At 47.1% G+C, this 144,179-nt stretch overlaps 1 protein-coding gene and 1 pseudogene across 2 annotated transcripts; one reads left to right on the forward strand and one right to left on the reverse strand.

Annotated features, from left to right (window-relative positions):
• Positions 1-25,472: 25,472 nt before the first annotated feature.
• LAMP2 (lysosomal associated membrane protein 2) lies at positions 25,473-83,707 on the forward strand. 2 transcript variants are annotated; one of them, XM_055120377.1, is made up of 9 exons: positions 25,473-25,739; positions 42,044-42,159; positions 43,486-43,711; positions 53,849-54,010; positions 55,351-55,544; positions 56,881-57,003; positions 59,009-59,072; positions 59,492-59,656; positions 81,177-83,707. In XM_055120377.1, the coding sequence occupies exons 1-9, from the start codon at positions 25,676-25,678 to the stop codon at positions 81,317-81,319; spliced, it is 1,257 nt and encodes a 418-aa protein (XP_054976352.1). In that variant the 5' UTR covers positions 25,473-25,675; the 3' UTR covers positions 81,320-83,707. The 2 variants fall into 2 exon arrangements, with proteins under 2 accessions (XP_054976352.1, XP_054976353.1); XM_055120378.1 differs by lacking the exon at positions 81,177-83,707 and adding an exon at positions 76,843-78,234.
• Positions 83,708-133,088: 49,381 nt separating this feature from the next.
• On the reverse strand, positions 133,089-133,616 carry LOC101547144 (ATP synthase subunit d, mitochondrial-like; annotated as a pseudogene).
• Between the last annotated feature and the right edge of the window lie 10,563 nt (positions 133,617-144,179).

Here is a 144,179-nt window from a genome sequence, read left to right on the forward strand (position 1 = left end):
TGCCTTCTAAATTTTCTTCTCTTCACTCTACTAAATTTTGCATTTTTGTTCATTTAGGGACCACGCATGGTGGCACTCAGGGCTTACTTCTTTTTTTTTCTTTATGGGTCACACCTGGCAATGCACAGGTGTTACTCCTGGCTCTGCACTCAGGAATCACACCTGGCAGTGCTTAGAGGGCCATATGGGATGCTGGGAATCGAACCCTGGTGGGCCGCGAGCAAGGCAAACGCCCTACCCTCTGTACTACTGCTCCAGCCCTAAGGGCTTACTTCTTGAGCACCCCCGGATGTGCCCCCCCACGCTCCCACGCCCCTGCTCAAAAATAAGAAAATTAGTATGATTAGTATGGAAGGTCCTCAAGATGCAATTGACAGACATACCCTATTATCCAGCAATTCCATTAGACAAGGGTCTAGGTAAAATCAGCAAGTGAATAGGTCAAAATGTTTCAAAATAAGCAAGTGAATGGGTCAAAACCTACCTCTCAGATTGTGTAATGAATACTTGAGGGCCTGGGGCTTCAAGGAAACAGGAAGGGGGCATCACATGATGGGGAGAGGGTGATTTAGGACAAAGACCAAGAGCTTGGGGCTAGGGATGTAATTCCAAAGGCTCGGATTTCCTCTGATGTCTCTGTTTTTCATCTACTCTCCCCCCCAGCTCCCATTGCATATTTCCTGGAGCTTCACTGGGTGTGACCCCAAAACAAAAAGAAAAAATGGACCAGATGCTCTATCATTAGATGGTGGTCCTACCTATATAGCCAGTTTCCTCTGTTATTTTTAGAACTGAAGGATGTAGTCAAGGGCCTGAGGTCCTAGGTTTGATCCCAGGCACTGCCAGCAAATGAAGGTTTTTCTGGAAATGCTCTAATTCTAGGCAATACTCTCAGTTTTCATTCAGTCAAGTTCAGGAAGTGGTAAATTTCTTGAATCTGCAGAACCTAGACTGATCTCAACTGGAAATAATCCACATTGCCAAAGTGACAAGTCCCAGGAAAGTCTGCTCTGGACAAGTTGGGAATTTCTTTTGTGGGGGAAAGTAGGGGTGTTGGGCCACACACCTCTCGGTGCTCGGAGGTTATTCCTGTTCTGGGCTTAGGAATTATTTCTGGCAATGCTCGGGGATCAAACCGGGGTCTGCCACATGCACGGCAAGAGCGCTATCTGCTGCACTATCACTCTGGCCCCAGTTGGACATTTCTTAAGGATTCCTATCCTTCAAGGACAAAGAATGAGATTACCTTTCCCTTCTGGATCATGCAATGCTGAGCTGGGGCTGCCCCCCCACTCCCGTGGTGCTTTGAGGACCAAGAAATGCTGGAGCTGGAACCCAGGGTTACTGGATGCCAAGCATGTGCTCCAACTCTTTAATCCTTCTCTCTGGCGCCTGGATATGACGTTTTATTCACTAGCCACGTAGGTGGACAAACATATTTCTTTATTTCATCAGTTAATCTTCCTTGATTTCCACATATTACTTAATCCTCTGAATGCTTTCTTTCACACAACTCCGTTGAGGCGTAATTGGCATTAAAGAAGCTACACCTTTTTAAAGGGAACAGTCTGAAAACTTGTATTTGCCAGAAACAACTGTGATGTCTCTTTATGTCCAAGTCAGCTACAGTCACTGCAGGACCGACCTGCCAACCCGGGAGAAGCGCTAGGCTTTGGTCCAGGGTTTTTCCGTCATAAAAGATAACCAGTTGAGTAAGTAGAGTCACTCTGGGGAAAGACTTGAAAGTAACTGCTACCAGTGAAGTCAGAAGCACCGACTTTAGTCATAAAGGACAGCACTTTATTGTTCTTTTCTCCAAGAAGCTATAATTAACCGATACGGATTGCAAGCTCCTCTTGGCGCCAAAGCCCAGAAGAAAGAAGCATCCTAAGGCAAAAAACAAACTGCACTGACAGTCTCAGCCTCCAGGGGGAGAAAACTCCTGGAGGAACGCCTAGAAGGCGGCAAAATCTCCAGAGTCGCTAGCTCTAAGTACAGTTGTCGCTTTGTCCAGCAAGGTCGTCTTGACCGCTGGCAGCGAGTTCTCACCGCCGCAGCCCCGCCTCCAAAGCGATCAAATGGGGCAAGCAGAAAAAGCCCAAGTTTTGCCCGGACCCAAGCGCCCCTAGTCCTCGAAACCCTGAGTTTCAAGTCCAAAGGCGCGCCACCCCGATCCAGACCCCTCCCCACCCCCTTTCTATCACCCCGTTTCGCTCTGATCGGCTTCTGGTCCACAGTGTGGAGAAAACACAGGCTTGGCTAGAATGACGCTGCCAGCGACTTTAGCAATCCCCAGAGGGGAGGGGAAAGCTAACCGCTTCTGGTTAAGTTTCGTTTTTATTAAAAAAAACTTCACGTGATTGCCGGACTCTTGACTCAGCGCTTTCTCCAAACAGCCTCCTTTAATTTATTGGTTTGCCATCACCGCCTTCACTTTTTCTTGTACAGTCCTGCCTGTTGGACCGGTTTGGAACATTAAACAATAATTCTAGCTTTGGCACCAAAGAACAAATACATCCTCTGATAAATTCATTTGGCTAATTCATTTTAAGCCTACAAAATGATCAGACGAGAAGTTTTGGGTTTGTTTGGGGTCCACACTTGGCGATGCTCAGGCGTTACTCCTGGCTCTGCACTCAGAGATCATGCCTGGTGGTGCCGGGTGTGTGTGGGGGGACCTTACAGGATGCCGGTGATCTAACCCAGGCTGGCCACGTGCAGGGCAAACACCTTTACCCGCTCTACTATATACTATTGTCCCTCGGAGGGACAATTCTGAAATTGCGGACATGTAAACCGCCAAGACTGGAGGTCTTGAAGAGCTGAATCTTTATAATATGAAGAAAATGTGGATGGTCCAGCAATTCAAAAGACAAAAGGAAATTATTTGGAATTCCCACATTTGTAACCAATGGCTTCACAACTATATATTCTTCCTTCCAGAATATTTAAAACCCATTATAATGATACAATTTCACTTCCAACTTCTTTTTTTTTTTTTTTTGCTTTTTCGGGTCACACCCAGCGATGCTCAGGGGTTACTCCTGGCTTTGCACTCAGGAATTACTCCTGGCGGTGCTTGGGGGACCATGTGGGATGCCGGGGATCGAACCTGGGTCGGCCGCTTGCAAGGCGAACGCCCTACCTGCTGTGCTATCGCTCCGGCCCCCACTTCCAACTTCTTTTCTCTCCTTATAATATAGCATTCCCCCATTGTCTGACGAGCACTGTTTTATAATGAATTGTGTAGCTATTAATCAATGAAAATTTTATGGACTTTCCATTAACTTACGATACTATATAAATATTGGAAGCGGAACTCAATCCATGAGTGTATATACATTGATAGAGAAGAGAAGCTTTTGTTTGTTTTGGCCATATTTTGCATTTTGGAGGCTCCTCTCCCCACGGTGGGAAACCTTGGAGGGGTGCCAGATCTAACCTACCCTAGATCAAAGCCCATGCCAAACCAATAAAAGCCCATGCTCCAATTCTTTGATCTATAGTCCAAGGAAGTCAGGAGAAGGTAAATTTTAACAAAAGCATGTGCTGGAGCCCTTTGAACTGTCTTAGGGCCTGAAGAAGGTAACTTGTGTGACCAGTTGCACACAATCTTGTCTTTCATATGCTACTTGGATGGAAGGATCATTTTGAGGCCGAAAGCTATGAAAACTCAGCAGATGCAGGAATTTTTTTTTTATTCCCCTTAAATGGCTGCATTGACATTGGATGTGGGGGGGCTCCAGAGGAGAAATCTCCTACCAGAGACCCCTATCAGGAAGGGGAACTAGGTGCGAAAGGGCAAAGAAGGGAAAGTTCTGCTGAGCCCATGGATTGGTATTCCTTGCCAAGTGCCCTTGTCTGCAGGGGAGGACAAACATATTTCATTGCACATCGGGCTTCCTCTGAATTGCCTTCCTTTCCTTGGGAGTCACAAGCCCGCACCTCTCTCTTTTATCAACCTGTCCGATATGCTCAGGGGTTACTGTTGGCTCTGCACTTAGGAATTACTCCTGTTGGTGCTCTGGGAACCATATGAGATGCCAGGAATCGAACCCGAATTGGTTCCATACAAGGCAAGCACCCTACTGTCTCTCCAGCTCTGATAGATTTAATGTTGCCATAATATCTTTGGTATTCTCACATCACTGGAGGGCCCCATGTTTATGCAATCAATCTTCGCTCCTCCTCATCTGTCTTATTTTTTTCAATTTAAAGTTTAATTTGGAGGGGAGGTTTGGACCACACATCCGACCATACTCAGGGCTTACTCCTGGCTCGGTGCTAAGGGAACACCCCTTGGTAGGGAGACATATGTGGTGCCAGGGATCAAACCAGAGCTCACCTCGTACAAGGTAAGCACCCTACCCACTGTACTATTGTGATGGCCCCTCATCATCTGTCTTAATATAAATCTTTCCTCCAACAGCTACGAGCCACACAGAGTTGTGACAGTTGTGGCATACTTGATAGAGTGTGTACATGTCATTTGACTAACTCTGCCATGTTGAGCGCTCATTCAATGTATTCTGGATGAATGCTCCGTTAACTTCACTCTCTTTTTAAGAATTTTTTGGGTCACACTCAGCATTGCTTAGGTGTTACTCCTTGCTGTGCACTCAGGAACTGCTCCTCCTGGCAGTGCTCAGGGACCATATGAAATGACAGGGATCAAACCCGGGTTGGACATGTACAAGGCAAGTGCCTTACCCACTGTATTATGTCTCTAGCCCCAAAAGTTAGCTCCCCTTATTTTTATTTTTTGGGTCACACCTGGCGATGCACAGGGCTTACTCCTGGCATTGCATTCTATTATTTTTCTTTTTGGGTCACACCTGGTGATGCACAGGGGTTACTCCTGGCTTTGCACTCGGGAATTACTCCTTGCAGTGCTCAGGGGACCATATGGGATGCTGGGAATCGAAGCAGGGTCGGCCACATGCAAGGCAAACACCCTAACCGATGTGCTATTGCTCCAGGCCCCAAAAGTTAGCTTCTCTTGAAAACACTTTCTTTTTTTTTCTTTTAGGGTCACACCAGGCAATGCACAGGGGTTACTCCTAGCTCTGTACTCAGGAATTACTCCTGGCGGTGCTCAGGGGACCATATGAGATGCTGGGAATGGAACCCGGGTCAGCCGCGTGCAAGGCAAACACCCTACCCTCTGTGCTATCGCTCCAGCCCCTTGAAAACACTTTCAATGACTTGGAAGAAGTCACTCTGAGTTACTCATTTTATTTGTTGGGTTTTTGCCACACCCAGTGGTGTTTTGAGCGACTTCTGACTAGGTCCTTGGGGATCTTTCCTGGTGGTGCTGAGGCGACCATGTGGTTTCAGGGATTGAGCCAAGGCTTTCGGAAGTCACAGTATTAGTTCAACCTGTCGAACTAACTCTTCGATTTTATGACTACCTGTAAGTGCGTGTTAGAAGCTTCCTTCTTACAGAACTAAGCCTCGGCATTTTGAAGGTTCAAAACAATCTTCCTGTTTTCTTTACTGAACTGCAGAGAACTTGTCATTAGAGCCCTCGCTCGCCCCCGCCCCCGGGTTCAAAACCCTCCAGGTATTTAAGATCTGAACTCCAGGGATTGGAGAGATAGTGCAGCAGAGAAGGTTCTTGCCTTGCTCGTAGCTGACCCAGGGTTTGAACCAGGGAACCGCAGAGTGATTCCTGAGCCCACAAAGTTAGGAGTAAGCTCTGAACACTTCTGGGTGTGGTCCCCAGACAAAACAACAAGACCTAGGAGCTGGAGCAATAGCACAGCACTTAGAGCTTTTGCCTTGCACACGGCTGGCCTGGGTTCGATTGCCAGCATCCCATATGGTCCCCTGAGCACCGCCAGGAGTAATTCCTGAGTGCAGAGCCAGGAGTAACCCCTGTGCATCTCCGGGTGTGACCCAAAAAGAAAAACAAAAACAAAAACAAAAAAAAACCCAGCAAGACCTAAACTTCAGACTGAGAAGAGTTGTTGGGAGGATTTTTATCTCCCTTGCAATGAGATTTTCTGGTTTTATGTACCAAAGCAGGGGTATCAAACTAGATATATGATTTTGTGACAGGATCTACTGGGATAGCATCTCTTTTGACTCAAGCTTTCTATTTAACTTGCTCCTTGTTCTTGTTGGAAAAATATTACACTTGTGAGGCCCAAGATAACACAACGGTAGGGAGTTTGTCCTGCATGTAGATGAGCTGAGTTCAATCACCAGCATCCCATTTGGTCTCCAGTATACCACCAGGAGTAATTCCTATGCCCACTGTACTATTGCTCTGGCCCCTCCTGAGTTTAGAGCCAGAAGTAACCCCTGTGCATTGCCAAATGTGGTCCAACCCCCCAAAAAATTTAAAGAGAAAAAGATCACCCTTTCTAACAAAGGGCAGGAGAACTGGTAATTTATAGGAAGAGGGTTAGGACAGGGAAGGAACCTTTAGGACAATGATAGAAGAAGTGGTCAATTTGGATGAGAATTGAGTGAGGAAAGGAGGTAAAGTAATATGCATGATATACTTTCAGTAACAGTATGACAAACCACGGTGTTTTAAAAGAAAAAAGAAAAGGGGAAAGTGTCTGTCTGCAACAGAGGTGGGCCAGTGGACAGTTGGGGGGAAACTGGGGACATTGGTGGAAGAGATTGGTGTTGGAACATTATACTCCTGAAACTCAATGATGAATAACTTTTTAACTTGGTAATTCACCGTGATTCAATAAATTGTGCTTTTTTTGTTTGTTTTTAGTTTTGGGGGTCACTCCTAGCAATGCCCAGGGTTCTCTCAGAGCTCTGCACCCAAGAATTACTCCTGAGAGTGCTTGGGGGATCATATGGGAAGCTGGGGATTGAATCAAGGTCAGGAGAGTTCAAAGCAAGCGCCTTATTAACTGTACTATCTCTGCAATCACATAAATGATTAAAAATAATTGAGAAAGAAAGAAAGAAAATTACACCGTTGATTGCTATTGAGTTGGTCAATAATAATGCTTTTTTCTTAACATTATTTTTGCTTTTTTGGGGGGTCACACCTGGCAATGCACAGGGGTTACTCCTGGCTTTTTCACTCAAGAAATTACTCCTGGCAGTGCTCGGGGGACTATTAGGATGCTGGGAGTCGAACCCGGGTCAGCTGTGTGCAAGGCAAACACCCTACCCGCTATACTATTGCTTCAGCCCCCTTAAAATTTTTTATAAGTAACTGATTTTATTTATTAATTAGTTTTTTGTGTCACACACAGTGGTGCTCAGGACTTTCTCCTGGCTCTGTGCTTAGGGATCAAACTCTTAGTGGTGCTTGGGGGACCCTAGGGATTGAACCCAGGTCTGCTTCAGGCAAACAAGCACCTTTTTTGACTTTCTGGGCCACAACGGATGCACAGGTGTTACTCCTGGCTTTGCACTCAGGAATTACTCCTGGTGGTGCTCAGGGGACCATATGGGATGCTGGGAATCAAACCCAGGTCGACCACGTGCAAAGCAAACGCTCTACCAGCTGTACTATGGCTCCAGCCCCAAACAAGCACCTTAACCCTTGTACTATTCTCTCCAAACCAACAGCATCTTTTTAAGATGAGTTTTTACCAAATATGGTCCTTTCCACTCTTCACTTGTAAAAAAGGCTGCTTTTAAAAGTGAGAAGCAGACTTTATGCTTATCTCTGTTTGGCTTCATCTCACTGGTTTGTATTCACTGTTTCAGTTTGTTCTACATAATTAGAAGCCTTGATGCATGTGAATGTGAATCATCAGCATTCTAGCCTTCGCAGAGTGGATCATTTACAAAGTTTATGCTCATTTAATTTCCAGAAAGTGTTTCTATCAGTTAAAACATGTTCATTCCTTTTCCTTCCTTACACTCACTGCTCTTCTATTAGATGACCCTTCATAGTGACTCGTTCATTTACCGCTGCACAAATTTTTAAGGTGTTTCTTTAGAGCAGAAAACTATAATGGTTTTGCCCTATTGCATTTATAACAGTCTCACATTGTTTTTGTTTTCTTTAAAGTGTGTTTTAAGCAAGTAGAAATGTGGGCCAGAGTAATAGTACAGCCAAAATGAAGTTATATCAAACATCCTCTGAGGAAGAACTGACATTTTAGGACTTGTTAAATTTTAGTTCAGAAGCTCAGCAAGTCTTTGGAAAGATCCAGCAAGGATAAGGCACTTGCCTTATCCTCTTCCCACCCAGTTTAGTCCCCAGCATTGCATATGGTTTCTTAAGCACGGTCAGGGGTCACTCCACTGCAGAGCCATGAATAGCTCCTGAGCACTGATGGGTGCAGAACTCCCCACCCCCTCCCCACCACAAATAAAACCCCAGAAGCTCTGAAGAGGAGGTTGGTGAGGTATGCAGGTAGGGTTTGAGCTGCATCATGAAAACAAGAGTTCAGGATTCGAATTCATAGTGATACCAATGAGTGAAATACATTAGTTGGTTGAAAGAAATTAGTTCAGAGGACTTCAGGTGCATGCAGCCAAGTGATCCAACTGACAGTGACTTTTGTGGAAGAAGTTAAGTGGGACATTGTCCCACTTGACTATAAGTTGGAAGGTGGGGCTGGATCGATAGTCTAGCGGGTAGGGAGTTTGCCTTGCACACAGCCGACCCAGGTTCAATTCCCAACATCCCATACGGTCCTCTGAGCACCGCCAGGAGTAATTCCTGAGTGCAAAGCCAGGAGTAACCCCTGTGTATTGCCAGTGTGACCCAAAAACCAAAAAAAAAAGTTGGAAGGTGAGGAGTTTCAGGGGTTGTGCAGAAACACAACAACATTTGTTTCTCTTTGCTATGACTTCAATGCAACAAAGATGTCTCCTCTCATCGTTTCAGGAAGGCTGCTGTAGCATCAACCATCAACATCCTAACTTTAGTATCTCAAGCAATAGGTTGATGGGCCCTTTCCACGTTCATCTTCCGCTTTGGGGTCATAGCTGGCAGTGCTTGAGCGTTACTCCCAGCACAGTGATCTGGGGACCATGTGATGCCAAGGAGGGAACCCAGGGATCCATTGTGAAGTAGACACTCTAGTTCTTTGAACATTCTCCATGGTCCCTCACCTCGTTTTAGAGAGAAAAAAATCTTTCCCAAAAGTTCTCTCAGAGTAGTTGCCATTTATCATTAGCCAGAACTAGGTCATTCCTATATCCATCAGTAACAAGGGCTTGCAAATCTGACTTAAAACAATCATGAGTCATCTGTTGGTGCTGAGTCCATTGTCACCTGTACTATAATCAAGGCTCTGTAACTAAGGAAGTTGGGGGGGAATGACTCTATGCTAGGCAATAAATTATGTCGACTGCAAAGGAAAGCTTTCGCAACTGCAAAGAGACAAGGCAAGTTTTAAAGGAAAGAATGCAAGGACTCATGGGAGTGATAGTACAGGGGATAGGACGCATGCCAAGCATGCAGCTGTCCTGGCATGTGGATTAAAGATAATGTCAAAGGAACCATGGAGATAATACCATGAGGAAGGTGCATGCCTTGAACACAGACAAGCCAAGGTTAATCCCCAGCATCCTATACTGGCCCCTGAGCCCTACATGGAGTGATCCCTGAGCTAGGAGTTAACCATGGGCGCTTCCAGGTGTGCCCTCCCCCTCCCCTAAATCTATAAGAACACTTAATACTCATTAACATATATGCACCAAACTAAGGACCTTAAAACTATGCAAATTAACTGTTAACATAACTAAAAGGGAGCTGTGACCAAAACCAAAACAAACAAAAGAATGCAAGGGTTGAGGATGTAGCTTAGTGAGAGAGAGAGAGCACTTGCCTTTCGTCTATGAAACTCTGAGTTTGAAATCTGACATGGCAAAAAAATCTTCTACAGGGGCTGGAGCCATAGCACAGCGGGTAGGGCATTTGCCTTGTACGTGGTCAACCCGGGTTCGAATCCCAGCATCCCATATGGTCCCCCGGGCACCGCCATGAGTAATTCCTGAGTGCATGGGCCCGGAGTAACCCCTGTGCATTGACGGGTGTGACCCGAAAAGCAAAAAACAAAAATCTTCTACAGTCAAGAATGCGTCTTGTGAAGGGGCTGGAGCGATAGCACAGCAGGTAGGGCGTTTGCCTTGCACACGACCGACCCGGGTTCAATTCCCAGCATCCCAATAGTTCCCTGAGCACCGCTAAGGGTACTTCCTGAGTGCAGAGCCAGGAGTAACCCATGAGCATCGCTGGGTGTGACCCAAAAAGAAAAAAAAAAAGAGAATGTGTCTTGTGAAAATACAAGTGTCCTAGTAGAAAGAAATTAGAGTATGAAGACCTTAAAAGATAAGCAAGCATGGGGCTGGAGCGATAGCACAGCAGGTAGGGCGTTTGCCTTGCACACGACCGACCCAGGTTCGATTCCCAGCATCCCATATGGTCCCCTGAGCACCGCCAGGAGTAATTCCTGAGTGCAGAGCCAGGAATAACCCCTGTGCATCGCCAGGTGTGACCCAAAAAGCAAAAAAAAAAAAAAAAAAGATAAGCAAGCAGAGGCCAGAGAGATAGTACAGCAGGGAGGGTGTTTGCCTTGCACTCAGCTGACCCAGGTTCGATCTCCGGTATCTCATCTGGTCCCCGAGCACCACCAGGAATAATTACTGAGTGCAGAGCCAGGAGTAACCTCTTGCACTCTTTGAGACAAAATGGATGAGTCTTGCAGTGATCATGTTAAATCATAAAGTGAAAGTGAAAGGCAATACCCAAGTGATTTAATTCATAAGTGAAATAAGAATAACAAAAGCAAATGGATCAGCAAAGAATTATAAAATGAACTCAGACTCAGTGAGAATTCTGGTGGGTCCCAGAGGTAAGGGAAGGGTCTGGAAGAGACAGTAGAGGGTCCTTTTGTGAAGGGAAGACACGGGAGAATTGATAGTGGAGCTGTGAGTGTTTTAAGACTTCAAAAAAATAATTTTAAGGGCTGGAGTGATAGTGCAGGGGGTTTGCCTTGCATGAGGCCAACCCGGGTTTGATTCCCAGCATCCCATATGGTCCCCAGAGTACCGCCAGGAGTAATTCCTGAGTGCAAAGCCAGGAGTAACCCCTGATCATCGCCGGGTGTGACCGCCTAAAAATAATTTTATTGCCTTTATAGATTGAAGTACAGTGATTTATTATATATATATATATATATATATATATATATATGTGTGTGTGTGTATAGCACTGCACTGCACTGTAGCACTGTCATCCCGTTGTTCATCAATTTGCCTGAGTGGGCACCAGTAACGTCTCCATTGTGAGACTTGTTTCTGTTTTTTGCATATCGAATACATCATGGGTAGCTTGCCAGGCTCTGCCGCGCGGGCGGGATACTCTCGGGAACTTGCCAGGCTCTCTGAGAAGGATGGAGGAATCGAAACTGCGTCTGCTACGTGCAAGGCAAATGTCCTCCCTGATGTGCTATCGCTCCAGTTTATATATATATATATATATATATATATATGTATATATATACATATATATATAATTTTGCTTGTTTTCTGGGCCACACCAGACAGTGCTCAGGGCTCACTCCTGGCTTTGCACTCAGGGATCGCTCCTGGCAGTCTCAGCTACTGTTTGGGATGCTGGAGATCAAACTTGGGTTGGCTGTATGCAAGGCAAAAGTCCTACCTGCTGTACTATCTCTCCAGCCCCAATTATGTTAACAATGATTTCCCATGTACATAATTCTAACACTTAGGATGATGATGAGTCTTACACACATGTGGAGGTGTGACACCACATCAATGAAAAATTAAAGTGAAAAATATTTTAATTTTAAAATATTTTAAAAATTGGACTGGTTGGGGCCAGAGAGATTGGACAGCAAGAAATATGCTGGTCTTGTGTGTGGCCAGAACTAGTATCATCACCTGTGCCACATATGGTCCCCTGAAACCTGCCAGGCATAATCTCTGAGAGCTATCGGCTGTGGGCCAAAAGCAAACAAACTAAACATGCCAGAAACAACAAATTCCTTTACAAAAAATTCAAACTATATCTACCATATGATCTAGCAATTTCATCTTAGATTTCTTTCTGAAAAACAAAACACCCCCACTAATCTAAAAAGATATTTGCAGTTATGGGGCTGGAGTGATAGCACTGCGGGTAGGGCGTTTGCCTTGCATTCGGCCAACCCAGGTTCGAATCCCAGTATCCCATATGGTCCCCTGAGCACCGCCAGGGGTAATTCCTGAGTGCATGAGCCAGGAATGACCCCTGTGCATTGCTGGGTGTGACCCAAAAAGAAAAAAATAAGATAAAAAGATATTTGCAGTTATGTACATTGCAGCCTATTTACTAGCCAGGTCTGGAAAGAACCTAAATGTCCAAGGACAGGTGATTGGAAAGAGAAGGTGCAGGAAATATACACAATGGAATATAACTTAGCTATGAGAAATGGTAGGGCTGGAGCGATTGCACAGTGAGTAGGGCATTTGCCTTGCACGCGGTGGACCTGGGTTCCATTCCTCCACCCCTCTTGGAGAGCCCGGCAAGCTACTGAGAGAGTATCCCACCTGCATGGCACAGCCTGGCAAGCTACCCGTGGTGTATTCGATGTGCCAAAAACAGTAAGAACAAGTCTCACAACGGAGACGTAACTGGTGCCCAAAACAGTAACAAGTGTCACAATAGAGATGTTACTGGTGCCCGCTCAAACAAATCGATGAGCAACAGGAAGACAGTGACAGGGATGAGAAAAGGCAGAGTCAGGGCTGGAGGGATGATCCAGTGGAGAGGGCATTTGTCTTGTATGTGGCTGACCCAGGTTTGATTCCTCGAGAAATCAACATGAGGAATGACTTGGTACCAGAACTGCACAGGAGGAAGAGAGCAGTGTGGAACGCCTTCAAGAGCGTCTAAGAAGTGGTTAATAGAACGAAGAACCTCCGAATCCGGCACATCTTTTCGATTCCACTGTTCTTCCTGCACTAACATATGCCTCAGAGAGCTGGGCCCTACACAAACAGGATGAGAACGCTATTCAGGTATCCCAAAGAGGAATCAAAAGAGCTATGCTAGGAGTATCACATCTCACTCAAGTGAGAGAAGGAATCCGGAGTTCTGACCTCCATTGATGGTCAAGAATCAGGGACCCTGTCTCGTTTGCCAAGGCATCAAAAATCAGATGGGCCGGTCATGTAATGTGATTCAGAGACAACCGCTGGACTAGAGCTGTTACTGACTGGATTCCACGGGACGTCAGAAGACCTCGTGGCCGCCCACCAACTAGATGGTCAGATTTCTTCATCAAATCCCTGAATGAACGATTTGAGGCTTTTCGTGTGCCTGAAGCAAGCAGATATCATTGGGCTGCACTAGCACGTGACAGGGACAAATAGAGACGTTACTGGCGCCTGCTCAAGCAAATTGAAGATCAACGAACAGGATGACAAGTGACAAGTGGCTGACCCAGGTTTGATTCCTCCTATCCCATAGGGTTCTCCCCAACTCCTGACAGAAGTGATCCTTGATTGCAGAACCAGCAGTAAGCCCTGAGCATAACCGAGTGTGACCCAAAAACAAAAAATGAAAAGACAAAATGTTGCCTTTCACAACCACATGGCTAGAACTGCAGGAGGTCATGCTAAGAGAAACAAATCAGGAGAAATACAAATACTGGGTGGTTTTGCTGATAAACACAGAGAATCAAAACAAGACAATAGACAAAAGAACAAAGCCTTGGATTCTTTTGTTGCTGTTGGACTAAACTTTATGCTATTTATGAGGCATATTTAATTTTGTTGGGGTGGGGGGCCACACCCTGTGGTGGGCCCTGACTATGGCTGGCTTTCTTCCCATGCTGGTGGGGGAAGACCCTATGTCCTATCAGTATCAGTGTTCAAGCAGGAGTCACACACATACAAGACAAGCCCTTAACACTGTACTGTCTTTCTGGCCCAAGACATATTTTGTACTGTTTTGGGTTAATTTTTATTTTATTTTATTTCTTTTGCTATTTTTTTTTTTATTTTTGGGTCACTCCCGGTGATACACAGGGGTTAGTCCTGGCTTTGCACTCAGCAATTATTCCTGGCAGTGCTCAAGGGACCATATGGGATGCTGGGAATTGAACCCAGTTCGGCCGAATGCAAGGCAAATGCCCTACCTGCTGTACTATCACTCCAGCCCCTTGGGTTAATTTTTATTTCTTTCTCTTTGTCATTGTTGTAATGACTGGGGCTTATGTACATATGTGGCTGTAGTGTTTGCATGTGGTGCTCCCATAGACAGAAGGTTACACTCCTTTACTTATGGTGTTTATGCACTGTGTGGTTGCATGCTCAGGAATTGCTCCTGGCAGAGCTCTGGGGACCACGTGGTGTGAGGGATTGAATCCAGGACTCTTGCACACAAAACAGGCACTCCACATCTTTGAGCAATCTCCCCAACTCACACATCTTTTGAGTTTCAGGAACACCCTTTTATTATAATTTAATTAATCAATCAATTAACTAATTAATTAATTAATTAATTTTTGCCACACCCTGCATTGGTCAGGGCTTACTCTGCCTCTGCACTCAGGGATCACTATGGGTGCAGCTCGGGGTACCATATGTGGTGGTGGGGATCTAACCTTGATGTCTGCAAGGCAAGTATAGCCTACCCACTATACTATCTTCCCAGCCCTTCTTTAGGGACACCCCTTTATTTATTTATTTTGATTTTGGGGTGATATCTGGCTATGCACAGGGTTACTCCTGCCTCGGTACTCAGGAATTACTCCTGGCAGTGCTCAGGGGACCATATAGATGCTGGGAATCAAACCCGGGTCGGCCATGTGCAAGGCAAAGGCCCTACACGCTATCCTATCGCACCAGCCCCAGGGACTCCCCTTTGGATATACTGACATGCAGTAATAGTGGACCTGGGAGTAGTTTATGACCCAGCAAAGCTGCCAGCTCAAATAGCAGAGCTGCTAGGATTGTACACATGTGATGGCACGGGGAATCAAACTCAAGATCTTGTGCAAGACAGGTGTCACTGAACTATTCCCTGGTCTAAAATTCTTGGATGCTAACTGTTGAGCTGAGGTTACCAGAGGGCAGTGGGAGGAAGTTAAAGGAGGAAAGCCAGCATTGGACCGTGGTAGAGGAATATTGGTACTTTGGTGGTAAGCATGGCATGGTGACACATTTGGCAAAGTATGAAACTTTATTCCCCAAGCATATGCATTCTAGGGACTGAACAGATAGTGCAGGGGTAAGGCATTTGGCTTGCACACAGTTGACTCTGGTTTGATCCTTAGCAACACATATGCTGCTTGTGCACTACTAAGAGTGACCCTTGAGCACAGAGTCAGGAGTAAGTCCTTAGCATCACTGGGTCTGGTGAAAAAACACTGCACTGTCACTGCACTGTCATCCTGTTGTTCATCGATTTTGCTCAAGCAGGCACCAGTAACGTCTCCATTGTGAGACTCGTTCTTATTGTTTTTGGCATATGGAGTACTTCATGGGTAGCTTGCCAGGCTCTGCCGTGAAGGCAGGATACTGTCGGTAGCTTGCCGGGCTCTCTGAGTGGGAGGTAAACAAACAAACAAAAACATTGAGCCTGGGGTATAACTCAATAGCCTGAACAGCACATACTATGCACACGGGAGGGAGGCCAAAGTTTGATCTCTAGCATCGTAGTTCCTCCAGTAACATGGTTCTTGAGCACTTCTGAGAGTGACTCCTGAAGACAGAGCCTGGACTAAATCCTGATCAAAAATGGGAGTGACCCCCAACCAAAACCTAAACAACAGGGCTGGAGCAATACTCGGGCGTTTGCCTTGCATGAGGGTGACTGGATTTTGATCCCCATCTTGACCCATCTTGTCCCTGGAGCTCTGATTCCTGAACACAAAGCCAGGATTAAGCCCTGAACACTGCTGAATGTGGCCCTCAAACTAAAAATAAAACAAAAGAAAATCAACTTATAAGGCTCTCCCCATTCAGTTATACAACCCCCAGAAGGGTCATGAGCCACTGTTTAAGAAGCCAGGCTACAAGGAGAAGGCCTTGAAAATAGAGATGGAAAGAATGAGATGTGACCAAGTGACATGTACTTATTTTTTATAGTTTTTTTTCTTTTTTTTGGGTCACACCCAGCGATGCACAGGGGTTACACCTGGCTCTGCACTCAGGAATTACCCCTGGCGGTGCTCGGGGGACCATGTGGAATGCTGGGAATCGAACCCGGGTCGGCTGTGTGCAAGGCAAACGCCCTACCCGCTGTGCTATTGCTCCAGCCCCTGTACTTATTTTTCTTGATGTCTATTAGATTCCTGATAAACATGTTGACTGGATGAACTGTCTTCCTTAAAGCCCCGTTGTAAAGTCAGTAAGCACTTAGGTGAACAGGCAGCTGATAAAGGGAATAAATAACATCTGGAAGAGTGAAGTTGCTAGGAAACTTCCACATCTCAATTCATAAAAGTGCTAAGGGCTCCATCTAATAAATTCTGTAGCAGCATGGAACAAAGCTCTCAGTGGATGCCTGGCCTTTCTCAAGGACATGAAACTTTAATGAGGGGGACTTTTAGAGGCCAACGTTTGAGCCAACGCAGTGCAAAACAAGAACTCCAGAGGTGGGAGACAAGAACTCAGACAAGAACTCCAGAGGTGGAAGAGTGCTTCCCAGCCTACTTGAGTAAATATCTTGACCTCCCTGGGCCGACTAAACGGGTGGAAGCAGCATAAGCTCTCAAATTTGAAAATGTCCATCCCTGGGGCTGGACAGATTTTACAGCAGGCAGGGCGCTTGTCTTGCAAGCAGCCAGCTCATGTTTGACCCCTATCATCCCATGTGGTCCCCGGAGCACTGCCAGGAGTAATTCCTGAGTGCAGTGCAAGGACTAACCCCTTAGCATCCACTGCTGTGAACTAAAAATCAAAACACAAAACCAAAATCTCAATCATTTCAGAGCAATAGCTTGCAACAAGCAGCTGCCATCTTCTGCCAAATGACTGGCTGCAGCCTTCTCAGCCTCTTCTTGCTGACTTACTAACGTCATCAACATGTCAGTGTGTTCAGAGAGAGAGTACAGCAGGTTAGTTAGGTGCTTGTCTTGTAGGCAGACGATCTAGGTTTGATCCTTGGTGCCACATGGGGTCCCTGCGACCCACCAGGAGTGATCCCTGAGCACAGAGCCAGGAGTAAGCCCTGAAGAGAGTCAGGTATAGCTCAACAGCTCCCCAAATAAAATAAAATCCATAGAATAATCAAAACAGACTTTGCCACTGATATACTATTAAATTATTGCTGAGAGATCAACATAGTTACTCTGTAGGGGCCAGAGCAATAGGACAACAAGTAGGGCTCTTGTCCTGCACACAGCAGATTGGGCTTCATTTCTTGTTTGTTTGTTTTTGTTTTTAGGCCACACCCGGCAGTGCTCAGGGCTTACTCTTGGCTCTGCACTCAAAGATCACTACTGACCAGGAACCATATGAAGTACCTTGAATCAAACCCAGGTCAGCCACATGCAAGGCAAGCATTCCACCTGCTGTACTATCTTTTTTTTTGTTTGCTTTTTTGGGTCACACCCAGCGATGCTCAGGGGTTACTCCTGGCTCTGCACTCAGGAATCACTCCTGTTGGTACTTGGGGGACCATATGGGATGCTGGGAATGGAACCCAGGTCAGCCACGTGCAAGGCAAACACTGTACCCACTGTGCTATTGCTCCAGCCCCTGCTGTACTATCTTCCATACCCCAGGATTCATTTCATGGAACTGCATTAAGAAGCCAGTCCCTTAAGTACTACCAAGAGTAATACCTGAGCACAGAGCTAGGACTAAACCCTGAATGCTACCAGGTGTGGCCCAAATTAATTTTTTTTAATGTAGAGATTACAGTAGAAAGATAATAAGGCAGGTGTGCAAGTGCAGGTGTGTATGTGCATGCGTATGTGAGGCGGACAGACAGACAGAGACACAGTTAAGGAGAAAGTGGGAGAAGTGAGACATGGCAGGGAAGAAGTTTCTCACTGCTCAGCTGGCTGGGCTTGTGGAAAGAAAGCATATATATGTGATATAAATATTCTGCCACTTTCCCTGATGGGGACACAGATGGGAAAAAGTGGGGTGATTATTCTGCCAGCTCAGCCCATAGGTCATATGCTTCTAAAAACCAAAACTTATTCATAGCTCTCCCTTTCATTGATCTATTCAAGAAATGTTTACTTAGCTTTTACAATATACTGTAAGCACTTAAGGTATATTGGTGAAAAAAAGAATGGGTCATGTCCTTTGCTGAGAGATGCTTACGGGCCTCAACAGGGTCTCAGTGAACAATTGTTTAAGGTGGCATGAGTGCCCTGACGAGAGAAGTCTGATGTACTAGGGGAGAAACCCCCTAATTCAATCTTGACAGGTTATAAAGAAATTTTCTCTGCATTAAATTGTATCACGATTGGAAAAGGGGGAGGGGTAATACTGGGGACATTGGTGGTGGAGAATGTGCACTGGTGGAGGAATGGGTGTTCGATCACTGTATGACTGAAACTCAAACATGAAAGTTTTGTAACTGTATCTCACAGTGATTCAATAAAAATTTTTTTAAAAAAAGTCGCATCACTTGGGGCCAGAGCAATGGTATAGCAGGTAAGGCACTTGCTTTGCAGGTGGCTGACCCAGGTTCAATCCCCGTTATCCTGTTTGGTCTCCCGGGTATCACCAAGAGAATTTTCGAGTGCAGAGCCACGAGTAACCTCTGAGATTGCCAGGTGTAGCCCAAAATCAAACAACAACAAAAAAGAAAGCTGTGTTCACCTTAAAAAAGAGCAGAGGGGCTGGAGCAATAGCACAGCGGGTAGGGCTTCTGCCTTGCACGTGGCCGACCCAGGTTCGATCCCCAGCATCCCATATGGTCCCCTGAGCACCACCAAGAGTAATTCCTGAGTGCAAAGCCAGGAGTAACCCCTGTGCATCGCCAGGTGTGACCCAAAAAGCAAAAAAAAAAAAAAAAGAAAAGAAAAAGAAGCAGAACCCAGCCTGGTGTTGGATGAGGAGGAAGAAGAAATATTCTAGAAGTAGGACCACAATCCGTTTGCATTTCCTTTTTGTGTTGCACGTATTTTGCAAGATGGTTTTCCCTGGGCATCTATTATATTTAAAATAGAAAAGATAGCAAATAATAACTCTCCCTAAGTCTCTGAGCGAGTGAGAAGGGCATTAAGTCTCTGACACACCACCATGAATGAAGTAACATTAATGGAGATGATTGGGAGCAACACTTAAGCACTAATGAGTGTGGCCCCCAAACCAGCAACTAAGTGAAACGAGAAGAAAATATCCATGGCTCAGGGATCTTTCCGGTAGTACTTGGGGGACATTATGTGGTGCTGGGGATTTAGCCAGAGTTGTTTGCATGTAAATTAAGCACTTACCTCCTGTAGTATCTCTCTGGCCCCAATTCCTATTTGAACCACACAGTGGTGCTTCAGATAGATCCAGGAATTTTGAGGGGTGGCGGAGTTTAGCATATTTTTATTTTTTCAGGCTACGGAGAGAGCTTGGGCTGGAGCGATTGCACAGTGGGTAGGGCATTTGCCTTGCACCTGGCTGACCTGGGTTCGATTCTTCCGCCCCTCTCAGAGAGCCCGACAAGCTACCGAGAGTATCTTGCCCACACGGCAGAACCTGGCAAGCTACCCTTGGTGTATCTGATATGCCAAAAACAGTAACAACAAGTCTCACATGGAGACGTTATTGGTGCCTGCTCCAGCAAAATCGATGAGCAACGGGATGACAGTGACAGTGACAGTGATGGAGAGAGCTTGAAGGGCTGAGGCACATGGTTTGCATATAGGAGGCCTGGGTTCCATTCCCGGCAGAACAAGTTAGGCTGAACACCTCTGGGAGTGACCCCTGAGCATCAACAGGTGTGCCCCTCAAACCATAGAAAAGAATACTTGAAATGCACACTTTTTGTACCTGAAAATATTAAAAATAAGACTGTTAAGCAGTCTTTCCTATCATCAATGCACTGGGATTCAGGGAAGGGGAAAGAAACTGTTTTGGTTTTTATACTTATAAAACAGTCTGATAACAATGATAATAATGATAATAATTAATATTATTATTTTGGTTTGCGGTCCACAACCAGCAGTGCTCAGGACTTACTCCTGGCTCTGTGCTCAGGGTTCAGTCCTGGGAGGGGGTCTTGGGAGATCATATGGGGTGCTGGAGATTGAAGCCTGGCTGGACCATATGCAAAGCAAGTGCCTTACCCATTGTACTGTCTCTCTGACTTTCTAAAACAATATGATTCTTACAAAATATTGCATTTACTAATTTCAAAAAACACCCTTCTCAAGACAATCCAATGCCTTTGAACATTGCAACATAGCAGAAGTTAATGAAAGACCCATCTCCCCAGAGGCGGGGTCACTGAAGATCAGTGTTTAAGACCTCGTGGTCAGAGCAAAGATTCCAGAACAGAAGCATCCAGACCTGCAGGGAGGTCGCTAGAAACACAGAATTGCATACTTCACCGAAGGCCTGCAGTAACTTAAGAGTGAGCCCCAGCAATCCGTAGTGTTTTTTTTTTTCTTTTTTGGGTCACACCTGGCGATGCACAGGGGTTACTCCTGGCTCTGCACTCAGGAATTACTCCTGGCGGTGCTCAGGGGACCATATGGGATGCTGGGAATCGAACCCGGGTCGGCCGTGTGCAAGGCAAATGCCCTACCTGCTGTGCTATTGCTCCAGACCCAATCAGTAGTATTTTTTGAGTGGGGGGCTACAACTGGCAGTGCTCAGGACTTACTCTAGGTTCTGTGCTCCAAATCACTCCCAGTGGGCTCCAGGGACCATATAGGGTTGCAGGGGACTGAAGCCAGGTCGGGCGCTTGCAAGGCAAGTGCTCTTCCTGCTGTACTATCTCTCCAGTCCTGCAGATATTTTGGTGCGTGGAGGGCCATACCTGACAGTGCTTAGGGCTTACTTCTGGCAGTGCTCAGGGCAGTGCTCAGGTTGCTCTAGCACAGAGTCTGGCAGTGCTCGGAGACCCTCTGGCTTGTAGGGGAGGGAACAAAGTTCAGCTACTTGCGAGACAAGTGCTTTCCCTGCTGTGCTATTTCTTAGACCAAGCAATTTGTATTTTACTATTTCCCCTCACTATTTGTGATGCAGGCTCAAGTTGACAGCCTGTTTCTTTTAGCAATTTAGATCAGGGCTTTTATTTTGTGCCCGGTAGGGTGGGGGCAGGAAGGAAAGAGTTGAAAAGCAACCAGCTGGGGAAAAGTAGTAACTGGAAATGGCACATCTCCATTCAGCTTGAGTTCTAGTAGGAGTTGGCCTTAAACCCATGGTAACCTCTCCGTGGGCTTAAGCTGTGACCATAGGCCCCATATAACAACTTGGCGGCATTATCCAGGAAAGGATAGGACACAGTGTTCCATATTTATTTAGCCCACTGCCTCCTTTCCAGAAAAAAGAAATCACTCAGGGCTGGAGTGATAGTACAGCGCTTGTTTGCCTTGCACGTGGCTGGTTGGGGTTCGTTCCCTGGCACCCTATCCGGTCCTCCAGCTCACCAGGAGTAATTCCTGAGCACAGAGCCAAGAGAAACCAGAGTATCACCAGGTGTGGTTTCCCAAAAACGAAAAAAATCAGCACCCTGTTGGGAATCTAAGATTTCATATTTAGATGGGGAGATTGCTAAAAGAGTGGAGGCACGCCTTGCATGGAGCCCCAAGTTTGATCCATAGCCCACCCCCACCCCCCACTTCAGCGCTGCTGGGACTGACGTCAGAGCCAGGAACAATCCCCTTCCTCTCCAGCAGCATTGTTGTTTGAGTCGACTCCCCCGCCCCGGGGCCAAAACCAGCAGCAGCAGCAGCAGCAACAACAACAACAACGACAAAACAACCAGGAAAAAGAATATCCCCTCTGACCCAATCATGCTGCTTTGGGAAATTTTGAAAAAATTACAATGCTCAGGTCCCTCTCTGTACCAATGACATCCGAAAGTTAAGTCATAGGGAGGCAGGAGCAACGGTATAGCATATAGGGCACTTGCTTAGCATGGGTCTGACCCAGGTTCCACCCCAGAACTGTAAATGGTCCCCAAAGCCCTACCAGGAATGATACCTGAGCCTACATACAGGCATGAGCAAGCTCTGAGCACCACCAGGTGCGGCCCAACCCCCCCCCAAAAAACAACCCCTAAACAAAAAACCAAGCACAAAAAAGGAAGAAAAAACCAACCCCCAAAACAATACAAAACAAAAACATCTCTTTCCCCCACAAATGTTGCCCATTGTTCAGGGAAATTCACAGACAGTTAGAAATCCCGCCCCCTCCACTTGAAAGTTCCTCTGTTGACTTCAGACTAAAATTTCCTGGACTGTATGATTTTGAAGCACTGCTTCATTGTTTCTTGATGTGTGGTTCCTGCACCAACCAGAGGCAACAGAATCATTTGGGTTTTTCTGCTATTTTTCTTCCCTCCACCAGATTTATTGAGCATAAGGCCTCTATACAGAGTATCTTGGACCCACTGCTTCCAGACAGGACCCTTTCTTTTTTTTATTAGAGAATCACTGTGCTGTACAGTTACAAACTTATGAACAAACTTATGAAATGTGTTTGCATTTCAGTCATACAGTGATCGTTTACCCATCCCTCCACCAGTGCCCATTCACCTCCAATGATCCCAGTATCCCTCTCACCACCCCCACCCCATCCCCCACCACCCCACCCTGCCTCTGTGGCAGGGCATTCCCTTTTGTTCTCTCTCCTTTTGGGTGTTGTAGTTTGTAATAGAGGTATTGAGTGGCCTTCATGTTCAGAAGACAGGACCCTTTCTTACTAATCATCATCATCATCATCATCATCATCACCATCATCATCCCGTTGATCGCTGAATTTCTCGAGCGGTCTCAGTAACGTCTCCATTCGTCCTAGTCCTGAGATTTTATTTGTTTTTTTTTTCCTTTTTGGGTCACACCTGGAGATGCACAAGGGTTACTCCTGGCTCTGCAGTCAGGAATCACTCCTGGAGGCGCTCAGGGGACCGTATGGGATACTGAGAATCAAACCTGGGTCGGCTCTGTGCAAGGCAAACCCCCTATCCGCTGTGCTATTGCTCCAGCCCCTAGCCTTGAGATTTTAGAAGCTTCTTTTTACTTCTCCTTTCCAATGGTGCCTCATTGGAGACTCTTTCAGGGTCAGGGGAATGAGACCCATCATTGTTACTGGTATTGGCATGTGAATACACCATGGGGAGTTTGTGTGGCTCTCCAATGCAGGCAGGAAACTCTCGGTAGCTTGCCGGGTTCTCCAAGAGGGAGAACTAGGCTATAAAATGTCTTCCGGGAGCTTGGTCTTATAGTCTCTGGATGTTGGCCATTGGTGGGATTACACGGTGCTGGGGGCAGTCCCTGGGTGTGACTGCCTAGCTACTGGAAAATGGGGAATCTGGGCGGAAGAGGCCCAGTCCCAATCCGAGCAAGCTTGGAGGTCTCAGCCCCTGGTCCCACACACCTGGGTTCCTCTGCTGGTTCTTTCATGCGTGAAGCTCATCCGAACTTTGTGGAGAGGGGCCTTGAGCATGGCTGTGGCTAGGCTCCGGAGGCCCTTGGCTGAGGGGGCTCTGCTCCGGGCAGGGAGAGAAACTCAACCCACCCCCTCCGAGGGGCCCCAGTGAAGACAGCCAGTCGCGGGGGCAAGAGACTCTCAATATTTCTTACTAATATGTTGAGAATTTCATTGACAGAATGTCATGGAAAGTAAACAGTCCAAGAGATGGCTATATGGGCAAAAGCCATGCGTTGAATGTGGGAGGCCCAGGTTCCATCCCTGGCATTGCATGGCCCCCTGATTATCAGTGCGAGTGACTCCCAGCACAGTGCCAGGCAGGAGGAGACCCTGAGCTCGCCAGGGTATACTTCAAAAAGAAACTAAAGCAGACAAAAAGAAAAAAGAAAAAGAAAAGTCGAAGTGTCCCAAGACCAGTATACAAATGACCTAATTTGTCTAACCTGAGTGCGTGGCTCTTATAGGTCGGATGGAACTCTAAGACAGGCTGCTGGAGAGATGATGAAAGGGCTGCGGATTGCGGTGTACCCTGCCAATTTCATAGCATCAGGCATTGGGATCATAATGTTCTCATTATCTGATTCTGGACCGTCACAGGAATACCAGTGGGGTCCGAGGGCAGTTTAGCTGCTTGCTGAACTGGAACAGATATCAGCCCCCTCCAAGGACAGTCATCTGACAGGGTCTGGGGCAGCTCAAACAAAAACCTTCCCACTGGGCGGAACTGCAGCAGTGGATGGGTTCTCTGTTTTCCTGCTACTCTTCTCACGGTTACTCCATTTTCCCCCCTGGAGACCTCCCAGAGCGCCTGGAGGTCCCTTTCAACTAAGGACTGAGAACCACCGCCAGGTTCAGAATCCCAGGGGAATGAGCAGACAGAAAACTGTAAGTTTTGGAAAGTCTTTTGCGGACCATCGTTTATGAGAACTGATGTTTGTACATCGAGGTTTTATGAAGTCGCACTTTTTCCTTTTTGGATGTAGAGTTTGGGAAAGGACAAAAAACGTTTGGGAAAGTACTTGAAGAAGATACTTTGATCATGCTTGCATGCTTTCATGTGTTGTTACCAAATAGAATGTTTAATATAAACTTATGAAAGAATAGTTATGCATGGATGCATGGGACAAACTGGAGGATAGACGTTTATGGGGTCCCTGAGTAGGAGAGATAGAGAAGATCTTTGGATTTTTTTTTTGGTGTGTGTGGAGGGGTAACCTGCTGTGTTCAGGGCTTACTCCTAGCTCTGTGCTCAGGGATCACTCCTGGAATGCTCAGAGAACCGCATGTGGTGCCAGAGATTGAATCTGGGTAGGTTTCCTGCAATCCAAGCTCCCTACCGGCTGTACCACCCTTCCGGTCCCGATTTTTGGTTCCCCCCCCCCTTCTATTTATCCTGTTCTTTTATTTCTCATTTTTTGTTTGTCTTTAAACAATATAACTTCCCTTTTCGGAGTTCAGTTTCCCCAGCTGAAAAACAGGGTGTTGTAACGAGGCAAACTTCAAGCCCACATCCTGGTGTCGCGGTCAGCGACTCCATGCCACCCGTTCTGTCTACTTGAATGCCGTGAACGGCATAGGTGGCAACAGGGCTTGCAGACTAATTACGGCTTTTCTAGCGTCTATTACGCAGAGGTGCCTAGCAACCGTTTCCACGCCACACGTATTATTCTCTTCTCCAACAATTCGGAAAGAATCAGGTTTCCCCCTACGACCGATTCCCCGACGGCCGCACCAACAGCCCCCCGCCCCGGCCTCTCCCCCCCGCAAACTTCTTGGGTTCCCCGGCTCCCCAAAACGGACCGCCCGCGCGCGGCTCCGTGGAGAGGAAGACAGCGTGAACCGAAAAACCAGGGCGTGGTAGGCCCCGCCCACAGCCCCTACCTCACCATCCCCTCGCTCAGCTTTCCGCTGCGCCCATTGGCTGCAGGCGGCAGGGAGCCCCGCCCCCAGTCTCATGACCCGCGCTGAAAAGGCGACTCCTGGCTTTTCCAGCTCTGTGGTCGCCCGTCGGGAGTGCTCTCCGCCGGCGTGAGCGAGCTTCCCCCCGGCTCCGGGCTCTTCTCGTCGTCGCCGCCGCCGCCTCAGCCTCCGCCGCCGCCTCCTGCTCCTCCGCCGCCGCCGCCTCCTCCTCCTCCGCCGCCGCCGCCGCCTCCGGCCGCTCTGCGGGATCATGGAGTGCTTCCGCCTCTCCGGGGCTCCGGGCTTGGTGCTCGCCCTGTGCTGCCTGGTTCTGGGTGAGTAGCCCGGCCCTCCTGCCTCGTCTCTCCAGCCCGGGGCCCCGCGGCGCCCGGCTGCGAGGCTCCGAGCTGCAGGACGGGTCCCGAGTGGAGCGGGCGCGGGCGGGCCGGGCCGGGGGAGGCGAGCCGTGACCGGGAGAAGGCCCGATCCCGGGGCCGGCGGGGCGGGAGGGCCCGGGACGGCTCGCGGGGCGGGCGGGCGGGGGCCGCCGGGGGAGGGGGGGGGCAGGACGCCGCGGGAGGCGGCCCGGCGCGGCGAGAAGTGGAGCAGAGGCGGCGGGAGGGGAAGAACTTGGGCCGGGCTTCGGCGTGGGAGGGCGCTGCGCTCGCATTCGGGGGTGGCGGGGACGCCTGGCAGAGTCCCTCCCGAGACGAGGGGACAGTGGCCTGGAAGATGGTGGCGGAGGGGGCCGAGAGCGACGTGGGGCGGATCGGGGAGGGTAGGTGCCGGGTCCGGGATGGGGATGGGGCCCCGTGGGGGCGCCCGGGCGGGAGGGGCTGGGAGGCGGGGGAGGGGGGGGAAGATCGGAGCGGAGGAAGGGGGCCGCGTGGGAAGTTTCCAGGGCCGAGGGACCTGAAGGGGGTCTGGCCGATCGCCGCCGAGGAGGCTCGGCTGCAACCTCCGGCCACCTCCGGAGAGTCAAGGGTCGCGTGGGAACTTTGGCCGTGGCGGGAGGGCCGATCTGTGGGGAGGCAGGGGCTGAGGTTCCGTTTTCCATCCGTTCTTTATTGCCTCTCCAGCTCTTAACGGGGAAAAAATGGCACAGAAAACCAAAACCAAGGCCCAAACAGTTGGGAGTGTTCCCGGTGTGAGGTTTTCGGGGAGAGGGGGTGAAGTATCTAAGCCCAATAGACCTCAGAAGCTTCTACTTCTCTATCAAGCAACTGGCCGATTATTTTTTTTTTTGAGAGGGGTGTCGTTGATTTCGAGGGATTCGCTTGTTACCTGCCCCTAAAAATGATGGGAGGGGCCTGAGAGATGGGCCGAAACTCAGGAGCCCCAGTTTCACCTCTCCACAGGGAACAAGCCTTCCCACCCCGCCAAAAAATAAATAAATAATTAAAATCTCAAATGAAAATGACTGGATGGATGTTGCCAGATTGCGCTGTTCCACCTAGTACCTCCCTATAAGCAGTGAGTCCCTGATGGTTTTAAGATTAGGATTTTTTTTCTTTTGCTTGCTGAGGGTCTGACCTAACCGCTGAGCTAAGCCACAGAGGCCCTCCTGACAGCTTGAAGACCAGGAAGGTGAACTTTGCCCAACAGGCCTCTTGCTGACTTGATTCTTCCTGTGTTTGTTGCTCCCCACTGACTCTTGCTGCTTAGCTTAATAAGAGGATTAATGGAAGGAGACAGGCACCAACACAGCAGGCAGGCGGGAAACTGGACCTGTTAGGGGCCCTGGGTAGGCTGTGAGAGGTACACCCAGTTGACAGTTTTCGTGTCAGGTGAAAATTAACGGATGAAGGGTGGGTGCTCAACTTTGGGACGCTTGATGCTCTTGGGAAGGCGTTGTTTTGGTTGTCAAAATTGGGGGTTCCTTAGTTGTCTAGTGGGGAGAGGTCCATGGGGGAGGTTTTTAAATATTCGACCCTTCTACTAGCTAGCCCTCTCACAGGAGTTCTCCACCTCAGCACGGCCAGCTAATTCCCACATGGGGAAACCTTCCAGACAGGGAAAGGTTCTTGATCTAACCTAGCGATGCTGTAGCATCTAGTATTTTAGCTGTGGCGCTGGAATTTGTCCCATCCAAATGGTTTGGTTTTTGAGGGGACCACACCTGGCAGTGCTCAGGGCTTGCTCCTACCTCTGTTTTTAGGGATCACTCCCGGAGGTGCTCAGGGTGCCACATGGAGTGTTGGGGATTGAAACCCACGCAAGGCAAATGCCCTACCCAGTGTACTGTCTCCAGCCCCCAGCTCCACATAGTTCTCAGGATGATACAGACACGTTGGTTTTTTTCCCTCTCTGCCGCCACTGCTTTGCCTTGGAGTTTGCCAGGGGCTACATAATCTGTTGACACATCCCCCCCCAGGCCTCACACTGAGTTTTACTCATTTCTGAGCTTTCATTTCTAGCACAGCAGCTAGAGAGCTCTAATTGACATACGCCAAAGGGGTAACCCCCTCCAAATATCTGAAAGCTCCTGCTCCTCGTTGTCCGAGGTTTAAGGTGGTGTTTTTTTGGTGTTGTCTGAAGCCTCCCCGGATGCAGACTTCGCTTTGAGCCCAGCTGGAACTGGGAACTGCTGAAGTGCACTTGGTGAGAGCCCAGCAACCCTGACAGGATTGTTGACAAGGAAAAGGGCCTTATCAGTGGCTTGAAGCCATCTGCCCAGGGCAGCTGATAATCAGGTGTTCACTGCCCATGGCATCCACACACCACGTCCCAGGACTCAAAAACAAATTCAAGGGTGGCCTGTTTGTTAGTTTGCGGGTTATGAATTTTTTTTTAAGTGACAATTTTTTTGGTGTGTGTACGTGTGGTTTTCTTTTTCTTTTTTATAACCAAAGCCAGTGCTTGCTCATTTCAGAAAATAATCAGGCGACAGAAGCACATGCAAGGAACCTGCAGCTCCTCGGCTGCTTTGCTGTGTTATCGATTGGCACTAACTAGATTTCATCGTCTTGGGCGAGTTCCAGGATTGATTCCCTCCACTTCCAAGTTCTGCGCAGGACTTGGAGAAGTACGAGTTTGTAATGGGCCTCAGGTCAGAGTTCTCAAAGGTAACAGGATGAGATCGGGAGCCATCTCAGCACCAGAGCTGACAGCTCTTGGTTCAGTGAGAAGCAGGGAGCTTCAAAAGCCACTGGGCGGCTGTTTGTGTGTATGGGGGCGGTGGTTTTGTGCCACACCTGACACCCAGCTGTGGTCAGGACTTACCCCTGGCATTCAGGGATCAATTGGTGGCAGGCTCTGGGGACCATACAGGATGCCGGGGATTGAACCTGCGTCGGCTGTGTGCAAGGCAAATGCCCTATTGGTTGTACTGTTGTTGCTCCCGCCCGTTTTTGTTGTTTTAACTGTTAGGAATGTAGTGGGTGTTTAATTGCTTTACTGGGTTTTACATGGACTTCTCTAGATCACAATCCTACCACGACTAGGATTTTAAAAGACCTGCTGGAAATATTTTTTTTGGGTCACACCCAGTGATGCTTAGGAGTTACTCTTGGCTCTGCACTCAGGAATTATTCCTGGTGGTGCTGGGGGGGACCATATGGGATCTGGGGATTGACACTGGGTCGGCTGCCTACAAGGCAAATACCCTACCCGCTCTGCTATCTCTCCAGCCCATGGAAATTGTTTTTTCTTTTTGGGTCACACCCGGCAATGCACAGGGGATACTCCTGGCTTTGTGGGATGCTGGGAATCGAACCCGGGTCAGCCATGCGCAAGGCAAGCGCCCTACCCACTGTGCTATCACTCCAGCCTCTCGTGGAAATATTTTTTTTTTTTGCTTTTTGGGTCACACCCAGCGATGCTCAGGGGTTACTCCTGGCTTTGCACTCAGGAATTACTCCTGGCGGTGCTTGGGGGACCATATGGGATGCCGGGGATCAAACCCGGGTCGGCCGTGTGCAAGGCAAACGCCCTACCCTCTGTGCTATCGCTCCAGCCCCTCGTGGAAATATTTTTAAAAAAATAATTTTCTGGGGTTTTTGGTGGAGGGTGACCACACCCTGTGGTGCTCAGACTCTATTCTCAGGAATCAGTCCTGGAGGTGCTCGGGACCATATGGGATGCCAGAGATAGAACCCAGCTTGGCCGCATGCAAAGCAAGTGCCATACCTGCTGTACTATTTCTCCTGAATTTATATCATGCTAGCTGTGCTATTTTCACTCAGTAAATTCATAACTCTGACCCTGTACCATTAGTTATTATTTTTACCAGCTGCTTTAGGGGGCAGGAGAGATATACTTCAGTGTGCTGTATGCTTACCTTGCATGTGGCCGACCTCATTTTGGTCCCCAGCTCCCCAAATGGTTCCCTAAGCCATACCAGGGGGTAATCCTTGAGCACAGAGCCAGGAGGAAGCCCTGAGTACTGCTGGGTATGAATCCAAAACAAAACATTAGTGATTTAGTGTAGCAGAAGAGAATTCTGGGGGCCGTTTGTTTGGGACGTTTGCACAGAAAGTGAATTATGCCTATATTTATTTGAATGAGTAACAACTCAGGACTTTCTGAAACAATGCTGTCAAGAGAGGCATTATTGTCAGTCATAGTTGAAAATCAGTTCTTTGCATCATTGTTTTCTTTGTGCTCTCACAGATTTCAGAATTCTGAGCACATTGTTGACTGTTAACATTTGTTTGACATTTTGGAGCAATACGTTTTTTTGGATTTGGGTCATAGAGTGCTGGGAGACCCTGTGGTGCCAGGGGCTGAATAACTCGGGGGCTCCTGCCTGCAGAGCGTGTGTTCCAGCCCTTTGAGCATCTCCTCAGCCCCCAACCTTGGCATTCTTCCTGGGGGCTCAGGCTTTTATAAGGTCAGAGTCTATGTAAAGCCATTTCCAAGTTCGGAACAGGATTTGGTGCAGTATTAAGTGAATAACCTCTAATTTTTCAAAGGTACTAGAAGAAGTAACAGTCATCTCTGCTCTGATGGTGCTTTCTCCTCGACAGCTGCTGGTTCGGCAGGGAACCAGAGTAGTAAGTGTGGTCATAATGAGGAACCCCACTTCCTCCCGTAATTCAGTACCGCTTCTGTGCTATCCCTCAAACTTCTGTGAGGGTAAGATACAGCTCTGGATCCGGTGGATAGACCGGGACAGGGAGGACTCTCCTCTCCCGGATCTTACATTTTATTTGTTTTTATTGTTCGATAATTTTTTATATAGTCATTTATTTATTTTGGTTTGGGGGCTACAGTAGGCAATGTGCAGGGCTTACTCCTGGCTCTGCTCAGGGATCACTGCTGGCAGTGATCATATGGGGATATGGGGATATATATGATATATATGCCTATATATCATATGATCATATGGGGACCATATGGGATGCTAGGGATTGAACTCTGGTCAGCCACATTCAAGGCAAGTGCCCTACCTGCTGTATTATTACCTTGGCTCTGGAGCTAATGTGTATGTATATATACATTTTGCTTTTTGTGTCACATCTGACGATGCACAGGGGTTACTCCTGGCTCTGCACTCAGGAATTACTCCTGGTGATAACTGGGGATCGAACCTGGGTTGGCCGCATGCAAGGCAAATGCCCTACCCACTGTACTATCGCTCCAGCCCCTGGAGTTATATTTTAGTGGGAGATGTCAGGCTGTCTACACTCTGGTTTCAGTTTGTGTTGAGGGCTGTGAAGAAACTGAAGCCTGAAGTGAAGAATGAGCAAATAATAGGGGTGAGTGAGAGACCTAGACCCATCAGTGGTGGTCTGGGCTATGGCGAGAACAGGATTAAATGCTGTCTTCTCCTAAAACTCTTAGATTATTGGGCCAGCCTGTTTTCTGTGGGACTAATACAAATCTTGATACAACAGAAAATATCCCCTCTGGTACTCTGGGCTTAATCCTGACTTAGTATTCAGGAATCACTCCGGACAATTCTGGGTTTTTGAACCCCCTGGGATTCAAGCTTCCAAGCACCCTTGGTCCCTTGCACGTGCCTTAACCCCTGTACTCTCTCTCTAGCTCTAGAAAGTATCTGACACTCTGTGATTTTCCCCCCACTGCCCACCTAGCATAGGACCTAGGTTAACCCTCAGTAAAATTTTGTGTGTTTTTCCTTTTGCCATGCCAGGTATCAAACACAAGTCTCCTGTGTACCAGGCTTAGGAGATTTGCTGCCGCCCTCAGTACATTTTTGTTGAGTGTTCTTTGGTTGCGGGGGTGCGCTGGGTGGGGGGGGCGGCACTGGGAACATGATGGCAAGCTCTACCAGTTTGCTTTGCTTTTCTTCTGTGAACCTCAAAATTGGTTTTAGCATGAAGTGTTGCATGTATATTTTTGGGTCATAGTGCAGATGATTCATCAATCAATGGAATATAGCTTAATCCCATGTAACATTAGCATCTTACTAGATACATAGCAGTGAAGCTTAATGTGGAAAATGAGGACATTCTTAGTGAGAAGGAAGTTTCTACAACCAGTCTCTCTTCTTTTGTTGAGTTTTGTGTAAATTTGGTGTATGTGGGGGATATTTCCAGTAGTGCTCGGGATTCACTCCTGGCTCCGTGGTCAGAGATCACTCCTGGTCGTACTATCTCTCTGGCCCCCACTAAGGTTTTTCTGTAGCCTTAACACATTATGTGAAACAGCTTTCCCCCCAGTTTTTGGGTTATATTGGCAGTGCTCAAGGTTTACACATGGCTCTGTGCTCAGGGATCAGTCCTGGTGGCATTGATGTGGTGCCAGGGATTGAACTCAGGTTGGCAGTGTGCAAGGCACGTGCCCTACCCACTGTACCATATATAGCCCCAAGTACTTTTTATCATAGCCTTTTGCTAAAATTGCTCCAGCTACAATAGAGATGCTTGAATGAATGGACAGGCTTACTTAGTTTAGTCATTGTTTTTCTTTTTGTGTGTGTGTGTTTTCGGTTTTTGGGTCACAGCCGGCAATGCACAGGGGTTACTCCTGGCTCGTGCACTCAGGAATTACTCCTGGTGGTGCTCAGGGGACCATATGGGATGCTGGGAATCGAATCCGGGTCGGCCGTGTGCAAGGCAAAGGCCCTAGCCGCTGTGCTATCACTCCAGCCCCAGTCATTGTTTTTCACCTGTGTTAAACTGGTAGCTTTTCCATTATTTCCTCTGTATGTGCCCTTCCTCTATAACCTTGGGTGAAAATTGTATAATCATGTATAACTTCACAGCATTGGGGCGACTATAAGTGATCCTTGGCACGGAAGCATGCTTTCCCCCCCTCCAGTTGCCCAGACGTTTACATCCTCATTTCTTATTCAAGTGATCAGAGATGGCCTCCAATCCCAAAGTGTACTTTGTATGTACTTGCCAGTCTCCTGCTGTTGGTGGCAAGGGGAATTCTGGAGGTCACCCAAGTCCCCATTCTGCAAATGGGCTCTTGCATTTGCTGGAGAGTGTGGAATCTTAATTACCTTGCCATTTTCTGACCTTAAGAAAAGTTCTTCATTTCAAGGCCTAGCATTTTCCTTTGGAAGAGATTGACTTGAAATCAGGAGTGTCAGCAGCTGCATGCAGTGATTATCCTGACTTAGAAATGGTAAATCAGGAACTGTTAGTGCCAATCTGATTTTATTAATTTACTGGAAAGCAAGAGCCTATATGTGTCAGTGGGGTAGTGGGATTTGAGGTAGGGGATTGGGCCATATGTGGCAGCGCTTCAGTAGTTATTCTTTTTTTTTCTTTTTGGTCACACCCGGCGATGCACAGAGGTTACTCCTGGCTCATGCACTCAGGAATTACTCCTGGCAGTGCTTGGGGGACCGACCATACGGGATGCTGGGAATCTAACCTGGGTCAGCCGTGTGCAAGGCAAATGCCCTACCCGCTGTGCTATAATCCAGCCCCGGTTATTCCTTTTTTTTCTATCTGTGTATAGGGCAGCAGGGGTCACCGCTGCAGGTGCTTGGAAAATGCCATTTGCTGGGAAAAGACCATATGCCAAACCGGGGATGGAACTGAGGTTTGGGGTCTGCCTCCTGAAAGGCCAAGTGCCTTAGCCTACTGTACTACCTCCAGCCTTTGTGCATGTATGTGTGTGTGTTGGGGACATCCAGTTGTGCTCAGGACTTATTCTGGCTCTGTGGTCAGGGGTCACTGCTCCTGGTTCTCAGGTGACACTGTGTAGCCGCCAGGCTAGTTGCATGCAAAAGCAGTTGCTTAACCCTTGTGCCATCTCTCCTTCGTGCGTGCATGTGAGCATGCGTGCGTGCATAACCCGTTCCTCAGATGTCATTCTGAATTGGTAAGTCCATAAATCATTAGAATGCAAAACAGCACTGTAGCACTGTCGTCCTGTTGTTCATCGATTTGCTCGAGTGGGTACCAGGTAACGTCTCTTGTGAGATTTGTTCTTACTGTTTTGGGCACATCGAATACCCCATGGGGAGCTTGCCAGGCTCTCATGTGCAGGCAGGATACTCGCTAGCTTGCTGGGCTCTCCAAGAGGGACAGAGGAATCAAACCTGGGTCGGCCGTGTGCAAGGCAAATGCTCTCCCTGCTGTGCTATTGCTCCAGTCCTATATTTATCTTTATTTTCATACTTATCTATGAAAAATAGATACGATGAATATGTGGAAAAGTTGGAAAGGATCCCTCTAGATGCTGTTCCTTTAGATAGCTAAACAATTACGAGAAAGGAAGATTGTAAGCTGAAATTGGATGTGCTGGCAAAATTCTTTTAGCTCAGAAAGATAAACTTCCCAAGAACAATTTTTTTTTTTTTTGCTTTTTGGGTCACACCCGGCGATGCACAGGGGTCACTCCTGGCTCTGCACTCAGGAATCACCCCTGGCGGTGCTCAGGGGACCATATGGGATGCTGGGATTCGAACCCGGGTCGGCCGCGTGCAAGGCAAACGCCCTACCCTCTGTGCTATCGCTCCAGCCCCTTCCAAGAACAATTTAAAGTAGTTCACACTACAGTTCTTAGCAAGGTGAACTTGCCCAAAGGCTCCTAGCTAGGAAGTTTGACTGCTAGAAGTTTGCATAATTTGAATTCTAGCTCTTCAATGCCAAGGCTGGGACCTACATCACCTTATTATATTGACTTTTAGTGTTTTTTTTTTTAATTTTTGGGTCAGACCCAGCGATGCTCAGGGCTTACTCCTGGCTTTACACTCAGGAATTACTCCTGGTGGCAGGGCTTGGGGGACCATAAGGGATGCTGGGGATCGAACCCGGGTCAGCCACATGCGAGGCAAACGCCCTATCCACTATACTATCGCTCTGTCCCCTGATTTTTAGCTTTTAAAAAATTAGTTTTACCACAAATACTATACCGCCTTCCTTCATATTATTGATACTTAACTATTTTTTCAGCTATGTGTTGGTTCAATTGGATGTTTCAAAAGCTAGCCACTTTTTGCAGTATTTAACTCGGGATAAATTCTGAGGGTTTTTTTTTCTGCTTTTTGGGTCACACCTGGCGATGCACAGGGGTTACTCCTGGCTCTGCACTCAGGAACCAATCCTGGCGGTGCTCAGGGGACCAGATGGGATGCTGGGAATCGAACCCGGGTTGGCCAGCTGTGTAAGGCAAACACCCTACCCGCTGTGCTATTGCTTCAGCCCCAAATTCTGAGTTCTTAAGGGAACTATAAATGACTTTTTGTTCTTGTTTGGGGCCACACCCGCAGTGCTTAGGGGCTAGTCCTAGCACTGTGCTTGGGGGAACATTGCAGTGCCTGGGATCCTACCCAAACCTCCAACATGCATAGCAAGTTTTAGGAGCCCTTTGCACTTTATCTCCCAGGCCCCTAAATGACTTTTGGAAATAAGATTGAGAGGGTTGAATTTGGTAAAGTTTTTTTTTTTTGGTGGTGGTGGTGGCGAAGGGTTGTTTTAGTTTTTTTGGGCCAGACCCAGCAGTGCTGAGGGCTTACTTCTTGATCTTCACTTGCGTCACACCTTGTCGTGCTCTAAGGATCATACTGGTAGTATCTGGGATTGAACCCAGGTCGCCCATAATCAAGGTAAGTGCCTTCTCCACTATACTATTTCTCTGGCCCCCGGGAAAGTTGATTTTTGAAGCCTGACCTTTTCTTTTTCTTGGGAGCATAAATTCAGCTCTGTAATGACATCACCTAGAATATATTTTATTTCTATAGCTGTGTTTTGTTTTATATTGTTTGGGGGCTACAACTCAGCGTTCAGGGGTTCCTGGTGGGAGTCTTGGCAGTCCTGGGGTGGCGTGAGGGGGTGGGGTAGGCAGGTGTATGGAACCAAAGCAGGAGCTCAGCCCTTTGATCTATCTTTTCAAAATACAGTGGTATTTTGTCCACAGAGACTTTGAAGCAGAACTTGTTGGGCTACTCTAAAATTTACATAGCAGTAAGATGGAATTAGCTCCCTGGAGACTTGAGATTCAAGTGGAAATGTTTCAGCCTTAAATTTACAGGGAAAAAAAGACATTCCTAGCTTGAAATCCACATTTATGGAGGAGAACACAGACAAAAATAAGGGAGTGCCCCAGGAAAGCTGGTCTGTTCATTAGCTTCTTGAGCAAGAGACTAAAGGATGGAACAGTGAGGAGTTGGTGCCATGTCCTCCATCTTTATTGCAGGCTCCCTTTTTTTTCCCTTTGATCTTGGTGTTTATTGAGACTCTAATATGTATTCAGCACTACCAGGAATATGAGGTTTCCCTGTGGCACCCATGATGGATGGCATCCATATAGAAGACCCAGCCAGAGCAGAAGCACAGATAAGCTGCGTGGGTGTCAGGAGTAGATTGACATTCAAATGAGTGGTAGACACGTTGTCAAAAGGGAATCTTGAATTTCTCCATATTGATCACTTATCCACAGGCTTCTGGGCATCTTTTCCCTATTATTAACAAATTACTGGCTGTGTACTATTAATTTATTATGGCAGACCAGTTTGTTGCCAAGTGACCCTTGGCAGCTGTTATTTTGGGGAGTTGAGGATGAGAGGGAATACAGTATTTATTTGTTTGTTTTTATATATTTTTGGAGGGGCACTCCCGGTGGTGCTCAGAGTTTATTTCTGGCTCTGCTCTCGGGAATCACTCCCTAGTGGTGCTTGAGGGACTATATGGGATGCCAGGAATCCAACCCAGGTCAGCCACATGCAAGGCAAACACCCTACCCTCTGTACTATCACTTTGGTCCCAGAAAACAGGATTTATAGGCATGGAATACTGGAGTAATTCAGGATGGTAGACAGTATGCGGAAATGTGGGGATAGGACCTGCCTAGTCCAGAACTTGAATTTGATCATTTACACTACTGTTAAGAATGGCTTCTTATGCACATAAGTTCGGTACCACACCCGTCACCAGTGTACCTGTCTCCCTCACCCAAGAACCCCAATATCCCTCCCTCGCATACCCTTCCCCTCCAAGTCTGTTGTGTGCATCAGTTCTCCGATTATGCTGCCTTTGCACCTTTGTTGTTTAAGAACACAGCCATTTTTAAGGTGCATGGAAGGTCGTTCCGGCTTCTCTGTGATTCCCTAGTCCAAGAACATTCTCTGCAGAAAATTGCCACTGAAAACTGTAGAGTATGTCAGTCCAGGTTCTGTTAATGGAAAGCAGCAGGCATAAAATGGGACCCCTCCTTTTTGGTTGGCCTGTTTTGGGACCACAGGAATTCAGGAGCTAGTCCTGGCCCTGCTTTGGAATCACGCTCCTAGTTGGGCAGGGGTGGGGGAGTTGCAGGAGAGCGCATAGGCAGTGCTGAGGATTGAACCCTGGCTTCAGGGCAAGCTCCTGAACCCAACCTTGTATTCTCTCTCCAGCCCCCAAATGGGCGTATTTTTTTTCCCTCCTGGGATCAATTTTAAGTAGAAGAGAATTTATTAGAGTGCTGGAGAGACAGTACAGGGGTTAAGGTGCTTTCCTTGAGTGCAGCGGACCTTGGTTTAATTCCCGGCATTGCATAGGGTCCCCTAAGAACCACTAGAAGTGATCCCCTAAGCACAGAGCTAGGAGTAAGCCCTGAGCACCTCCAGGTGTGGCCCATCTCCCCCAAATAACCTTGGAAAAATTTATTGTCACAGTCTTGGGCATATACTTCAGCCATTTGACCTCTCCATTTTATTTTCAGATATGTACCCCACAAATACACATACATGTAGATGACTCTGACCCTTTGTACTGAAGCCAAACTAGAAACTTTTCAAATGCTCATCCAGTGCCCGTTAACCAGTGCATAGGTGATAGTCGTGTATTGGGACTGGAGATAATGCACAGGGCCAAAGCACATGCTTTGCATGCAGGAGTTGGTCTGGATTCCACTTCCAGCCCTGTGTGGTCCCCCACCCCATACACACCCACCCCCTGTGGATCCAGGAGTACTTGGTGCGGCTTAAAAATAGTCCACTTAAGCCACACACACAAAAGAAGATGTCACACAGAATCATAACAAGAAATTTCATTGGGCCCAGGTTGGAAACAGACCAAACTGACTGGAGAGTCCAGGATAGTGGTCACTCCCTGCGGGAGGGGAATCGGAACTGGGAAGGGGGTGGGGAGAGCTAGGTGGAACTTTAAGAGTACTTGGATGTTTCGGTGTCCTTTTACTTTGGGATGGGGGCACACCGGGTGATGCTCAGGACTTAATTCCTGGCTCTGCACTGGTGGGGCCTGGGGTGGAATTCCATTGAACTCCAAATGGGGTGCCTAGGATGGAATTCCCCTCAGCCATGTGTGAGGCAAATGCCTTACCTGCTGTCTTATCACTCTGACTCCTATTTTGTTTGGGAACCACACCCTGTGGTGCTCAGGGTTTGCCTCGGGGGTCTGTGCTCAGGAATCACTCCTGGTAGGCTCTGGGGACCATGTGGGGTGCTAGGGATTGAATCAGTGTTGCCCAGTGCCCAGTGTAAGGCTGTGCTATCACTCCGGCCAGTAGGATTCATGGCTACAGGAGGGCTGTTCCGGAGGTCAACTTTTTGCTTAGTTGGAAAAAGTGGCTTGAGAATGTTCGTGAACAATAGAAGAGCCTGGGGTAGACTTTGAAGGGAGGATGGTATTTGGGTCCGTAAAACTAGTTGAACCAGATGAAAGGGCGTGTCCTGGGAAAATGGTGCAAGGGAGGTTGAAGGACTAGGGTGGAACAAGATTAAGGATGCCTTTGAAAGTCAAAGGCTGAGGAATGTAAATTTAATATGGGAATTTGGAGCCAATGAAAGTTTTTGTAGCTGAAGGTATCCTGGGAGGAAGAGGTATTTAAGGACCATTAACCTGGCAGCATTTCCAGAGGCAGCTGGGTGGCTGCTGTAGTAATTTAGGATGGCTGGCTGGGGGTGAGTTGGGACTAGAAAGAAAACATAAGTGGATTTAGAGAGAATTTGAAGAGTACAGCAGGTAGGGTGTTTGCCTTGCACGTGGCTGGCCCGGGTTCGATTCCCAGCATCCATATGGTCCCCTGAGCACCGCCAGGAGTAATTCCTGAGTGCAGAGCTAGGAGTAGAGTAACCCCTGTGCATCACTGGGAGTGACCCAAAAAGCAAAAAAAAAAAAAAAAAAAAAAAAAAAAGAGAGAATTTGAAGGGGGGCGGAACATTAGGACTGCAACCCAACTGGTGAGTTTGCCTATGACAGCATTTTGTTCTGGAGCAAGAGAGGCTGAGAAGGAGACAGTTTGGAGAAAGAGAAAGAAGGGAGTTGAGTTTAGGAACTGTTTAAAGGTACTGAGGAAAAGGCTCCGAGCTGCTAGGGATGGAGATGCCTTCATGGAGAGACATGGTCCTCCAGGACCCAGGAGCAGTGGAAGGGACTGCAGAGAAGGTGCTAGAGCCTTTGGGCTGGTCTCAGTTGTCCTTTTGAGGTTAGCCTGACTGGTGGGATTTGGTGAATTTAACCAAGTGGTTAACGAGCTACTTCCTGTCCTGCACCTTCATAAGTAAATGTGCTAGTGTTTTTATTTCTTGGACTTGGGGCCACACCTGGCAGTGTCCAAGGCTTACTCCTGCCTTTGGGCAGAGAGATCAGTCCTGGAGGAGCCTAGAGGACCTTATGGAGTACTTGGGTTAAACCTGAGTGGACTGCATGCAAGGCAAGCCTAAACCCTCTGTACTATTGCTCCGGCCCCCATAGTGCCTTTTTTTAAAAACCTGGGATTGACCCGGATTTCTCAAATTCAAAGCCCATCACTCATCTACTGAGCCACATTCTCTACAATGCCCTGCAAACCCCCTCACCCCCATCTCCATTTTAGACTCTTTCTGTTTTCCTGGGATGTGTGGAATGGGACTGACTCATGCAGGAGAGGCTTTTCTTGGTTCTGTCTACAGGTTTTGAATGCTTTGCATACAAGCAGAATTAAGTTCAAGCATCTAGGGAGTTGGAACAGGCTGGAGAGAGCAAAAGAGCAGATCAGGGCCTGGAGCCATAGCACAGTGGGTAGGGCGGTAGCGCCTTTGCCTTGCAAGCGGCCGACCAACTTTGATCCAGGTTCAATTCCCAGCATCCCATGTGGTCTCCTGAGCACCGCCAGGATTAATTCCTGAGAGCAGAGCCAGAGTAAACCCTGTGCATCCCCGGGTGTGACCAGAAAGGGAAAAAAAAAGCAGATTAGATGCCAGACAACCTTCCAGTGATTTCAGAAAAGTCCAAGCTTGCCTTCTCAGCACCCCTCCAGGGAAGCGTGGCCAGTGGCCGCACCAACCTGTTTCATCTTGCACAGAGGAAAAGAATAGCCCCCAAACATAGGCAGGGCAAGGCCTTTTTTTCATTTTCATTTTATTTAAAACACCGTGATTTACTAAGTTGTTCATTATACAGTTGTTTCAGGCATTCACTGTTCCTACACCGCCAGTGTGACCTTCCCTCCACCTTTGTCCCCGGTTATCTTCCCATCCCCAAACTGCCCCCTCTTGGAGGCACATTACAAATTTGCTTTATATTACCTGATCCAAAAAAAAAAACCTTTAAGAAAGAGCAAATAGAATGATCAGGAAATAAATCAGTAAGAGCCAGTTTGTGATGGGCATTGTCAGGTCTTTTCAAAGCCTCTTGGCCGTGTCTCTGAGCACCTCAGGCTTGGCTGTAATACGCCAGCGTGTCGAGGCTGGAGCTGGATGCCGGGGTTTGTGTATAATTTGCAAGCTGTTGCCGAGACACGAGGTGTGCATCCTGGGGATTCCTCTCGGGACTCAGTTCTCTGTTGTCCCTAGCGTGTCCCTACTTGTAAGATGATGCTCCAGGGCTCCAGTAGCATGAAACACCCTGTTGGTATCTTAACAGGAAACCGTTCATGTTTATGGGGAAGGGCGTGGGACAGTGAGGACAGCTCTTAGAGGGTTGCCCATTATTTATACTGCTGGTGTGCATACTGAAATAATCGAGTAGGGTGTTTTTGTTGGTGTCAGGGAGGGCCTTTGGACTGCTCCTGCTCTGTGCTCAGGGGGCCCTCCTGGCTGTATTGCACTGCCCTTTGTGGTATGATAGAATAATGGAGTCTTTCTGAAGCCTCTGCTGGGTAAATTGATGATGTCTCATGTCCCTATATTAAACCTGAGAAGATCTGAGTCAAGGTATAGCCAAAAAGGCCTATGCCTTTAATTTTTCCCTCTGTTTAAGGCTTCTTTGCTGAAATGAAAGGTAGCCACGTTGCGAGCACCTAGAAAGTGATTTTGCCCCAGGACCAGTTCATTATCCAGAGTTTGAACTCAGGACCTGCTTTGCACAATGTGCTCCAACCCTTTGGACTCTCTTTGGCCAGCTGGTTTGAGAGAAAGAATTTAACACTTTAACACCCGTTCTAAATCACTCCTTACTCATTTTCCTGAAACACACGCAACACACATGTATACGTTCACGTGCCTTGCAGTACACTTGCATTGCACATTGCACTCGGTCTATCTGGGTTTGATCTCTTGGCACCACATCCTATCTTGATCCCAAGAGCCTTGCAGGGGTGGAGAGCCAGGAGTAATCCCTGAGTGTAGCTGGGTGTGGCCCCCAAACAAAAACAAAAAGCACACATACACACACATTCTGGAACCAGAGAGATAGTACAGAGATTAAGACATTCGCCTTGCCTGTGCATGACCCAGGTTTGATCCCTAGCACCAGACAGGAGGAGCTCTTTGCATGCTGAAGGACTAGGTTCCTTTTCCAAGCACCACGGGGTGTATCCCAAAGCCAAATAAACCAACATCTTCCCCAAACCAAAAGTCCTATCATGCAAACCCAAACAATTGCCAAAAGAGAGCTAGCGTAAGGCATAGATAAATGTGGGAATGAGTATTAAGAGGCAAAAGGCAAATGTTACCCACCTGTCCTAAGCATCGGAGATTGAGTAAGCTTTGGGGAAGGGCGTAGCAACATCAGTAGGATTCCTCTAAAACTACAAAGGAAAATAGTCACCAAGGTACCATACTGCATTAAAAATCATTTTGCTTCAATTTAGAACTGCCTGGACTTCAGAACTGGGTAGTTTGCTTTCTTCCTACTTCCTTGGGAGGGCCATACCCTCAGGGCTCTGAGATTACTCCATTTTGTACTCCTGGCAGTGTTCACAGGACTGACTCTGTGGTGCCAGGGATCTAAATTTGGGTCTGCCAAAGCAAGGCAAGCGCCTTACCTCCCTCCAGTGCGATTCCTCCACCCCTCCTTTTATTTCATGCATGTTTTGTACAATTTTTAAAAATCTTTCTTTTTCATAAATCTAGGATCTTTCTCATCTTCCGCATTGGAAATTAATGAGACTAACTCGGAAGGCACGTGTCTTTATGCAAAATGGCAGATGAATTTTACAGTGACATATGAGACCACAAGCAAAAGTCTTGTAAGTATTTTTTGTTTTATAATAGTGATTGAATTCTTTTTTACCATTGACATTCGTTATAAGTATACTATTACGTGTTAGCACAAGTTTTGTGGGGTATAAAATATACTCTGGAAAGTAATGTGTTGGAATGAATATTCTCATTAGGTCTTCAGAGATTTTTCCTTTTTGTGGGGGGGGGCACATCAGGGCTCATTCCTGGCTCTGCACTCAGGCACCACTCCCAGGGGGTCTTAGAGGAACTGCAGTTGTTCATGTGCAAAGCATACGCCCTATGTACTGTCCCGGGCCCCCTGATTTTTTTAATCAGCAGAAGACCAGCCAGAGAGTTAGTAAAAGCAGGTAAGGTGCTTAGTTTGCATGTGGCTGACCTGGGTTCAATCCCTGACACTGCATGTGGTCCCCTGAACACTGCCAGTAGTGATCTCTGAGCACAAAGCCAGGAGTATGCCCTGCATACTGCCAGTATGGTCCCCAAACAGCAATAAATTAGCTGAAGAATAGAAGTTTTTTTTTTTAGCTTTTTGGGTCACACCTGGAGATGCATGGGGTTACTCCTGGCTGTGCATTCAGGAATTACTCCTGGCGGTGCTCAGAGGACCATATGGGATGCTGGGAATGGAACCCGGATCAGCCGCGTGCAAGGCAAATGCCCTACCCACTGTGCTATCGCTCTAGCCCCAAGAATAGTAGTTTTTAAGGCAGTTTTCCTTTTCCTTTTCGACTTAAATGAATTCATCCGGTATATAGCTGAACAATCTGACTAGTTTTTTGTTTTTTTTTTTTTTGCTTTTTGGGTCACACCCGGCGTTGCACAGGGGTTACTCCTGGCTCATGCACTCAGGAACTGTTACTCCTGGCGGTGCTCAGGGGACCATATGGGATGCTGGGAATTGAACCCAGGTTGGCCGTGTGCAAGGCGAACACCCTATACACTGTGCTATCGCTCCAGTCCTCCCCCTTTCTTTTTTTTTTGTAGTTTGGGTTTTGTTTTTAGTGTTTGGGCCACACTTACTCCTGGGTCTGCACATGGGATTCACCCATGGTGGGCTCAGGGGCCCATGTGGGATGCTGAAAATCGTACCTTAGTTGGCCCTGTGTGAGGCAAGTGCCCTATCCACTGTACTATCTGTCGCCCCAAGTCTGATGAGTTTTGGACTCATTTTAGTTTTCATAGTGAACAAGGTAAAATTAATGGCGCTTGCCAGATGGGGGCAGCAAGGGTATGACGATAGACTCCCCGTGGCACTTTGTGCCTGGACGCTTGCTTAGTGGTCATTCCTGTCCTTGTGCCTGTGACTTCTAAACTATCTTTTTTGTTTTTAGAGAAATGTAAGCATTTCCGACCTTCAGTCTGTAGTCAGCAATGGAAGCGCTTGTGGAGATGGAGATGACCAGATCCATTCCAGAATTGAGGTGCGCTATGGATCTGGTTTCATCTGGATGGTAAATTTTACAAAGGACCTGTCGACTTCAACTTATTCCATTGACAACATCACATTTTTGTACAACACAACTGATAACTCTACATTTCCTGATGCTGAAGATAAAGGTAATGGGGCAGACTTGGTTTTGGGGTGCTCTCAATTTTAGAGTCACCTGCACCCCATCTGAGAGTGTATTCTTTCTTTTCATTTGCTTTATGGGGCTTTCTCTGTCTCTTCTCTTTCTCTCTCCCCCTCAGATTTGCTAAATTGAACTGTTGATTTCAGTAAGAAAATAGGAATTGGGGCCAGACAGAAAGTACACTGGATCAGGTGCTTGCTTTGCATGCAGCACCAAATATGGTCCCTTGAACGCTACCAGGAGTGATCCTTGAGCACAGAACCAAGAGTTAAGCCCCGAGTACTACTGGGTGTGGCCCAAAAACCAAAAGAAAAGAGGAAAATAATTGGATTTGTGATATGTTCTTTTTTAAAAAAATTTGGGTCACACCCAGCAGTTACACACAAGGGTGACTCCAGCTTTGCACTCAGGAATTACTCCTGGTGGTGCTCGGGGGACCACATGGGATGCTGGGAATCGAACCCGGGTCTGCTGCATGCAAGGCAAACGCCTTACCTGCTGTAATGTCGCTCCAGCCCCATTGCGTTTTCCTTTTATGGATGAAAAATTATAATTCAAAAGCTTTCCTGCAGACTAGGGAAATTGTTATGCACACGACCAACCAGTGTTTGGTCCCTGGCATCATACTGGGTCTCTCGAATACCAGAATCAATGATCCCTGAGAACAGAGCCACGACTAAGTCTTGAGCACTGCTGGGATTGACCCAAAGAACAAAAACAACAAAAGAGCATTCCTCAGCAGGTCTGTCTTCTAAACTAGAATGGACGTTTCATGACTTTAGACTAGTTTTACCCCAACCATGCACAGGGACAGCATCATCTTTGGACACAGTGACAAAATTTTCTGTCATTGTATGGGTGCTTTTACTGTACCAGTTGTGTACCAGGAGCAGTTCACTCAGGCCTTAATGCAGCTCAGGAAAAAAGGATATTATCTTAGTTTTATAGGTAAAATGGAAGTGAGACTGGATATGATTCTGTAGCTTTCCTGAAGGCTGTAGAACTAGAAAATGGTGTTTGAAGCAAAGTTGTTGTGCCCCAGAGTTCATGCATTTATGATTAGCAGAAAAGCTTCACCTATAAATCTTTCTTTATTTAAATGGTATTTTAATGGAAAAGTAAATTCTTGATAGGAAAATGACAGAAGTCAATGTTTGCTGCTCTTTGGAGACAATGTCAGGTCAAAAGAAACTTGCTCTTGGGGGCTGGAGCGATAGCACAGCTGGTAGGGCGTTTGCCTTGCACGCAGCTGACCCGGGTTCAATTCCCAGCATCCCATATGGTCCCCCGAGCACCGCCAGGAGTAATTCCTGAGTGCATGAGCCAGGAGAAACCCCTGTGCATTACCGGGTGTGACCAACAAAGCACCCCCCCCCAAAAAAAGGGGGAAAAAACAAACTTGCTCTTAGGCCATTCTTTCATTTTTAATTATTGGGCGAGTTTTGTGCCACACCCAGCAGTACTCGGGGGTTTGTATACTGTGCCAGGGAGCTAATAGGGGCCAACCATGTGCAGGGCAAGCACCGTAGAACCCTCACCCCTGTTCTGGCACCTTGGCACTCTTAGGTTATTCTCACAGCTTTCCAGAACCGAAAATATGTACTAAACTATTTTAAATTTATAGATAAGATGTGATTTCTATTTTGTTAGGATTATATTTTCCTTTTCCTCCCCATTAAGATTGGGGTAACATGATATTTGTGGTAGTTTGGTATTCCTCACAGTATTTTATTCTGGTGTGACCTGGGGATAAATGGCTTTTCTGGTTTTGGGGCCAGGATGTGGAAGGATTCAGGGATCACTCTTGCTTCTGCTCAGGAATCATTCCTGGTGGTGCTTGGGAGCTCATTTGAGGTGTTGAGGAGTGACCCTGGGTCAGTTGCATGCACCTTACCTGTTGTGTTATCTCTCTGTCCTCTCAGAAGTTATTTTTTAAATTTGGGGGCCACTCCTGGCAGTGTTCCGGAATTACTCCTGCCTTGTGATCATGGATTGCTCCTGGCAGTGCTCCGGAGACCAAATGGGGTGTTGGGGATTAAATATGAGTCAGCTGCATGCCAGGCAGACTCCTGACCCCTTGTACTTGTCTCATTGCACCCCCTCAAAAGCTACCTTAAGGATCCAGAAGTGAAGGAGTTCATGTGAAACTTGGAAGGTATCGCAGACTGAAGTTGGAAATTAAATGCAAGTTCTCTTTTTTTTTCTTTTTCTTTTTGGGTCACACCCGGCAGTGCTCAGGGGTCACTCCTGGCTCTGCACTCAGGAATCACTCCTTACTGTGCTTGGTGGACCATATGAGATGCTGGGAATCGAACTCGGGTCAGCTGCGTGCAAGGCAAACACCCTACCCGCTGTGCTATCGCTTCAGCCCCAACACAGTCTTTTTTGAAGGGGCCATAAACCAGTAGGGTTCAGAGCTTACTCCTGACTCTGCCTCAGGTTTCACTTGGGCCTGTGCTTCTTCGGAAACCATATATGATGACTGGTTTTGAACCTGGGTGAGCTACCCGCTGTGCTATCACTCTAGCCCAGCAAGTTCTCTTTTTAATCTCTTAGTTTGAGAATAGAACAAAGCAGGTTTGTTATTGGAGACAGACAGACAGACAGACACACACACACACACACACACACACACACTACCTTTGCCTTACATTGGTCTTTCAGAACTGGTATAAGATGAAGACCTCACTTCTTTTTTTTGTTTAGTTTGCTTTTTGGGTCACACCTGGCGATGCACAGGGGTTACTCCTGGCTTTGCACTCAGGAATTCTCATGGTGGTGCTCGGGGGACCATATGGGATGCTGCGAATCGAACCCAGGTTGGCCACAAGCAAGGCAAACGCCCTACCCGCTGTGCTGTCGCTCCAGCCCCATGGCCTCATCTTCAAGGAGCTTGAAAGCTAGTTTGAAAAGGGGACCGAGAGAGATCTCCGCAGTAGAGCATTTCCCTTGCATGTGTGAGGTCCTGGGCTTGCACAGTGTAGGAATGGGCGGGAAGGCAAGCTAAATTGCTGTCCTAGGTTATATGGGGCAGTAGAAACCGTTGAGACTGGGAATTTGTTTTGTTAGTAATTTGGTTTGGGGGTAGTGTGGGAGGTTCTGAGACGGCCTGCGGATGTCTGTGGTTTGGAACAGCAGTTCTCCCCAGTGGGCCTGAGATGGAGCAGAAAGGAAGGAGAGGTCACTGGGTGTTGGCAGGGTGTGGAATCTTGGCTTGGGGGACTAGAGTTAGAATTGAGCTGTAGCCAAAAGTGAGGAAGTAGGGGGATTTTGAGCATTTCTGTCCAGCAGGGGGAAGCAGAGGCCACAGCACTGACTTGGAGAGCTGCCTGAATAAAAACAGGCTCTGTATAGCCCAAGGAAACACAAGTTGGCTGGGTGCAATAGGTCTTCTATATAGGGGGATTTTGCAAGCCGAGGAAAGACATTTAGCTGGATGAGTAGGCACTGGGGAACCGTCTTAGGTTTTTGAGCCAGAGACTGATGTAACAAAAACAGTCTTTTTATGCTTTTTGGGTCACACTTGGGGATGCTCAGGGGTTACTTCTGGCTTGACACTCAGGAATCACTCCTGGGGGTGCTCAGAGGACCATATGGGATGCTGGGAATCTAACCCAGGTTGGCTGCGTGCAAGGCAAACACCCTACCCACTGTGCTATCGCTCCAGCCCCAACACAGTCTTTTTTGAGGGGGCCACAGACCAGTAGGGCTGAGGGCTTACTCCTGACTCTGTCTCAGGGTTCATGTAGGCTTGTGTTTCGGGAGTTCATATATGATGCCAGAGATTGAACCCGGGTGAGCTGCGTGCAAGGCAGGCTATACCATCTCTCCAATTGTTGCACTGACTTCAGTCTGTTTTTCATTTTTTTGGTCGCACTTGGTGATGCACAGGGTTCATGCACTCAGAAATTACTCCTGGCTGTGTTCGAGGGACCATATGGGATGCTGGATTCGAACCTGGGCTTGATGTGTGCTAGGCAAACGCCTTACCCATTGTGCTATCTCTCTAGTCCCTGACCTCAGACTTTTAGTTTTTTTTATTTTTTTTGTTTTATTAGTGAATCACTGTGAGGTACAGTTACAAACTTACAAACTTTCATGCTTACATTTCAGTTATACAGTGGTTGAGTGCCCATTCCTCCACCAATGCCCATTTTCCACCACCAATGGTCCCAGCATCCCTCCCACCACACCTAACCCACCTTTGTGGCACCTTTTGCTCTCTCTCCTTTTGGGTGTTGTGGTTTGCAGTAGAGGTATTAAGTGGCCATCATGTTCGGTCTATAGTCTGCTTTCAGCCTGCATCTCCCATCCCGAACAGGCCCTCCTAGCACCCTTTACTTGGTGGTCCCTTCTCTATCTGAGCTGCCTTTTCCCCCAGCATGCAAGGCCAGCTTCTAAGCTGTGTAGTAATCCTCCTGGTACATCTCTACTGTTAGAGTGTTGGTCTCCCCTTCTGTTACTTTATATTCCACAAATGAGTACAATCTTTCTATGTCTGCCCCTCTCTTTCTGACTCATTTCACTTAACACCATACTTTCTATGTTGATCCAGCTATATGCAAATTTCATGACTTCATCTTTTTAACAGCTGCATAGTATTCCATTGTGTAGATGTACCAACATTTCTTTAGCCAGTCATCTGTTCTCAGGCACTCCTGTTTTTTCCAGATTCTGGCTATTGTAAACAGTGCTGCAATGAACATATAAGTGCAGATGTCATTTCTACTATACTTTTTTGCATCTCCGGGATATATTCCCAGAAGTGGTATTGCTGGGTCAATTGGGAGCTCAATTTCAAATGTTTTGAGAAGCATCCATACTGTTTTCCAAAAGGGCTGAACCAGTCGGCATTCCCACCAGCAGTGAAGGAGAGTCCCTTTTTCCCCACATACTGATTGCTTTTGTTCTTTCGGATGTGGGCCAGTCTCTGTGGTGTGAGATGGTATCTCGTTGTTTTGATCTGCATCTCCCTGCTGATTAGTGATGAGTCTTCCACCATCACTTTGGAAGTGAGGTTGCAGGCAGAGATGCCAGCTTAAGAGACATCAAGGGAGGATGTCATGGGTGCATGGACCAAAGGGTGTGCAGTCAAAGGAGGTGAGGTTTACTTATTTTTTGTTTGGGGGGCCACCTGATGGCTCCAACACTCAGGGCTTGCTCCCAGTGGTGCTGGGGATCAGACCTGGCTCTCCCACATACACTCCTGCCATGAGAACCATCTCCTCGGCCGATGAGATGGGGTTGACTTAATCCAACATATCTGAGTAGGGAAACAGGTGCGCTCTTAATACTTGAACATATCCCCTAGCCTCCATACCCCTTTTTCTGTGTTTCTGGGCCACAGCCAGCTGTGCTCAATGCTTATTCCCAGTTCTGTGCTGAGGGTTAAGTCCTGGCAGGTCTTGGGTCATCCATGGCAAGACAAGCGTTTTCCCTGCTGTCCTATCTGGCTTTATTTGTTATTTATTTATTTGTTTGTTTGTTTACTTATTCTCTCTTGCTCTTCCCTTTGGTTGCTGCTGCTGCTGTTGTAGTGGATTGCTGTCATTGCTGAGGTGACCCAGGGCTGTGCACTGTGGTGAGGAGTTGCTGTGGTGGGGTGTGGCACCAGGGATGAATCACATTGTTGTGGGGCAGCGGGTGGCTCATGTAGATAAGGCCCTACCTCTGAGCCACCTTTTCCCGGCCCTTCAGTGTAGGAGTTGGAGCTAGAGCGATAACACAGTGGGTAGAGCATTTGCCTTGCACAGCTGACCCGGGTTCGATTCCCAGCATCCCATATGGTCCCCTGAGCACTGCCAGTAGTAATTCCTGAGTGCATGAGCCAGGAGTAACCCCTGTGCATCTCCGGGTGTGACCCAAAAAGCAAAATAAAAATATGCCTCCCTAGAGAGCCAGAGCTATAGGACAGTTAGTGGGTAAGGCTTTTTACACAGCCGACCCGGGTTCAGTCCACAGCATTCTCGAGAATTGCCAGAGTGACTCTTGAGTGCAGAGCCAATTGTAACCCCTGAACATCCTCAGGTGTGGCCCCAAAACTAAAAAGAGGCTCCTTAAAATTGACCATAGATTATTTTTGAAATTATTGTTTTTTTCTTTTTTTTTTCCAGGCCTCTAATGAAGTAACTTTAAAGTTGCTATTTAAAACATTTTTTCCTTGATGAAAACAGGAAAAAGAAGCAAAAAAACCTCACAAGAAAATAGGCTGGGGAGCTGAGAAAACTCATGCCTAGCACATGTGAGGCCCTGACTTTAGCCCCAGCACTGCTGCATGTGACCTGAGCAAACCCAGGTGCATGGAGATGCATGGCCCGGAGTCATCCCAGCTCCCCACAAACACTGTTGGGTGTGGCCTATAAAACTAAAATAATTTAGATAAAGGGAAACACTTAGAAAAGTGCAAAGACTAATAAAATAGCCTCACACTTGCAACTGTTGGGGAGGAAAAATAATTCTCCCTCTAGTTTTCTTTTATTTGGTTTTGGGGCCACACGACGGTACTTAGGGCTTACTCCTGTCTTTAAACTCACATCACTCCTGGCAAGCACAGAGGGCCGTATGGGGTGCTGAGGATCAAATCCAGGCTGGCCATGTTCAAGGCACATGCCTTACCCATCACACTATCACTTCGGCCCCTTCTTTTTTGTTTTGTTTGGGGGGGACACACCCATCGGTGCTCAGAGCTTACTCTGTGCTCAAGGATCACTCTTTGTGGGACTCTAGGGACCATAAGAGGTGCCGGGGATTGAGCCCAGGTAGGCCGTGTGCAAGGAAAGTGCCCTACCCACTGTACAGTCTCCAGTATCTCATCTAGCCTTCTAAATTTCCTCAGACTACCCCTGTCCCCCCATTGTCAAAGACAGATTAGCGATTAGCAGGAGAAAAGCAGAAGTTTGACAGATGCATACCTCCTGTAGACATGAGAGGGACCCAGGAATTAAAACTGACATATTGTTGATGATACTTTTGGAGGTTCCTTTATAATTTCTCCCCCAAGCCTTTTCTTTGTTTTATTTTGGTTTTGGGTCACAGCCAGCTGTACTCAGGGCTTACACCTGGCTCTGCACTCAGATCGCTCTTGCCATGCTCGGGGGACTGTATGAGGGTGCCAAGATTTGAGCCTGGTCAGATGTGTGCAAGGCAAGTGCCTTACATGCTGTTCTATCTGGTATCTTTTTTTTAATTTTATTTTTTGCTTTTTGGGTCACATCCGGCGTTGCACAGGGTTTACTCCTGGCTTATGCACTCAGAAATCACTCCTCGCGGTGCTTGGGGGGGACCATATGGGATGCTGGGAATCGAACCCGGGTCGGCCGCATGCAAGGCAAACACCGTACCTGCTTGTGATATCACTCCAGCCCATCTATCTGTCATCTTTTTCCCAGCCTCCTGAGAGGCAGCCACTGTTAGGAATTTGGGGTATAGATTTTCTGTCGTTCTTGTTTATATTTGATTAATAGGTACATATTCATTAATGTTGCACTTTTTAAAAATTGTAGGCTTTTTCCCCTCTGGAGAAGCCTGTGTTCTACGTTGAACACGCCTCTGTGTCTTTCTCTGTCTCTCAGTGAATTTCTGTAAATAAAACTATTACTCCACTAAACTATACATATATGTGTATGTATATACATCATATATATGCACATAGGTACATGCATACACACAATACATACACATATATTACACACATGCGCGCACACACACATACATACATAGAGTCATAGTTGAGTTCCAATGTTGTCTAGAACTTAGTGGTTGTAGAAATGGGTTTTGTTTTTGGTCAGTCTTGATGGTGCTTGGGGACCATGCAGTACTGGGTCCTGCAGGTCCTACACTCCAGCCCATTGAGGCGTCTCTGCAGTGTCCTACAACTTGTTTTTCCTTGCTGTTACTGTTATAACGCCAGTTCGTACATCCATTCATTGACACTTGTCAATGAGAAACATCATTTGTCAGGACGGACCAGAGAGATACTACAATGGGCAGGGTACTTGGCTTGTATGCAGCCATCCTGGGTTTGATCACCTGCATACAGTCCCCTGAACACAGCGCTAGGAATAAGCCTTCTGCCGCACTGCGAGTGGCCCTAAGCCAAAATAAATAAAATACAGAATTGGGGAGAAAAATGTTTAGTTCTCATTTGACCATTAGGGGGGATGCCAAGACAGCAAATAGATGGTTCCTTCAGAGAGGTACAGAAGTGCTGCCTGCATTAAAAGGGCCTGGACTAGCTTTCTTCCTTGCTGCTTCTCCAAAAGAAATGAAGCCCTTTAAATGGATAAATGTGATCATAGCCTTTGGAAGTTTCATGATAGGCCTATAATAAAACTTCTGTGTAGGATGGCTGTAATTTGTTCCTTTCACATTCTATTTGGATTTTTTTCCTAATCAGTGCTGTCCGTGAAACAACCCAGGCTGGGGTCAGAGTATAGCAGGTAGGGCGCTTGCCTTGTAAGTGGCAGACCTCGGTTCAGTCTCCAGCATCCCTTAATGGTCCCCCGAGTCAAGAGTAAGCCCTGAGCACATCTGGATATAACTCCCACAGGCCCGTAAAAATAATAGAAACAACCCTGGGCCTTACACATGCAAGGCAAGTCTTCTACCACTGGATTTTATTTAAGTTTGTGAAAAATTCCTGAAATGGAATTTAAAAAATGTTTTGCCAAACCCAGCAATTCTCAGGGATCCCTCATGGTGGTGCACTGGGTGGGGTCCCAGATGTGTTGCCTGGAACAGAACCTGGGTTGGCTGCATGCAAGGCAAGCAGCTGAACACTCAGTATGATCTCTGTGACCCTCAAATGTAATAGTTTTAAAATTGGGGGGCTGGAGAGATAGTACAGTGGGCAGGGTGCTTACCTTGCATGAGCTGACCCAAGTTACCTTGCATGAGCTGACCCCCTGCACCACATAGGGTGCCCTGAGCACTGCCAGAAGTGATCACTGAGCACAGCCAGATGAAGCCCAGCAACTGAAAGTAAGTAAAAATAAAATGTTACGCAAGCTGGAGCGATAGCACAGCGGGTAGGGTGTTTGCCTTGCACGTGTCCGACCCGGGCTCGATTCCCAGCATCCTATATGGTCCCCCAGCACCACCAGGAGTAATTCCTGAGAGCAGAGCCAGGAGTAACCCCTGAGCATCGCCGGGTGTGACCCAAAAAGAAAAAAAAATACCATGCAAGGGGAGATTCTGAGGGCTCACTTTTAATTATTATTACTTGGGAGAAGGAGCTAGAACTCAGACTTAAGGATTTACTATAAACTTGTCGATGAATAATTACCCACGGCCCTTGCTTAGTTGCAGAGTTCTACTGGTTCTTCCTCAGACAGGAGTTTCAGTCTGGCCTGGCACCTGTTTGCCTGCCACCCCTCACCATCTTTGTTGAATCCCTCCTGCCTTTTATACTTTAGCCAGATCCTTGGCCTTCAAGTTAGTTGCTTCAAGTTAGGTGCTTCTTAAATGCTATCCTTGAGCACTGTCTGTTCCACCTTTCTCTGCCCCAGTTTTGCTGTCTTCCTTAAAATGAGTGATACGTATGTTTGTTTTCAGCTTACAAAACCCGTGGCAATGTCTAATGTCCAAGTGGTGATCAGAGCCCGCATCTGGCACAATCAAAGCTCTGGTTTGGTGCTCCATTACCACAGGCGCTCTCCCCCAGCTCTCCCCCACCCCGGCATTATGCGAGGTGTGGCCCTGGTGTCCACTGGGCGCCATCTTGCTCGAGCACTAAACCATCAGGCCAGTCATGCTAAGCCTCTCTGGGAGTGGCCCCTGGCACCCATGACTCTGATGGCGGTGAGATTAGCTCCTAGGAAGGAAGAAACAGGAGTTCATCTTCCTTGCTATTAAAATGAACCCAACTTGACTTGAGATTGGAGAAGATGCTTTCAAAGTCTAATCTCCAGCAGCCTGTCTTTCCTTCCTGGCCTCTGACCTTTGTTTTCCTTTGACGTCCTCAACAGTTGATGTATCATGTCCCCAGTGTGCCATGCTGTGTTGTCCCTTCAGGAAAGGGCAGGGTGGGAAGGGGTGGAGGCAGAGAGCAGAAGGAAGACTCTACAAATGGATTCATCACTTTCTCTTGCCTTCTCGGAAACAGTTGTTAATCTGCTTTTTCTAGGAGTGCTGACTGTTCAGTTTAACCCCAGGACATCCGGGATTCCAGTGACTGACATCTTTAGATGCAACAGTTTAATTGTTATAGAAAAAGAAAATGTGACCCAAACCTTTTGGGATGTGCATGTACAAGCTTTTGTCCCAAATGGCACTGTGAGCACAGAAGGTGAGTACTTATTTCCTATACTTGGCTCCAGATTTGCATCTATTCTGGTAGCTTCTGATTGTCTTTGCTCCCTGAAATCCTTTATGGGTGAAGGCTTAAGCTTAACATCATGTACTAATTGAACTATAGCATTTCATGCATAATGGTGGTCTTGGGGAACTTGGGATTGAAGTTTTTGGTTGGTGTTCTCAAGTACTCAGCCTGTAATGTTGGCAGCTGATAAAACCTCACCTTTGTTCATCTCCTTCGCTTTTAAAAGGAACCGAGAGAGAAAAGCTTAGAAGTGAGATTGCTGTGTTCTTATCTCGAATTGTGTTAAAGGATTTTGTTAACTGTTAGATGACTTTTGGAGATGAAATAATTTCTTATTCACCAGTTCTGGAAAAACCCCAGTCTTTCTGAAGAAGGGATTGAAATTCCTATGCTCTGCATAGCACTCGAAAGGCTTCTTTGCATTTAAATCCTTTAATAATTTCTGATAAGCCACTGGAACTTTATAACGTGCCTGTCAAGTTGACAGGGATGGGACGGGTTAGACGTGGGGAGGGAATATGGGAACACTGGTGGAGGGAAGTTGACACTGGTAGTGGGCCTGGTGTTGAAATACTACATGTCTAAAACTCACCTGCCAGTAACTTTGTGAACCAGTTTTTTAATAAAAATAAATTTAAAAATACATACTTGAGAAAACTGCTAGATGGGACAAGAAACAAAGAATTTCTGGTAAACAATATTCTGATTATATGTGGGAAAGAAGGAAGGGACCAGTCCGAGTAAGGTCAAAATACTTTTTTTTTTACTGCTCTTTTTTTATTGTGTCCTGGTTTGGGGGCCCTATGCCCGGAGGTGCCCTACTCTGTGCTGGTAGTTGCTCCTGAGGGTGCTGGGGGACCATGCAGTGCTCAGTGTACGGGGGATCAAGCTGAATATGGTCCCTCCTTAAACAACCTGTAGCCATAGTGAGTAGCGACAGTAGTTGGGCTGTTTTTGGGCTTTAACCTAGAGATTGCCTGTGTCTGAAGCAGCAGTTTGAAATCCGCAGCCCTACTTAGGTGCAAAAAGGCTGCCAATGCTCCGTCCCTTCTCAAAGGATCCTTTTGGTCTTCCATTACGAGAAATAATTTGCTAGCCTTGGCCCTTGCAAATTAAAAATCAGTCTGCTTTCTTTGCAGGGGTTGTGGGAGAGGGCCATAACCCAGCATTGCTGAGGGGGGCATCACGGAGCTCTGGGCATGGCGCCCAGGCCTCGGGCATACAGCGCACATGCTCAGCCTATTGAGCCATCTTCCTGCCCCACAGTAAACCCATTGCCATTGATTTCCCCTTTGTGTTTGTTCTAGAGTTTCTGTGCGCTAAAGATCAAGCTACCACAGTGGTGCCCATCGTCTCCACCACCCCGCCTGCTCCTACCACCCCCACCCCCACCCCCACCCCTAAGGAAAATCCCGAGGTGGGAAACTATAAGGTGGTCAATGGCAATGACACCTGCCTTATGGCTACCATGGGGTTGCAGCTGAACGTCACTCTCGATAAGGTATTGATGGAGCCGTTCTTTTCTCTCTGTTCTTCCAATAGGGTGGGCCAGCCTGCTGCCCAAGAGTGAGTAGCAGCGCGAAGAATCGTCCCCGTTTAGTTTTGTAATTGTCGTCTGGTGTGTGTGGCGGGGGGCTTGGGGGCGCACACGGTGGTGCTCAGGGCTTATTCCTGGAGGTGCCCAGGGAACTAAACTGGGCACAGCTGCAGCCCGTACCCCCTGGCCTGGGGTGCGGGAATCTTTCCTTTAGTAAATGGAGACTGATAATTGACTTGCAGAGCTCTGAGTCCTTTGCAGAATGCCACCGTCCAAGTGGTGTTGCGTTGGCCAGCAAGAAAGAGCAGTTTAATGCTGCCTTCGGTTGGTGGCGGGGCTGGCAGTAGACAGACTTAGACGCAGACGCACATGAGGCTGCACTCCCGAGACGAGAGAATATTGCAAAGCTAGGAGTCTGGCACGGCAGTGTCATTTCAGAAATGTTTTTAAAAAGGACTCCTCGGGGTTTCAATTTGCTTTGCCATCAGTAGCCCAGAGTTCAAACAGCTGGTCCTTATTTTCGTCAGTTTAAAATAGAACGCCTTCATATTTTTATCTGCAACTCTGACTGTTCCTGCCCTGGGAACATTGCAGCTGTTCCTTGTTTGTAAGCAGAGGAACGCAAGGGCATTCTGGTTGCAACGCTCCACGGAGACTGCAGAGGGTGCGCCAGCCGGCAAATCTCTGCCACAGTCTTGTGATTTCAACAGGCCAGGCAGATGGCTCTTGGGCTTTATTTTTTTTTTGAAGTGTGTGTGTGTCTGTCTGTCTGTGTGTCTGTGTGTGTGGGTCTGAGAGAGATGTAGTGCAGTAGATAAGGCACTGGGCTTGTGTGTGTGTGTGTGTCTGTGTCTGTTTCAGAGAGATAATCCAGTAGATAAGCACTAAGCTTGTGTGTGTGTGTGTGTGTGTGTCTCTGTCCCAGCCTGCCGGGTTTTGATCCCCAGCACCCCGTCTCTGCTGAAGTGATCTTTGAGGACAGTCCCGAGAGTGATCCCTGAAGGCAAAGTCAGGAATAAGCTCTGAGCACAACTAGGTGTGATTCAAACACTCCCCCGCAATTGCGTTTTCATCTGAATCATAACGGAGGAAGCTTTCCCTTCTCGATTTGCTTTCTCTATTCCGGTTGCCTGAGTCACAGTTCAGAGCCTTTCTTTTGGGAGTAAGAGCCCATAAACCCTAGTGCTCAGACAACAGATGAACACTAGCTTCCATCCTCTGCTGCCATCAGTTGTCCTAGCAACTTGAGTTTTGCTCCAGTTTTCGACTAATCTGTTCCTCTCCACGCCTTCCCCTGAAGGGTCCTGTGCTTATTAACGTGAACCCCAATGTAACGGAGACCTCTGGGAGCTGCCAACCTCAGACCGCTCTACTGAGACTGAACGGCAGCGGCATTACATTTTTGGACTTTGTCTTTGCTGTGGTGAGTAACACATTGTTCTAAAGTTAGAGGCTTTGTTTTAGAAACCTAGCTGAGAATCTAAATCGGGGTGCATGTGTCTGTGTGTAAATAGCTTCTCGGCACGACAGAATTGTAAGCGTAGTACCTTGATGCCTCACGTGTCCACATACCTGTGTGTGTATTGGGAGATGTGTCTGTGCATATCTGTGCGGATATTTAATTTTGCAACTCCACTTAATGATAAGTGTAATAACTTGATCTCTGTAAGTGGCTCAACAATTCTGCGTTTCAAAAAATATTTGTTCCAGGGCCACACCTGGTAGTGCTCACCGTCTGCTCCCATCCTGATGCTGGCTTGGCTGGTTGGGGTGTGTCCCCCCCTTTAAGAAGTGCCTGAGGGATCAGCCACTGCTGAGGATTGATCTCCGGCCTGTTTTGTGCAAAGCATGTACTCCAGCCCTTTGAGCCATCTCCCCAGCCCTGGAGTGAAGTGTTACAAATAGCACTCAAGGACTTCAGACATAGTTCAGGGGTTAAGGTGCATGCTTTGTATGCAGCCAATTCTGGTTTGATCCCAGGTATCACATATGGTTCCCCCAAGACCCGTCACGGCTGATCATGCACTCATCCCTGAGCAAAGAGCCAGGTGTAACCTCCGAGCACTGCCAGTTGTAAACTCCCCCCAATAAACAAATGGCCCATTTCTTTTTTTTTCAAATGGCGCATTTCTATGCTTGTGGATTGTTTTGTTCCTTTCCTAGCTGGAAATAATTTTCCTCCTTTCAGTTTTCATAGCTCCTCTGTACTATGGGTATTGAGGGGAATTAACTTAATATCTTAATTTCCCTGGCTGGCTGCTAGTAGTCAAGTGAGGCCAGAAGACAAGTCTGGTTCATTTTTTTACCTTTTTTTTTGAGAAGGGGGTCCTTTAGGTCTCACCCAGCTGTGCCTCAGGGCTTATTTCTAGCTATGTGCTCAGAAATCATTCCAGGAAGGGCTGGCGGGGGTTTCCCTATGGGGTTCCAAAGATGGGTCAACTGAGTATATGTGTATGTGTGACAAGTGCCTTCCTCGCTGCCCTATCACTTCAGCCCCAAGTTGAATTCATTTAGCCAGCTCTCTGGGGCTTCTAGGTACATGACCCTGCACATACTAAGTGCTGGAAGAATCCAAATCAGGGGCCATGATAGTATAGTGTGTCGAGCACGGTGCTCTGTGCTCAGGAATTACTCCTGGTGATCCTCAGAAGACCTTGTGGGATGCTGGGGATCGAACCTGGTCGGCCACATGCAAGGCAAACATCCTGCCCACTATATAATTGCTCTGGCCCTAAGCTTGTTAAGTTCTCATGACTTCCTCCTCACCCCATCCCGTCAGTTGACCTTCTAGTCTCATGCTAGGGTTTCCCCATTTATGTGGTTTTTTTTTTTCACCTGTGGCCACCTTGGAGCATTCTGGCTCCCTTTAATTCCTGGTTGAGAAACGCTGATATAAATGACCCGATGGATGAGGGTTTCAGAAAGACAGGAGCAGTGAAAGGAAGTCTAGAGTCTAAAAAGCAGGGTGTGAGGTTCAGTTTCCAACAATTGGTCAGGATCCATGAGTGGTGACAGGAGGAATAGAGGGATAGAGGGAGGGAAAGGGAGGCTCAGAGATACACAGGAATTACGGGGTTTCTCTTCCGTGAGGCCCACCCTATTTCGGTCCTTGGCACCCCACGTGGTCCCCAAACCCCCTCCCAGCACTTCAGGGTGTGATTGAACCCTCCCACAATCCTCTCCAAACAGGAAGGGAATGTGTTATTTGGGGGTCTGCGAATCCAAAAAGGAGTGCAGAGGGAAAGAAAGACCTTTTCTGTTCACCTCACGACTGTGGATCCTAGGACCAGGGCCTAATCCCTTGATTTTATCTCCTGGGTGACAGGATTAGATTGTTTGTCTTCTGTCGATATTAAGATATTAACTGTACCCTTACCCGCTGACACTTGTAATATGTTGATTAACTGGAGGCTCTCTCTCAAAAACAGAAAAACAAAAACCGATTCTATCTGAAGGAAGTGAATATCAGCATGAATCTGGCTAATGGCTCTGGTAAGCAAAGCGCCAGCAGGGTGGGGGCGGGGGTGGGGTGATGGTGGAGAGTCTGGGCTGCGCACAAGGAAGAGAAACCATAATTACTAAATAGCACTTTCTTCAGTGCTATAGAAGAGTCTGTGTGAAAATTGCCTCTGACCACACAGCTTTGAAAAATCAGTAACAGTCTTGGAATTTGTTTTTGGAAAAATGTGTTCAGGGCTCTCCTGTGTATTTGAAGTATGGTGGTAATGGTTAGGACCACGACGGATTGTTCGGTTGTAGAACATCTGTGGAAAGGTAGGGAGCCACTTGCCCTCCGTGGATGGCGCCTGGACCCCAGTTTCCCATAGTTCCCTTTGAGAACCCCTGAGCACTGTCATGCCTTTGATGTTGCTCTAAGAAGCCAACTAACAGGTTTTCGTTTCTTGTTGCAGTTTTTAGCATGGCGAATAACAATCTTAGCTACTGGGATGCGCCCTTGGGGAGTTCCTATATGTGCAACCAAGAGCAGGCTGTTCTCGTATCTGGAACATTTCAGATAAATACCTTTGGTCTGAGGGTTCAGCCTTTCAATGTGATGGAAGGAAAGTATTCTACAGGTAAGGATTCAACAAGTTGTCTTACGATTTCATGTTCTCTTGGTGACTGGGTACCCTCCCCTTTGAGTCATGGACATTGAAGTGTTGAAATAGAGAAATAGGAATTCTTCTCCTGACCTGGAGCAAGTTGTGTGCCTATGGATTTGGCTCAGCATTTTGCAAGTGGGGAAATTCTGTGTGGGGCTGCATAAAAGCCACATTCTCAAAGGTCCGAATTTGAAGCTGTTTTGAGTGGGCTGGATCATAAGTCAAGATGTTTCTGGGGAGGACAGCACCTGGGAGCAGTAGATTTGACCATCTTGCATCTGTTTTCTGTTTTTCTTTTGGGGGTGAAGGTCACACCCCTGTGGTACACAGAGCTCACTCCTGGTGGTGCTTTGGGCAGGGGCATCTGTGGTGCTGGGGACTAAAACTAAGGTTGACAGTGTGCACGGCAAGTGCCTTACCCTGTCTCTCTGACCCAGCATCGGTTTTCTTGGGGCTCCCCCCCCAACTTGCATTCTCCCCGGAAACATCTTCATCTTGAAGGTAAAGATTTTGACCTCAACTAGGTTTGTTAACAAATGATGGCAGCGGCAAGGCCTTAAATATCAAACCGATTTGGCCAATCAGTGTGATCTCGAGTGTTCTGAGAGCCCGCTAGATGAGGATGTTTGGAAGCACTGCACAGGCTTCATGATGTTGTCTTTTAGATTTTTAATGAAAGTTTCAGGAATGGGCTCTGTGTCTATGAATATGAAAGACGCATTTAACATCACAAAACTAAAATGTGTGCGAAGGAAAAAAGTGCTTGAATTGTCAAGGAAAAAGAAGTCCCTGCATTGTCTTTGTAAAGATTTTTTTCGAACTAGGGATTTCCCGATCACAGCTCCTGAACAGAGAGCAGTCCAGTCAGCTCTCTCCCTTTTTTGTTTTTGTTTTGGTACCACACCTGTTGGTGCTAGAGGGAACTTAATGAGGTGCCAGGGCTTCAGCCAGGTTGGTGACGTGCATGGCAAGTGCCTGAACTACTGTGCTGTTTCTCCAGCCTTCTGCATCCTTTTTAAACACTGCTTTGATTTAGAAGGACTTGGAAGCTGAGTTTAGTTATTTATTTTTTTGGTCTTTGTGTCACACCTGGAGATGCTCAGGGCTTACTCCTGGCTCTGCCCCCAGGATTTATGCCTGGCGGTGCTCAGTGGGGTATGGGATACCAGGCATCAAATCCAGGGGATCGAACCCGGGTTGGTCTTGTGGAAGGCAAGTGTCTGCTCTCCTTTGCTGTCACTCCAGCTCCTGGAAGCTCTGTTTTAAATGTAAATTAGCTGCGAGACATCAAACTGCCATCGCTGTAGGATGGAATACCTAGCGTGGCTTGTTCATCCAAAAATAAAATAGGCTCTTCACCCTACCATTATAATGTTTTTTGTTTTTGTTTGTTTTGGGGGGCCTCACCCGGGGATGCTCAGGGGACTGGGTGGCACAGCTGATCAAGTCAGGGCACCTGCATGCAAAGCGTGTCTCAGCCCATTGAGCCTTCTCCCTGTCCCCACCCTGCCATTCTTGTGACCAGAGAGATTAATCACGCTTTAAAAATATTTTCCAGAAATTCATTTTTCCCTTTTGTGAGTCTTGCTTTTATACTTCAATTATTTGAATCCTTTAAACTAGCTTTATTTTTAGAGTCTCTATGTACCACCCCCTACATTATTCTCGTTTTCTCCAGCTTTGTGCTTAGAATGTAAAATCCTTTGCAGTGCTAATATCAGCGCAGACCCATTTATCTAGTCATCTGTGTTCCTGCTGTCATTGGAAAGTGGGTTTTTTTTTATGTCTGTAAGATTAAAAATGTCGTTCCAAGGAGCCCACAGCATTTAATACTGATAGTGAATGCACACTCTATTTGTAGAACTTGATTCTTGACTGTGGCTACCTATAAATACAGCGTACTGGTAATTCTGGAGTGTATCGGAGAAGGAAATAGACTTGTAGTAAGGTCAATGAGTGCTGATTGGATTTTACTGGAACAGGCTGCTCTAGAAATAGATAAAAACAAATTCCAGTGTGCTGCTGGGTCTGACCAAATTGACCCTTTGTAGTATCATAAACACACTCAAATTAATGAGTTCTCAGTATATTTTGCAGCCTTCTGAACCCGGATATACTTAAGTCTAGGCTCTGCACACTTTATATGAAGACCCAGCCAATCAGCTCTGGGTTTGGAGGCCCTACGCTCTGCCCTACCAATCCAAACCGGCTGTATTAGCACACAGTGGCTAATAGGCAGAGTAAGCATGTGTGTGTCTCAGCAAGCATGGAACTTCCTTTATGGAGACTGAGCTATGACTTTGAAATAAACCTCACATGTCATCAACTGAAAGTCTTTCAAAAAATTTTCTAACCATTCAAAAAGTTAAAATAAAAAGCCATTTTTATCTCTTCAGCCAGATTTGAACTCTTGTTTTCCTACCCTCTTGCTCTGAAGGATTCCAGAGCCAAATTTGGCTGTTGCTGATTTCCCAAGAGGCGTTTACTCTCCCACAACTGAGAGGCTATATAGAAATGGGCTAGATGAGAGAGGTTTCCATTTCTGATTAAGTTTTACCTTCCTATTTGGGGAAGGACTTAGAATGTACTGCATTCCACCACAGAATTGTCGCAGGTTTTATAACAATTCGTGGGGGGTGGGCCAAAAAAGATGAATTATGACTATTAAGCAAACTTAGCCAAAGTGGTGCCAGTATTATTTAAAAACAGGTTGCACCAGTTACATAGCGGCAGTGATTGTGTGGTGAAATATGGTAAACAGATAATACAGTATTTTCTCACCCTTACTGTCTGGAAGTAAGGGTGAGAAAAGTAAACCATTCCCAATTGATACAGATTCTTTGGGTCTGGACTATTAACCAGTCCTTGACATGAAACAATTTCTTGAGCATTCCCAGACAAACCCCATCATCTCCCCCCAAAAAATCTTACCAGATCAGAACAAATAGAAGTGTTCTACTGTTGGCTAGTAAGGGAGACCTATATGTATATATGTTCATTTGTAGATGGCTGTATCAACACACATGCATGAATACGAATGAAAGAACTATTTAGGCTTTTTAATTTCTAGAATAGTCCATAATTTTCTGTAGCTTTATTCTTAAAATGCATCTGTTAAAATACATCAGTTACTTACAGTTGATCTTAAAACATTTCTGACCTTTGAATCAACATCTTTTTACTTTTCAACATTCTCCTTTGATTATACTCATTATTTGTTACACACTTTTTCTCACCTACAGCCCAAGAGTGTTCGCTGGATGATGACACCATTCTTATACCAGTTATAGTTGGTGCTGGTCTTTCAGGCTTGATTATCGTTATAGTGATTGCTTACCTAATTGGCAGAAGAAAGAATTATGCTGGATATCAAACCCTGTAACATTAATCCACATGTGATCTCTGTTAAAAACAATAAAGCAAGTACAAGTTCCAACATGCAATACTGTTCCATTTAAGGTATATTTAGGTATATTCAACATAAGGTATATTTAGTATATGTATCTTAAGCTGGGTGGTTATGGGGACTTTGGAAATTACAGAAATGCCCCACAGCAATAAAAAAAATCATCAACAGATTTTAGTTTACCTCACTAAAGGTATTTACAACTATTCCTTCAGCAAAAGGCATGTGCAAAATCACTTGAATTAGAGGATCTATTTTATTGTCTCCAATTAGTATTTTAGTATTTTCACTTTAGATCTTCTGACCAGAAATCAAGTTAGGAAAACCAGTTTTTAAACAGAGATCGTTTTTTCCTGCATGTTGTTGAATTGTGACAACATATTCTACATTGGATTTGTACTTGCTCCTTTTGCATTTTTGGGGTGATTTTGTTTGCAGGTGAAACTGGCTGCTTTGGCATTGCTGCATATTTGACCTATGAGAGATAAAGATCTGAAAAGAGTCTGGCATTAGGATCTTCTTAGCCATGGATGATTTTTCCTAATGCCTTTTTGAAGACGCATGTCTTTGAATGTGGCTATTATGACAAAAGATACAAAAGCTTCTTGAATTTTAGAGTAGGTGTTAAGTTTTATTTTTTAATATTTTTTCCTCCAAAAACCAACTGGATATTTCAGTCTTTTGAATTTTAAGACACCCTTAGGCCAGAGAAATAATGCAGTGGGTAGGGCCTTTGCCTTGCCCATGGCCTACTTTGGTCTGATTGCCAGCATCCCGAGCCCCTCCATGAAGGATCCCAAGCTCAGAGCCACGAGTAAGCCCTGAACACCACCGGGTATGATTCACAAAACAAAGAAAGAAATATTGCAAGATAGAAAACTTTCTCCTACGGGGCATTTCAATTCATATAATGGGTGTTTTAGAGATCATTGCTATGCTATACCAGTTTAGGGCATTAGTCCTTTGTACCCATAAGTTGCGCTTTACATGCAGTGCTCAAATCAATGTAGATTTATTTCTCTTTAGCCTTCCAAGATCTTTGGTGGAAGTTTTATTTTCTTTAAAAAAGAGACAAGTATGTCCTAGAACCCAGAACGTACTTACACTTAGAAAGTAACTTGCACCTAACTCAAAGGTTTTGATCTTCTCTTAGTCCATTAAAGCATGTTCCTTGTTTTCAAGTTACATTGATTGCTCCAACATTTACTAATTTGGCTTTCACATTTAAATGGTTCTTTGCTAATCAAAACTTACATTGTCATTGTTCATTATGGGAGATCATTATTAATTCATGGACTTTTTGGGTTCAGTCTTGTGCTCTGGGGAAATGCGGCAATTGTCCATTTGCTCTATACCTCCAAATGTTTATATGAGTGAGCAAACCACTTTGGCTTGAGTCAACACAGTAAGGATTTCATGTTTCTGAGAAGGCTCTTTTTTTGTGTGGGGATGGCTCCCCAAATATTAAAGATTTATTCAAATGGAGCCATCTATAGAAGGTTTCTGTGTTTGTGTGTGTGTTGTGTGTGTGTGCACGCGCACCCAACCTCTACCCCTGTTTATTGGAAGATAAGGAGGTATCTAGGTTCCAAAATTTTGTTGAAAGAATTTGTTTGTCTAACTTCTCTCTCTCACACACACAGAGATAGAGAGAGACAGAGACCATGGCCATTTAGCATATGTACAGTTATAAGTAAATCTTTCAGCTTATATTTGAATGCTGTTTTTGCCCACTTTAATTGGCTGTTTTAAGTAGTTCAAAACTTAACTGTCTCGGGGCCGAGTGATAGTACAGCGGGTAGGGCAATTTGCCTTGGACACGGCCAACCTACGTTTGATCCCTGGCATTCCATATGGTCTTTCGAGCACTGCCAGGAGTAATTTCTGAGTGCAGAGCTAGAAGTAACCTTTGAGCATCGGCAGGTGTGAATGCAAAAGCCAAAAAATAAAAAGCCCCACCTTAACTGCCTCAGAACTGAATTTCTGATTACCTAGCCCCTCTCTTAAAGCCATGTACTGACAGCTTCAAACACCTTTTACAGACAAAACAGAAACCTCCTTTCTAAAATAATTTTTAAAAAATTTAAATAGTGAATTAGTCTCAGATTTGTTAACCTTTAGAGAAAGCTTTTAAGCAATCGGACTGTAGATTATTTCTCCAGAGTCAAAACAAAGCAGCTTTTTTGGAAAAAATTTAAATTGGAAGCACAAATGGGTGGCACTGGCTTAACGCTGTTAATGTTTTTAAAAATTTCTACATTTAGATTCTATACCTGATTCATATTAAAATACCTCTATTAAGCACGGTTTTATAGAAAATATAGACTTCATTGGATATTTTTGTATTTTACATGGGCCAGTTTATATGCTGTTATTTACACGATTATTTCCTGTAGTCACATATTCTTTGTACCTTCTGTAATTTTGTTGTTTTTCTGGGTTTGCACCATGATGGTCTAACAATCTATTTGGTTCTGGATGTTTTTCGTGTTTTAGCATTTGTATTAAAGAAAAAACTGGTCCATGTAGATACTACTTGTGTTTTTTTCCTCAAATGTTTAAACCACTAGTTTATGTATCTCTCAAATATTTGCCTGTCCATTTGCTCAACATACTGCTTCTAAAATAAACAATAAAGATTCTTTTCTTAAGGAAATTTGCTTACATTTTTTCCCATTGGTTCAAGTCAAGAGTTTGTTTACTACAGAATGACTATTTCTTCCCGAAGGAAATCCTTTTAGAAATGCTTAGAATTTGGCTTAATTACTTCCGTAATATTTGTAAATGACTCTTAAAGATAGAGAAGGCTCATAGATAGATCTTGCTGATATATTCTTAGCTCATCTGAAAAGTCTTTGAACTTTCCAGGTTAATTTCCCAGCCACTTTATTATTATTAGTTTAGTGATTTATTTTTTTGTTTCTGGGGCCACACCCTGCAATGCTTAGGGGCTATTCCTGCCTCTGCTCAGGAGTGACCCCTGGTGGTGCATGGGAGATCGGTGCGGTTGGTGCTGGGGATTTGAATTGGGTTTGACGGAGTGTAAGATAAGCCACCTGTCCTAAAGTATCAAACGCACACTTGAATTTTGATGTGCACGTTTTGGGGTGACAACCGGCAGTGATCTGGTCACTCCCCAGTTGGAGGAATGGAACCCGGGCCTCCTGCCTGCCAAGCATGCATTCAGTCCCTTGAGCCATCCCTATGGCCAGGCACATAGTTTGCAAAGTGTGTTCCAACTAAACTTTCTTGCATTTTTTGGTGTTATTTGCATGTTGGAGTCACATCGAGTGGAGCTTGGGGGCTACTCTCAAGTCTGTGCTCCAGGGTTACTCCCAGCAATGCCCAGGGGATAGGTGGTGCTGGGGGTTTAACCAGGGCTGACCAAGTACAACACAAGCTCCTGAACACATCCTGCTATCCAGCCTCCAAAGTTTCTTAGATTTTTCTTCTTTTTTTTTGCCAAACTTTTATTTTTTTTTTGGAGGATTGCATGCGTGACAGTGCTCAGGGCTAATTCCTGGCTATGCACTCAAGAATTAACTTCTGGTGATGCTCAGGGGACCATATGGGATGCTGAAGGCCAAACCCAGGTCCAACATGCAAGGCAAGCACCCTATCTGCTGTACTATCTCTTTGACCCCTACTTTTATTCTTTTTTTTTCTTTTTGGGTCACACCTGGCTCTGCACTCAGGAATCACTCCTGGTGGTGCTCAGGGAACCATACCGGATGCTGGGAATTGAACCTGGGTCGGCTGCATGCAAAGCAAACTGCCTACTGGCTGTGCTATAGCTCCAGCCCCCCTGCTTTTATTCTTACTCATGAGGTTATTTTCTCAATTTTATCAGAGGCATTGTAATTTGCAGTACTGTTCATGATAAGATTTCATGCATACAACATTTTAGCATCACATCCTCCACCAGAGTATCCACTTTCCACCACTGTTTTTCTAGTGTTAGAGGAATTTTATCACAAGACTAAAAGGTTAAGTTTTGGGGTTTTTCCCACCATTTTTTCTGTATTTCTTTAGGAAATATTGTCTTGAGTTCATCTTGCTTTTGAAAACTAGTATAGACATGTTTGGTTAGTTAATGTACCAGGTATTAGCATATACTTGAGTAGCTTCAAGTATCTTTAAATTCATGTGATGTACTTCAGTTTATTGATATGAAATTAAATGTCGCAAAGGAATGTGATATTTTTGGGGGGTGGAGCATCAAATCAGCGTTGGGTCTAGCCCTTTAAACCCTCTTCCCCGATACATTTTTTTCATTTTGGGGTGCACACCCAGTGGTACTCAGGGCTAATCCTAGGTTCTGTGCTCAAGGATCAGTCCTGGTGGTGCTCAGGGAGCATCATTTGGTACAGATCTAACCAGGGTGAGCTGCATGTAAGGCAGCGTCTTATCTTGCTCGATTGTCTCTCTGACTCCCAAATAGGATTCTTTTAGTTATTGTTTTTTGGTCACACCCAGCAGTACCCAGGGCTAACTCCTAGTAGTGCTCGGGGACCATATGGGATGCTGGTAATTGAGCCTGGGTCAGCCACATGCAAAGCAAACACCCTACATCCTGTACTATCACTCTGGCACCGAAAAGTTATTCTTAGTTATTTTGGTTTTTGGGTCACACCCAGCAGTGCTTGGGGATCACTCCTGGCTCTGTACTTAGGAATCACTCCTGGCAGTGCTTGCAGGACAAGATAGGATGCTGGGAATCAACCCTACCTGCACATGCCCTACCTGCTATACTATCTTGTCGCCTCCCCATCATATGATCCTTTCTTTTTTTATTTTGGGTCACACCCAAAGATGCACAGAGGTTACTGCTAGCTCATGCACTCAGGAATTACTCTTGGCAGTGCTTGGGGGACCATATTGGATGCAAGGAATCCAACCCAGGTTGACCACGTGCAAGGTAAATGCCCTACCTGCAGTGCTATCGGTCCAGCCCCCCATATAATTTTTTTTCTTTTTTGGATCACACCCGGCGATGCACAGGGGTTACTCCTGGCTTTGCACTCAGGAATTACCCCTGGTAGTGCTCAGGGGACCATATGGGATGCTGGGAATCAAACCCGGGTTGGCCTCGTGCGAGGCAGATGCCCTACTCACTGTGCTATCACACCAGCACCCCCCTCATATAATTCTTAGTGCTGATTTTTCTCAAGAAATTTTAAGTATATATCCTTTCAAACGTATGTCCTTAGCTGCCCAACTCACTGAATTTGTTTTTGAATATTTTTTCTGAACAGAACATTGAGTATTAGTTGTACTGGGAATAGGACTCCTAAGCAGTGCTCAGGAGGTCCTGGGTCCCACTGGTGATTCTCTGCCAAATGGGTTGGTGGTTCACTGCAAGGGCCCGAGGGTGTGCCACTCAGCCACCCCTGTAGTGCTGAAGGCCTCCAATGCTGTTATTTTGTGATATTTTGGAAACCAGATAGTGTTAGGCATTGAACCTGTGTTGGCTATAACGGCAAACAAGGCATGTGCCTTACTCATATACTATTCTCAGGTCCCTAGAACTGTTTTTTACAAATTCATGAAACCAGTTAAAATTTCATTAGCAGGCCCATAGATAATGGCTTAAGGGGTAGACACATGCCCTGCATGACTGCCTGGGCCTTTAGCACCGGTGAGCTTAACCCCTATAAAAAAATTAAGAAAATTTCGGGGCTGGCGCGATAGCACAGTGGGTAGGGTGTTTGACTTGCATGTGGCCAACCCAGGTTTGATTCCCAGCATCCCGTATGGTCCCCTCAGCACCGCCAGGAGTAATTCCTGAGTGCATGAGCCAGGAGTAACCCCTGTGCATTGCCGGATGTGACCCAAAAAGGAAAAAATAAATAATTTTAAAAATTAAGAAAATTTCAATAGCCATGCTACTTTAAGCACTTCCACAAATACAATTTTCCTTTCCCCAGAAATGTTTTCAGTGTGATTTCAAGTGTACATTATTAGGCAGTAGATTAGGTTAAGATGACTTACTGATGGAATTTTTTCTTCAGGGTATCATCTATGAAAATAACTGTTTTACTAGAATTTATTTCTGTTGCCTAAAGAATTTTTAAAGCTTCAATTCATAGAATCAATAGTTATTATGCATTAGTACTTCACATACTAATTGAGAGCATTTTAAGTAAGTGACAGCATCTGGAAAGATCTTGGTATTAGCGGAATTGCCTTTTTGATCTACTCTGGGAATATTTGTCTTACATGAAAGCCTTATTGGCAGTATTTATGAAAGTCATTTCAGTACTAGGTCAAATACCAAATTTGGGAAAGAGAGGACTATGAATCTGTTGCCAGAAGAAGAAATTAATGATTAAAAAACACATAGTCAGTTCAAGGCCTAATACTTTATGGCACATGTCACCTGCTGCTTTCTATGCTGGGTAGTAATTTGGGAGATAGACGGGGAAGAACTGGGCCCACCATATATTCACAAGTCACATCTGGCACCATCAGCTATCTGGGTTTTTAACAGAACAAGAAGCAAGTCTGAAAGATCATTGAGCTTGCAGCCAAAGTCGATGTCATAAAGTCCACTCTCAGGATTGCATCTTGTTCCCAGTTAATGCCCCAGAGGCCAGCAAAAAACCTGGCACATTTCTTAATTGCAAGTACAATCAGAATTGCCTTGCAGCCTATTCATTCTTTTTTTGACACAATTCTAATAAGCTTAATTATCTGATTTATCCATCCCTGGAAGATTGCAAGGGAGGAGAACTAGGGCAAAAAGAGGCCAGGGAATGGAAAACAAAAGAGGATGCCGAGCAGTTAGTGCTTTCTTGCCGCTCTGCAAGTGAATCTCCTTGCTCCTCTCCAGATAAAGTAGATTTTCTTGTCCTGGTCAATGCATCTGCATTCCTATTTCTCTGATCTAGAAAGCCGTTTACCATTTACCATCTTGAATCTATTAATGCTGATAATGCAGATGGCTCATCAATGTTCATGGCTCGTTCCCTCATCTGATAAGCATATACTAATATTCTTTCTCAACCCAATATTCCCTTCTAAGTGCTCCCCTCCCCCCTATGTAGTGTACATCTTTTATCACAAGTTTGTATGTTTTTTTTCCGGGGTAGGGGTGGGTTTGGGCCAACTTGTCTATGCTCAGAGCTTACTCCTGGGTCTGTGCTCAGGGATTACTCCTGGGAATTGAACCTGGGTCAGTTGCATGCAAAGCAGGCACCTTACCCATGTTACTATCTCCTGCCCTCTGAGCTCAAGTTTTTATCTCCTAACCAATCACTTCCCAGTCACTCATAAGCCGCAGATTTTTAAACTTAAAACAAATTTTTTTAATCACTGTGAGATAGTCCCTTACAAAGCTGTTCATGCTTAGGTTTCAGTCATATATGTTCCAACACCCATCCCTCCACCAGTGTACATTCCCCAGTTCTGGCATCCCCAATTTCCACCCCCAGCTTGCCTCTATGGCAGGCACTTCTCTCTCTCTTTCTCCCCCTCTCTGTCCCCCTCTCTGTCACCCTCCCCCCGCCCCCTCCCTCCCTCTCCCCCCATTGTGGTTTTTTGTTTCGTTTTGTTTTTGCTTTTTGAGTCACACCCAGCGATGTAGAGGGGTCACTCCTGGCTTTGCACTCAGGGATTACCCCTGGTGGTGCTCAGGGGACCATATGGGATGCTGGTAATAGAACCAGGGTTGGCTGCGTGCAGGGCAAACGCCCTACCCGCTGTGCTATCCCTCCAACCCCCATTGTGGTTGTAAACCTGCAGAATGTGACACATACCCCCCCAGACGCTCCTGATTGGAGGATTCAATGGACATTTCTTGGTTTCTTAAACACTTTCTGCTATTCTCCCAAACTTGGTTAAACTGTTTCCTTCCTTAGCTTCTGTGGTACCATTATTAAGTGGTGCCAGGGATCAAACCCTGGGCTTCACACGTGCAAGATACCTGTTCTACCACTGAACCACATTCCTGGCCTGTTTGGGTTGTTTTTTTCTCTTTTTGGTGGTGGTGGCTGGGCAGGTTTGGGCCCTGTTGCTCAGGGAATGTTCCTGGTTCTCTGCTATGGAGTGACCCCAGATATTGCTCAGAGGACCCTATGTGGCACTGGAGATAAAACAGGCATCAGCTATATGCAAGGAAACTGCCTTAGTTTCTATGACCATGTTTCTAACCCAGTTTTGTTGGGGCTACACCTGAGAGCTTGGGGTGTTGCTCCTGGACCATGTTCCTTAGCCCATTAAATTTCTTCCCCAGTATGGTACTTTATTTTTACCTACATTCTTCCTGCACCTTTGCTGTTCCCAAGGGTTTTCCCTTGCCCTCTTTATTGCATTTCCATGGGGACAAATCCTTGTTTATGGCAGCGCTGGGGTGTGGCTCTGTGGCAAAAACTTGTTTGTATATGTGAGGTATTGCATTTGAATCCTCGCATCGAAAAATGAAACAAATTCTTGTCCATTGCATTTGGTTGGAACAAGCACTTTAAACAGCAGATCCTAGACTGAATATTCTTTTTTTTCTGCAATTTTCTGCTCCACACTCCCTCTACAATTCTACCTTAATATAACTAAATAAGCCTGAAATGCATGCATTCTTCCTTCTGTATTTCTGACGATAAATGGCGCTAGTAAGCATCTGCATAATTACTTATGTGGAATTGGAAACTATACTGTTAACTTCTACCACACCGCCACATGAATTGGTCAATTCTGCGTCCTGATAGGGTTACTAGTCTGTCCCTTCTGTTTAGCATTTTGTTGACCACTGTAAGACTGTATTACTGATCATCTGGACTCTAGCAATTGAGGCATCTCCTAATAGTTCTTCCAGTCTTGCATCTGACATAACTTTTGAAACACTATTGAAATCCTGCTGTACTTTTGGGGGGAGGAGGGTGGGGCCACATATGGTGGTGCTAGAAGGTTCCTACAGACTGAGGCTTGCGCCCGGTCCTACTCAGGGGACCATGCAGTGCCTTGGTTCACCCAGGGCTTCGATATACAAAGCATGTACTCCAATCCTCTGAGCTCTCTCCTTAGAAACTTGGACTTTTAAAAAATTTTTATTGAATCACTGTGAGATAGTTATAAGCTTTCATGTTTGGGTTATAATCATACAATGATCGCTCCCACCAGTTCACATTCCCCACCACCAATATCTTCGGTATACCCCCCCTTTCCCACCCTCCTGCCTCCAAGGCAGACAGTATTCCCCATACTCTCTCTGCTTTTGGGCATTATGGCTTGCAACACAGACACTGAGAGGTCATCATGTTTGGTCTGTTACCTACTTTGGGCACATATCTCCCATTCCGACTGATTCCTCCAGCCATCATTTTCTTAGTGATCCCTTCTTATCCCATCTGCCTTCTCCTCTCCACTCATGAAGCAGTCTTCCAGCCATGGGGCAATCCTCCTGGCCCTTGTATCTACTATCCTTTGGTGTCAGCCTCATGTAATCTTCTTCTATACACAAATGAGCGCAGTCCTTCTATGTCTGTCCCTCTCTTTCTGACTCATTTCACTTAGCATGTTACTCTCCGTGTCTATCCATTTACAAACAAATTTCATGACTTCATCTCGCCTAACAGCTGCATACTATTCCATTGTGTAGATGTACCAAAGTTTCTTTAACCAGTCATCTGTTCTAGGCCACTTGGGTTGTTTCCAGATTTTGGCTATGGTGAACAGTGCTGCAATGAACATATAGGTACAGATGTCATTTCTACTGTCCCTTTTTGCATCCTCTGGATATATTCCCAGAACTGGTATTGCGGGGTCATATGGAAGCTCAATTTCTAGTTTTTGAAGGAATGTCTATATTGTTTTCCAGAAAGACTGGACCAGTCGGCATTCCCAATAACAGTGAGAGTGTCCCTTTTCCCCCACATCCATGTCAGCACTGGTTGCTTTTGTTCTTTTGAATGTGTACCAGTCTCTGTGGTGTGAGAGATGATATCTCATTGTTGTTTTGATTTGCATCTCCCTGATGACTAGCGATGTGGAGCATTCTTTCATATGCCTTTTGGCCATTTGTATTTCTTTTTTTTTTTTTTTTTTGCTTTTTTGGGTCACACCTGGCGATGCACAGGGGTTACTCCTAGCTCTGCACTCAGGAATTACCCCTGGCGGTGCTCAGGGGACCATATGGGATGCTGGGATTTGAACCCGGGTCGACCGCGTGCAAGGCAAATGCCCTACCCGCTGTGCTATCTCTCCAGCCCCTGTATTTCTTTTTTGAGGAAACTTTTGTTCATTTCTTCTCCCCATTTTTTGATGGGGTTGGAGGATTTTTTTTTCTTTTTGGGTCACATCCGGCGATGCACAGGGGTTACTCCTGGCTCATGCACTCAGGAATTACTCCTGGCGGTGCTCAGGGAACCATATGGGATGCTGGGAATCGAACTCGGGTCGGCCGCGTGCAAGGCAAACGCCCTACCCGCTGTGCTATTGCTCCAGCCCCGGGTTGGAGGAGTTTTCCTTGTACAAGTACCTTGGAATCAGCTTAACCAAAGAGGTGAAGGACCTATACAAGGAAAATTACAAAACACTAATTTAAGAAATAAAAGAGGACACTAGGAAATGGAGACACATCCCCTGCTCGTGGATAGAGAGAATTAACATTATTCCTTGTACTAGTGTTTTGTATATCCTGGATATTAATCTCTTATCAGATGGATATTGGGTAAATATTCTTTCCAATTCTGTGGGCGCTTTCTGTATTTTGGTCACTGTTTCTTTTGAAATGCAGAAGCTTCTTAGTTTGATGTCGTCCCATTTGTTTATGTTTGCTTCCACTTGCATGTTCAGTGCTGATTCATCTTTAAAGATGCTTTTAGCTTCAATGTCATGGAGAGGTCTGCCTACATTTTCCTCTATGTACCTTATAGATTTGTGTCTATATTGAGGACTTTAATCCACATTCATCTGACTTTTGTGCCTGGCATTAGACAGAGTTCAGAGTTCACATTTTTGAAGGTAGCTATCCAGTTTTCCAGCACCACTTGTTGAAGAGACCTTCCTCGTTCCACTTCACATTTCTTGTTCCTTTATCAAAGATTAAATGGCCATCATTGGGGGTCTGTGACAGGATATTCAACTCTGTTCCATTGGTCTGCAGGTCTGTTTCTAGCCCAATACCATGCTGTTTTAATTACTACTGCTTTGTAGTAGAGTTTGAAGTTGGGGAAGGTGATGCCACCCATCTTCTTTATCCCAAGCATTGCTTTAGGTATTCGTGGAAGTTTATTGTTCCATATGAATTTCAGGAGTGTTTTGTCTATTTCTTTGAAAAATGTCATGGGTATCCTGATAGGTACTGCATTAAATTTGTATAGTGCTTTGGGCAGTATTACCATTTTGATAATGTTAATTCTCCCTATCCATGAGCAGAGGATGTGTCTCCATTTTCTAGTGTCCATTTTTATTTCTTGAATTAGTGTTTTGTAATTTTCCTTGTATAGGTCCTTCACCTCTTTGGTTAAGCTGATTCCAGGGTACTTGATTTTCTGAGGTACTATTGTGAATGAAATTTTTTTAAATGTCTCTTTCTCCTCTTTCATTATTTGTATATAAGAAAGCCATGGACTTTTGGGTGTTGATCTTGTAGCCTGCCACTTTCCTATATCGACCTATTGAAACTTACACCTTCTTTGGCTGTGAATCTAACGCTAAACTACCTAGCATCTACAATGCTTTTGTGAACTGATCCTAAGGCCCTTCCCGACCTCTTTTCTAGCTTAGCGTGTCTCTTGATCCTTTGCTCTAGTTATGCAAACCTGCTTGTATTTCCTCTGAAGGAAAGTTTCAAGTTTTCTCATTCTAATTTCCTGGCATGGGTGCTCCTAAACAGTGCTCAGGCCCAGGGTTTGGAGGAGGTGGTGGTGGTGTGGAGAGCAGGACTGACTGCTTCCTGCTAATTGTTGGGCAACCCATTCATGTGAAGACCTGGATATGCAGTGCTTGGGGTGGCCTGCAGGTCCATGCCAGCAGTGCTTGGGAGACCATATAGTGCCAGGGATCAAACCAGGGTCAGCCTCACACAGGCGAGTACCTTAACCCCTGTAGTAGATTTCTGGTTCACCAATTTTCAAGGGGTGAGGGGGGCACAACTAGCTGTGCTCAATCTTACTCCTGGCTCTGTACTCAGGAATCACTCCTTGTGGGGCTCAAGGGATCAAACCTGGGTCAGCTGTGTGCAAGGCGAGTGCCCTAACCACTGTACTATCTCTTGGGCCGAGCTGGCCCTTTCTTTGTAGTTCTCAATAAACTGAACTTAAAGCAAACACTTAATGCAATTAGAGCCAACTTCTGTTTTTGCCCACTGTTAAGTGACCCCAGACGTGGCTCTTTGTTGACTTTGCTCATTTGTTTGTTTTTGGATTTTGGTTCTTGGGCTGCCACTAAAAGAGCTTATTCCTGGCTATGCACTCAGGCATCATTCCTGGTAGGGCTTCGGAAACCCTTGGTTTCCAGGGATCAAACACGTGTAGGTCATATGCAAGGTAAACACCCTACCTGCTCACTATAATATCACTCCAGCCCCTCTGTTGATTGATTGTCAGCTTTGATGGTTCCTTTGATTCAGGTCAGTAATACTTAAGTTGGTGGTGTTCCTGGCACTGCCTTCTGCAACAACACTGTTGAGCATCTGAAAGTCACGGCCTGTTCATCACAGAAAGTCTGATTATATTTGCCCATTTGCTTCTGTTTTTGTGAAAAATACTCCTATTCATATGTATATACAGATATCTCTTGCACTGTGATTTATAGCACTGTTCATAATACAACATTCTAACATGACACCGTCCACCGGATTGTCCCCCCCTCTCATCCTATCCCCTAACCCTATCTACACTGATGTTAAGGTCAGGTCTGTTTCTGGCCATTTGTTATTCCCTTACTGTGTTTCTTTATATCCCACATACGACAGAGATCATTCTGTATCTGTCCCTCTTTTCCTGACTGACTTCATGCAGCATGATACTGTCCAGATCCATTCTCATAGAAACAAATTGCATGATTTCATTTTGTCTTATAGCTGAGTAGAATTCCATATATTCCATTGTTTTCTTTATTCAGTCATCTGATCTTAGACCATTGGGTTGTTTTTATATCCTGTTGTACTTCTTTCTGACAGTGAAGTACAGGATCATTTTCAGTCCTTTTATCCCAAACTTAATTTTATCCCAAAATCACCCCTGCCTTTGGTAGGGGTATTTAAAAATACATGATTTCATTATTTGGAAGATTGCTTCTGTGGAGCGTGTGATTTGCTAGTCATGAATTCCAGGACTAGGTGTAAAAGATATGTATGTGTTGGAAGTATACTTGTTTTAACTTAAAATATACAAGGCCAAAGAGATAGATAATACAGCAGGCAGGGTTCTTGCCTTGCATGCAGTCTACCTGGGTTTGATCTCCAGCATCCCATTTGGTTCCCCAAATCTTGCCAGACTGAGCATAGAACCAGGAGTACGCCCTGAGCACCACTGAGTGTGAGACCCCCCCCAAAACAAAACAAAACAAAACAAAATATACAGAGACTGGAGGGATAGTACAGTGGGGAAGGTGCTTGCCTTGCATACAGCATGCCCACGTTCAACCCCCAGCATCCTCTAGGTCCCTAGTGTCCCACTTGGAGTGACCCCTCAGCACAGAGGCAGGTTTAAGTTCTGAATACCATCAGGTATGGCCCCCAAACAAAACCTTAATATGTATGGATATGAAATTGTGTCACTGTTTTTGTTCTCAATTGTCCTTTCTCCACATCTAGCTCAAGACTGCAATGCAGATGATGACAACTTCCTTGTGGTCATAGCGGTGGCAGCAGTTTTGGCAGGAGTGCTTAGCCTAGTGTTGCTTGCTTACTTGATTGCTCTTAGGCACCATCACTCTGGATATGAGCATTTTTAGAATCTGATCCACACTCCTAATTGCTTACATACAAATACGTGCCGACACCGAAGATTTTTCTTGCCTGTTTTGAAACACATGGCTCCTTAAGATTGATATGTGGAAACTTGAATTCTTCGATCAGTTCTACTTTGGGTAGATACATCTTTAGAAATAAAAATGTTTAGCTTTCATATGTTTAATTTTTTAAAAATATTTCCTGACCCTGGGGGCTGGAGCAATAGCACAGCGGGGAGGGCCTTGCATGCGGCTGACCCGGGTTTGATTCCCAGCATCCTGTATGGTCCCCCAAGCACCGCCAGGAGTAATTCCTGAGTGCATGAACTAGGAGTAACCCCTGTGGATCGCCGGGTGTGACCCAAAAAGCCAAAAAAAAATTTCCTGATCCTGAAGACAAACTTATCACAAAGAACACCAGGGGGCATGGAGGTGGTTCACAGGGCTAGAATGCAGGCTTTGCGTGCAGGAACCCTGGCTCCATCACCAGCGTCCCATTATCCACCTTCCCCAGCATTGCCGGGGATGACCCTCAAGAACTTCTGGGTGTACCTCCCCTCCAAACCAACCCATATCAGTTTGCAATATTTTCAGTCATATCTTAAGAAACTGGCCAAATTATAATTTATATAACACTTATAATGGCCTTTATAAGGATGAATTATATGTTTGTCTCATGATGGAATTAATACATACTGCTTTACTGCCAGTGTTCGTTTCACTAAGAGCTATCCTCATTAAAGCTTCGTGCAGTGCCTTCACATATAGTGTACTCCATAAATATGGATGTGGCATTCAGTACCCAGCAGGTCTACTTAAACTCGGTTTTTAGTTTGGTGTCCTCAGCCATTAGTATTTTTGAGGTTATGTGACTTTTGCTGATTGCCTTGAGATCAGGTTAAGGATGAAGTCAGCACCTCAAGTTCATGATTTTTCCCTAGGCATAAACAAAAGAAAACAAAACCAGGAAACAAACCCAAGAGGCAACAGCTGCCTTTAAACTGAACTTCAAATTGGAGTGTTTAAAAGTTAGTTTCTGGGGCTGGAGTGATAGCACAGCAGGTAGGGCTGGATTGCCTACCTATCCGGCTGACCCAGGTTCGATTCCCAGCATCCCATATGGTCCCCTGAGCACCATTAGGAGTAATTTCTGAGTGCAAAACCAGGAGTAACCCCTGTGCATTGCCGGGTATGACCCAAAAAGCAAAAAAAAAAAGAAAATAAATAAATAAAGTTAGTTTCTTTTTCAGCAACATAGTCTGTGTACATTTTGTGTGTTTGCTCTCTGCGATGGGTGTTTTTCTTCCTCTGTGTTTCCTCTTTGGAGGCCTGATGGGCATTGAAAGATAGAAATATCATGTGAACTAATTAGTTCAGATTGTTGTGTTTGTCTACCTTATCCTGTTGATCTCTAGGACATTAAAATCTATTTAGTGTTGTCGTTGGGCTGGTACTTAGGAAATGTAAGCTGAGGCAAGCTCAGAAGGGAGGTTGCAGAGCCTGGCAACTCGGCTCTGGCTTCTTCAGGGCAGCCCTGGCTGCGTGGAACAGAGCTGGGGTGTGCAGAGAAGCTGTTGACATAAACATGAGCATGATAATCAGCCCCATGACATGAGCATGCACACTCCATGTTATAAGTGCAACCCAGACGTCGAACATATAGAGATAAAAAGGAAGCTTAATCAAATGGACGTAAAGATATGCATTGAAGTGATTATTTTATTAACTCATTCTGTGTCTATTGGCTTGTTCAGAATTTCTGTGACTCACTGATTACAGCATCTCGGTTCCAACTCTCCATCTCACAAGGCAAAATAGAGTAAATTGGTTCTGTGAAGGCTCATGTGGTTGCTGAAATTCATATTATAGACGCAGAACCTTAGTAACTGTTCTTGTTCTTTTCTGAGTGACAAAAGGACAAGAAAAGGAAACATTGAAATGCGAGTAAAATGCAAGGTATGGCAGTCATCAGGCACAACACATTTTCTTCATTGCATTGGACTTATGCTAGAAATGACCCTACATGGTACTCAGGCCTCTTTTCTTGACAAAAAGGGATGTCATTTCACTGAGGTTTTGTATCTAGTGGGTAAAAAAATGTTAGCATTTTGATAAAATAGCCCTAATGTGAACTAGTCACTTAATCTAGTCACTAGGTCAAGTTACTTTTTATTTTCCTTTCAATAAATATCCCATAGTACCAATGTGGCTCCATTTTCAAAAGTATTGAATATTAGTGTTTACAGAAATGAAGCACTTCTATCTGGGTCTTCATTAGCTATTTAGTTATTTTTTATTTATTTTTTTGCTTTTGCTCCACTCGTGGTTTCAGGGTTTACTCCTGGCTGAGTGCTCAGGGATCATTCCTGCCAGTGCTCAGGGGATATTTTATGGTGCCTGGGATTGAACCAGGGTTAGCCACATGCAAGACAGGTGCCGTAGCCACTGTATTATCTGGACCATCTCTCTGGCATGTTTGCTGTTTTGAAACTGATACCTTGGCTGGCATCACATGCATGTCATAAGAGAATTGAGTGCTTGCTACCTACCTGATGTGGATTGGATGCCTTACTGTGTTTGAGCCTTAAGTTCTAAATTATTAGTTATTATTATTAATTATTAGTCTTTTGTGGGGAGGAGATCTCTCCAGCAGTGCTCAGGAGGTCCCACCTGCAGTTTCCAACCAACGCAGCAGGCAGTTCAGTGCAAGGGTCTGAGGATGCAATGCTGCTTAGGCCCTGTGCCTATCACCTGGATACTCCAGGGCTGCACCCGTTGATAGTCTGGGAACCATGCGGTGCAGGAAATTGAACCCAGGTCAGGTGAAAGCTAAACATGCCCCATTAACAACTGTACTATCTTCTGATCCTTCATTTTAAAAAAATGGTTTTTTTATGGGAAGCAAGAACATTTATATTGAACCTTATTTAGAAAGATGTGAGGGGAAAGAGAGCAGGCAAAGTATATGCTCAAGAAAGAACACAGGCTTCTCCAGAGTGGAAATAAGCAAAGAAGAGACCAGCAAGCGAGATACATGTCCAAGAGCATGAACATGTATCTTCATGGCCTGAAGGGCAAATCCTGCCCTTTTTTTCTTATATTTAGGAGTGCTTTATTAAATTTAATCTTTCTAGAGTTAAAAGATAGTGTACAAAACATGACAATATATGTCTCTTAGATAAAAATAGTGCAGATGAAATAATAGAATTTTTTAAACAGTCATAACCATGATTCCATCCCTTTGACATTTGTGAACTATTTTGTGACTTGGATAAAGATATCGTGCTTATCAGACTTATATGAATTAAGCTATGGAGAGAAACAGAATGATGATTTACAAAATATCCCTGGGACTAGAAGTAAATGCCAATAGAACAAGATAAAAATTAAGGAGGATGCACAACGAGTTCTGTACTTCGGCCACGATCAAGCACTGCACTAAGGAAGATGCAGCTACACTTAGTAAGACTAGATTTGTAGGGGTTTCTTGCTCTTTTTTAGAGTTGAGAAAAAAAATGGGGCCCACTTGAAGTTCCTTGATTGGGGTGTTTAGCCACTCAGTGGGAAGTCGGCAATCGCAGTCAGCATCTCAGCAGTCACTGTCCCCACCTGCCGCCCTGTTGGAATGATGGGCTTCTCTTCTAGGTCACTGCTTAGCTAAAAATAATCATACGTAACCCTACAGTCACCCTCATGCCTGGGTGGAAAAAATTTAGACTGCTTCTTCTTGATCTTAAGGTCATCAATTACATTTGATGAAAATTCTGGTTTGTATTGTGATGATGGCTGTGGCGGGGGCGAAAGGGAGCAGGGGAGGATGTGCAGAGAGTGGTTTCAAGTGGAGCTGGTAGCACATTTCCCTGGGGGCGGGGAGCGGGAGGCGGGATTTGACCAGGAAACAGAAATCTCCCCATATTAGGAAAGCACTAATTCTATATTTTGGAACATTTCCCGCTTCCCCCCCCCCCAAACTTTGGCTTTTTGCACTGAGGAACTGGGTGTGATTTGAGAGGCATTGATCATGAGGAATGGTTGCTTAGCAATGTCTGGGTGGTTCCCGAGATGAGAAAGGGAGGGGGGAGTGCCGTATAGGACGAAGCTGCGTCCCCTTTCGAAATGCACGTTTGTTGTCTGTTTGCACTGCTCAACTGCACTCCTGACTAATTTCCTTTCCTTGCTTTCTGTCTCTTCTAACAGCTGAAGAATGTTCTGCTGACTCTGACCTCAACTTTCTTATTCCTGTTGCTGTGGGTGTAGTCTTGGGTTTCCTTATAATTGTTGTGTTTATCTCTTATATGATTGGAAGAAGGAAAAGTCGTACTGGCTATCAGTCTGTGTAATCAATTTACACTGGTGCATTTTTTTGGGTTTGTTTTTGCCATCAGAAATTATGTTTCCATTGGCTAAGGCCAGGATATGCTGTGCAATCGATTAAGGCTTGCAGACTAACCTCAGGCGGCTAGTAGATACAGCGTGATGAGCACTTCTTTAAGGAAAAAAATCTAGTAGGATCAGTTTCTTATGTGTTTCCTCTCTTTTTCTCCCTTGGTTAATATGGAATTATGTGAAAAACATGTTTTTCGTAATAATAGTGTTAAGCCACTGGCTTCAGCGATGAAAGCATTTCTCCCTACCCACGATTTTATTTCACCCATTTTGGAAAATGAGCCCAAGAACCTGGTAAATTTATTTTTCTTGATGGCAGACATAAAATTTAGTGCCTAATAAGACTTCCTTTCCCACCTCCTAATCAGGATGATTTAAGTCTGTGTTTCTCTGTTGGTTTAAAAAAAAAAAGAAAAAATGGCAGCATGATGCTGTGTCTAATATCTAAAGTCTGGCTGTAGCTACTATTTTTTTAACAAGACATTTTTCCCCATCCCCTTTTGGAATTTGAAATACATTGATTATCTCACAGTTGATATTTATGCTGAAGGATGAAGTAAGATATTTGGCTTTGTTTTAAAGTGTTGAACTAGAAAAAATTCTGGGTTTTTTTAAAATTAGGATTTAGAATGTTTTTTTTCTTCCTTAGAGCCTTAACTTGTTCCAAAGTTAATCCCTCCTCTGCTAAACACACACACACACACCCACACACACACACACGCACACACACACAAATCCACTATACTTTTGTGCCTCCTGTTCTCTCCTTTCTCTATATGATTAAATTCTAATAGATATATATATGTACTCTCTCTCTATATATATGTATATATATGTAGACCTTTTTTTGCTGTACCAGGGATCAAACCCAAGGCCTCACACATTCAATGCAAATGCTTTGCCCTGAACTTCATCTCTGGTTTATAATTGATACACATGTGTGTATATAATTTGGAGAGGGACTTGGGTCACACCTGGTGGTGCTCAAGGGCTACTCCTGGCTCTGTGCTCGGAGGTCGCTCCCCAGTGCTCAGGGGACCATGTGGTGCTGGGGATTGAACACGAGCCTCCCCACAGCATGCACTCAGTGAGCCTCATTGATTTTTTTATATATGCATATATATAATCTGTTGATTTATTTTTTATCCAGTGTTAACTCTAGAAACTAAAAGTCATCTATCAGAGGGCTGCCTAGCCAGAGCTGGACAGGGATAGATAGTCTCTAAACATGTCAGTCTTGATTAGACATTTCCCTGCAGGGATTGCTCCTGCTCTGGCTTTTGGTAGAGGTATTAGAGAGAGCTCAAGTCAGGCATCTGCTTTATTAGCAAAGCTCTAGAGTTGGCCTTTTATTATTTTTCTGAGGCTCGAGTGGTTGATTGCTTTGCACACCTGTTCTCATCATAAAGTAGATGTTTATTTTAGTGTCCTATTTTATGTATCTCTCTGTAACTGAAGACAAAACTTTCCAGAGATCTGCCTTCTCTTCAAAAATGTTCCTTGCATCCAAAACAACAAAAAATGAGCCTAAACCTTAAATAAAGTTAGTTTGTTATTCAGTCCAAGGATTAACTGTCCCCATCTACCTCTCAGCCTGGAGCAGATAGATGCTTGCATGGTGTTTGTGGCCATTTACAGGTGCCAGAATATTTTGTCAATACGTGGAGTGAGAACATTTTGTTTCATAAAGAAAGTCCATCGCCATCTTTACTCTTTTATCCATATTGTATCTCAAAGGCCTATATTCCAAACTGGAGAAGAAAAGTCAGCTTGCTCAGTTCCATCTTCACAACTCCAACTCTGACTTGCAGATTCAAGTCTCTAGTTGCTAAGTACAAAGAGAATGCTTCCTTTACAATGGTTGCTTTGCAAAATGAGACCTCTAGGAAGAATACTAGCTTCAGGAAATATTTTCGAGATGATGGTCAATTGGAAATTCAGATTGATTCAGTACGAAAAGTTCATGTCCAAGTTGACAACACTTAATTCTTCATTAGGCATCATGTTTCTTTTCTTAGGCAATTAGCAAACTTGTATTTAATTGTTGGGGAGAATTAAGATTAAAATATAAAATGTTAACAAAATAATAAAAAATGTTAACAAAAGCTGTTTCAACTCCAATAAAATGCAGGAAACCCCAAAATCTTTGAACTGAATGTTCAGTGAACTTTCTTCACTGTTTCATTTTTATGTGAGTACAACAATGCATTGCACAGTAGAACTCTGAACACCTGAATAATTGTTTCTCACTTAATTACCTATGGAAGAAGTGATGCTAAATGCTACCTAGAAGTTTGAATCTACTCAATTGATACCTGAAAAAAATAAAGCCTTCAGTCGTACTCCTGTTTGACTGCTGTGTCTGATTTTTTTTAGATCAATGGAAAAATAATAAAGATCATGCCATCCATATTACTATGGATTATTTGTTTTTGGTGGTTGGGAAGAGCTTCCAAGGGGTGCTCAGGAGGTCTGGGGGGGGGCTCACAAGCTACTCAGTCAACCCAGCCTCTGTTTCAATCCAAGAGCCTGAGGGTGTGGTAATTCTTGGGCCCTGGTGATGTTGGGGGATACCTTGGCCACCCTGCCAGTACTGGAGAACTCCAGGGCTGCACCTGGTGATGCTCTGGAGACCGTGTGGAATCAAACTCCGTCATGCTGGATAAAGAAGTGGCATATATGCACAGTGGAATACGACGCAGTTGTAAAAGAAGATGAAACCATGCATGGATAATGGTGGAACATCAGGGGCAATTTGGTAGTGGTGTGTATAACTTTACATCAGTACCATAAACTTTAGCACTACTTAAAGTTCAGTTTGTATACTCTGAATGCTAGAACTGCCTTTAAAGCCTGGATAAATGATTTGATTTGTCTTTATATTACTAGGATGGGGTCTTTACATTTCTGGGGTCCTGGTGGAAGCAGCTTTCAGCCATACCCAGCAGTGCTCAGGGGCTTTTCCTGTCTCTGTGCTCAAGAGTGCCCACTAGGAATCAAATGGGGGTCAGCTGCATGCAAGGTAGCTTGCCTCCTAATGTATCTCTCCTGCCTGCTTAAAAAAAAACTGTGTGTGATGGGGCTGGAGTTATAGCACAGTGGGTTGAATGTTTGTCTTGCACACGGCCAACGTAGGTTCAATCTCCGGCAGTTTTATGTCACAGTTACCAAGCCATGCATTTCCCACAGATTCTTTCAGTTATTTTAAAAAATATGTTGAGGTTCAGAGAGAGAGTAGAGCAGGTAAGGTACTTGCCTTGCACACAGTCAACCCTGTTCAGTCCCCACCACCACATATGATCCCCTGAATACTACCAGGAATAAGCCCTGAGGATAGCCAGGTGTGGTGCCCAGCCACCCAAATTGTTCTTTCATTAAGACAACATTTTTTACTGAAAAAAAATCATTTCCGGGGCTGGAGCAATAGTACAGCGGGTAGGGCGTTTGCCTTACACGCGGCCGACCGGGTTCGATTCCCAGGATCCCATATGGTCCTCTGAGCACTGCCAGGGGTGATTCCTGAGTGCAGAACCAGGAGTAACCCCTGTGCATTGCCAGGTGTGACGCCAAAAGAAAAAGAGTCATTCCTAGAGAGAGCTCTGTTGTGTTATTTTCAAGAGTATACAAGATTGGATTTAATGACAGCTGCTGATAGTTCTTTATTTTCAATCAGAAGTGAGCAATGAGAAAGGAGTTTCTTTGCAACCACATAGCTTGTGAAATAAGCCAGAAGAAAGACAGATGCTGCATGATCTCATGTGGTATATAGAGAAAACTAACAAACCAATAAAAGGAATAAAGAAAAGTTAACTTTAGCACTATGAGCCCATCTCATGGTTTTGAGAAGGAAAAGGAGAGGGGAGGGTGGCGAATTGAACCAAAGCAGGCAAGTTTATATGCAGGTTATTTCATTTAATCCAGGCCAATCTTGGGGCCGGAGCGATAGCACAATGGGTAAGGCGTTTGCCTTGCATGCGGGCGACCCGGGTTCGATCCCCGTCATCCCATATGGTCCCCCAAGCACTGCCAGGAGCAATTCCTGAGTGCAAAGCCAGGAGTAACCCCTGAGCATTGCTGGGTGTGACCCAAAAAGCAAAAAAAAAAAAGTCCAGGCCAATCACAATATGAGACTGGAGCGATAGTGCAGCCGGTAGGGCGTTTGTCTTGCACGCGGTCCACCAGGGTTCGATTCCTCCGTCCCTCTCAGAGAGCCCAGCAAGCTACCCATGGCGTATTTGATATGCCAAAAACAGTAACAACAAATCTCACAATGGAGACGTTACTGGTGCCCGCTCAAGCAAATCGATGAACAACGGGATGACAGTGCTACAGTGCTCAGGCCAAAGCTCTTGTACTCTGTTTGCAGTGAGGCAACTGAGGCTTGAGTTGGTTCCTTTTGGCGGTGTGGTGGGAGCGATGTTGCACCACACCCAAAGTGATTAGGGACTAGCCCTGGCTCTACTCAGGACTGACCTCTGTTCGTGCTCAGGAAACCAAATGTGCTGGAGACTGAACCAATGGCCACATGCAAGGTAAGTGCCTTACCCCCTTATACTATCTCTCTGCCCCTCGAGTTCTTTAAACCAAAGTCACATAGGTAGTGTCAGCCAACATAGAACACATGCTCTGCCTTCAAAGAGCATGAATTGGGGCTAGAGAGATAGAACAGAGCTTAAAGGCACTTGCCTTTATATCCTGCTGACCCCTATTTGTATTCCTGATACCACATATAGTCCCCCTGAACAAAGCCAGGAATGACTTCTGAACACCACTGGATATACTACAACCAGCACCACCCCCCTATAAATAAAAATAAAAGACCTTGGTCTTAAACCACAGCACAACTGTGGAGTCAAAGAAATAAGAGATTTTGGAGCAACATCCATCTTTCATTAAATGGTTATAGAAATTGGGACTTCTGTGCCCTTCTAGCTGATAGGTAATCAGCCTCTGAGTAAATGTTCCTTAGTGCTCTTAAAATAACCTGAGTTTGGTCCAGCCCACTGGTGGGGCGGATGTTTTGGCAACCTGCCTTTTGAAAGATCAAACCAAGGCCAATGTGAGTTAGCCCTCATCAGTAATGTTTACCCCGAATGTCACTTTTTTCCCTGAATGGCCTCATCTAGTTATTCTGATCATGTATCATTATAATTTTGCCCTCCAACTGTTCTGCACCATGAATCATTTTGACCGTGCATTAGTGTGGTTAAGAGACTAAATGGAACTGTCTAAATGGAACTGTCTCCGTACTTTCTCCAAATGACTGCCATCTTTGTCCCTCCACTTTCAAGTGCAGGGTCATCAGGACACTCAACCATCCTTGCTAGCTGGTTCCGAGCCCCCGTATTGTGGTTCCTAGGATTCAAGAAGTCCTCAGCCACATTACATTTTTCAGTTGTAATTTGCAGTGCTCCTGCCCCTCTCCTGCCTTCTACTCCAGTCAGACTCCCGTCCTGTTACTCCTCAAAGCCTTTCAGAATGCTCATTTCCAATCCCAATCCTTTATCTTTCTATTGTTTGGGGGCTGCACTTGGTGATGCTCGGGGGTTATTCCTGGCTCTACATTCAGGATTCACTCCTGGTGAGCTTGGGAGACCATATGGGATGTTGAGGATTAAACCCACATTGACCACATGCAAGGCAATTGAACCCAGCTAGGCTGCATGCAAGGCTAACATCTTGCCTGCTGTGCTCTCTCTCTGGCCCCAACAACCCTTTATCTTGTACCTTGAAAACCCTTCCCCCAGCTCAATTTCATCTAACTCTTTGGGTGAAGGGGAGTTTGGGTAATATCTGTCATTGCTTGGGGAAAGCTCCTAGCTCAGTGCTCAGTTGCTGTTTCTTCTGGTGCTCTGGGCACCATGTTTGAACTCAGGCCTCTTGCTTGCAAAGTCTGCATCCCACCACATTTTCAGTCCATGCGGGTTTCTCCAAACATTGCTTCAAGAAGTACTCTTTGACTCCTTTGACTCCTTTGACTCCTTGACTCCTTCCCTTTAACTGTTTTAGTTTTTGGAGGTGATTTATCACCATCTGATATGCTATATATGTACACACCTATGTGTGTGCATCTGTTTTATGGACCACTGGAAAGAAAAGTTCATGAGAGCAGGAATTTTTTTTTGGGGGGGAGGGAATGGGAAGGAAGTTGGGCTATACCCAGCAGTGCTCAGGGACTATTCCTAGTTTTGCGCTCAGGAGTGACCCCTGGTAGTTCTGGGGATTGAATTAGGGTTTGGCTAAAGTGATCACATGCAAGTAAGGTAGCTTACTTGCTATATAATCTCTTTAGTCCCCATGAGAGCAGTAAGGTACTCTGCCCCATGTGCTAGAACAGTGCTAGTATGTAGTTCATGCTAAATAAAAATTTACTGAATTTATAAGGAGGGGGTAATCTTGTGTCGTGACTACACAGGTGTTAAGCACTTACACCTTCTTTAATCCCATCAATTGTAGGATCAATATGACCGATTAAATTAGTTATGGGTCGGAGCTGGAGTGATAGCACAGTGGGTAGGGCGTTTGCCTTGCATGCGGCTGACCCGGGTTTGATTCCCAGCATCGCATATGGTCCCCTGAGCACCACCAGGGGGAATTCCTGAGTGCAGAGCCAGGAGTAACCCCTGTGCATTGCTTGTTGTAACGCCAAAAAAAAAAACAAAAAAACAAATTACTTATGGGTCTGGAAAGATAGTTTCAAAGATGGAATGCACGGTTTTGATGTGGGAGACCCAGTTTCAGTCCCCTGTATGGTCCCCAGAATACCACTGGAAGTGACCCCTGAGCACAGAGTTGGGAGTTGCCCCTGAGTGAAAAAAGAAATTTGGGCCCAAGAAATAGGACAGGGGTTAAGGTGGCGGATATATTTTTTAATTTATTTATTTTTAATTAGAGAATCACCATGAGGGTACAGTTACAGATTTATACACTTTTGTGCTTATACTAACATCATACAAAGTTCGGGAACCCATCCGTTCACCAGTGCCCATTCTCCACCACCCGTAAACCCAGCGTCCCTCCCACCCTCCCCAATCCCATCTCCCCCCCACCCCACCCTGCCACTGTGGCAGGGCATTCCCTTCTGTTCTCTCTCTCTATTTAGCTTCTACGGCCCGCAATAAAGGTGTTGAGTGGCCACTGTGCTCAGTCTCTAGCCCTCATTCAGCCCGCAACTCCCTTCCCCCGCATGGCCTTCGACTACATTATAGTTGGTGATCGCTTCTCTGAGTTGCCCTTTCCCCAGAACGTGAGGCCAGCCTCGAAGCCATGGAGCCAACCTCCTGGTACTTATTTCTACAGTTCTTGGGTGTTAGTCTCCCATTCTGTTATTCTATATACCATAGATGAGTGCAATCTTTCTATATCTGTCTCTCTCTTTCTGACTCATTTCACTCAGCATGAAACTTTTCATGCCCATCCACTTAACTAAAAAATTCTTGACTTCCTTTTTTCTAACAGCTGCATAGTATTCCATTGTATAGATGTACCAAAGTTTCCTCAACCAGTCATCCGTTCTGGGGCATTCGGGTTTTTTCCAGATTCTGGCTATTGTAAACAGTGCTTCGATGAACATACATGTGCAGATGTCGTTTCAATTATACTTTTTTGGGTGGCGGATATTTTTGCATGTGGCTGACCCCCATTTGATCCCTGGAAGCATCAGGAGTGAGCATAGGAGAGGGTAGCCCCTCAGTACTGCTGGGAATGCCCACCCATCCCGCAAATTGGTTGTAATACCGACTTTTTGGTTTTGTGCCACAACTTGCAGTTCTCAGGCTTATTGCTGGTTTTGTGTTCAGGGATCAATCACTCATTGTGGGGCTCAGGGGACCACATGGGGTGCTGGGTATTGAAATCAGGATGCTGCATGCAAGACAACTATCTTACCAGCTGTGCTATGGCTCCAGCCATGATTCTGGTTTTTAAGTTGTTACAGCGGGGAGGGGGGGCTGGAGCTATAGCACAACAGGTAGGGCGTTTGCCTTGCACACGGCCAACCCTGGTTCGATTTCCAGTATCTCATATGGTCCCCTGAACACCGCCAGGAGTAATTCCTGAGTGCAAAGCCAGGAGTAACCCCCATGCATCACCGGGTATGACCCAAAAGAACAAACAAAAAAGTTAAGGCGACCCTCAAAAGTGCGTATCTTTTTTGGGGGGGCGCACATGGAGATGTAATCATGAGCTTGCTACCTGTGGTGTCCAGGAAAGTATGTGATGCCAAATCCATCGCTCCTACATGCAAAACATGTACTCTAGTCCTTTTGAGTGCTCGTACTCTGGGCCCCCAAAGTTTGTATTTTAGGATTGCAATGTGCCAGGCACCATGGAGAGTGTTGTACATGGATTATAACCTCTACCATTAAGCCATCATAACCTCTACCATTAAGCCTAGCTCAAGGAGGTAATAGAACTGCCTATATTATAATATTTGGGAGGGTACATATCGGTACTGCTGGAGGGGAACATAAAATATCAGGGATCAAGCCTAGGGGAAGGTATATACTCTACCACTTGAGCCATATTCCTGGCTCCTATTGTAGGATTTTGGAGGGGTGGGAGAGGCATCTTCCAAGCAGTGATCAGGAAGCCCCAGGACCCTTCTGAACAACTGCTTGGAGACCTTCAGGGCTGCACAATTGTGCTTGTGGAACCATGTGGTACCAGGGATGAACTAGGTTGGCTACATGCAAAGTGTGTGCCTCAACCCCTTACTATCTCTCTTATCTCCAGCACTCTTGTAGGATTTTAAAGATAATTAAGATTTGCCAACAAGACAGCAAGCATTAAATAAGCTTTTAAAAATTATGTTGGGGACCCTCTGCTCCTAAAGACTTTGATTCCAGAGGCCTTCTAACCCATTTTGGCACCCAGAGCAGCTTCGTACAGCAATGAGCTCACAACTTAACAGTTGTGAGCTGGGCTACAACTCTGCACTGCCCGGGGATGGATCTTTCCTCTCCACCCTGTTATTCTGCACGGAAAATGGCGGTGGCAGCAATATCCACATGGCAGGAGCCACCTTCTAAGACTCCTAACCCAGAGGTATACGGTTTTTACACTTTGGGGCTCCCAGGCAATCATGGGAAGTGGGTGTTACCGGCACACCTTCGGCCCAGATAAATTCGGAGCTACTGAGAGCGAAAAGGACCCTCTGCTCCTAAAGACTTTGATTCCAGAGGCCTTCTAACCCGTTTTGGCATGCAAAGCAGCTTCTTACAGCAATGCACTGAGACTGTGAGCTGGGCTATGCAATTTCTGGCAGAATTTTCCCTGGACTTTCTACAGAAATCCAAAACTGTGCGGCCGCTGTCCTAATATCTCTTAATTGTCAGCATTGTGAAACGGTTCCTTTTTAGCAGGTCTGACTTTGGGGGGAAACTCCAAACAATAACAGTGAGTTTTTTGTTGAAACATTGAAGGTAATCAAAGTAGCAGCCATTTCTCTAGCCTGTGAACTAAGCAATAGCCCCACGCCAGCCGAGAAGAGGAAATATCCCTCTTTCCCGGTTGTTTCCCATTTTCGGGGAGAAACGCGGCGTGGCTTCCACCATACTATGAGGCGCGGGAAGGGAGATGAGGAAAAAAAAGGAAAAGGAAAAAGAAAAAATAAAAGAGTTATGTACTTGGATCAGTGGGGCTACATATCTCTTCATTCTAAGCAATGGAAAACTAATTATCAAATGCTTCCTTGGTAGTAGGGTTGTCTTTCTTGGGGGGAAACTCCAACAACAATAGTGAGTTTTGTGTTGAAATATGGAATGTAATCAAGGTAAAGAGAAAATGAAGTGAAATCATCAGTTATGCAGTTGGGGGTGGGTGGGCGTGGGCGGGAGGTATGCTGGGGCTTTTGGTGGTGGAATATGGGCACTGGTGAAGGAATGGGTGTGTGAATATTGTATAACTGAGACATAAGCCTGAGAACTTTGTAACTTTCCACATGGTGATTCAATTTAAAAAATTAAAAAATAATAAAAATTATGTTGGGACGAGAGCGATGGTACAGTGGGTAGGGCACTTGCCTTATACATGGTCAAGCCAGTGTCAATCCCTGGCATCCTATATGGTCCTTCTAGCACTGCCAGGAGTAATTTCTGAGTGCAGAGTCAGGAATAAGCTCTGAGCATCACTGGGTGTGGCTCCAAAACAAACAGGCTTTGTCTTCAAGCCCATGTTGTCCCTTGAACACGTATCTTGCTTGCTTGTCTCTGTTTCTTTGCTTATTTCCACTCTGGAGAAAGCTGTGTTCCCTGTTGAACACATCTCTCTCCTCTCACATCTTTCTCTTTTTTTTTTCTTTTTTGGGTCACACCTGGCGATGCATAGGGGTTCCTCCTGGCTCTGCACTCAGGAATTACTCCTGGAAGTGCCCGGGGGACCATATGGGATGCTGGGATTCGAACCTGGGTCGGCCACATGCAAGGCAAACGCCCTACCCGCTGTGCTTTCGCTCCAGCCCTTCCTCTCACATCTTTCTAAGCATGTTTCATTCAATAAAAACTACCTTGCTTCACAAAAAAATGTGTAAATCAGGATCTCTTTTTAAAAATACAGGTGTGTAGTGTAGAGAGGTATATAAGGAGCAAGGGATATACCTTGCATGTGGCCAAACCCAGTTCCATCCCAGCACCGCCAAGAGTGATTCCTGATGATAGAACCAGAAATAGCCCCTGAGCGGTGCTGCTTGTGGCCCAATCCTCCACAAAAATGACAAGTGCCCAAACACGGAAGGAGGAATTAAAGAGAGAAGTAAAAGACTGAGAAGCAAAACCTTAAGGAACAGAAATCCATACAAACTCAGTTAATAAAATGAATGAGTAATAAAGTGATAAGATGAGTCTCACTGAACTTAATGTAAGGAAATATGTCTGGAACTCAAAGAAATGGAGTTAAAAACGAAGCCTCAAGCAGTCACACTCAACCTCCCACAGACTCTGCATGTAAAGGGCCCAGCTTCACAGCTTCATACTAATCTCAGAAAACTTGCCAAGCAGATGAAATTCACAGGTACGCAGGTTTTCAGACTCCGGAGGGGGCAGGCTGAGTCTCTGCCTTGCTGCAGCCCCAGGAGCCATATCCACACCCAGAAGCCCTTGTCTTACAGGTGGCTCAACTTCATGACTCACCTTGGAAGAGGTGCCAAGCTGACAAAACTGTGAGGTACACCAGTCTTCGGGCTGAAAACTCTGGGGCCTTCTCACAGTGGGAGCAGGAAGCCTCTTTCCATTCCCTGTACTACCTGGAGATCTCAGCACCCATACCCACAGCCTCTGCTATATAAATGGCCCAACTTCACGGCTTTTTTTTACTTTTTGGGTCACACCTAGCGATGTACAGGGGTTACTCCTCGCTCTTCACTCAGGAATTACTACTGGAGGTGCTCAGGGGACCATATGGGATGCTGGGATTTGAACCCGGGTCAGCAGCGTGCAAGGCAAACGCCCTACCCGCTATGCTATCGCTTCAGCTCCAACTTCACAGCTTGACGACTGATCTTGGAAGATATGTCAAGCCGGTGAAACTCACAGGTACACTGGTCTTTGGACTGAAAGCTCTGGGGCCGCCTTGGGAGTGGGGCAGGCTCTAAGAAGTGTCCCAGTTCTACAGATCCTGGAGTTCATGAAACATGCGGCTACATATGTGACTGTGTGATACCTCCAAATTCCACAATATGATAGCCTGGTAGGATCACAGCAAATTAAATGGGAAGTAGAGGCTGGAGCAATAGCACAGCGGGTAGGGCGTTTGCCTTGCACGCGGCCGACCCGGGTTCGATTCCCAGCATCCCATATGGTCCCCTGAGCACTGCCAGGAGTAATTCCTGAGTGCATGAGCCAGGAGTAACCACTGTGCATCGCCGGGTGTGACCCAAAAAGCAAAAAAAAATAAATAAATAAAATAATTTCTTTTAAAAAAAATGGGAAGTAGCCTAGCCTAGAAACCCTAAGCTTAGTAATTGAAAACAATAACACAGAATGGGGGCTGCAGAGATAGTCCAGAAGGTAGGGCTTGCATGTAACTAACTGACCCAGGTTCAATCCCCTGCACCCCAAATAGTCCCCGAGCACTGCCAGAAGTAATTCCTGAGTGCAGAGCCAGGAGAAACTTCTGAGCATCACTAGATGTGACCCCTTCCTCCAAAAATAACACAGAAGGCTCAAGTAGCAACAAACAGCTAGTAAATCCTCAATGACTTTAAGAACACTAATCTGAGATATAACAGTTTTCGCTTTGGGCTGTATAGCACAGCAGGTAGGGTGTTTGCCTGGCATGTAGCCGATTTGGGTTCGATTGCTCCGCCCCTCTCAGAGTCCGGCCAGCTACCGAGAGTATCTTGCCCACATGGCAGAGCCTGGCAAGCTACCCGTGGAGTATTTGATATGCCAAAAACAGTGACAGCAAGTCTTACAATGAAGACATTACTGGTGCCCACTTGAGCAAATCGATGAGCAACAGGATGACAGTGATACAGTGAAAAGTTTTCACAAATTTTCTCTTACTGAGCTATTACTTATAATTCCACTCACTATTCTGTTGTAACAAGCAATATAAAATAAATTATTTTGTTCCTGCTAAGGAGGCAGGCTTGGGGTGTTGGTGGGAAACTGGGGTCTATGGTGGAGGGAAGGTCACACTGGTGCTGGGATTGGTGTTGGAGCATTTAATGCCTGAAACAACTCTATTATGAACAGCTTTGTAAACCATGTTGTTTGAAAAATATTTAAAAGAAAGTTAAATTTTAAATTCTCAATGGAGAGAAAAAACAGATAAAGGGTAGCAGTAAAGCTTGGAAAAATATAAATAATGAGTGATAAATTGAATGGCAAATGTGTTATAAATCTTTTTTTTTAATTTTTATTTTTTATTAATTCACCAGGAGATACAGTAACAAAAATTTCATGTTTGAACTTCAATCATACAGTCATCCAACACCCATCCCTTCACCAGTACACATTTTCCACCACCAAAATCCCCAGTATTTCCCCCCTCCCCCCCATTTTCCATACCTCCCCCTGCTTGTGTGGCAGACAATTTGCAAGGTATTCTTTCTCTAGTTACCTTCTATATTTCGAGACGTGTTATAAATCTTTAATGAAATGTTAAGTGGATTTGAGAACAGACAACATACATGCACATATGTGTATATGTATTCCATATTTGATAAATATGTTCTCTTTAAATCAGTGGAATGAATAGAATATTAAAAATTATAATGAAATACAGTGAATGGACAGAGAAGCGGCGGGCATTCTGGTGAGCAACGCGGCCCGGACAATGCTCCGGACCCGAATCGGGGCCAGCAACAACGGGGGGCCGAATGGAGGAGGTGCCGCCAGCACACCTTCTCCGGATGGAACCCCAGCGACACTGGGCAGTAACTAACACGGCTCCAGGATTCGGGACTGGGACAGATCCGAGCCGCGCGGCTGCTAGTGCAGCCGCGCGACCTTTTCTCTCAGAGAGCCAACCCTGTGTAAACTCAGAGATCCAGCACCTGAGTAACCTCAGAGAGCCAGCACTGTGCAACCTCCGAGAGCCAGCACCAGAGTAACCTCAGAGAGCCAGCACCTGTAAAAAACCTCCGAGAGCCAGCCCTGTGTAACCTCAGAGAGCCAGCCCTGTGTAACCTCAGAGATCCAACACCTGAGTAACCTCAGAGAGCCAGCACCTGTGCAACCTCAGAGAGTCAGCACCAGAGTAAGCTCAGAGAGCCAGCACCTGTGCAACCTCCGAGAGCCAGCCCTGTGTAACCTCAGAGAGCCAGCACCTGAGTAACCTCTGAGATCCAACACCTGAGTAACCTCAGAGAGCCAGCCCTGCGCAACCTCAGAGAGCCAGCCCTGTGTAACCTCAGAGAGCCAGCCCTGTGTAACCTCAGAGAGCCAGCCCTGTGCAACCTCCGAGAGCCAGCACCAGAGTAACCTCAGAGAGCCAGCACCTGTAAAAAACCTCCGAGAGCCAGCCCTGTGTAACCTCAGAGAGCCAGCCCTGTGTAACCTCAGAGATCCAACACCTGAGTAACCTCAGAGAGCCAGCACCTGTGCAACCTCAGAGAGTCAGCACCAGAGTAAGCTCAGAGAGCCAGCACCTGTGCAACCTCCGAGAGCCAGCCCTGTGTAACCTCAGAGAGCCAGCCCTGTGTAACCTCAGACATCCAACACCTGAGTAACCTCCGAGAGCCAGCACCTGTGCAACCTCAGAGAGCCAGCACCAGAGTAACCTCAGAGAGCCAGCATCTGTGCAACCTCCGAGAGCCAGCCCTGTGTAACCTCAGAGAGCCAGCCCTGTGTAACCTCAGAGAGCCAGCACCTGTGTAACCTCAGAGAGCCAGCACCTGAGTAACCTCAGAGAGCCAGCCCTGTGTAACCTCAGAGAGCCAGCACCTGAGTAACCTCAGAGAGCCAGCACCTGAGTAACCTCAGAGAGCCAGCCCTGTGTAACCTCAGAGAGCCAGCACCTGAGTAACATCAGAGAGCCAGCCCTGTGTAACCACAGAGAGCCAGCACCGGTGTAACCTCAGAGAGCCAGCACCTGAGTAACCTCAGAGAGCCAGCCCTGTTTAAACTCAGAGATCCAGCACCTGAGTAACCTCAGAGAGCCAGCACCTGTGCAACCTCCGAGAGCCAGCACCAGAGTAACCTCAGAGAGCCAGCATCTGTGCAACCTCCGAGAGCCAGCCCTGCGTAACCTCAGAAAGCCAGCCCTGTGTAACCTCAGAGATCCAACACCTGAGTAACCTCAGAGAGCCAGCACCTGTGCAACCTCCGAGAGCCAGCACCAGAGTAACCTCAGAGAGCCAGCACCTGTGCAACCTCCGAGATCCAGCCCTGTGTAACCTCAGAGAGCCAGCCCTGTGTAACCTCAGAGATCCAACACCTGAGTAACCTCAGAGACCCAGCACCTGTGCAACCTCCGAGAGCCAGCACCAGAGTAACCTCAGAGAGCCAGCACCTGTGTAACCTCAGAGATACAACACCAGAGTAACCTCAGAGAGCCAGCACCTGTGCAACCTCCGAGAGCCAGCACCAGAGTAACCTCAGAGAGCCAGCACCTGTGCAACCTCTGAGAGCCAGCCCTGTGTAACCTCAGAGAGCCAGCCCTGTGTAACCTCAGAGATACAACACCTGAGTAACCTCAGAGAGCCAGCACCTGTGCAACCTCAGAGAGCCAGCACCAGAGTAACCTCAGAGAGCCAGCACCTGTGCAACCTCCGAGAGCCAGCCCTGTGTAACCTCAGAGAGCCAGCCCTGTGTAACCTCAGAGAGCCAGCACCTGTGTAACCTCAGAGAGCCAGCACCTGAGTAACCTCAGAGAGCCAGCCCTGTGTAACCTCAGAGAGCCAGCACCTGAGTAACCTCAGAGAGCCAGCACCTGAGTAACCTCAGAGAGCCAGCCCTGTGTAACCTCAGAGAGCCAGCACCTGAGTAACATCAGAGAGCCAGCCCTGTGTAACCACAGAGAGCCAGCACCGGTGTAACCTCAGAGAGCCAGCACCTGAGTAACCTCAGAGAGCCAGCCCTGTGTAAACTCAGAGATCCAGCACCTGAGTAACCTCAGAGAGCCAGCACCTGTGCAACCTCAGAGAGTCAGCACCAGAGTAAGCTCAGAGAGCCAGCACCTGTGCAACCTCCGAGAGCCAGCCCTGTGTAACCTCAGAGAGCCAGCACCTGAGTAACCTCTGAGATCCAACACCTGAGTAACCTCAGAGAGCCAGCCCTGCGCAACCTCAGAGAGCCAGCCCTGTGTAACCTCAGAGAGCCAGCCCTGTGTAACCTCAGAGAGCCAGCCCTGTGCAACCTCCGAGAGCCAGCACCAGAGTAACCTCAGAGAGCCAGCACCTGTAAAAAACCTCCGAGAGCCAGCCCTGTGTAACCTCAGAGAGCCAGCCCTGTGTAACCTCAGAGATCCAACACCTGAGTAACCTCAGAGAGCCAGCACCTGTGCAACCTCAGAGAGTCAGCACCAGAGTAAGCTCAGAGAGCCAGCACCTGTGCAACCTCCGAGAGCCAGCCCTGTGTAACCTCAGAGAGCCAGCCCTGTGTAACCTCAGACATCCAACACCTGAGTAACCTCCGAGAGCCAGCACCTGTGCAACCTCAGAGAGCCAGCACCAGAGTAACCTCAGAGAGCCAGCATCTGTGCAACCTCCGAGAGCCAGCCCTGTGTAACCTCAGAGAGCCAGCCCTGTGTAACCTCAGAGAGCCAGCACCTGTGTAACCTCAGAGAGCCAGCACCTGAGTAACCTCAGAGAGCCAGCCCTGTGTAACCTCAGAGAGCCAGCACCTGAGTAACCTCAGAGAGCCAGCACCTGAGTAACCTCAGAGAGCCAGCCCTGTGTAACCTCAGAGAGCCAGCACATGAGTAACATCAGAGAGCCAGCCCTGTGTAACCACAGAGAGCCAGCACCGGTGTAACCTCAGAGAGCCAGCACCTGAGTAACCTCAGAGAGCCAGCCCTGTTTAAACTCAGAGATCCAGCACCTGAGTAACCTCAGAGAGCCAGCACCTGTGCAACCTCCGAGAGCCAGCACCAGAGTAACCTCAGAGAGCCAGCATCTGTGCAACCTCCGAGAGCCAGCCCTGCGTAACCTCAGAAAGCCAGCCCTGTGTAACCTCAGAGATCCAACACCTGAGTAACCTCAGAGAGCCAGCACCTGTGCAACCTCCGAGAGCCAGCACCAGAGTAACCTCAGAGAGCCAGCACCTGTGCAACCTCCGAGATCCAGCCCTGTGTAACCTCAGAGAGCCAGCCCTGTGTAACCTCAGAGATCCAACACCTGAGTAACCTCAGAGACCCAGCACCTGTGCAACCTCCGAGAGCCAGCACCAGAGTAACCTCAGAGAGCCAGCACCTGTGTAACCTCAGAGATACAACACCAGAGTAACCTCAGAGAGCCAGCACCTGTGCAACCTCCGAGAGCCAGCACCAGAGTAACCTCAGAGAGCCAGCACCTGTGCAACCTCTGAGAGCCAGCCCTGTGTAACCTCAGAGAGCCAGCCCTGTGTAACCTCAGAGATACAACACCTGAGTAACCTCAGAGAGCCAGCACCTGTGCAACCTCAGAGAGCCAGCACCAGAGTAACCTCAGAGAGCCAGCACCTGTGCAACCTCCGAGAGCCAGCCCTGTGTAACCTCAGAGAGCCAGCCCTGTGTAACCTCAGAGAGCCAGCACCTGTGTAACCTCAGAGAGCCAGCACCTGAGTAACCTCAGAGAGCCAGCCCTGTGTAACCTCAGAGAGCCAGCACCTGAGTAACCTCAGAGAGCCAGCACCTGAGTAACCTCAGAGAGCCAGCCCTGTGTAACCTCAGAGAGCCAGCACCTGAGTAACATCAGAGAGCCAGCCCTGTGTAACCACAGAGAGCCAGCACCGGTGTAACCTCAGAGAGCCAGCACCTGAGTAACCTCAGAGAGCCAGCCCTGTGTAAACTCAGAGATCCAGCACCTGAGTAACCTCAGAGAGCCAGCACCTGTGCAACCTCCGAGAGCCAGCACCAGAGTAACCTCAGAGAGCCAGCATCTGTGCAACCTCGAGAGCCAGCCCTGCGTAACCTCAGAAAGCCAGCCCTGTGTAACCTCAGAGATCCAACACCTGAGTAACCTCAGAGAGCCAGCACCTGTGCAACCTCCGAGAGCCAGCACCAGAGTAACCTCAGAGAGCCAGCACCTGTGCAAGCTCCGAGAGCCAGCCCTGTGTAACCTCAGAGAGCCAGCCCTGTGTAACCTCAGAGATCCGACACCTGAGTAACCTCAGAGACCCAGCACCTGTGCAACCTCCGAGAGCCAGCACCAGAGTAACCTCAGAGAGCCAGCACCTGTGTAACCTCAGAGATACAACACCAGAGTAACCTCAGAGAGCCAGCACCTGTGCAACCTCCGAGAGCCAGCACCAGAGTAACCTCAGAGAGCCAGCACCTGTGCAACCTCTGAGAGCCAGCCCTGTGTAACCTCAGAGAGCCAGCCCTGTGTAACCTCAGAGATACAACACCTGAGTAACCTCAGAGAGCCAGCACCTGTGCAACCTCAGAGAGCCAGCACCAGAGTAACCTCAGAGAGCCAGCACCTGTGCAACCTCCGAGAGCCAGCCCTGTGTAACCTCAGAGAGCCAGCCCTGTGTAACCTCAGAGAGCCAGCACCTCTGTAACCTCAGAGAGCCAGCACTTGAGTAACCTCAGAGAGCCAGCCCTGTGTAACCTCAGAGAGCCAGCACTTGAGTAACCTCAGAGAGCCAGCACCTGAGTAACCTCAGAGAGCCAGCACTGTGTAACCTCAGAGAGCCAGCACCTGTGCAACCTCCGAGAGCCAGCCCTGTGTAACCTCAGAGAGCCAGCCCTGTGTAACCTCAGAGAGCCAGCACCTGTGTAACCTCAGAGAGACAGCACCTGAGTAACCTCAGAGAGCCAGCCCTGTGTAACCTCAGAGAGCCAGCACCTGTGTAACCTCAGAGAGCCAGCACCTGAGTAACCTCAGAGAGCCAGCCCTGTGTAAACTCAGAGATCCAGCACCTGAGTAACCTCAGAGAGCCAGCACCTGTGCAACCTCCGAGAGCCAGCACCAGAGTAACCTCAGAGAGCCAGCACCTGTGCAACCTCCGAGAGCCAGCCCTGTGTAACCTCAGAGAGCCAGCACCTGTGTAACCTCAGAGAGCCAGCAGCTGAGTAACCTCAGAGAGCCAGACCTGTGTAACCTCAGAGAGCCAGCACCTGAGTAACCTCAGAGAGCCAGCCCTGTGTAACCTCAGAGAGCCAGCCCTGTGTAACCTCAGACATCCAACACCTGAGTAACCTCAGAGAGCCAGCACCTGTGCAACCTCCGAGAGCCAGCACCAGAGTAACCTCAGAGAGCCAGCACCTGTGCAACCTCCGAGAGCCAGCCCTGTGTAACCTCAGAGAGCCAGCCCTGTGTAACCTCAGAGAGCCAGCACCTCTGTAACCTCAGAGAGCCAGCACCTGAGTAACCTCAGAGAGCCAGCCCTGTGTAACCTCAGAGAGCCAGCACTTGAGTAACCTCAGAGAGCCAGCACCTGAGTAACCTCAGAGAGCCAGCACTGTGTAACCTCAGAGAGCCAGCACCTGTGCAACCTCCGAGAGCCAGCCCTGTGTAACCTCAGAGAGCCAGCCCTGTGTAACCTCAGAGAGCCAGCACCTGTGTAATCTCAGAGAGACAGCACCTGAGTAACCTCAGAGAGCCAGCCCTGTGTAACCTCAGAGAGCCTGCACCTGAGTAACCTCAGAGAGCCAGCCCTGTGTAACCTCAGAGAGCCAGCACCTGTGTAACCTCAGAGAGCCAGCACCTGAGTAACCTCAGAGAGCCAGCCCTGTGTAAACTCAGAGATCCAGCACCTGAGTAACCTCAGAGAGCCAGCACCTGTGTAACCTCAGAGAGCCAGCACCAGAGTAACCTCAGAGAGCCAGCACCTGTGCAACCTCCGAGAGCCAGCCCTGTGTAACCTCAGAGAGCCAGCCCTGTGTAACCTCAGAGATCCAACACCTGAGTAACCTCAGAGAGCCAGCACCTGTGCAACCTCCGAGAGCCAGCACCAGAGTAACCTCAGAGAGGCAGCACCTGTGCAACCTCAGAGAGCCAGCCCTGTGTAACCTCAGAGAGCCAGCACCTGAGTAACCTCAGAGAGCCAACACTGTGTAACCTCAGAGAGCCAGCCCTGTGTAACCTCCGAGAGCCAGCACCTGTGTAACCTCAGAGAGCCAACCCTGTCAACCTCCGAGAGCCAGCACCTGTGCAACCTCAGAGAGCCAGCCCTGTGTAACCTCAGAGAGCCAGCACCTGTGTAACCTCAGAGAGCCAGCACCTGAGTAACCTCAGAGAGCCAACACTGTGTAACCTCAGAGAGCCAGCACCTGTGCTACCTCCAAGAGCCAGCACCAGAGTAACCTCAGAGAGCCAGCACCTGTGCAACCTCCGAGAGCCAGCCCTGTGTAACCTCAGAGAGCCAGCACCTGAGTAACCTCAGAGAGCCAGAACTGTGTAACCTCAGAGAGCCAGCACCGGTGTAACCTCAGAGAGCCAGAACTGTGTAACCTCAGAGAGCCAGCCCTGTGTAACCTCAGAGAGCCAACCCTTGCAACCTCCGAGAGCCAGCACTTGTGCAACCTCCGAGAGCCAGCACCTGAGTAACCTCAGAGAGCCAGAACTGTGTAACCTCAGAGAGCCAGCCCTGTGTAACCTCAGAGAGCCAGCCCTGTGTAACCGCAGAGAGCCAGCACCTGAGTAACCTCAGAGAGCCAGCCCTGTGTAACCTCAGAGAGCCAGCACCTGAGTAACCTCAGAGAGCCAGCACCTGTGTAACCTCAGAGAGCCAGCAACTGAGTAACCTCAGAGAGCCAGCCCTGTGTAACCTCAGAGAGCCAGCACCTGAGTAACCTCAGAAAGCCAGCCCTGTGTAACCTCAGAGAGCCAGCACCTGAGTAACCTCAGAGAGCCAGCACCTGTGTAACCTCAGAGAGCCAGCACCTGAGTAACCTCAGAGAGCCAGCCCTGTGTAACCTCAGAGAGCCAACACTGTGTAACCTCTGAGAGCCAGCACCTGTGCAACCTCCGAGAGCCAGTCCTGTGTAACCTCTGAGAGCCAGCACCGGTGTAACCTCAGAGAGCCAGCACCTGTGTAACCTCAGAGAGCCAGCACCTGTGCAACCTCCGAGAACCAGTCCTGTGTAACCTCTGAGAGCCAGCACCGGTGTAACCTCAGAGAGCCAGCACCTGTGTAACCTCAGAGAGCCAGCACCTGAGTAACCTCAGAGAGCCAGCCCTGTGTAACCTCAGAGAGCCTGCACCTGAGTAACCTCAGAGAGCCAGCCCTGTGTAACCTCAGAGAGCCAGCACCGGTGTAACCTCAGAGAGCCAGCACCTGAGTAACCTCAGAGAGCCAGCACTGTGTAACCTCAGAGAGCCAGCACCGGTGTAACCTCAGAGAGCCAGCCCTGTGTAACCTCAGAGAGCCAGCACCGGTTTAACCTCAGAGAGCCAGCCCTGTTTAAACTCAGAGATCCAGCACCTGAGTAACCTCAGAGAGCCAGCACCTGTGCAACCTCCGAGAGCCAGCACCAGAGTAACCTCAGAGAGCCAGCATCTGTGCAACCTCCGAGAGCCAGCCCTGCGTAACCTCAGAAAGCCAGCCCTGTGTAACCTCAGAGATCCAACACCTGAGTAACCTCAGAGAGCCAGCACCTGTGCAACCTCCGAGAGCCAGCACCAGAGTAACCTCAGAGAGCCAGCACCTGTGCAACCTCCGAGATCCAGCCCTGTGTAACCTCAGAGAGCCAGCCCTGTGTAACCTCAGAGATCCAACACCTGAGTAACCTCAGAGACCCAGCACCTGTGCAACCTCCGAGAGCCAGCACCAGAGTAACCTCAGAGAGCCAGCACCTGTGTAACCTCAGAGATACAACACCAGAGTAACCTCAGAGAGCCAGCACCTGTGCAACCTCCGAGAGCCAGCACCAGAGTAACCTCAGAGAGCCAGCACCTGTGCAACCTCTGAGAGCCAGCCCTGTGTAACCTCAGAGAGCCAGCCCTGTGTAACCTCAGAGATACAACACCTGAGTAACCTCAGAGAGCCAGCACCTGTGCAACCTCAGAGAGCCAGCACCAGAGTAACCTCAGAGAGCCAGCACCTGTGCAACCTCCGAGAGCCAGCCCTGTGTAACCTCAGAGAGCCAGCCCTGTGTAACCTCAGAGAGCCAGCACCTGTGTAACCTCAGAGAGCCAGCACCTGAGTAACCTCAGAGAGCCAGCCCTGTGTAACCTCAGAGAGCCAGCACCTGAGTAACCTCAGAGAGCCAGCACCTGAGTAACCTCAGAGAGCCAGCCCTGTGTAACCTCAGAGAGCCAGCACCTGAGTAACATCAGAGAGCCAGCCCTGTGTAACCACAGAGAGCCAGCACCGGTGTAACCTCAGAGAGCCAGCACCTGAGTAACCTCAGAGAGCCAGCCCTGTGTAAACTCAGAGATCCAGCACCTGAGTAACCTCAGAGAGCCAGCACCTGTGCAACCTCCGAGAGCCAGCACCAGAGTAACCTCAGAGAGCCAGCATCTGTGCAACCTCGAGAGCCAGCCCTGCGTAACCTCAGAAAGCCAGCCCTGTGTAACCTCAGAGATCCAACACCTGAGTAACCTCAGAGAGCCAGCACCTGTGCAACCTCCGAGAGCCAGCACCAGAGTAACCTCAGAGAGCCAGCACCTGTGCAAGCTCCGAGAGCCAGCCCTGTGTAACCTCAGAGAGCCAGCCCTGTGTAACCTCAGAGATCCGACACCTGAGTAACCTCAGAGACCCAGCACCTGTGCAACCTCCGAGAGCCAGCACCAGAGTAACCTCAGAGAGCCAGCACCTGTGTAACCTCAGAGATACAACACCAGAGTAACCTCAGAGAGCCAGCACCTGTGCAACCTCCGAGAGCCAGCACCAGAGTAACCTCAGAGAGCCAGCACCTGTGCAACCTCTGAGAGCCAGCCCTGTGTAACCTCAGAGAGCCAGCCCTGTGTAACCTCAGAGATACAACACCTGAGTAACCTCAGAGAGCCAGCACCTGTGCAACCTCAGAGAGCCAGCACCAGAGTAACCTCAGAGAGCCAGCACCTGTGCAACCTCCGAGAGCCAGCCCTGTGTAACCTCAGAGAGCCAGCCCTGTGTAACCTCAGAGAGCCAGCACCTCTGTAACCTCAGAGAGCCAGCACTTGAGTAACCTCAGAGAGCCAGCCCTGTGTAACCTCAGAGAGCCAGCACTTGAGTAACCTCAGAGAGCCAGCACCTGAGTAACCTCAGAGAGCCAGCACTGTGTAACCTCAGAGAGCCAGCACCTGTGCAACCTCCGAGAGCCAGCCCTGTGTAACCTCAGAGAGCCAGCCCTGTGTAACCTCAGAGAGCCAGCACCTGTGTAACCTCAGAGAGACAGCACCTGAGTAACCTCAGAGAGCCAGCCCTGTGTAACCTCAGAGAGCCAGCACCTGTGTAACCTCAGAGAGCCAGCACCTGAGTAACCTCAGAGAGCCAGCCCTGTGTAAACTCAGAGATCCAGCACCTGAGTAACCTCAGAGAGCCAGCACCTGTGCAACCTCCGAGAGCCAGCACCAGAGTAACCTCAGAGAGCCAGCACCTGTGCAACCTCCGAGAGCCAGCCCTGTGTAACCTCAGAGAGCCAGCACCTGTGTAACCTCAGAGAGCCAGCAGCTGAGTAACCTCAGAGAGCCAGACCTGTGTAACCTCAGAGAGCCAGCACCTGAGTAACCTCAGAGAGCCAGCCCTGTGTAACCTCAGAGAGCCAGCCCTGTGTAACCTCAGACATCCAACACCTGAGTAACCTCAGAGAGCCAGCACCTGTGCAACCTCCGAGAGCCAGCACCAGAGTAACCTCAGAGAGCCAGCACCTGTGCAACCTCCGAGAGCCAGCCCTGTGTAACCTCAGAGAGCCAGCCCTGTGTAACCTCAGAGAGCCAGCACCTCTGTAACCTCAGAGAGCCAGCACCTGAGTAACCTCAGAGAGCCAGCCCTGTGTAACCTCAGAGAGCCAGCACTTGAGTAACCTCAGAGAGCCAGCACCTGAGTAACCTCAGAGAGCCAGCACTGTGTAACCTCAGAGAGCCAGCACCTGTGCAACCTCCGAGAGCCAGCCCTGTGTAACCTCAGAGAGCCAGCCCTGTGTAACCTCAGAGAGCCAGCACCTGTGTAATCTCAGAGAGACAGCACCTGAGTAACCTCAGAGAGCCAGCCCTGTGTAACCTCAGAGAGCCTGCACCTGAGTAACCTCAGAGAGCCAGCCCTGTGTAACCTCAGAGAGCCAGCACCTGTGTAACCTCAGAGAGCCAGCACCTGAGTAACCTCAGAGAGCCAGCCCTGTGTAAACTCAGAGATCCAGCACCTGAGTAACCTCAGAGAGCCAGCACCTGTGTAACCTCAGAGAGCCAGCACCAGAGTAACCTCAGAGAGCCAGCACCTGTGCAACCTCCGAGAGCCAGCCCTGTGTAACCTCAGAGAGCCAGCCCTGTGTAACCTCAGAGATCCAACACCTGAGTAACCTCAGAGAGCCAGCACCTGTGCAACCTCCGAGAGCCAGCACCAGAGTAACCTCAGAGAGGCAGCACCTGTGCAACCTCAGAGAGCCAGCCCTGTGTAACCTCAGAGAGCCAGCACCTGAGTAACCTCAGAGAGCCAACACTGTGTAACCTCAGAGAGCCAGCCCTGTGTAACCTCCGAGAGCCAGCACCTGTGTAACCTCAGAGAGCCAACCCTGTCAACCTCCGAGAGCCAGCACCTGTGCAACCTCAGAGAGCCAGCCCTGTGTAACCTCAGAGAGCCAGCACCTGTGTAACCTCAGAGAGCCAGCACCTGAGTAACCTCAGAGAGCCAACACTGTGTAACCTCAGAGAGCCAGCACCTGTGCTACCTCCAAGAGCCAGCACCAGAGTAACCTCAGAGAGCCAGCACCTGTGCAACCTCCGAGAGCCAGCCCTGTGTAACCTCAGAGAGCCAGCACCTGAGTAACCTCAGAGAGCCAGAACTGTGTAACCTCAGAGAGCCAGCACCGGTGTAACCTCAGAGAGCCAGAACTGTGTAACCTCAGAGAGCCAGCCCTGTGTAACCTCAGAGAGCCAACCCTTGCAACCTCCGAGAGCCAGCACTTGTGCAACCTCCGAGAGCCAGCACCTGAGTAACCTCAGAGAGCCAGAACTGTGTAACCTCAGAGAGCCAGCCCTGTGTAACCTCAGAGAGCCAGCCCTGTGTAACCGCAGAGAGCCAGCACCTGAGTAACCTCAGAGAGCCAGCCCTGTGTAACCTCAGAGAGCCAGCACCTGAGTAACCTCAGAGAGCCAGCACCTGTGTAACCTCAGAGAGCCAGCAACTGAGTAACCTCAGAGAGCCAGCCCTGTGTAACCTCAGAGAGCCAGCACCTGAGTAACCTCAGAAAGCCAGCCCTGTGTAACCTCAGAGAGCCAGCACCTGAGTAACCTCAGAGAGCCAGCACCTGTGTAACCTCAGAGAGCCAGCACCTGAGTAACCTCAGAGAGCCAGCCCTGTGTAACCTCAGAGAGCCAACACTGTGTAACCTCTGAGAGCCAGCACCTGTGCAACCTCCGAGAGCCAGTCCTGTGTAACCTCTGAGAGCCAGCACCGGTGTAACCTCAGAGAGCCAGCACCTGTGTAACCTCAGAGAGCCAGCACCTGTGCAACCTCCGAGAACCAGTCCTGTGTAACCTCTGAGAGCCAGCACCGGTGTAACCTCAGAGAGCCAGCACCTGTGTAACCTCAGAGAGCCAGCACCTGAGTAACCTCAGAGAGCCAGCCCTGTGTAACCTCAGAGAGCCTGCACCTGAGTAACCTCAGAGAGCCAGCCCTGTGTAACCTCAGAGAGCCAGCACCGGTGTAACCTCAGAGAGCCAGCACCTGAGTAACCTCAGAGAGCCAGCACTGTGTAACCTCAGAGAGCCAGCACCGGTGTAACCTCAGAGAGCCAGCCCTGTGTAACCTCAGAGAGCCAGCACCGGTTTAACCTCAGAGAGCCAGCCCTGTGTAACCTCAGAGAGCCAGCACCTGTGTAACCTCAGAGAGCCAGCACCTGAGTAACCTCAGAGAGCCAGCACCTGAGTAACCTCAGAGAGCCAGCCCTGTGTAACCTCAGAGAGCCAGCACCTGTGTAACCTCAGAGAGCCAGCACCTGAGTAACCTCAGAGAGCCAACACTGTGTAACCTCAGAGAGCCAGCACCTGTGTAACCTCAGAGAGCCAGCACCTGAGTAACCTCAGAGAGCCAGCCCTGTGTAACTTCAGAGAGCCAGCACCTGAGTAACCTCAGAGAGCCAGCCCTGTGTAACCTCAGAGAGCCAGCATCGGTGTAACCTCAGAGAGCCAGCACCTGAATAACCTCAGAGAGCCAGCACTGTGTAACCTCAGAGAGCCAGCCCCTGTGTAACCTCAGAGAGCCAACCCTGTGCAACCTCCGAGAGCCAGCACCTGTGCAACCTCCCAGAGCCAGCACCTGAGTAACCTCAGAGAGCCAGCCCTGTGTAACTTCAGAGAGCCAGCCCTGTGTAACCTCAGAGAGCCAGCACCTGAGTAACCTCAGAGAGCCAGCCCTGTGCAACCTCAGAGAGCCAGCACCTGTGTAACCTCCGAGAGCCAGCACCTGAGTAACCTCAGAGAGCCAACACTGTGTAACCTCAGAGAGCCAGCCCTGTGTAACCTCCGAGAGCCAGCACCTGTGTAACCTTAGAGAGCCAACCCTGTCAACCTCCGAGAGCCAGCACCTGTGCAACCTCAGAGAGCCAGCCCTGTGTAACCTCAGAGAGCCAGCACCTGTGTAACCTCCGAGAGCCAGCACCTGAGTAACCTCAGAGAGCCAACACTGTGTAACCTCAGAGAGCCAGCACCTGTGCAACCTCCGAGAGCCAGCACCTGAGTAACCTCAGAGAGCCAGCCCTGTGTAACCTCAGAGAGCCAGCACCTGTGTAACCTCCGAGAGCCAGCACCTGAGTAACCTCAGAGAGCCAACACTGTGTAACCTCAGAGAGCCAGCACCTGTGCAACCTCCGAGAGCCAGCACTGTGTAATCTCAGAGAGCCAGCACTGTGTAACCTCAGAGAGCCAACCCTGTGCAACCTCCGAGAGCCAGCCCTGTGTAACGTCAGAGAGCCAGCACCTGAGTAACCTCAGAGAGCCAGCCCTGTGTAACCTCAGAGAGCCAGCACCTGAGTAACCTCAGAGCGCCAGCCCTGTGTAACCTCAGAGAGCCAGCACCTGTGTAACCTCAGAGAGCCAGCACCTGAGTAACCTCAGAGAGCCAACACTGTGTAACCTCAGAGAGCCAGCACCTGTGCAACCTCCGAGAGCCAGCACCTGAGTAACCTCAGAGAGCCAGCCCTGTGTAACCTCAGAGAGCCAGCACCGGTGTAACCTCAGAGAGCCATCACCTGAGTAACCTCAGAGAGCCAGCACTGTGTAATCTCAGAGAGCCAGCACTGTGTAACCTCAGAGAGCCAACCCTGTGCAACCTCCGAGAGCCAGCCCTGTGTAACGTCAGAGAGCCAGCCCTGTGTAACCTCAGAGAGCCAGCACCTGTGTAACCTCAGAGAGCCAGCACCTGAGTAACCTCAGAGAGCCAGCCCTGTGTAACCTCAGAGAGCCAGCACCTGAGTAACCTCAGAGCGCCAGCCCTGTGTAACCTCAGAGAGCCAGCACCTGTGTAACCTCAGAGAGCCAGCACCTGAGTAACCTCAGAGAGCCAGCACCTGAGTAACCTCAGAGAGCCAGCCCTGTGTAACCTCAGAGAGCCAGCACCTGTGTAACCTCAGAGAGCCAGCACCTGAGTAACCTCAGAGAGCCAACACTGTGTAACCTCAGAGAGCCAGCACCTGTGCAACCTCCGAGTGCCAGCACCTGAGTAACCTCAGAGAGCCAGCCCTGCGCAACCTCAGAGAGCCAACCCTGTGTAACCTCAGAGAGCCAGCACCCGCACAACCTTAAAAAGTTATTTTGATGTGGTTGGAGGTCATGTGGGGGAAGGGTGATGCAGGCCGAATACAGACTAGAGACTGAACACAATGGCCACGCAACACCTTTATTGCAAGCCACAACACCTAATCAGAGAGAGAGAACAAAGGGGAATTCCCTGCCATAGTGGCAGGTTGGGGTGGGGGGAGACGGGACTGGGGAGGGTGGGAGGGACCCTGCGTTTACTGGTGGTGGAGAATGGGCACTGGTGAAGGGATGGGTTATCGAACTTTGTATGGGGGAAACATGAGCACAATGATGTATGGATCAGTAACTGTACCCTCACGATGACTCCCTAATTAAAAATAAACTAATAAAAAAAAGAAATACAGTGAATGCCGAGAAATTTATCTGAAGGACAGTAAAACCTGAAGAGATAGTAGGAGTTAAGGCACTGGATTTGCATGACCAGAGATAGCACAGGGGTTAAGGTGCTTCATATTTGCTATCAGAACAGGGAGTAAGACGTTTGATCAGCCCTCACTTTGACTCCCAGTACTACATATGGTCCCCTGAGCACTGCCAAGGGTCAATCCTGAGAACAAAGCCCAGAGTAGACCCTGAGCATTACTGGGGTGTGGCTCCAAGCCCCCACCTCCAAAAATGAGGGCCAGAGAGATGGTTAAAAAGGCTCATCAAGGGGCTGGAGTGATAATGCAGCAGGTAGGGCATTTTCCTAGCATGCAGCCAACCCAGGTTTGATTCCCAGCAGCCCATATGGTCCCCTGAGCACCACCAGAAGTAATTTCTGAGTGCAGAGCCATGAGTAACCCCTGTGCATCGCTGTATGTGACCCAGAAAGCAAAAACAAAGGCTGAGCACATGATTTGTGTGCAGGAGTCCCAGGTTCATTCCCTGGCTCCACATGGTCCTGTGAGCACTGCCAGGAGTGACCAGTGAATTTCCAAAACCAAAATAAGCAGATAAACTCTTTGTATTAATGTGTGCTCCTGCATTAGAAAACACCCCCTGTCAACACAGGTCTGAAGGAAGAGAGCAAGCTTGTGGCTAGATCATTTCTGTTCTCTGACCCATCTCAGTCCTTCTCCAAATTCAGGTAGTTGAGGCTGGTGAAACAGTACAGCAGGAAGGGTGCTTACCTTGCATGGGTTCTACCCAGGTTTGATCCTCAGCACTGCAAAGGCTTTTAAGCCCTGCCAAAAGTGATCCTTGGGCTCTGAGCTGGAGAAATTCCTGAGCACATCCAGGTGTGGCCCCCAAACCAAAAAGAGCAGGTAGCCAATTCTATAGGAGTATCCATAGAAGGCAACAGTGCCTTGTGGGTCAGAAAAGCAACAGGAACATTTCTCCTCAGAGACAAGGCCTCTGGGAAGTTGCTTCTTGGTGCAGAGAAAATCTGAACCCCAGGCAATAGGGTTAACTGCATAGACAGAAGCCCCCCCCCCTTATTTTTTTTTTTTGGCTTTTGGGGTCATACCCAGCGATACACAGGGGTTATTCCTGGCTCACGCACTCAGGAATTACCCCTGGCGGTGCTCGGGGGACCATATGGAATGCTGGGAATCGAACCCGGGTTGGCTGCATGCGAGGCAAAAGCCCTACCCGCTATGCAATCGCTCCAGCCCCCCCCCCCACCTCAACTCTTATGCCCCTGAAACCCAGGAACAGCAGAGACACCTCAGAGAGACCACACAGACTGACATGGTAAAGATGGCAGGGGCAAGCACAAAGGTATTAAAGACACCACCTCCCATTCTTGGGAAACTCTTGGGGGGAGGTGAGGTCTTCTAAGAGTGAAATTGAACCTCTTCCTTCGCCTCAGTGGAAAAGAGGGAAGAAGCTGTACTATTTAATTTTTGGTTGGGGCCACACCTGGTGATGCTCTGGAGTTGCTCCCCAATCATGCTTGGGAGACCATGTGATGCCAGGGATGGAACCTGGACATCCTGCCTGCAGAGTCTGAGCTCCAGTCCTTTGGGACATTTCTCTGGTCCAAAAGGATGATTGAAAGACTGGAAAGGTGGTACAGAGGGTAAGGTACTTGCCTTGCCTATGTCCAACATGCACTTGATCCCTGGGACCCCGTAGGGTTCTCCAAACCCTGCTAGGAGTAACTCCTGAGCAAATAGCCAGGGGTAATCCCTAAACACAGGTGAGTATGGCCCCCAGACCTCAAAAATAAAAGGGGCACTGCTATGTCTGACCAAACATGATGGCCACTCAATACCTCTATTGCAGACCACAACACCCAAAAGGGTGGGGCGGGGATGGTGGGAGGGATACTGGGATTATTGGTGGTGGAAAATGGGCACTAGTGGAGGGATGAATACTCGATCGTTGTGTGACTGGAACACAAGCATGAAAATTTATAATTCTGTAATTGTACCTCATGGTAATCCACTAATAAAAAAATTTTAAAAAACCTGCTGTGGGGCTGGAGCGATAGCACAGCAGGTAGGGCGTTTGTCTTGCATGCGGCCGACCCAGGTTCTATTCCCAAAATCCTATATGGTCCCCTGAGCACCGTCAGGAGTAATTCCTGAGTGCAAAGACAGGAGTAACCCCTGAGCATTGCCTAGTGTGACCCAAAAAGAAAAACAAAACCTGCTATGTCTGAGCAGAGCAGCCCCCAAGGGACAGATGACATTGACGACAACAGATAAATTCAACACTCTTTTATTATTGGTTAGGAACAGAAAAAAGACAATGGAGTGGTGATCTTCTGGGTAACCTGAAGGCCAACTTCTGTTCAGACTAGCTCACGTAACTTCCCACCCTCTGGGCTCCACCTGCGAGGAAAAACACCAAATGGAAAAGAAGGGCACCAGGGACAGTGTCCAGAGGCTGAGGGTTGGAAAGTGTCGCCAACACTCTTCAGCCAGCCGGGAAAACAGTCAGACCTCTCAAGGGAGGAAAAACAAAATCTTGGTTGTATGTTTGTGATGCTGCTTTCCTGTTCTTTGCCACTACTTGTTTGGCTCGGGTGGAATATAATATGATGACCAGTTCAATTTAAGTCCTTCCAGGAGATCCCCTTTGTTGTAGCCTCCAGAATTGGGATAATTGGTTCTTCGAATTCCTCAAAACAGGTTTACCCCCAGCAAGTCACATCAGGCCAAGAACACCCTCAAGGGATGTCATTCTATCACAGACTAGGGACTCTACTGTCAAATAAGCAAACTCACTCCATTGGCTTACAAAGTATGTATCTGACCTTCTAACAGAATTGCTGTTCCTAACACAGAATAGGCAATCAAAAACAACCAACACACGGAAAAACAAAAGGCAACAAACTCAGTGAAATTAAAATTGGAACACTACCCTTCCCCACCCTCCTTTCATTTTAATGTCTGCCTCTTCTCTCCTCACCCCACCCCACAGAAGGACAGAGCACTAAGGCAACTAATACACTTTCTGAAGGAGCACTTGCATATCTTCTTTTCCCAGCTTCCTTCAAGCTCTTTGGAGCTGCCGCCAGCGGAAGTGAAGGTTGCTGAGATTCAGAAGGTGATTTCAATTGTGTGCAGCTTCACAGGCTGGAGCCTGTGGCTTCGTCATCTTCATCTAAAATTCCTGCAGATTGGAGACACAAAGTACAAGCACTCGCTTATTAGTTGTAGCAAAACAAATCAGACACAAGGCTGAGCTCCCGGCACAGAGGCAGGGGTTTCAAGGAAAAAGCTATTTGTTTTCCTAGAATCTAATGTACCTTATGTTCTCAAAGCCAGGCTATTTGCAAAGCCCAGCTATTGTGGGAGAAGGGAGGTGAAGGAGAAAACAGAAAGCGGGAGTGGGGTGGGGAGTGGGGGGAGAGGAAATGAGGTTTCAGCACACCAGCCTTGGTGGTGGCAGGGGAATTCAGCCCATCAGTAGCCGACATCCAAAGCCAACCACCTAGGAACTTAAAAGCATAGGAGAAATTTTCCTTTGAAAGAAGAATATATTTGTCACAAATATAAAATACCATTAATAACTGTTATAAACCATGATATCTCTAGACAAAGGGCTGATTATTTTTTATTTTTTTGTAGTACATAGATTTTATTTAGAGGTTTTTGAGGGGAGGAGGAAGGGATAAGTGGGAGAGAGGAGAGTAAGAATAATGCGCTCAAGAGAGAACCCGGGCTTCTCCAAGGGCGGAGAGAGCCCCTACACACATTCCAGCATTAGACACAAAAGCATGAAAGTACACATCTCAAGAGGGGAGATGCGGGCAACATATATGCTCAGGCACCACATGTGCTCGGCCACGTGGACACAAGCAGCACATGGGCTCGGGCAGCATACACAATGGGCTGATTATTTTTTTAAAGAATTTTTACATTTAGGGGCCGGAGCGATAGCACAGCGGGTAGGGCGTTTGCCTTGCACGCGGCCGACCCGGGTTCAATCCCCGGCATCCCATATGGTCCCCCAAGCACCGCCAGGAGTAATTCCTGAGTGCAAAGCCAGGAGTAACCCCTGAGCATTGCTGGGTGTGACCCAAAAAGCAAAAGAAAAAAAATAAAAGCAATTAAAAAAAAAGAATTTTTACATTTAGAAAAAGAACATTGGGGGCTGGAGCAATAGCACAACGGATAGGACATATGCCTTGTAAGCAGCCAACCCAGGTTCGAGTCCCACCATCCTATATGGTCTCCCGAGCACTGCCAGGGGTAATTCCTGTGTGCAGAGCCAGGAGTAAACTCTGAGCATCGCCAGGTGTGACCCAAAAAGAAAAAAAAAAGAAAAAAAAGAAAAAGAACATTGGGGCAGAGACATAGTACAAACAGTCCTGTGCTTTCCTCACACGCAACTGATTCAGAGTCAATTCCTGAAACTGCAAAGCATCCCCTGAGCCCTATCAGGGATGATCCCTGAACACAGAGCTAAGAGTAAGCTTTAGGCACAGCTGGGTGTACCTGCCCTCATAAAAACCCCACAAAACTTAATAAAGATCAAAGCATTCAATAGACACTCACCTTTTTGTATTTTGCTCACTTGCTTTTGGCTTGGGTCAACTTAATTCTAATCACGGATTTCTCACAGGGGTGCTCCCTGGACAGTGGAATTCTGTACATTACAGTCTGGCCTTCAGCAAGCGAAATAGGCACTTCCTTGTCTTCACTGCTTCCCACGTCTACATGGTCATCTTTTAAAAAAGCAATGTATGGTCAGGAGTTAAGTACAGAAGTTTAGACACTTGCCTGCATGTGGTGAAACTGGTTTGATCCCTGGCACCACCAATGGTCCCCTGAGCACCTCTTGTGTTTGGCATTCACCCCTACCTTACCCTACAAAAAAGACAGCAATTCAAGATGGGATAGGTCAACAGCAAACCACAAGAAACAATATATAAGGCAAAAGGGAGAATACAGTGGATAAGGTGCTTGCCTTGCATGTGGCCAACCCAGGTTGAATCCGCGGCACCCCCCAAAAGTCCCCAGAGCCCTCGGGAAGTGAACCTTGAGTGCAGAGCCAAGAATAAATGGTGAGCAGTGCCAGTTATGCCCACCCAAAGCAAAAAAAAAATTAAAGACACTGCAATACACATTATGTACACACATGCATGCAGAAAGTATGAAAACGGAGGGGGGCGAGGGGGTGGTAGAGGGAAGGATCCAAATGTGCAAATATGCTATATTAACATATCTTTAAGAATTTATTAATTTTTTGGTGGTTTGGGGGCCACAACCTGTAGTACTGGGGTCTACTCCTGAAGCTTTTGCTTTATTTTTTTTTTTTGGCCGTACCAGGCAATGCTCAGGGATTGCTCCTGGCTCTACACTCAGAAATTACTCCTATCCCCGCTCAGGGAACCAAATGGGATGCAGGGATTGAAACCAGGTTGGAGGTATGCAAGGAAAATGCTCTACCCGCTGTACTATCATTCAGGCCCCTATATTAACATATTTTCAAAAAATCACCCCATGGAAGAATAATTAAATCTTTTTGTTTGATGGGCTTTCAAATTTTCAATGAGGTCCATAAAAGTTTTTGATGATTTAATAAAAATAAATATTAAAATCAGTTAAAAGAATTGGGGGGGCGCACACCCAGCGATTCTCAAGGGTTATTCCTGATTCTGCTGTCAGGAACAGCTCCTGGCCGTGCTCAGGATACCATATAGGATGCCGATGGTCGAACCTAGCTCGGCCACGTGCAAGGTAAATGCCCTTCCCTATTGCTGTACTTTGGTCACTACATTTTTTTTTCTTTTTTGGATCATACCCAGCGATGCACCGGGGTTCGTCCTGGTTCTACACTCAGGAATTACGCCTGGCGGTACTCGGGGGACCATATGGGATACTGGGAATCGAACCCAGGTCAGCAGTGTGCAAGGTAAACGCCCTACCCGCTGTGCTATCGCTCCAGCCCCTCCACCTTATTTCTTAAAGGAGATCCTGGAGGCAGCAGGCCCCAGAGACCTGTGTGTGGGGGGGTCTGTCCCTCTCCAGCCCCAAGGTCCCTAAAATATTTTAAAAAGTATTTTCGATGAGAACGGAGTCTCCAGAAAGGTACTTTTTTTTCTTGGAATACGTCTCTATTCTTTTTATCTGTTCCTGAATTCAGAGAGGGTTTTTGTTTGTTTTTGTTGTAGAGCCACAGCCAGCGGCGCTCGCGGCTCTCTCCGGGTGAGCTCGGGGGCCGACATGAAGTGCCGAGATTGTATACACGCCAGCCGCGGGAGCGCCGAACCGCTGGACCCGCTGCACTGTCGTTCCAGCCCGGCAGGACGAGCTTGTCTGGGCTCCAGACTTGCTTCTTCGCAACAACTACAAAGTTGTTGTTGTCTTTCCTTTATCACGAATTATGAGTCAGGAAAAATGACTCACACTCTGGGGGCCTGGAGATTGGTATGTACCACACGGTCCCGAGGCCCACCCGGAGAGAGCCCTGAGCCCTGAGCAGAGCGTAGCCCACCCCCCCACCCCACCCCCCGCTGCCAGTTCCGGAGCCCCTCTTCCCCAGCATCTGGGGAAAGTTTCTCAGTTTCTCCTCTTTCCCTTTTCTTCTTTGGAGCTACACCCGGCAGAGCTCACGGTTTGCTCGCGACGCTGCTCTCAGGATTACTCCCTGTCGGCGCTCAGAAGGCCTACGGGAAGCCGCGGGTCAACCCGCACCCGACCCCACCTCGGGGAAAGTTTCTCCTCTTTTCTTTTCTTTCCTTTCCTTTCCTTTTTTTTTTTTAGCTACGCTCGGCAGTGCTCACGGTTTACTCCCAGCTCTGAGCTCAGGGATCATTCGTGTTGGGGCTCGGGGAATCTACGGGGGCTGCGGACCCAAGCGGGTGAGCGGGGTGCAAAGCTGGCTTGTTACCCGCTATACTATCTCCAGCCTCAACTGTCTCTCCTTGCTGGGACCCAGAGACGCTTCTTTATCTTTTGGGGCCACAGCCGGCGGTGCTGGGGTTACTCCTGGCTCTGCACTCAGGACTTCCTGCTGGCGGTACTCTGAGGATTATATGGGATGCCGGCGATTGACCCTGGGTTGGCCGCGTGCAAGCCAAACACCCTACCCGTTGGCCTATCGCTTGGCCCACTCAAAGGCTTTTTTTGAGGGTGCATAGCACTGGCCCCCTCAAAGGCTTTTTTTTTTGAGTGTGTCATGCGAGCGTTCAATCCTCGTTGCCAGGCAAGCGCCTTAGTCCCTGTACTGTTGTTTTAGCCTATAAAGCACTCTGGAGCTATAATAAAGTGGACAAGGTGCTTGGCTTGCACACGACTAACCTGAGTTCCATTCCCGGCACCCCATGTAGTACCCCAAGCCCCAGTGAGAGTGATTCCTGAGTGCAGAGCCAGGAGTTAGCCCTGACCACTGCTGGGTATGGCCGTTCAAAAACAAATCTCTCTCTAATATCTCTATATCACTTGCATCACTTGTATCACTTATATAAAATATTATATATTAATATATAAATATATATTTAAGTTAGTTTTTTTAAGTCACTTTTTTTTGCTTTTTGGGTCACACCCGGTGATGCACAGGGGTTACTCCTGGCTCTGCACTCAGGAATTACCCCTGGCGGTGGTCACAGGACCATATGGGATGCTGGAAATCAAACCCGGGTCTGCCACGTGCAAGGCAAATGCCCTCCCCGCTGTGCTATTGTTCCAGCCCCTAAAGTTACTCTTTAGCCCCCCGGCTCTGCCACACAGCAGTGTTAGGATTGAACTATGACTTCCTGCCTGCAAAGCAAACATGTTCTCCTGTCGCTAGAGCTGTCTTACCTTCTGACAACATGGGCACCTTTTCCTCCGGACCTTCCTCCAGTGGCTCTTCTTGGGTCCAGGAATGCTCCGACGGACTGCACCTCGGCACTCTCTCACATTCCTCTCCTTCTTGGGTCTCTTGGTTCCACGACTGAGCTGCTTCTTCCTGGGAACAAACTTTAGGCCATGTGCCAGGTTGGCAGTGCCCTCCAGAAGGCATCTCAGGTGGTAACGCTGCCCCTGACACTGCTTCAGGAACGAATCCCGGCCGTGGAGGTGGTGGATAGGAGAAAGAAGGTTGGCACTGGGGAGCCAGCTGATACTGGGGAGCCGACTGGCACGCGGGAGCCGGTTGGTACTGAGGGGTCGGCTGGTACTGAGCAGCCGACTGGTACTCGGGAGCCGACTGGTACTGAGGAGCAGGCTGGTACTGCGAAGCCAACTGGTACCGAGAAGCCGGCTGGTACTGAGGAGCCAGCTGGTACTGGGAAGCCGGCTGGTACTGAGCAGCCGCCTGGTACTGGGTCGCCGGCTGGTACTGGGACGCCGTCTGGTACTGAGGAGCTGCCTGGTACTCGGGAGCCAGCTGGTACTGGGAAACCAGCTGGTATTGAGGAACCGGCTGATACTGAGGAGCCAGCTGGTACTGAGGAGCCGGTGGGTACTGGAGAGTCGGCGGGTACTGCAGAGCCGACTGGTATGCAGCTGGCACGGAGAAACGCACGGGCAAGGTGGATGAAGGACCCTCGGCCCAGGTGCCCTGTTTCCCGGGCATATAGGGTGGCCCCGTGGCAGCAGCCATCTGGGGGCTCACGTGCTGCCCCCCCAGCACCATGGGGGTTCCGGCCTGGCTCTGCCTCCCTGCCTCCAGGGCCCACAGCTCCGGACCGGGCTGCTGGACGGCGGCCACGGGGCCCACGTCGGAGGCCGCCTGCTGGTAATGGGCCAGCCACAGCTCTGCACGGTGCAGGCGCTCGCGCAGCATGTCGCTTTCGGCCACCACGTGCTGCAGACTCTCCCTGGACTCCCGCAGCTGCGTGGCCAGGCGCCGGCGCTCCTCCCGCGTGTTCTGCAGCTCCCAGGCCAGCGAGCAGGCGGCGGCCTCCTGCTCGTGCAGCTTCCTCTGCAGGATGCGGATGCGGCGCCCTTGGTGGTCTCGCTGCTGGGTACCAAAGCGCACGCCCAGGGCCAGCGCGCTCCAGGCACAGGCCAGCTTCTCGGAGTAGGACGCCTGGGGGTCCGAGACCGTGAGCAGCAGCTTGTCCTCCACCTCGTTCCAGGATCGCGAGAGGTTCTTGAGGTAGAAATCGGCGTCGCCGCCATTCCTGAGCACCTCCTGGTTGATGAACATGATGACACCGCTGTGGTGGAAGCCCGTCTTGGGGTCGTTGAAGTCGATGGCCATGGCGGCGGCAGGGAACCAGACGACACGCTACTCCCGTGGCTGCCGCTGCCGCTCCCGCCGCTGCTGCAGGACTCGCGGTGGTCTGCCCCGCCTCCGGGCCCGGAGCTGTCGAGTGATTGGTCCGCCCTGTATCCCGACTTCTCCCCCGCCCACCGGCGACCGCGTGCACCAATTACTGGGGCGAGTGGAGAGAATGAGGGATCAGTTTTGCGCGCCAAATCTTGTCTGCACGGGGAAGAGGAATCCAGCTCACGCAGCCGAGGGCCCCCTGTTGGATCGGAGGGTTGGGAGAATCGAAACGGGGCCCCCACAGAAACCTGATGTCCTGGGCACAGTTTCTTTTCGTTTCTTTTTTAAAGTATGTGTATATGCATTTTATTTATTAATCTATTATCATTGTTCACTTTTTCTCAATATTTAGAATACCCAAAAGACTGCCAAATGTTTTGAAAATATTTTATTGCATCCATTAATTTTTCTCACGTGCATTACTATTTTATACTTGCCATACTCATTATATACTTAAATACTACTCTATACTTGCAGCACTGTAACTCTGTCCTCCCGTTGTCTTTCGATTTGCCCGAGCGGGCACCAGTAACGTCTCCATTGTGAGACTTGTTTTTACTGTTTTTGGCATATCGAATACGCCACGGGTAGCTTGCCAGGCTCTGCCTTGCAGGTGGGATACTCTCAGCAGCTTGCCGGGCTCTCCTCGAGGGATGGAGGAATCGAACCCTGGCCGGCCACGTGCAGTATAGCTAAAATAGAAATGCTAAAAGCATTTCTAACTTTAACATAACTTCAATAATATGATTTTTAAAAAAAATTATTTATTGAGTTACCGTGAGAGCAGTTAGAAAGCTTTCGGATTTAAGTCTCGGTCATAAAATGATCAAACACCTGTCCCTTCACCAGTGCACATTTTCCACCACCAAAAATCCCATTATACCTCCCATCCCACATCCTCCCCCTACATGTGTGGCAGATGATTTCCACATTACTCTCTCTCTACTTTGATTATATTCAATATTTTGACTCCAGACCCACCATTGTTATTTGAGATTCCCCCCCCCCAACACTTAGATCTGCTAAGAAAGCAACATTAGACACTTTTTTTTCTATTGCTGATTATGAATAGCATATGATGTGCGGCCGCAGTAGTGGCCCCGTGATTTTGGAATTCTGGAATTTTAATAATTAAATCTGGAGGGATTTCTGCCCAAAGTTGCTGGATTCAGAGATTTATTTCTGAGTCTCTGGGATCATAGCTGTTAAGCAACTTGATCAGGAGCCTGAGAGGCAGTTGGTGGGCAGCAACTCGGGGTCTTGTTGGGGCGGGGGAGGAAAGGGCCAGCTCCACCCCCATCCTGTGAGGCCCAGAGCGCCACATGATTGTGGGTCCTGGGCACAGTTTCCTGGATGGATCAGGCCATCGATGTGACTGGAGCTGCAGGACTGTTTACTACCAGAGATGACTCTAGTTTTCAAGACATTATTGGGGACAATAATAATAACCCTAACCCCAACCAATGAAATTACTTTCTAACCTGGGAGTCAGGGTGGGGGTGTCGGTTCATTTTTTCCTTTTTTTCTTTCTTTTTTTTTTTTTTGCTTTAAGGGTCACCCGGTGATGCGCAGGGGTTCCTCCTGGCTCATACACTCAGGAATTACTCCTGGCGGTGCTTGGGGGACCATATTGGATGCTGGAAATTGGACCTGGGTCAGAGGAGTGTAAGGCAAGCGCCCTACCTGCTGTGTCATTGCTCCAGGCCGGGGTGGTTCTTCCTGGGCTACACCAAATTTCTACTGTCTTCAGTCTTCTGCACTCTTTCCACCCCCCCTATTTTTGAGGAGGAACCTCAATTGTGTTCAGGGTTTACTCCTGACTCTGCACTCAGGGATCCCTTCTGGCTGGATTTGGGGACCATACATGGTGCCAGGGATTGAACCTGATCATCTTAGTGCAAAGCAAGCACCCTACTCACCGTACTCTCTCCCTCCCCAATATACTTTTGCTTATTTGTGTGTGGGGAGGGCACACCCGGTGGTGTTCAAGGCTTACTCCTGGCTCTGTACTCAGGGATAACTCATGGTGGACTGGGGGGCATATGGGGTGTTTGGATTGAATCGGGAAACCCAGATTAGCCACGTGCAAGGCAAGTGCCTTACCTGCTGTACTATGTTTTTTCCTGCCTCTTCTTTAGTAGATGGCTTTGGAGGTGGACTCATCCAATGTCCGGATGAGAACATGGTTGAAAGCTTAGTGTAGGCTGATTTCACACTTTGTGTGCAGGTTCCTCTGGTTCAATCTCTGACCACAGCCAGGACTGACACCTTTCTTACTATCATCGTAGAAGAAATAAATAAAGTAATCAAGTGAAGGACCAGAGATACTGTAAGATGCTTGTGGTAAGATGCTTGCTTTGCACACCAAGAGGCCAGTTTGACTTTAGCACCACTGAGGCTACCAGAGTTAGGAAGTCTGCTGAGCACTGCTGGAAGTGCCCCTTCCACCATCCCCAAACAAAGCAAATAAATGCAAATTTTAAGAAATCAAGTGAGGAGTTTCTAGTTAAATCAGTGATAGAACATGGTGTTGCAAATGTGAAGACCTGAGTACCACTCCAGGCGCCACCCTACATGCTTGGATTTCAATTTGTCCTGCTGTTGGGGGACTTTTTAAAAAAATTAAATTTTTTTAATCAGGGAATCATTGTGATGTAGTTACAGACTTATTGTGTTTTCATTTCACTCATATAGTGATTGTTCACCCATCCCTCCACCAGTGCCCATCCACCTCCACCAATGATCCCAGTATCCCTCTCACCACCCCCACCCCATCCCCACCCACCTCACTCTACCTCTGTGGCAGGGCATTTGCCTTTGTTCTCTCTCCTTTTGGGTGTTGTAGTTTGCAATAGAGGTATTGAGTGGCCTTCATGTTCAGTCTATAGTCTACTTTCAGTTCACATCTTCCAACCCGAATGGGTCCTCCCAACATCCTCTACTTGGTTTTTCCTTCTCTATCTCAGCTGCCTTTTCTGTTGGGGGATTTCTGGTACTATAACCAAGTGTGCTATTGTCAGCTCCGCCTCAGTTTCATGTCTGTTAGTACTGCAACTAGTGTGTGATGGGGGGGAAATGATTAAAATCCACACATGCAAGTGTGCAAGCCCCATAATGTGTGTGCAACTCCCCATCACCCAAACATTCCAGGTGGGAGCAAGAAAGGAATTTTTAAAAAATAAGGTCGGAGCTGGAGTGATAGTACAGCATACGACTGACCTGGGTTCGATTCCCAGCATCCCATATGGTCCCTCAAGCACCTCCAGGAGTGATTCCTGAGTGCAGAGCCAGGAGTCAGACTTGAGCATCGCTGGGTGTGACCCCCCCCAAAAAAAAAGCACTGTAGCACTATCTGTAGCACTGTCATCCCATTGTTCATCGATTTGCTTGACTGGGCACCAGTAACATCTCCATTGTGAGACTTCTTGTTACTCTTTTTGGCATATCAAATACATCACGGGTAGCTTGCCAGGCTCTGCCATGTGTGTGTGTGTGGGGGGTTCTCTTGGTAGCTTTCAGGGCTCCCCGAGAGGGACAGAGGAATCAACCCAGGTTGGATGCGTGCAAGGCGATCACCCTACCTGCTGTGCTATTGCCCCAGCCCCTCCGCAAATAATAAATAAATAAACAAATCTGAAGGGTCTGAAGGAGGGTGTTTGCCCTGCACATGGTGTAGTTCAATCCCTAAATATCATATGGCCCCCTATGCACCACCAAGGGTAATTCCTGAGTCCAGAGCCAGGAGTAACCCCTGAACATCGCTGGTGTGACCCAAAAAGCAAAAAAAAAGAATTAAAAAAATAAGGTCCTGAAATAATCTCTCTCACACAGAATATATATAAACATAATTCAATATCCCATGGGGGAAGAGGGGGAGACTCTGGGATAATGGTGCAGGAAAGCAGACACTGGTGGAGGGTGTGGTGCTGCCATGGTTTAGGCATGAAACTCTCATGAGCAGTACTGTAAATCACCATGCCTAAATTAAAAAATACATTATTTCACAAAAAGAGAGATCTGCAGATAATGGGGATAACTAGGACAAAACAGTTTAGAGGGAGAGGATGAGGAAGAAAAGAGGAGCAACAATTGGTATTGGTGTCCCATAGCAGATCTCCTGTTTTTGGATCAGCTCTAGCCAGCAGAGATGCGCCTATCTTAGCTGTAAAATGAAGCGCTTCCCAACAAATGGGCAGTAACGCAGAAGGCAAAAATAAATACATTTTAATTTTTAATTATTTTATTTTTATGTTTTCTTTGCTTTTTGGGTCACACCTGGTGATGCATGGGGGTTACTCCTGGCTCTGCACTCAGAAATTATTCCTGACGGTGCTCAGGGGATCATACGGGATTCTGGGAATCAAACCCGGGTCAGCCTCGTGCAAGGCAAATACCCTACCCGCTGTGTTATCACTCCAGCCCCTAAATATACTTTTGAATGATAATAGGGCCAGAGCCATAGTACAAGGGACAGAGCACTCACCGTGCATGTGGCAACCAGGGTTTGATCCCCGGCAGCCCTCGAACCCGCCAGAAGTGATCCCTGAACGCAGAGCCAGGAGTAATCCCTAAACACTGCCGGGTGTGGCCTTAAGTCCCAAATAAATAAATGCAAATTAAAAATGATAATGAAAAATGAAGAAAAGTGAAGGGCCAGGCAGATTGCTCAAATGGCTGGAGCCAAGCTTGCCGAAGTCTAGGTTTAATCCGCGAGCGCCATTAACCTTGCGAGCGCCGTTATCTTCCGGGTACTGCGATGAGCTACCCAGGACACTGAGATGGGGCTTGCGGGGAGTGCTGTTGGGGTGTGGCCCCCAAACCAAACCAAAAAACAATAGAAGTCCAGGCTGGAGAGATATAGCGGTTGCAAGACTGCAGTGGAGCCCTGCTGGAATCCCCACGCCACAAATGGTCTCCCCACTCCACCCCCACCAGCGCTCATTCAGGGGTACCGAGCCAGGAAGGTCACCTCCTGGGTGTGGACCAACCCTCGACCTCCCCCAAAGTTCTCTCTCTCTTTTTTTTTTGCTTTTCAGGTCACACCCAGCGATGCACAGGGGTTATTCTTGGCTCATGCACTCAGAAACTCCTGGCGGTGCTGGGGGACCATATGGGATGCCCGAGGATCGACCCCAGTTCCGCCGTGTGCAAGGCAAATGCCCTACCCGCTGTGCTATCGCTCCGGTCCCCCAAAGTTCTTATTTTGGGGGTTGGCTTTTTCTTGGTTTGGGGCCACATCTAACTGTTTTCAAGGCTTATTACTGGCTCTGTGCTCACTCTTGGTGATACTTGGGGTGTCTGGGCTTGAATCCGAGTCAATCGCTTGCAATGCAAGCACCCTGCCCACTGCACTATGGCTTTGTTCTTTGTTTGGGGGCCACATCTAATAGTGCTGGGGGTTACCCCTAGCAGGCTGGGTGGAAGAACCATGTTGTGCAGGGGGGATGGAAACCCAGCTCTCTAGCGTGGATTGTCTCTCAAGCCCCTCCCATAAAAGGGGTGTGGCCCAAATCTCCAAAAGACTCTTTTGGGCCACACCCCTCTGGATTTGCACCAGGTTAGCAGTTTGCAGTTTCCTCTTCAGGAGGAGGCTTGCTCCAGGCTAGCAGTTTGGAGTTTACTCTTCCGGAGGCTGTGGAAACCTAAGCATTGTGGGAGATTTTACCAGGGGCGCCCCCATGTAAGTGCCTTAATTCCTGTACTATCTCTCTCACTCCTCCCATAAAGTTTTCATTTTTTTTTTTCATTTTGGGTCATACCCAGCAAAGCACAGGGATTACTCCTGGCCCATGTACTCAGGAATTACCCCTGGCGGTGCTCGGCGGACCATACGGGATGCAGGAAATCGAACCCGGGTGGGCCGCGTGCAAGGCAGACGCCCTACCCGCTGTGCTATTGCTCCAGCCCCAAGTTTTCATTTTTTACTTTATTTGCTTATTTGATTTGTTTTAGGACCATACTCAGCGGTGCTTAGGGCTTTCTCCTGACTGTGCTCAGGGACCACTCCAGGTGGGGTTGCGTGGACTCTTAGTGGTCTGCTGCGTGCAAGGCGAATCCCTTACCTGCTGTGCTAGCTCTCTGGCCCTTGCTGTTCTTCTGTGCTTGGAGTAATTTCCTTCTACCTAACGTCTTAGTCTTTCTTTCCTCTTGTTATAGAATAGCCTGCACCAGGCCAAATACACTATTAAGCTTGTTGATTTTATTGTTTTTGCTTTTGGTTTTTGGGCCACAGTGGCTGGGGGTGCTTGGGAAGGATCGTGTAGTGCTGGGATTGAACATGGGCCCCATCCCTTTAAACTAGCTCCCTGGCATCAGGATATTCCATTGGTAACGTTCTCAGCTTTTCACCATTCAAAACACTAGTGAAAATTCTCTGATAAGGTTCTCTGCTGTCTCTCTTTCATTCTAATGCTAGTAAATGACTGTGAAAGTTCACTTTCCCATTTTTTTAAAAAAATCAGGATTCAGTTCTATTGCCTTTCCCTCCATGACACTCTACCCACTTTGTCCCCCTTTTCAGAATTATTTTCTCTTCTAGCCACAGCCATGCAGTTGGTGGTTGCTGAATTTTGGCTTCAGATTTCTCCTCTTCATTCTGCTCTCCTTGAATTAGCATAGTTTTATTTGTCTACTTTATTTTGGGGGCGAGAATCACACTTGGAGATGCTGGAGGGCTTGGGGGGGCACTGGTAATAGTGAGTGCTCAGAAGACCATGTGGTGCTGACGATAAAACTAGGGACTACCACCCATATGCAAAGCATGCGTTCCGCCTTTGTGCTATCTCCTCAGCCCGCACTCTGTAATTTAAGTTTTAAAATTTTTTAATATTTTTTGTTTTGTCCACACTCGGTGGTGCTCAGGGATTAATACTGGCTCTGTGTTCAGAGATCACTCATGGTTGGACTTGGGGGTTATATGTGGTGCTGGAGATTGAACCTGGGTCAGCTGAATGCAAGACAAGTGCATTATCCACTGTACTATCTCTTCAACCCCTATCAATTATTTTTTTTGTTTTTTGGGTCACATCCAGTGATGCACAGGGGTTATTCATGGCTCATGCACTCAGGAATTACTCCTGGCAGTGCTCGGGGGACCATATGGGATGATGGGAATCAAACCTGGGTCAGCCACGAGCAAAGCAAATGCCCTACCTGTTGGGGACGGGCCTGGAAGCCCCCCGCCTCTGTCCCTGTAAACAGGGACTGGGTGCGAGGGAGGCCTAGTCACTCCCTACCTTAGTTCCTGTAAGCAGGAATGAGTATGGAGAAACGTGGCATGAGGGCGCGTCATCTCCTGACAGCTGACCTGGACAGGCGGCCAAAGGGCCACCATGCTCTGGCGGCCAGCCTGGAAAGGGGGTCGAAGGGCCACCATGCTCTGGCGACCTGCCTCGAGAGAAAAGTTGAAGGGCCACCATGCTCTGGCAGCTGGACTCGAGAGGAGGCTGAAGGGAGGATTGGCTCGTGTCTGCCATGGCCATGCTCAAGGCCACATCTGCTTTCCCATGTTTCTCAAGGCTGAGAGAAGGAACCGAAAAACAAGTAATATTGGCAAAAATAAAGTTGCTTGCACCGCTTGATTAATAATGTTTATATCACTTATGTAACCTGCTGATTATTGCTAAAGTAAGACTATACAAACCCGCTTGGATTTCAATAAACTTGCTGTATGTCATATATTGCATGCAGTCCTCCCTAGCCCACTCAACTCTCATTCCCTCTCTCCGGCCAAGGTTCAAGTTGGCCGCACGGGCCGCGGCACCTACCCACTATGCTATTGCTCCAGCCCAGCCCCTACCAATTTTTAGAATGTAATTCTTTAGCATTAATTTATTTGCTTATTTATTGATTTAGTTTCTGTTGTGATTGAGGTAACGTGGTGTACAACAGTTCTGATGTGACTGTTCTGGCCTTATAATGCAGCTACAGGAACCCACCACCAGGGTGTATAACCCTTCACCACTGACTCAAGGCCTCTTCCTCCCTTCAGTTCTGTCGACTGTAACTCGGGTTTAGTTTCCATCAGGGGTTCTCTAACCCCTTGCTTTGTTTCTTTATGCTACACATATGAGTGAGATCATTTAGTGTTTGTCTTTGTCTTTCTGATTTAGTGTTTGTCTTTGTCTTTGTCTTTCTGATTCACTTTACTTTCTGATTCACTTTATTTCTAATTCCATTAAAGTTAAAGCAAACTACAGTTTGACAAAAGGAAACAATGGGGAGATTGGCAGTGACCAAGGCTTATTCCTGGCTCTGTGCTGAGGGATCATTCCTGATGGTGCAGGGGAACCATGGGTTGCCAGGGATTGAACTGGGCTCAGCCACTTGAAACGCAAGCACCTAACCTCTCTATTAGATTGTCAGTCTGAAACATATTTTTTGCTTTATTTATTTATTTATTTATTTATTTATTTATTCATTCATTCATTCATTCATTCATTTATTTTTAAATTTATTCTTTTATTGAAACATATTTTTTGTGAAGTCCACACCTAGCAATGGTTAAGGGTCACTCCTGGCTTATTACTGGCTCTGTGCTCAGGAATCATTCATGGCAGTGCTCGGGAGACCAGACGGGGTGCTGGGAATTGAACCTGGATTCGCCACATGCAAGACAAGTGCCTCAATCCCTGTACTATCTCTCCAGCCTGGAACAATTTATTTATTTATTTAAATGTAGGAGTACTGCTACTTATTCGGCCACTGATCAAGCTGACTGAAGCGGGCATGAACTCCACATTGCTTTTTTTTACTGTTTAAATTAAATGTCTATCAGATAGACCACTACAAAGCTGTTCATAATTGGGTTTCAGTCATACACTTATACCGCACACATCCCTCTACCAGTATACATTTCCCACCACCAATGTCCCCAGTTTCCCTCCCACCATCGCCCAACCATAGCCTCACTCTATGGGAGGTACTTTCCTTCTCGCTCTCTCTCGCCTTTTCCTTTTATGCATTTTGGTTTGCAATTCAGGTACTAAGAAGGTCATCCTGTCTGTTCAGGGCATTCAGTATTTTTATCGGGACAGTAAGGCTGGAGTAACTTTTTAACTGGGTGGTAGCTTTGAGGTGTGGATGCGACTGCCTAGGCGTCTGACAGTACAGGGAGCTCTCCTGACCCTGAGAAAGTCTGGAGATTGCAGTCACAAAACCCACATAGCAGAATTCGCAGCGAATTATGTCTCAGTGAGGTCCGTCCTGAGATGGTAGAGTCAGGCCAGGAGTATGGTGGTGATTTCGGATTGTGGAAGCAAGGAGCTGCTAGGGGCTCTGCTTGGGTGGGCACAAGGCTAACCCGCCCCCCCCTTTGATTTACCCCAGTCTTTTCAGCTTGCACAGGTCCAAGATTAACTGCAGCTTTTGGCCTTTTTTTTTTCCTTTTTGGGTCACACCCGGCTCTTCTCAGGGGTTACTCCTGGCTTTGCACTCAGGAATTAATCCTGGCAGTGCTCGGGGGAACACATGGGATGCTGGGAATTGAACCCAGGTCGGTCACGTGCAAGGCAAACACCCTACCTGCTGTGCTATCGCCCCAGCCCAACTTTTGGTCTTTTGAGATTTATTTATGAGTCTCTGAAATAAGGCCAATAAGAGAGCTTTTATAGCTGAGCCAGAGGTAGTTTGTGGGTGTGCTCCCACATACCTAACTTTTGGCTATATCATGTCTTGGGAAACTTGGTCCCAAATTGTTGAAGTCTGGGCAAAGGTACAGTGGCAATGTTGGGGTATCAGGAGGCCTGAAGGCACCATCAGGCCACTGAGACACCTGCCCGGCAGGTACAGGTTAATCTGCTGGTGGCACCATACCCCTTCTTAAAGAGGACTTTAGAGAAGGGCTTCGGAAAAAGCTCAAAGGATTGAACATATGCTTTACTTGTAAGAGGCCCAGGTTTTATCCCTAGCACCCTGGGAGTGACCTCCAAGCACCAAGAAGGCAGTATAACTCCAGCACTGCCAGTTGTATCCCCCCAAATTAAAAAACAGTTTAGAGATGGTCTCTTTAAGAAGGTATTATTTGAATGAGTTGGAAAGATAGTACAGGAGATGAGGTGCTTACCTTTCATGCTCAAGACTCCAGTTCAATCCCCAGCATCCCTGAACATTACTAGAGGTTACTCCTGAGCACAGAAGTAGGAATATTCCCTGTGTCCTGCCAGGTGTGGATCAAAAACAAACAAACAAACAAACAAAAAACTGAGTGGGCTCCTAGAATGCTAGTTTTGATTTTCAAAAGCTTCCAGTCTTTAAGGTACAGAAAACTCCAATATGGCCAGAACATAGTGATTTAGGGAGAAAATGGAAAGGGATGATGTTGAAAACACAGACAACAGTGTCACCTCACATGGCTTTGGGAAGAATAAGAAGATTGTATTTTAAGCACTGGGAAATATTATGGTCAGGGCATGTGCCAATCATGTGCCTGTCCTTGCTTCTATTCCGGGCACCACATGGTCCCACATGTACCATTATTGTGGCCCTAGAGGTCCCAAGCAACTCTAAAGTAGCCGTGGAAATCCCTGGCACCAAAGAAACTAAGCAATATTGCATTCTCAGGCCTATGTACTGGTTGAGAGTTGCTAATGGAGCACCTCATCATGAGCACCTCTTGGGAGCTGCTTGAGCTTGTTTGGGGTAGGATAAGAAGATTGCATTATTTTCCAGAGGGGTTATACTGCTGTTTCTACTGGCTGTGCCATGAGATCTTTAGTTTTACTTCAGCTGTCACACAGAACAGAGATTATATGGGATGGGGAATTTAAGTAAGGATAACAATTTGAAAGTGTTTTGTGACCAAACCAGACATGATGATTTGCCTTATTCAGAAGTGGAGTTAATGGAACTGGACACAGTGAGAAAAACTACTGCAGCCCTTTCCGCCACCAAATGTGTGTAGGTATATATTGGGGAGGGGGTGACATCTAGCAGTGCTCGGGAGTCCACTTCCTGAGGTGTGCAGGAGGTCATGTGGTGCCAAGGATAATTTGAAAGTAAACTTGATGAGCATTACAGATTCTTTTCATGGATTCTGTAAAGATTGATAAGGATGATCCCTCATTGCAAGGTTTGAACAAATGAATGGATGGTTCTCCCATTCTGAGATGAAGACACGGGAAGAAAGGAAAAAGCAGAAAAAGGAAAAAGATGAAGTTTGGTTTGTTATATTCTTAGGGACCAGGAGACAGATATTTTGAAGTTTTGTTTTTGTTGTGTTTTGGTTTCAACCATATACAGCTGTGCTCAGGGCTTAATTCCTCGTTCTATATTCAGGGATTACTCCTGATGGTGCTTGGGGGAATCATATGGAGTGTATGGGATTGAACCTGGGTTGGCTAAGTACAAGGCAAGAGCCCTGCCTGCTGTATGATCTCTTTGCCCCCTAGGATGCAAATAGGTTTTCTGGGACATACAAGATGAGAGTGCAAGGGAGAAATTGGGCTGGAAATATGTTTGGAAATCAGCAGTGAATTGATGGTAGTGATGGAACAAGATTTTAAAAAATTTATTATTTTTTTATTAGTGAATCATCGTGAGAGTACAGTTACAGATTTACATATTTTCGTGCTTGTGTTTCAGTCATACAATGCTCGAGTACCCATCCCTCCACTGGTGCCCATTCTCCACCACCGATGATCACAGTATCCCTCCCACCCCCCAACTCCATACCCCCCACCCCACCCCGTCTCTGCGGCAGGGCATTCTCTTTTGTTCTCTCTCCTTTTGGGTGTTGTGGTTTGCAATAGAGGTATTGAGTAGCTATCGTGTTCAATCTATAGTCTACTTTCAGCACGCATCTCCCATCCCAAGCGGGTCCTCCAACCACACTTTACTTGGTGTTCCCTTCTTTATCTGAGCTGCCTTTTCCACCAGCATGTCAGGCCGGCTTCCAAGCCATCGAGCAAACCTCCTGGTACTTATTCCTACTATTCTTGGGTGTTAGTCTCCCATTCTGTTATTTTATATTCCACAGATGAGTGAATCTTTCTATGTCTGTCTCTCTCTTTCTGACTCATTTCACTTAGTATGATACATTCGTGTTGATCCACTCAATGGCCTCCAGTTTTTCTGTCTTTCTGTATACCATAGACAAGTGAGATCATATGGTTTTATGGTCCCTCTGATTTATTGCACTAAACACAATACCCTCCACTTCCATTCATGTTGCAGCAAATGGCATGATTTTATCTTTTTTTTTAATATAGAGAACAGAATTCTATTGTGTATCTGCACAACTACTATGTATGGACAGTTGGGCTGTTTCTATATCCTGGTTATTATACTTAGTGTGACAGTGAACATAACTGTGTATATATATTTTTCAAATTAGTTTTTTTGAGTATACTGGCTTGGATTTTTATTGTGGCAAAAGTTGGAGCTGGGTGCTAGTGTGGACTGGGACTTGTGTGATTGGAAATGCCTGTCACCACCAAAGGAACAAGCCCTCATGTTTTCTCGTTAGCTCACATAGATGTGGGGCCCAAGGGAAGATAGCGGGTGGAGGCTAAAGAGCTGTTGGCAGTCAAACATCAAAAAATGAAATCAGGCTCTTCATTATAACTCACCCGTGATGACATAAATGTACCATGGTTCGCTGAATTTGTATTTGTTTAAATAGGCCATTATGGTATTTGATAAACCCTGAAGGGCTGGATCGATAACACATCGGGTTGGGTGTTTGTCTTGCATGCGACCGACCCGGATTCAGTTCTCAGCATCTTATACGATCCCCCAGAACTGCCAGGAGTAAATCCTGAGTACATGAGCAAGTAGTAACCCCGTGCATCGCTGGGTGTGACCCAAAAAGAAAGAAAAACAAAAAAAAAGATAAAGCCTGAAGTCTGTAGTCTATAAAGATGGTGAAAGCTTCAGTCAAAGTCTTGGAAAGGGGATAGAGAGAGAATAGAAGGTAAGACATTGGGAGGAGGGAGAGGGTTGGCATAATAGTACAGCAGGTAGCGCATTTGCCTTGCGCGTATCTGACCTGGGTTTGATCCCCAGCATCCCATGTAGTTCCCTGAACCTTGTCAAGAGTAATCTTTGAGCCCTGCCAGGAGTGATCCCTGAGCACAAATCCAGGAACAGATACTGAACACCACTAGGTGTGTCCCAAAAACCAAAAAAAAAAATAAAGAAGAGAAAAAGAGGAAAAAAGTTTTCTGAGCTGTGAAGCAAGTGCCTTGGTTATTATTGGTAGTGTCTGAAACTGTGAATGGGATAAAAATATGTGAGTAAGGGCTTGTATTGTGGTTTCAGCATATGTATGTGTGTGATCTTGAATTATATTTGAGACAAGAGTTCTTTATCATCAAGAGGAAAACCTTGGACAAAGAATGAGCATTACTGTTCACTAGATCAGGGAGTCAGGCTATTGGCAACAGACTTGAGTGTGTACAGACTGTACAGATGGGATTGATTTGGAGCCAAGGAAATCAGTAATAAGATGCATGTCTGAAGTTAGGGCTTGGCTGCATCAAGGTAGGTGCCATAAGCCTTATACAATCTCTCCAGCCCAGAATTGATAGTCTTTTGTTGAAAGGAGAGCATTCAAAGTGGGCTTATTTGCAAATAATTGAATACATGGGCTGTCCTGAAATCTGTAAATAAGGAACAGATTGCCTTCAAGACCCAAAAGATCTAAATGGACTTGTTTTAGCATGATGGAGGGTTGTGAGATCATTAACTGTTTCTTAGCTGTTTCAGCTGCGTGTGGATGGGCCTTTGGTTAGCTAAATGATTTTCAGGAATTTGCGGGAGTAGCGGGGTCCTGCGCAATATATGAGGCAGTCATTTTTTTTCTTGTTTTATTAAAACCCATACCCAGTGGTAGCCAGGGGCTATTCCTGACTCTGTGCTCAGGGATCACTCTGGGTGGTGCTTGGGAGATTATATACAGTGCTGAGGATCAAACTTGGGTTGGCCCCATGGTAGTCAAGTACCTTAATCTCTCTCTATATTTTTTTCTTTTTGGGTCACATCTGACGATGCACAGGGGTTACTTCTGGCTCTGCACTCAGGAATTACCCCTGGCCATGCTCAGGATGCTGGGATTTTAACCCAGGTCGGCCGCGTGCAAGGCAAACGCCCTACCCACTGTGCTATCTCTCCAGCCCCCCTTAATCTCTATATTATCTCTCTCTGTCTCTCAACATGTTTTTGAGCTCTCCTGGGAGAGTTTATAGTCTTGACTTAGTGTGTCAAATGAATGTCCTCAGCAGAGGAAGGTCCGAATATAATGTCACAACTCCGCTTTGCAGAAAAGCTCGATTCTATTAAGTAGTGTCTGCACAGATTTTGTGCAGAGCCTAGGCCCTTGAGGCCTTCCAGAGTCAGGTCAATGTGTGCCTTGTCTCTTAGCAGTGGAAGCAAACTATGAGTCACAGTCTCTTGTAATTGGCACTGAACAGTACACACTGGCCATATCTATTATGGACAAACATTTACGCGTTTCTGATGGGCTGAATCTGTACATTTAATATTGGTGAGTATGGAGGCTCCATGAATAGCAGGCACCAGAGCTCTAAACAGCAATAAGCTGCTGTGAAGCACCAGTCTTTCTCTCCACGTTTCAGAACAGACAAAACTTGATTCTTTTTTTTCCCACTTCATCCTTTTAATGTCCACCGGGATAGAGGCCTGTGCCTTCACCCCAACTGGGGTTTATAAACTCTCGATGGGATTGTGAGGCCAGTAGGGATACTTCTTCCTGTCTAACTTGGTTTCCAGGAAGGCCTCGTTCAAGTCCTCGATAGTCATTGCTCGAATGGATGGTTTTCTTCATCTTCTCCAGCTTCTTCTGGTACTTCTCAATCCTGGCCTTGGAGAGCACCAGAGACTCATTACAGTTTTGCACATCTTCTTTTTCCTCAGTATTCACCCGAGCAGTGAATTTATCTTAGGACACTGAACTTCTTCTCAAAGTCATCTACCAAGCCGGCCTTTGTCACGTTGGCCTTGTAGTAAGCCCAGTCGATGGCAGGTGGTTTCTCAGGGAGATTGGCCAGCCTTGAGGAGAGGGTCTCATTCCAGGCTTTCAGGGAATTAACAATGGCCTTCTGGTTGGGGGGAATGATCTCCGCAAAAGCAATCCAGTCGGTGGTTTTTAGAGCAAGTTTTCACCTGGCCATCTCCAGACCCTTCACTGACCGCGATAGCTGACAGTCGACGGCAGAACCCTGAAACTTGATTAATTTTATTTTTCTTTTTGGGTCACACCTGGCAACACACAGGAGTTACTCCTGGCTCTGTACTCAGGAATTTCTCCTGGCAGTGCTCAGGGGGCCATATGCGATGCTGGGATTCGAACCCAGGTTGGCCACGTGCAAGGCAAATGGCCTACCCACTGTGCTATCACTCCAGCCCCCAAAACTTGATTCTTAAATAGAAGGGCAGTGGTAGCAACCCCTCCTTCTCTAAGCAAGTCTTTTAGAATTGTTTTAAAGGCCTTATTAAAGGCCTTCTTTTCATTTAAATTTACATGCATGACCTTGTTAATGTTTGAATAGGGACCGGGAGGGAAAAAGGTTCTTATAATCTTATTAAACTTTTTATTGAGGGGGAAGGGGATTGGGCCTGACTATGCTGGAGGCTTACTTCTGGCTCTGTGTCAGGGAACAAACCTGGTGGGACTCAAGTGCCTGGATGCAACCAGGTTTGGCTGTGTGTCCTAATCTCTCCAGCTTCTACACATCATTTTAAGAAAATAAGATATGTATAACAATAAAAGATTTTGTTTCTTAATAATAGTTTTTTGTTTGAATATAATCAAAGTAAAGAGAAAGTAAAGTGAAATTTATCAGCTACACAGGCGGGGTGAGGGGCTGGGGAGGTGGGAGGGGTGGGGGGAGGTTTACTGTGGTTCTTGGTGGTGGAATATGTGCACGGGTGAAGGGATGGCTGTTAGAGCATTGTGTAACTGAGACTTAAACCTGAAAGCTTTGTAACTTTCCACATGGTGATTCAATAAAAAAATAATAAAAAATAAAATAATTTTAAAAAGAAGCTAAAAGAAAAAAAAGATTGTGTTTCTTTTCAACAGAAGGATTTGGGGGCATTTTTAATTTTTGTTTTTAGGCTTGTGGGGGGGTGTCATAACTGACTGTATCCAGGGGTTAGTTCAGGATTTGTATTAGGGAAGTGTGTGAGATCTCTCCTAGTTTTGCTCAGGGGACCAAGGGATGCTGGGGATGGAACCTGATTCCAGCATGCAAAACCTTCCTTTCAGTCCTTTCTTAGAACTATCTCTCCAGCCCCTGTGCAGGGGACTGTCTTAAAGACAATGGAATGAACAGCTTAGTAAGTGTCTATCTTACAGTGATTCAATTAAAAATTAAAAATCAATTAAAATAAATTAAAAATAGCAATACAAGCCCATAGCTCTAGAAAAGTATCATCATGGGATTATAAGAATTCGACGAAAGGTATTTTAAAACGTGGGGCTTTAAATACAAGTGTGCTTTAAATCCCCCCAAAATAAAGACAATGGAAGTGGGGCCCGGAGTGATAGTATAGTGGATTTGCCTTACTTATAGTTGATCAGGGTTCAATACCTAGCAACCCTTATGATCCTCCAGCCCCACCAGGACTGAACGCAAAGCCATGAGTAAGCACCCCAGGCATGGCCCCAAAACAAGCGAATAAAATAAGCAAAGCCAAGGCAAGCAGCTAATTTAGAAAAAGGGAAATGGGACGACTTTAGAGTGAGGGTGTTAAGAAACTAAGTGGGGAAACGCTGAGGAAGATGACAAACAACACACACACATACATGTGTGCAGGAATCTTACTGCATTTCCTTCTATGTACACTACCGTACTTACAAGCATGTATCTTTACTTACTTGTAGCTCTATGTCTTTAGATTCTCTGCACATATACACCTGATATGTAGATGGATCTTACAGGATCTGCCACTTTCTTACCCTGTGAACTACTTTAGGTTTTTTGTTTGCTTGTTTGTTTTTGACTTAACACAAGCCAGTGCTTAGCGTTTATGCCTGGCTCTGTGCTCAGGGCTCACTTCTGGAGGGCTTGAGGGAGACCATCTGGGTACCTGGGTTGGACTCGTGCAAGGCAAACACCCTACCCATGTACTATTGCTCCAGCCTCGTGAGCTGCCTTGGAACCTGCTCCCCTTCACTATTACCTTGCAACCATTTCTCCATTGTCTTCACAGTATGCTAATGTAACTAAAGTTCGCTGAATCAAGCACACAGAGCCTTACTGCAGGAGAACAGGGAGATTTTATTCCCCAGTGGGCTGAAGCTAGGCAGAACATCTGAAGCCATTGACCTCACCAGGGGTTTCATAAACAGTTTTTGTTTGTTTGAGCCCCACCGGCTGGTGCTAGGATTTACCCCTGGCCCTAATCTTCAGGAATCACTCCTGATGGGGCTCAGGGGACTACATATGGGCCTGAGGATAGAACTCAGTCCCATCCTCAAGCAAGGCAAACACTTTATCTATCACTCCCCTGTCAAGAACACATTTATCTAGCAGTTGTGTGGGTATGTGGCTTTTTAAAGATTTTTTTTATTGAATCACTGTGAGATAGACCCTTACAAAGCTATTCATGATCAAGTTTCAGTCATACAGTGTTCCAACACCATCCCTCCACCAGTGTACGTTTCCCAGCACCAGTGTCCCCAGTTTCCCTCCCATCAGCCCCAGCCTGCCTCTATGGCGGGCACTTTTCCTCTTTCTCTGTCTGTCTTCTCTCTCTCTCTCCCTCCCCCTCTCTGTCTCTGTCTCTGTCTCTGTCTCTTTCTCTCTCTCTCTCTCTCCCTCCCAACCCCCTCTTTCTCCTTTTGGGCATTGTGGTTTTCAATACAGATACTGAAAGGTTATCAGGTATATCCCTTTACCTATTTTTTTTGCTTTTTGGGTCACACTTGGCGATGCACAGGGGTTACTCCTGGCTCTGCACTCAGGAATTACTCCTGGCGGTGCTCAGGGGACCATATGGGATGCTGGGAATCGAACCCGGGTTAGCCGCTTGCAAGGCAAACGCCCTACCTGCTGTGCTATGGCTCCAGCCCCAATACTCAGTTCTTAACTAGTGTGATCATTTTCAGCTATTATTGTCATACTGATCTCTTCTCTGTCTTACATACCCTCTGCCCTCACACATTTGTGGCTGATTCTAGCCATTGACCAGTTCTCCTAGCCCCTATTTGCCCTGGCCATGAATATTAATAATCTATATGTTAATATAAAATTATAATTAATATTTAATATAATAATCAATATATAATAAATTATATATATACCAGCATGAGGCTTCTAATCTGTCAGTCAAATACAGTACAGCAAGAATATTGGGGTTACAGCATGACATCGTAAGACAAGGAGTTGGATGAGGGTGTTATAGGAAGGGAAGAAAGTTCTCTGATGCCAGGGAGTCTTGTCCTTTTTATAGGCTACAGTTGACAGTTTTTCTCAAATTAAATTTTCTAATAGTACAAATAAGTTCATAAATTCAAAGGATAAATAGCACGTAGGGACAACAAAGATCACATATCACACTAACACATGTCAAGGGTTGATATTTTATTCATTTAAAAATTATTATTATTTTTTTGTTTCGGGGTCCAATCCAACTGTGCTCAGGGTCTGTCTACACCTGGCTCTGCACTCAGGGATCGCTACCAGCGGTGCTTGGAGAACATATGGTGTGCTGGGGGTCAAAACCTGGGTCAGCTGCATGCAAAGTATGCTCTGTCCTTAGTTTATCACATTGTTATTTTGGGTCGCTCCCCCGTGGCGCTCAGGGTTTACGCCTGCAGGAGTTCAGGGCTGAGCTAGTTTCAGCAGCGTGCAAGGCTGGCCTTGGCCCCGTCTTAGCTCTCCGGCCTCAGGAGTTCAAACACCAAGGCCACTTGGTAATATGGCACATCTGGGCCGTTTATGATATTTCACCACCATACCGGAGCTTAATATCTGATGGCGAAATAACTGTAAGACAATTCAAGATTATTTTCTGGACAGATATTCGTGAACCTACAGCCAGTCAGTCAAAGGGTTTGCAATATTCCGTGCATTTTTTTAAAGCGCTTTTAAACTGCATGCTTATTTCAGACACAGGAGTTCTTTACCTCAGGGGAGAACGGAGAGGTTAAATAACTGATCCGAGGTCAAATAACTGATTCAAGTCCAAAACTAATTTCAAATTCATATTTGAATTTCAAACGCCCGCTGACATATCATTGCAGTTTAGAAGTTTTGCGGGACAGGCGGGAGGCGGGGCGGTGTCTGAGGTGGTGTTTTGGTGGGGGAGGGGCAGAGCGGCGGCCGCTGCGGCGGAGGACGAGGAGGAGGAGGGGGAGGAGGGGGAGAGGAGGGGGAGGAGGAGGAGGAGGAGGAAGGGGAGGAAGAGGAGGGGGAGGAGGAGGAGGAGGAGAGGGAGGAGGATGAGGAGGACTGAAAACAAATCGGGGACGCACGGGCAGAGAAAGGCTGGTGATCTTCCGGGGACCTTGGTGGCTGTGGCACCCCTCCTCCCATCTCCCATCTCCACCTCCCGCCTCCCTGGGAGATCTGGCAGGGAAATTCACACCAAACCTGGCGGTTGCTAAGGGCCTGGCTAGCCTGCACGCCTAGTTTCTAGGGCCTCTATCTTGAGGCCCTCATTAAACTTTAAAAAATGTATATATAGGTGGGGCTGGAGCAACGGCACAGCGGGTAGAGTGTTTGCCTTATATGCGGGGCGACCCAGGTTCGGGTTCGTTTCCCAGCATTCCCTGTGGTCCCCCGAGCACGGGCCAGGAGTAATTCCTGAGCGCATGAGCCAGGAGTAGCCCCTGTGAATCGCCAGGTGTGACTCACAAAGCAAAAAAGTAAAAAAATAAATAAAAATTTATACATAGGGACCTGAGCGATACGACAGCAAGTAGGGAGTTTGTCTTGCACCCGGCAAACCCTGCATCCCATATGGTCCCCAGAGCACTGCCAGAAGTCATCCCTTAGCACAAAGAGTAACTCTGAGCAGAGTGGGGTGTGGCCCTCCAAATAGATATATTTGTTTTCTGGGGGAGGGCTACCCATGACAGTGCTTATGGCTTATTCCTGGCACTGAACTCAGGAATCAGCTCTGGTAGTGCTCTGGGGACCATATGAAGTGCCGGGGAGCAAAACTTGTATGACCTGTGTATGCAAGGCAAGTGCCTACCCTCTGTCCTATTTCTCCAGCCCCATATATTATTATTTTTCTGGGTGGTTGGTGGTGCACAGAGAACCATATGGTGCTAGGTATTAAATCAGGGTTCCCACATGCAAAGCATACACTCAGATTTTTGTAGAAGACGCCCCCAACCCACACTCCCATAATTTTTTTTTTGGTTTTTGGGTCACACCCGGCGATGCACAGGGGTTACTCCTGGCTCTTCACTCAGGAATTACCCCTGGAGGTGCTCAGGGGACCATATGGGATGCTGGGATTAGAACCGGGGTCGGCCGCGTGCAAGGCAAACAAATGTCCTACCCGCTGTGCTATCGCTCCAGCCCCACACTCCCATAATTTGAAAGTCCCTCTCTCACATCACAGCTCTGGCTTTGCATTGTAGTCTTTGCTCTCACCTGTTACTGTCATACATTTTTCTTGCTTTGAATACAGAATTGTCCACCTGACAATAAATGTGAAAAATGTTGAAAGGTTTCCCAGCCTTTCTGCCATGTTTACTCATTGATGGAATAATAAATGAACAACAATAAGCAAGGTAATTATAAAGTGTCATATGAGCTACCAAATGAATATGAAGTTGATGTGAGAAAAAGGGATTTTCTAAGGGTTTGAGACTTTTACCAAACATAAGGAGATTAGGTACAGCGTGTGCTACGCCCATTGGGGCTGTGGTACCATTTTTATTTATTTATTTTTTATAATGTAGGACCGCTGCTATTTATTCAGCCATTGATTAAGCTGATTGAATTGGGCATGAACTCCAAATTACTTTTTAAAATTTTTTTAAGTTTTTTAAGTTAGTTCACAATGTTTGATTACATTCAATATTCCAACACCAATCCCACTGCCATTACACCTTCCCACCACCAAACTCGGGACGTTTCCATTTCAAACCTCAATACCTGTCCCAAAACACAACTGAAATAATATATTTTGTATTGTTTCTTATGAAGAACTGCTGAACATGCTTACAAAAAACTGTTCATATAGGAAACAGTGTGAAGATTTTTCTATTTTGGCAGCAGCCATTAAGACATTCTATAGGATATCACTAACATGTTGTTAAAGTTTGGGTGATGTGAGCTTTGGTATATGTATCTGAAAATATGTATATATGCATATATATATTTCCCTCTATGATTGGTTGCCTTCTATCAAATCTGGTGTGGTATGTAATTATGGGGTATGGGTCACTGTCACTGTCATCCTGTTGCTCATCGATTTGTTTGAGCGGGCACCAGTAACGTCTCTCATTGAGAGACTTATTGTTACTGTTTTTGGCATATCCAATAAGCACAGGTAGCTTGCCAGGCTCTCACGTGGGCTTGATACTCTCGGTAGCTTGCCGAGCTCTCCTAGAGGGGCGGAGGAATCGAACTCGAGTCGGCTGCGTGAAAGGCAAACTCCCAACCAGTGTGCTATCGCTCCAGCCCAAGGGGTATGGGTAGGGAGTGTTCTATGATGTGTTGTGCTGCTGTGAAAACAGCAGTGCGGTCCAGGAGTATGTTTACTCATATGTGAGGTGGATGAGATTATCTGAAGCCGGGCAGGAGGTTGCTTATGGGTGTGATCCCTGGGTGGCCGGAGACTGGGGAAAGCAGGCAGAGGATCTCCGCTCCTGGTCCAGGTAATAGTCCAAGGTCATAAAGTTCCGCGTTACCTGGGTTCTGTAGGACTTCACTCATGCGTGAGGCTAGGCCCGAGGTTGTGGGGAGCGGCCTTGAGCGTGGCAGTAGTTGGGTTGTGGAGGTTTTTGGCTGCTGGAGTTGGTTCCCTTGGGGTGGGGAGGGCTCTCATTCGCCCCCCTCTGGGGTGCCCCAGCCTGGCGGGGATCGGATCAGGACATTCTGCAGCACTCACTTTAGGGAGTTTTAGTTTATAGTCCCTGGGTCTTGGCCATTGATGAGATTACATGGCGCTGGGGATAGTTTGTGGGTGTGACTGCCAAGCTACTGGAAAACTGGAGACCTGGGGAGAGGAGGCCCAATCCCTATCCAAGTGGGTCTGGAGACCTCACTCAGGGGTTCCTTGCCTACCTCTGTGCAACAGGCCCTAACTTCGTCTTTTAATCTGTTTTGAGATTTATGGATCTCTGAAATAAGGCCAATAAATGAATTTATATAGCTGAGCCGGAGGTGGTGTGTGGGTGTGTCTCCCACATACCTAAATTTTGGCCTTTTAATTTCTTGGTAAACGTGGCCCCAAGTTGTTGGGGTCTGGCCAAAGGCACAGCAGCAATTTGGGAGTATCTGGAAGTCTGAAGGCACCATCAGGCTGCTGATGCTCTCGTCCCACACATAGAGGTTGACCTGCTGGCAGAACCATACACCCATGTGGTACCATTTTTAAAAGTCTATTTTTTTTTTGCTTTTTGGGAAACACTCAGCGATACACAGGGCCTACTCCTGGCTCTGCACTCAGGAATCACTCCTGGAGGTGCTTGGGGGACCATATGTGATGCTGAGAATCGAACCCTGGTCGACAGCATGCAAGGCAAACACCCTACCCACTGTGCTATCGCTCCAGCCCCCTTAAAAGTCTATTTTTAAGTGCCAAATATTTAATTTTTATTTATTATACATTGAGATAGTGGATTTAGTTTCCTACTAGAGGATATGTATGTGTGTGTGTGTGTGTGTGTGTGTGAGAGAGAGAGAGAGAGAGAGAGAGAGAGAGAGAGAGAGAGAGAGAGAGAGAGAGAGAGAGAGAGAGAGAGTATATTTTGGAGCCATACTGGCTCTGCTCAGGAATAACTCCTAGCAGAGCTCAGGGAGCCATATATGGTGTTGGGGCTCAAACCAGGTTCATTCTCATGCAAGACAAAGGCCTTACCTGCTGTGCAATCTTTCAGCCCTACAGGACATTTCAGGTGATGAGTGAAGGATACTGTTCTTTTTAAAAATATCCTTTTTTCTATTAACTTTTGATTTTTTATTTATTTTAAACTTCTTTTTATTGAACAGTTGCAAAGTTGTTCTTGATTGAGTTTCAGTCATAGACTGTTCCAATCCCCATCCTTTCACCAGTGTACATTTCCCACCACCAGTACCCTCAGTTTCCTTCCCACTGCCCCATCCCCTACCGCTGCCCCAGCCCAGGCACTTTTCTTCTCTCTCTCTCTTTCTTTTTTTCCCTTTTGGGCATTATGGTTTCTAATATAGGTACTAACATGTTATCATGTATATTTCTTTACCGACTTCCGCACTCAGTTCTATTTTTTTTATTCTTTAATTAGTGAGTCACCATGAGGGTACAGATACAGATTTACACATTTTCGAGCTTGTTTTTCCCTCATACAATGTTCGCAAACACATCCCTCTACCAATGCCCATTCTCCACCACCAATAAACTCAGTATCTCTCCCACCCCCAATCCCATCTTCCCCCCACCCCACCCTGCCTCTGTGGTAGGGTATTCCCTTTTGATCTCTCTCTCCAATTGGGTGTTGTGGTTTGCAATAGGGGTATTGAGTGGCCATTGTGTTCAGTCTCTAGTCTACTTTCAGCACGCATCTCCCTTCCCATGCGTGGTCTCTAACCACATTTTACTTGGTATTCCCTTCTCTATCTGAGCTGCCTTTTTCCCTAGCATGTGAGACCAGCTTCCCAAGCCATGAAGCCAACCACCTGGTACTTATTTCTACTATTATTGGATATTAGTCTCCTACTCTGTTATTTTATATTCCACAGATGAGTGCAATCTTTCTATGTCTGTCTCTCTCTTTCTGACTCATTTCACTTAGCATGATACTTTCCATGTTGATCCATTTATATGCAAAGTTCATGGCTTCACTTTTTCCAATAGCTGCATAGTATTCCATTATATAGATGTACCAGAGTTTCTTTAACCAGTCATCTGTTCTCGGGCACTCGGGTTTTTTCCAGATTCTGGCTACTGTAAATAGCAGCACTCAGTTCTTGTCCAGAGTGATCATTTCCAACTGTCATTGTCATAGTGATCCCTTCTTTATGCTAACTGTTCTCCTCCTACCCCTCCACTTGTGGCAAGCTTCTATCTGTGGACCAGTCCTCCTGGCTCTTATTTCTACTGCCCGTGGGTATTAGTCTCATATTACATTTTTTTTTATATCCCACAGGTGATTACAACCATTCTGTCTGTCTTTATCCTTTTGACTTTTTAACGGTTTATTCTTTTTTTATGCACCCTCCCATCACCTTTATTGCAAGTTGAGTGGCTTGATTGACACATTTTTTTTTCCAGGGAAGGACGGCTTTGCTGGGGGAGCGGGGATGGGGGAGGGGCTCTGCCCGGCCCCACGCTGTACGTGCAGACCCTGCCCCCCCAAGGATGCCATAGCCATGGTGCACTCACCTGTGCTGCCCACAGCTGGGCGCCGGTGCGGGGCAGGATGCATGGCCGTGCTGGGCGCTATATGTGCGCTTCTCCTTTTGACTTTTTCGCTCAGCATGATACTCTCCATGCCCATTTATTTATAAGCAAATTTCATTACTTCATTTTCCTAACAGCTGCATATTATTCCTTTGTGTAGATGTACCTTAGTTCCTTTATCCAGTCATCTGTTCTCAGAAGGCTATTATTCTTCTTATTAAGGGGAAATATAATTATTTGTTCTCTATTTTATGTGACAATAGCTCTCCAAAGATTCTTTGGATTATATTGTTGAAATTTGGGAATATCCTCAGGTATGATTGTTTATTAATTCCAGATATTAATATTGGCAAGGTTTTCCAATCTTTGCATTTCAGCAGATATTAAAGTTAATTCAGAAGTAGTAGCCACACGGAATTGAACGGATAGTACAGAAGGTAGGGAGCTTGCCTTGCATGTGGCCGACCCAGGTTTGATCCCTGACATGCCATATGGTCCCCTGAACACTCTCAGAGGGTAGCACTAAACTGTAGCAATGTCATCCTGTTGTTCATCAATTTGCTTGACAGGGCACCAGTAACGTTTCATTGTGAGACTTGTTACTGTTTTTGGCATATCGAATATACTACGGGTAGCTTGCCAGGCTCTCCGTGAGGGACGGAGGAATCGAACTGGGATCGGCCGCGTGCAAGGCAAACGTCCTACCTGCTGTGCTATCGCTCCAGTCCACTGTCAGAGGGTGAGCCCCCCTCCAAAAAATCCAGAAGTAATAGCTACAGAGCTGTATATTGTAGAAGTACAAAAGCAATACCAGTACATTTTAATCTTTTTTTGGTAAAATTATATAAATTAATGTAAAATTACATATGTTTAAATATATATTATATACTTTCGACTTTAGGGCACTCCGAGCTTGCTCTGTGCTCAGAAGTGACCCCTGGTGGTGATCTGGGGAATCAAACCTGGGTTAGCTTCATTGCAAGGGAAGCTACTGATTTGTGTACTATCTTTCCAGCTCCTGTTTGTGAATTCTTTAGTAAATCTTACATTTCTACTGGACTCAAACTACGGATGTCTATTTTGTTATTTTTCTTCGCTTCTATACCTAGAGCCCTCCCTTTTCTTCTTTCTTCCCTTCCCTCTACTTGTCCTTTTTTCCCCAATGA

The sequence above is a fragment of the Sorex araneus genome, chromosome X (assembly GCF_027595985.1).
Source record: "Sorex araneus isolate mSorAra2 chromosome X, mSorAra2.pri, whole genome shotgun sequence".
NCBI classification, from domain to species: Eukaryota; Metazoa; Chordata; class Mammalia; order Eulipotyphla; family Soricidae; genus Sorex; species Sorex araneus.

Coding starts and splice junctions, on each gene's coding strand:
- LAMP2 (XM_055120377.1), top strand. CDS start 25,676: ATGGAGTGCTTCCGCCTCTCCGGGGCTCCGGGCTTGGTGCTCGCCCTG. Junction 57,004..59,008: donor TGGACTTTGTCTTTGCTGTG/GTGAGTAACACA, acceptor TCTCAAAAACAG/AAAAACAAAAACCGATTCTA. Junction 59,073..59,491: donor GAATCTGGCTAATGGCTCTG/GTAAGCAAAGCG, acceptor TTCTTGTTGCAG/TTTTTAGCATGGCGAATAAC.